Genomic DNA, 115,340 nt, shown 5'->3' on the forward strand with positions numbered 1-115,340 from the left:
TAATTAGATGCTAAGATACTTCTTGACTTTGAAATTTTTAATAAAATTTTAACTTTTCTTTGAATGTTAAATGAAACCATGTAAGAAATATGAGATAAAAAAGAGGGTAGATTTAATTACTGCATTCACCTGCAGTTAGTATTTATTATGACATTATTTGACCTTTGTTATATAACACTGGAAAATTTTCATTGAGTAGAGAGTCACTTGGATTTTGGTTCCAGTTCTGCCATCTATATGACCTTGGGCAGGTCATTTAATTCATTTTTTTAAAAAGATTTTATTTATTTAGGGGCGCCTGGGTGGCTCAGTGGGTTAAAGCCTCTGCCTTCAGCTCGGGTCATGATCCCAGGGTCCTGGGATTGAGCCCCGTATCGGGCTCTCCGCTCCGTGGAGAGCCTGCTTTCTCCTCTCTCTTTGCCTGCCTCTCTGCCTACTTGTGATCTCTGTCTGTCAAATAAATAAATAAATAAATAAATAAATCTTAAAAAAAAAAAAAAAGATTTTATTTATTTATTTTATTTGACAGACAGAGATCACAAGTAGGCAGAGAGGCAGGCAGAGAGAGAGAAGGGGAAGCAGGCTCCCCGCTGAGCAGAGAGCCCGATGGGGGGCTTGATCCCAGGACCCCAGGATCATGACCCGAGCTGAAGGTAGAGCTTTAACCCACTGAGCCACCCAGGCGCCCCAGATCATTTAATTCTTTTAAGCTTGGCGTTATTATTCCCAGTAGCATTCTAATGCATAAAGAAAGAAGGAGATAATCATACTTGACTTACCTACTTTAGGACAGAGTTATGAGAATAAATGGGGAGGATTATGTCAAAAAGCTCTGAAATATTAGTTTTAGGAATACATATTAAAGAAATAATCATCCTTTCCAAACTTCTCTCCATTTTTATGTCTTCTAAAACTGTTATGCCACACTAGACTAAAAAGTTATACTGTTACTTTCCCCGGTTCCCTATCTATGGGACTACATACCTCAAAAAAAACCTCACAGACTAAAAATGGTCAACAGCTTTTTTGCTGTGAACAGGTCTAGGAATGAGGGAGTAAGGGATACCAAGAATAAATTAGAGAAGAATTTCCCTCCCTTCTTTCTTATTTACTCTCCCATAACTTCCTAGTTAGGAGTCCTTTAGTACAGACGAGTGAGGGATGTTTCTAATGACAACTTAATATTAGAAGTGCTACTTTGGGAGAATCTCAGGAATGATGTGAATCCTCATCTGTAGTTTCACTTAAACGACACCAGGTATTGAAGCATTGTGACTCAGTGGTTTATGCAAAAAGCTGGAAACTCAGGACCTGTGGGTTCTGGATATGTGCCTGACTTTTTTTTTTTTTTTTTCAATTGAGCTAGTCATGTTCACTCCCGTGTTTTATTTCGTTTTTCATCTATTAATGAGGACAATGATGCCAAATTACCTCCCAGAGTTGTTAAAAAGAACAAAACAGAACTCACAAAGAGCTGTAATGCCACACAAGCCATAACAAAGGTAGTTTTCAAGAGAAAATAGTTGTAAAAATACTCTAAAAGTCAGAATTTCTACACAGACATAAAGCATTACTTTTACCTGAGTAAGAGGGGAAGGGGATACCGTGAATATTAAACAGGTAGATAATCCTGAAACCCGTTCTGAATTGTTGGTTTCAAACTCTCACTCCAACCCTCACAAACCGTACTAAGAAGATAAATTTTGAAAATGGTATTTTGGCTTTCTTTTCATCCCTCAGATCTTTACCCAGAGTGAAGGTGGCTAGCGAGTAGGGCAAGAGCCTAAAGGAGAAGAGACAAGAAGTAAAAAAAAGTAAAAGGTCCAGAAAGCATTCATTGCGTATTTGTTTAACTGGTTCTTATTTTGTGTTTTCTGGGAGCAAGGGTGATGTCTGCTACACTAATTCTGCAACACACTTTCCTGGAAGACGAAACCAAGCTTGAGCTGAAGTGACACACCGGGCAAGAAATGGAGTGGGCGTTTGAAACTTCCTCTCTCTCACTTCATAGCCCAGGCTCTTTATTCTTGCCCTATTCTGTTTCAGGAAAAGCAGAATTTACTTATGGAATAAATGCCAACCAAACCTGTCCTGAAAAGTCCTCGTCAGTCAAATTGTCCTAGGGAATCACCCCATCTCTCTCATGGCCACAAGGGTCATATAGTGACATCTCTACCTATCTCTACATGCTTGCTTAATGTTCCTTTTGTGACTAACCAGATTCTGTATAATTCCTATTCTTACAAGGCCTGCCCTACCTAATTGCATCCCATGTCATTCAGCTTCTGCCCTTGCTGTTTAATGACTTATTCTCCCTAGGTTTCTAAGTTTAGATTCTGAACAGTGAGAACTAATTGGCCACGGTCGTGTTCGTACACCAGGCCACAGGTTGCTGCTGGCCAGTTTACATAGATTGGTTAATGTGGGTCAAGTGCATCTGTGGCTGAGGATGAGGTGGTCGTTTCTTGAGAATTGTGTGTAAAAAGGTCGGCATTCTGAAACTTAGCCTGGGCCATTTAAAAAAATCTCCTAAGTAAGATCTGCTTCCATTTTCTTCATTTGGGTGTTTTTATTAAAGATACTGTCATTCTTCCTATCACCCAGATTGAAAGTCTAAAAAATCTGAACAGATTTAATTTTGTTGGAAAAGTAATGCATACACAGAAAAGTATTTAGAATATAAAAGGGTATACACATTGGAAATGGTCTCCTTTCTACCCAAGATTGTCAAGGACTTCCTAAAGGCAAATACAGCTAGCAGTTTTTGAAATATCCTGCAGAAAAACTCTGTGTTCAAGCATTTTACCCACATTCCATTTTACGTAAAAGTAAGAATACCATAAACACAATGCCTAGCTTTTCTCATTTAGTAAGTATATCTTGGGACCTATTCCACATCAATATAGAGAGATTTTTTTTTTTTTTTCAGATTTTGAACGGCTTCAAAAAACTTGATTAAGGGCATCTGGGTGGCTCAGTCAGTTAAGTGGCTGCCTTTGGGTCAGGTCATGATCCCAGGGTCCTGGGATTGAGCCCTGTATTGGGTGCCCTGCTCAGTGGGGGGCCTGCTTCTCCCTCTCCCTCTGCCTGAGGCTCCCCCTGCTTGTGCTCCTTCTCTCTCTCTAATAAATAAATAATAAAAACATTTTTTTAGAAAACCTTAATTATAGGTATGTGATTTTGTTTTTTAACCAGTGCCTTTTGATATGCAGGCATGTTGTTTCTACTCTTGCCATTACAAATAAGGCTGCAATAAGCATATATGTTTGTATATACAGTTGTAAATAATATCTATAAAATTTTTGGCCAAAACACTCATGATGTTTCCATTTTTGTACATTTATGGCCAGACTGCTTCCAAAGACATACAGATTTCTCCCACCATTTGTGCATGAAAGTTCCTGTTTGCCCAAACCAAGCATAGCCCTGTGTTTTGTCAAACTTTCTGATCTCTTCCAATCTGGTAATTTCAGTCCTTTTTAATTCTACCTTCTTTCTTGTCCACTAAGTCAGTCAGTCAGTCACCTAGTTCTGTGAGTTCTTTCTCTATCTATCTATCTATCTATGTCTTTGTAATTGCAGTGCTATGACCTTAGTTACAGTTTTTGTTGCTTCATATATTGGCTCCTAATACTTCTTTCCATTCTCTCCCCTTACTAAGTCACAATTTATCCAAAAAATGCCAGATTATTATTTTCCCAATTTTTCCTTCTATTCTCAAAAATCTTTGGTGGCTTCCATTGACAATATGAAGTCCAAATCATTAGCCAGGCATTCATTCATTCATTCATTTTTTTAAAAGACTTTATTTATTTATTTATTTGATAGAGAAAGACACAGGGAGAAAGGGAACACAAGCAGGGGGAGTGGGAGAGTGAGGAGCAGGCTTCCCGGGATCACAACCTAAGCGGAGAGCAGCCGCTTAACAACTGAGCCACCCAGGTACCCCTAGCCTGGCATTTACTGCTCTCCAGAGCCCAATCCCTATCTACTTTAGCATCTTCACACGCATATAAAAGTTGTGATTCAAACTTCTGCTTTGCTGTCTTCATGTTTTTTGTTTCAACACTTCTTTTACCTGGGAGTTCTTTCTGTTCAAACCCAATTTCACATGTCCTTCAAGGTCCCCTGTGACCACAGCATGGGCTAACTGGTTCACAATTCTCTTTTCTCAGAATTGTTAAACCACTCAACATCTGTATCACTCATTTGGTATTTAGTAACTCACGATATAACTAAGTTTATTGTTTTCCTGTCTCCTGAACCAGGCTGTAAACTCTAAGAAGCCATCCCTAAAACATTTTTGTATCTCTCTCACACACACAGCACAACCCCTCATATTCTGAGGTGCTCAAAAATTATCTGTAGGTCGAAATGTTACCTAAGTATACTAAAATGAGGAAAGCATTGGCAAAAGAGTTGTAATACATAAGGACACTTTACATTTGTTTTCCCTAACCTTTATCAGATGCCAAAGGTAGCTGTTAATAACTCAAAAAACCCCCATGTTTTACAAGAAACAGAGGGAAAATTGCCAGTAAGAGGAAAAGTAAAAATACGCCAAAAACACTAGCTAGAATGAGACTCAATAACTCAAAACAAGTAACACTTTCCATCAGACTGTCCCGACTGTTAGACAACTTGCCTAGCATAGCCTTTATCACCCTCTGGTTTGTTCATTCTTTTGATATATCAAAAGTACAGGCACTCCTGATCATCTGTCCATTTCATTGCTTAGGGTCTAATTTCTTCCCCAGGTCTGGGGGAAAAGGGTTACCTATAGTGAGCTGTCTTGGTAGGTGAGCAAGCCCAGATCCTGATCTTTCCTTACATCCAGTGAAAACTGATTCTCAGTATCTGATTAAAGTAAAATACTCCAGACCCTGGCTTCAAATAAAGCTTACTTTAGAAACTGAACTATTCCTCTAAGTGAATTTTTAAATACAGAACAAAACTGTATCTTTTTGTATGCACGTACGATATATAAATGCATACGATTTAGAAGGGCACACTTGGAAATGCATATTTCAGAGAGGAGGACTAGATTGGTACACATTAGTTATTATTTTAAAGAGAAATATTGTTCTCTGAAACAAAGAGGAAAAAAACTGTGTCTACCTGTTTTCTTCATGGAATTTATCATTAAATTTCACAGTGGTTCTAAACATTCTTTTGGGAAGAGGGGGCTAGCACTTATGGTTCCTATTTAACCAAATTCCCTAAGCTTATCCGTAAAAAATGTTTTCTGCGGGTATAAGGGACTAAAAGAAGTCCACGGATCAAATCCTTCACTTCTTTACCACATGTTTATCTTCCTTAGTAAGAGGCAATATAAGTGTTGTACTGAAACCAACAAGATTTGAGTTCTAGTTTTGGCATTGCTATGAATCTGCTGAGGGGACTAGACAAATCGCTTTCTTTGTAAAATTAGTGAATTAGACTAAAACAGATATTCTCTGATTACTACAAGACTTGCAAAGATGTACAAAGATTTATTCATTCTATGGAGAAATGTCTCCTAATCACTTTTGAAGGGCTGCGAATCTAAGCGCAGGACGACAAATTCCCTTTCATTCAGCAAACACTGAGCTCTCGCCTCATGCGTGGTAGGTATTAGGATGCACTCTAAATCTCAGGCGCTCACTCGTCAGGGTTTCGACGGATTTGCAAAGTCCTTTCACTCAAGAAACGTTTCATTTCTCTTGGTCGTAGCCATTCCCTAAAGTGGCAAGGTGTAATTGCCGTCAACAGTCACCAAACCACTAGTAAGATGAAGACATACCTGCTGTGAACGCGGAGGTGACACTACAGTTCCCGGCATGCCTCTCCATCCCACCGCCGCCCTCTCCCGCCCCCACTCCTGGATTCCCGCGGGCCGGGACTTGTAGTCCCAGCCCACAGCCGTGGGCGGCGCGGAAGCACTCTAAAAATATGCTTTTCCCACTAGTAGGCTAGGGGCCCGCAAGTTCCAACTAAAATCTTATGCGACTGACTAGGGTTTACCCTGCTCAGAGGCAAATTCCCTCCTTCCAGACTTCCTCAAATTTACATACAGCTCGACCGAGACCACGCCCCGGAAGTAGAGTCAAGTCGCCCAGCCGACAAGCAAGAGTCTTCCAGCCACTCCGAGAGGCGCTGGAACCAGCGGGGCGGGCTTGGGGGCGTGGTCCAGAGGCGAGGTGGACGGGGGTGGATCCGGCGTCCCAGCGCCTGGGGCGGAGCCACAGCACGGGGCCGCGCGTCTGGAAGGCGGCGGGGCCGCGCCCGTGGGGAGAGGCGGCTGCGGCTGCTAGTAGGGACGGGGCGGGGGGGTGGGAAGGAGGAACCGGGAAGGGGGGGCAGGGCGAGCGGAGAGCCTTGTTCCTGAGGCGGTGGCGGCGTCTCCAGCGAAAGAGGAGGAGGGCGGGGAAGGAGGATGGAGCAAGCTGGGGGTTGGGGCTGGCGCTAGCCGCAGCGGCTCGCCTCGTACTGTGGGAGAACGGCGGCTGCTCCTGGAAGTTGTGGGGTCGGGAGCCGGGCTGGTGCCGCCGCTGCCGCCGCCTTAGGCGGTAGGGAGGAGCAGGGAGCGGCGAGGCTCGGCGGGGGTCGAGAGGGAGGGGAAGGGCTGGGGAAGCGAGCTGGGGAAGACTGAGCGGGCTCTGCGCCGGGCGGGCGGGCGGCGGCGGGGGGGCCAGCCACCGCAGCCGGGGGGACGCGGGAGGATGGAGCAAGTGGAAATCCTGAGGAAATTTATCCAGAGGGTCCAGGCCATGAAGAGTCCGGACCACAATGGGGAGGACAACTTCGCCCGGGACTTCATGGTGAGTCGTTCCCCTTGCTGTCGCCTGCTCTCGCCGGCACCGGAGCCCACCACCGCCTCGCCCGGCCGGCCCGGGCCGCCAGCGCTTTGTGTGCGGCTGTGAGGAGAGGGGCGGAGTGGGCGCGCACCGACTCCTAGGGCCGGGTGGTCTCGGAGGCCGGCGGGAGGTGAGACCGCCTCCGTCCCTCGGCCTTCTTTCCTCCCCTCACGCTTTCGCGGCCCCGTCCGCTGGCGGCCAGGGCGCGAAGGGAGCGGCCCCGGCGGAGCCCGCACTGTGCACTGCCGCCCGCGACCACCTATTGTTTCTCGGGCCCGGAGCCGGAGGAGACTGAGGTGCAGACCCAGGGCTGGGGGACTCGTCTCTCCACCCCCCACTCCTCATCCAGCCTGCCTCTCCTTGTAGGGTCGAGGCAAGGTGTCTACCCATGGAGGAGAGCAGTTCGCGGCTGATGGAGGAACGGGGGTGTTGAGGTTAGCATTAGCTCGTGGGGTCCCTTTGCTCAAGCTGGTCTCAGAAGTGGGCAGGGTAGGAGTTCTGCCGTTTTGGGATTCGCAGTTATTATCTCCAAGGCTTGGGAAAGGATTGTCCGTAGGGAATCCCGTGGCTTGCCCAGTTCCGTTTACCCTCGTCCCATCTCTTGTCTCTTGAGACTCAGGTTTGAGATGGCGTTGGAGTCATGGTGACTTTAGGTTAGAGGGGTAAGTGTGTGTGTGAAGGGGTTGGTTATTCTGAAGGAAGCCTACTTCGGACTCCCTTGGGGATATTGTGGAAGGCGGAGGGGATGTGACTATCACTTCCTATCCGGGGTGGGGGTGGGGAACTTGGGAACAATAGTCCTGGTGGGGCGGAGGCAACGAAACGGGCCGAAGCCCTGAACTGGGAGATAACCTTCTCAGCCCCCCTGCCCCCGCCTTCCGCCCTCTGCTTGGACAGGCAGGCTGGAGGGGAGGTTAACAGTCTTGTTCGTGAAATTGCTCTAGATACATCACTTATGAGGGGGTCAGATCCGAAGGCGTGGGACCAGAAGTCGACTTCCTACATTGCCCCCCCCACCACCACCTTTTATTTTTCTGCTGGACAATGTTCCCTTTAGGGTTGTTTCTCGGCTTAGGAGGCGGTGGTTGCGGCTGCTGCTCCTACGGATATTGCGCAAGACTGGGGCGTTGGAAACTCTGGAGGTCTGGGGAATGGAAAAGGAAGTGGGACTTTGGGAAGTGGTTGCTCCTTAGCCTTGGCGGGGTTTGGGAATGGGAAATAAGCTAGGGAAAATTTTGCTCCTGGACAAGATACACCTCCAAGAATAATCACTTAACTCCGAAATTCTTGATTGTAAAAAGGGTACACAGTTAATGTCTATAAAAATGAATGAGCAGCAAACATTGGCTAGTTTTTCAAAGTGCAGTTTAATTGTTTACAAGGTGCAGGTGAAATGGCTTTTAGCACTGAAATACTTTTTCACATTTTAAAGAGACTAGGTAGGATCTAGTAAAGTGTTAGCATTAAAATTGTTAACTGCTTATAAAATAGATCGTTGACCTTATACAATATTATAATAGTATTGTTGAGCTTTGTGATTCCCGCCTTCCTAGACCAATAATAGAGGATAGGAGTAAGATTTCAAAACACTTGAAAGTGGAAAAATATAGATAAAACAATCTATGCCGTATTTTTTTTTTTTTAAGATTTTATTTATTTGCCAGAGAGAGAGAGAGAACACACACAAGCAGGCAGAGAGGCAGGTAGAGGCAGCGAGAGAAGCAGGCTCCCTGCTGAGCAAGGAGCCCAATGCTGCGGGACTCGATCCCAGGACCCTGGGATCATGACCTGAGCCGAAGGCAGCGGCTTAACCAACTGAGCCACCCAGGCGTCCCTCTATGCCGTATTTTAAACAGTTTCTGTTGATATTCAGTCTATGTATTTTTGAAAAATTAATTTTTGATCCGTGGAAGGTAAAGAAAACAGGACATTTTCTCTTCTTACTAGTGAGAATTTTTATTGTGTTGGTATCTTTTGGATAGTCACTTAACAGTAATTGGATGGAGTCCCCTTTTCGCTGCTTTTTAGCAAATAGAAAATATTTACTTAGAATAGTTTAAAAGCTTAAAACTAGTTTTTTACAGCCTTATTTTGGAAGAAGAGGTGGTGTGGTCCTTGGTCACTTCTAGTTTGCTTGCTAGTCATCTTGTTATCCCTGGGCATATCCTGTCAGGAAAGAGCATTGTTTGGTGATGAAGGCCATCAGGACAGGTGCCCAGTCTCTGAACTTCTGTACAGGGGAAGTAGCCTTGGGGTTCATGCTTTGGGGATGAATCAGGGATTCCTGTTGGAGATTTCATTTCTGAAGGACTGAATGAGTTTCTTTTTTCTTCCATAATACTTAGGGATAGCTAGGTGATTCCACATTCGAGATTTGATGACTAAGGCTATTCTTTTATAGTGCTTGCTTTTTTTATTCCATGACTTGATAAGCAATAGCTATAATTAAGACTGATAGATGGTGCTGCTTTTTCCCTTGAGTGGAAGGCTGGAGGGAAACCATGTTCCCTCTGCCATGGAAAGAGAATAGAAGACCAGCTAATAATTTTAAGTGTTCTGTTATTTTTAAATTGTTATGTGGATCAAAAATGCATTTTAAATTTTAGCATTTTAGAACTGAGCCTTAGAAATAATCTAGCTACTATAATCCTATTCAGTTATGAAGTACTAGTGTTCATTATTTCAAATTTAGAGATTATAGAATGATAATTAATAATGCCTTACTCTTAAGAAAGTGGGGTGGACATCCAGACTGTGTTCTTCCCATTGTTGTATCCAGCCTTCCCAGTCCCATCACCCAAAGGTGGTCTCTGTTAATGTTTTTAATGCATCTGTGTGACCATGCTATATATTTCATTTTATATTGTTGGGTTTTTTTCCAACTTAACATTTTGATAAGTGTTTTTCATTTGTAAAAATCATTTCAGTGGCTGTATAATATTTTACTTGGCAACTGTTTTACAGCTTAACCATTTCCTTGTGGTTGAATGTTTAGGCAATTTATTTTCTATTACATATTATAATTCTCTGTTGAATATTTATCGTAAAACTTCCTTATTTTGGATTGTTGCATAAGATATCTTCCAGTAGTGGAAGTACTAGGTTAAAGAATATAAACATTTAATGCAGATTTATAAATAACTTTTTGAAGAAGTTGTATCAGTTTATATAACTGTCAGTAATGCTTGAGTGTTCATTTAATTATCTTGATCTTTGATAATTGGGTGGTTGGGAAATGGTATCTTTTATTAATTTGAATTTTTTGATGACTAGTAAGGATAGAAAATTTTCTACTTGTCATTAGCTATTTTTCGAGTTGTCTGTTCTGGGCCTTGGTGTGTTGTGTACTCCCCAGCCCACCCCTGAAGAGGAGAAAACTAAGATACTGAGATGGTGTAAACTATAGCACCAAGATGATTCTTACATGTTGAAGGTTAAACATCTGATTTATGGCAGATCCAGAACTCAATTTCAACTATCTTGATTTTAAGTCTTTTTTGCAAGATGGCAGACAGTGATCATGACAAGCAAATGTATATGGTAGAGTGGTATGTATTCATGTTTGGAAAACCTGGATTTTATGCCATCTCTTTCATTGTCCAGCTATTTGACCTTGGGCAGGCCACTTAGAAGAAAATAGGAAGATTGATTTGTCTCACATTTTAAAGAATAAAAATGCAACATACTTCACAGGGCTGAGATGTGGGACTCATATTTAGGGTCATCATCTAACACATTATTGTGCTAAGGTCTGTGTAGACTAATACAGCTGATTTATGTAGTCAGTTAACAGATAATTGGACATAGAAGGAAAGAGGTATCTGGGCTTTTGTTTTCAGTCATTCTCTTGTGCTTTTTAAAGCTTTATAATGTCAAGGGGGCACCTGGGTGGCTTATTTGGTTAGGTGGCCAACTCTTGATCTCAGCTCAGGTCTTGATGTCAAGGTCATGAGTTCAATAGCCCCCATCCCCCCAGCTCCATGCTGTGCATGGAGCCTACTTAAAAATAAGTAAGTAAATAAATAAAGATTTATAATGTCAAAAGCATTGAAACAAGAAGTAGATTTCTTTTGATCAGGCTAAAATTTATCTAATTTACATATAACACCTGGGTATTTAAAAAAATCATAAAAGATGACACTTAAGCTACAAGCAAATACAGCAGTTTCAGCTTAAAAACCAGTTCTCTCTCCTTTTCTGAAGGTGAAAACAAAAATATAATGAGTGAATTCAGTGGAGTATTTAAAAAACAGGATGTAGTAGAAGTGTGAATTCTAGTACTTTTTCGCGAAATATTGGGAGGAGAGTATTTAAGGACATTAAGGACCTCAGTTAAGGCTTAACTGAGGTATAATAGCAAGTGATGCATCCTGTGTTAAAATGCTATTTAAAATAATTTTGGTGTTTTAAAATAATCTGAACTTAATTTATCTATCAGTGATAACCAAGAACTACCATAGAAGTTATCCATTTCAAGGGATTATTATATAGAACCATCTGTTCTACAAATAGTAATCCTGACAGAACTGTTCAAAACAACCAGTCTGCTTTGTTATGATTAAATAATTGTTAGATGGTTTTTATTTTCACTACACTAATGTTAGTGACTTTACAAATTATTTTAAGTAAAGAAGAAATTCACACTCTGAGAAGTTAAGTATTCAGCTTGACTTTAAATATTTATTTATTTATTTATTTGACAGACAGAGATCACAAGTAGTCAGAGGCAGGCAGAGAGAGAGAGAGGTGGACGCAGGCTCCCCGCTGAGCAGAGAGCCCGACATGGGGCTCCATCCCAGGATCCCCAGGATCACGACCCACTGAGCCACCCAGGCACCCCTCCGCTTGACTTTAAAACCTCTGTTCTTTTTTTTTAAAGTTATTTATTTTAGTAATGTTTATAACCAGCATGGGGCTCCAACTCATGTCCTGGATACTAAGAGTCACATTTTCCTCCAGCTGAGCCAGACAGGCACCCCCAAAACTCTTCTGTTTGTTCTGTTTCTCCAGGATACTTCTGAGGTTCTTTGTTACCTGGCTAGGACTAGGGTTGTGGTAGAGGGTGCATCATTATGCAGAGGGATGGAGGTTTTAAAGTTGAACTTGTTTGGGGCACGTTGGCGGCTCAGTTGGTTGAATGTTGGACTCTTGGTTTTGGCTCAGGTCATAATCTTACGGGTCCAGGGATGAGCCCTGTGTCAGGCTCAGCATGGAGTCCGCTGGAAATTCTTTCCCTCTGCCCCTCCCTCCACGTGCATACTTGTGTGAGCACACACACACACACACTCTCTCTCTCTCTCAAATCTTTAAAAACAACAAAGTTGAACATGTTTAGGGGAGTGGTAGGTAATCAGCTATAATGCAGCAGTTAACACCTTTTGGTCTGAGGAGTCCTTTACATTCTTAAAAATTATCGAGGGCTCCAAGAACGTTTTTATTTATTGTACTAAATAAAAACAAATTATTGTACTAAATAAAAACAAATATTGTACTAATTAAAAACAAATATTTTTAAAAATAATCCACTTGAAGATAATAATAAACACATTCTGTATTAACTATATAGTAATGTTTTTCAAAACAAAAAGTAATTGGTGAGAAGAAGAATTATTTTTATATTTTTGCAAATTTCTTTAATGTCAGGCTTAATAGAAGAGAACTGGATTCTCATATCTGCTTCATTCATATGGTTGCAGTGTTACATTTCACATAGCATGACATGTCATATACTCCAGAAAATTCCACTGTACACTCCTAAGAGAATGAAAATAATTTTTAAAAATTACTGTGTTAGGGGTGCCTGGGTGGCTCAGTGGGTTAAAGCCTCTGCCTTCAGCTCAGGTCATGGTCTCAGAATCCTGGGATCGAGCCCCGTGTTGGGCCCTGCTCAGTGGGGAGCCTGCTTCCTCCTCTCTCTCTCTGCCTTCTTCTCTGTCTACTTTGATCTCGGTCTATGAAATAAATAAAAATCTTAAAAAAAAATTACTGTGTTAAGGTCTGTGTGTTTGCAGGTGAGGAAACATAACTTAGTCTTACTAGGAAAAGAGTTTTGACTTCATGGACTTGCTGAAATGGTCAAGGGGTAGGCTGTCCTTGAATCATACTTTGAGAACCAGTGAAGTAATGCATGGTAAGGGCCAATGGTGATGCTGAGAAAGTTAGGTAGCGGTTAGATTGTGAAAGTTCTTGCATCTATGCTGTAATTTATTCAGTAGTTCAATACTAGTAATTTTGAATAGTTCTATACTACAACTCTGAGTCACCTGGACAGCGGGCAGGTGTTAAGAAAATACACGTAACTGAACATTCTAGCATTGTTTCCCCACCTCTCCCCACTCACCCCCCCCCCCAGCCTGCTTTAGTATGAGTCTTCACTTTTATCATTCATGTAGGTTCAAGTAGAAAAGCTAAGAATCAGTACTATGGGTCCCTGGAGAGCCACTGTATGTTTTAACAAGAGTAAGCAGTCATTCGACAGATTCATGTTGTAGAAAGTTGATTCTGGTGGCAGTATTAAGGATGGAATTAGTGATGAAGGAGAGCATTTTGAAAGCATTTGAAATAGAAGAAGTGAGATGAGGGCCTGCACTTAAACTAAGACAGTGGAATATAGAGTGTGTGTATGATCTGATAAGGATTAAGAAAGAAGTCTCAATGACTCACTAGATGTGGGTAGTCAAGGAGAAAGGAGTATTTGCAGTATGTATCCATGGTTCCTAGTTTGGTATACTATCACCCAAGTTAGAAGATACCATTTGGTATGGTTCAGAGTACGGGAGGAGAAAGAAGTAGAGGGGACCAAGCACAAGATGGTTGGAGGAAATTTCAAGATAGAAGAGAATTAGTTTAGTTTTAAATGTGGTAAACTGAGGTGCCTGAGATACTGAGTACAAATGTAGAGCTCAAGAGAGCTGTGATAGGATGTAGTTAAATATTTGGAAGTTGTCATACAATCATGTAAGAGGTAGTTGAAAGCATAGGAGTGAATAAGTTTATTCAGACGAGCATACGAGTGACCAGCTTTAGATTGGAGAGCAGCAACATTTAAAGAGCAGCCTGAAAAAGAGGTGCCAGTGACTGTCCCTGAGAGTATGCTCAGAAAGAGGAAACGGAACACAGAGGATGTCAGAAAAGCCTGGGAGAGTTTCAGGAAAGGAGTAGTTAGCAAAATCAAATACTTTTGGAGGACTGGTAAGGTGAGGTTGAGAATGTCCCCACTCCGTTTGCCAAGTAGGAGTGATTTGGTGACCACAAAAAGTGGTTTGGGTATGATATGGGAAGAATCTAGATTATAGTTAATTGAGGAAAAAATAGGTAAAATGGGTATAAATTCTTAACATTTTCATTTAACATTCTGAAAGTAGATGGTAGAAACTAGAGGAATACAGATTGAAGGAGCACTCCCATCCCACACCCTGCTTTTTTTTTTTTTTTTTTTTTTTTTTTTTTTTTTTAGGAAAAGATAGGTACAATATTTTCCATGTTTCTTAACTATGTGTATGTCCTCTTTTGTGAAATGATTGCTGTTTAAATGTAATTTTGAAAGACAGATAATAAGAACTTGTCTTTTGGTTGAATGAGACCTCTGAAGTTTTTTATTTAAAGTTTGGATTTGAAATGTTAGAAAAAAGGAAGGAAGGAAAGACAGGAAACCTGGAAGATTTTATGCTGCACAGCCTAAATAAGTATAAAAATTTTCATGTTAAACTGTTTAATATTGTGGCTTGTAGGTATTTTAAAAATCAGTAAAAGCTTTTATGAGAGGTTCACCTACCATAAAATTCATTCATTTAAGCTGTATAATTTAATAGTTTTTAGTATATTCACAAAATTTTGCAGTCATCATTATAGTCAATTTTTATCACTCCAAAAGACACCCCATGCCCAGTAGCAGTCATTCTTCCTCCTTTCCTACCCTCCAGCCCTAGGTAACCATTAACCTACCTTCTATTGATTTGCTTCATATAAATGGAATCATACAATATGTGGTGTTTTGTGACTGAGTTCTTTGACTTAATATAATATTTTCAAGGTTCATCCATGTGTTGCTGGAATCAGAAATATTTCATTTCTTTTTATAACTAAATAATATTCCATTGTATGGATATACCACATTTTGTTCATTCATCCATTGATGGACATTTGAGTTGTTTCCGCTTTTTGGAATCTTTTCTTTGTGTAATAATACGTAAAATAGAGTATTTTGTATTTTTTAAAAGGCTACTATGAGCATTTATGTATACATTTTTGTTAGAATATATGTTTTCCTTGGGTATATATCCAGGAGTAGAATGAATGAGTGACATGGTAACCGTTGAACCTTTTGAGGAACTACTAGAGTTCAAATTTTATATTCCCATCAATTTTTCTACATCCTCACTAACACTTGTGTTCTTCTTGACTATAGCCACCCTAGTGGGGTGAAGTGTATCTTGTGGTTGGCTTGTAGGGTTTTTTAAAATACTAAGTTTATATAAATGGTGCTTTATGTTTAATATATCTTTCAAACCTAGAGTGATAGGAAATATTTTCTGTTTTTACATTTGCGACTGGATACCCAAGCAAACATACTTTGATTCTAACTAACTTTGCAAGTGGAAATAAACTTTTAAGTAACGCTCCCACATGGTTTACCAGAGACAGCATACTACGAATTTAAAAGTGTTAATTCTCAAGAATGTTTTATTGTATGTATTTACTTTTAGAACACTGTTAGCTTTTTTCCCTTCAATATTTGACATTTAGTTTGGAAAAGGTTTTTGACGGTTGAAACTGAAAGTAAGACATTAACATTTAGATAGATTAAAAATTTCTTGTTCATATGTTAAACACTTCTGTGTTTCTATAGCACTCAGTTCAGTAGATTCATAAACATTTACATTTCTGACTTCCCTGGACTGAGAGCCTCCAGGGCTAGCAACTGGGACTTAATTATCTCTGTATCCTCATTGCTTAATATAGTGCCTGGCACTTAATAGGCATTAATGGCCATTGCATTCATGAGTAGAAATTGTAGTTAGCTTTAAACCGTAAGACAGATTTATTCTTCAGATGGATTCTTCAAATGGTCCAAAGGGCTTGTCTTCTTAGATGAGCATGAGAATTGCTTTTCCCCCTTCTATGTGTATACACTTGGTGTGTGCTTACGCAATGTGGTTGTATTTTCAGTATCCACTGAAAAAGAAAATATGAATAAAGTACTAGGCTGCATTCAGGAAAACTTTTAGATAAATAGGGTTTTATTAATTGTAATATCTTCTGCATAAATATGTAAAATAGTACATATTTTTCTCTGGAAACTGTTGGTATGCATCAGGATTCAGGGAACCATTTAAAGTAACTGCTTATGTATCCCCCCACCCCATGAACCCTACTTAGGGAACATTATCTTAGAATATTAATTTTATTAAAATACCTACTTTTAACTTTTGATTTTAGATTTCATTAGTAAAATCCAGATATGGAGCACCAGAGTGACTCAGTCGGTTAAGTGGCTGCCTTTGGCTCAGGTCATGATCCCAGGATTCTGGGTTGGAGCCCCACATTGGGCTCCCTGCTCAGTGGAGAGCCTGCTTCTCCCTCTCCCTCTCCCTCTGCCTGCCGCCCTGCCTACTTATGCTCTCTCTATCTCTCTGTCCAATAAATAAATGAATCTTGAAAATAAAATAAAATCCAAATATCTTGTTACTGGCATTTCTTCAAAAATAGCAGTATCTTGTAACTTGTGGGTGTTTTGGGAGTGATTACAGCAGTAGCTGTTGTTCTCTTCTTGCCTCATCCAATCCATTCCACATATCATACTCACTTTCCTAAAATACCATTTTCAAGTGTTGGCATCTGTGGGATAATAGAAAGCAAACTGGTTGTAAAGTCAGGATATGTGAATTTTAGTCCCTGTGTTGATGCTTAGTTTTGTTTTCTTTCATATGTTTATTTAGTACTGTATCGGAAACATGGTTTTATTTTTGGGGTGTCTGGGTTCTCATTTGGTTAAGCTTCATAACTCTTGATCTCATCTCAAGTTTCCATCTTGGGGTTGTGAGTTCAAGCCCCACATCAGGCTCCATACCTAGTGTGGAGCCTACAAAAAAAGAAAGAAAGAAAGAGACATGGTTTTATTTTTATCCAAAAAATGTAAGTTCAAAAACAACTCAAGGCTCCCTTGGAAGACCATTAAAATGATTAGAATTTTGAATGGCTAAGCCAAATCAGAGCATCAGATCCAAGCTCTGCTTATTTTCAAACTGTAATTATATGCTGTCTTCCCAATTTCCCTTTCTCTTGTCCTCCCAATTTTGTAACGCTTGCCCTAGTTTAGAATCACAGCCCAGTAGGATAAAGTCTACGCCTAGCTTGGCATTCCAGAGTCTTCTTAACATAGTCTCATGTTACATTTGCAGTATTAAACTCCTGTACTCTGTAGTATATATCCCTTTACCTCTAGAGTAAGTTATTTCTTGTCCTTGAGCATACCCACTGAATGAATGAAATCTTACCTGTTGTACTATTGAACATACTTTTTCCATTTCTTAGAAAACTTTCCTTATAGAGTAGTACTTTGAAGATCAGAACACTAAAAATTGGGGCACCTGGGTGGCTCAGATGGTTAACTGTCTGCCTTTGGTTCAAGACATGATCTCCAAGTCCTGGGATCAAGCCTTGTGTCAGGCTCCCGGCTCAGGGGGGAGTCTGCTTGTCCCTCTGCCTCTCTGCCTCTGCCTCTCCGCCTGCACATGCTCTCTCTGTATCTCTCTTAAATGAATAAATAAAATCTTAAAAAAAAAAAAACCCCACCAAAAATTTAGAATGACTTTACCATGTTTACCCTGAACTCAGAAGCAAAAATGTAATTAATTCTCACTTTCTGGGGTAAATATTTTAGCCCAGTTTATCTTAAGGACTTCTCCATTGTAATATCTCATGTAATGATATCTCTGTTAATAATCAGTGTTGTAATAATATCTCCATTGTAAAATTTGATTTTTAATGTCATGGAGAAAAGCCTTGCATTAGATTTGAGTTCAAGACTTGCCTACTACAAGTCCAGTAGTACACAGTTATCCTACACCTTAAGACCCTAAGTTTCTTCCAAGTAGTTGAACTTCTCTTCCAACATTATGTATTTCCTGGGATTTTTATTTTTATTTTTTTTTAACCAGTAGTATTTTTAGATTCTTAGGTTCTTTAAATTCTAAAATAATTTTTTAGATTCATGCAGTCCAACCCTGACAATTATCTCCTTCTCTATGAAATACACAAAGGTCTTGTTTCCATTTCTATAATATTATACTATAAACTGATTTATGGCAGATATAAGTAGTTCATACCTCAGAGTTTTTCCTAGAGAGTGTGGAACGTGGATCATATTAATCTCAGAGGCTTTGGGATATATGCTGCATTACATTTCTTATAATAACTGTTCTTAGATGCAATCTGCATTTGAAAGGCTATTTAACAGCATTTGAGTAGCTACCCTTATAGGCTCTGAAGGAATGCAAAAATGTATCCCTGTCATTTTTCCATGATTTTTGCCATCCACTCTTCATATATAAGATATTCCTGGAGTGCCCACTACACCCTAAGTAGTGTTGTAGAATTGGAAATTGGAAATAGGAGTCATTTTCCTTAGTTTACCAACTGCGAACAGACTTGTGAGAAGCAGCAAGAAGTTTTTCTGGGGGTATTGGATGATATTCAGGGGGGTCTGAACCTTTTCAAATCATACATATTATTTTGTGTATAAACCCATTTTGGGGGGTGGGATAGAGAAGGTTCATAGCTCTTAGATTCTCAAGAGGCTTGGGTTCCAAGAACCTTAGAATTTCTAGGCTAATAGATAGCAAGGTTTGGAGCCATACAGGAATTTTTATCCTGGCTGTGCTATGATTATAAGCAGGCTGTCTGGGGAAATTGTAGATATACTACATACCTGGATAGACCAAGAACAAGAGAGTTTGTGTGTAAAGCCACTAACATAGTATATACAAGATACTCAGTAGTAATTCAAGAGGTCTTATTATTCCAGTGGAAGTGTATTCAATATTTAATCCTTAGAGGGAGGATATGGACTGTTTCAGCAAAGGGACCACATTTGAGCTGACTCTTGAAGGAAGAGTTTGTCAGATGGACTAGCATAAAAGGCATTTCAGATATAGAAAACTAATAGTACTTACAAACATAGAGATAAGAATTTTGGGTTTTAGAAGAGAGGAACAGAGTGGCAAAGTATAAATAAAAAATAAGCAAACCCCATATACCAAAATAATAAGAGGAGATTTCCAAAGGGAGAACAACTTAAATGCTGAGTATGAGATGAATGTGAAGTTGGCCTTTGCATCCCTGAATGTTTTGGTGAAGAGTATTTTGATGTCTCATTTTTTTTTTTTAAAGATTTTATTTATTTATTTGACAGATGGAGATCACAAGTAGGCAGAGAAGCAGGCAGAGAGATTGGAGGAAGCAGGCTCCCTGCCAAGCATAGAGCCTGATGCGGGGCTCGATCCTAGGACCCCGGGATCATGACCCAAGCCGAAGGCAGAGGCTTTAACCCACTGAGCCGCCCAGGCGCCCCTGATGTCTCATTATTATGGCGTAGATGTTTATTCTTGCAGTGTACAATTTGGTTGGTATGAAAGATCTTAAAACTGAGTTCCAACCATATGATCAGTATTCTTAAATCTGATAGTTTTACTTTATCATAGATATATAAAATAGTACTCTGTGTATATAGTTCTTAGATGATTAGATTAGAGTTTTTTCATTGGCTTCTGTTAAAAGTGCCCTGTAAAAAAATTACATTAAAAAAGTCTTTAGGACCTACACCTATTATTTATAGTGATAGACCTCTTGCTTAGTTTGGATTTCTTAGCAGATGTGAGTTTTGCATAAGGTAACTCTCAAATTTTGCATAAGATAACTCAAGAGGTTTTGAGACTACACATTTGGGACCAGAATCAAAGTGAGAAACTGAAAGGAGTTCTAGAGTCCATGATATAAACATGTGGAGAACAGGTTTTCTGGATACCTTCTCCTCCCATTATGTACAGTGGATTTATTCATAAGTTATAGACCCTTTGATGTTAAAAGAAACATTAAAACTGTTAAAAAATTAAGGAACTTATTGCATGTTTTACAGTTAGAAGTTGGCAGAGTCGAGTTTGTCCCAAGTTATAAAAGCAGATGCTTTTTCTATGACATGATGTCGCCTAGGCCAACAATTGCATTCTTACCATTTAGGGAAAAGGTCAATGAAAAAAGTGGGGCATGAGAAACACAGAACAATTCTTTATTGGTATAGATTTTTGTTTGCAGGCTACTTCCAATCTAGCGTAAGTGAAAAAAAATATGTTGTAATAGAATACTACTTGAAGGACAGGAATCAAGAAATAGAGAGCTGTCTCTAATCTTGCCTTTTCTCTTCACAGCCCCTCTTTCTGTAATTTATCAGTTTCTGTGTATCTGGAGGGTTGTTTGGATGCTTGTCTTTGCTTCTTTGCACCTGTTTTATACTCTCTGCATTTTGGCTTTCACTGTTTGGGACTGTATATTCTGAATAAAGGCATCCTTTTGCTGTCTAACCTATCTTACTCACTTTATTTCAGGTTAGGGTAAGAGAGCAGAAGGACTAGAGTTGCTGCATCTCATTTTCACATCCCTGAAAGAATCATTCGACTTGCCAGTGAGAGGAGTATTGTATGAGGTGACCAAGGTAGGGAGCTTGTTCAAGTGTATGTAAGAGAAGGGACTTTTCTTAGGGAAAGAGAATGACAGTTTACTAACTAGGCAGGCAGTCTGAAGAGCACCTAGTACAAAAATCCTTGCAGCAAAACTGAAAAAAAAAGTTTTTCTTACCTATTAAGGTTTTGGCCCCAAATAAACTTCTACCCACTTTTTTTCAGAGAAGGGAAAAAGAAGCATAAAAGAGTCCTTACGACTTGAGAGAACATTCTTTTGGCTCTGGTAGAGCATTATTTCACATACATGGTACATGTTAAACATTAGACAAGTTTTTGTGTGGAAACTAAAATTAAGATAGTCTATAAGCTGCATATTTATGGTATCTAAAATTTAAATTGTATTCTTTTAGTGTTAAAATATGGAACCAGAACATTACCTTCTTGTAAGTAAAACTGAAGGTCAGTTTTATTGAAGTACTGTCTAGTCAATCTTTGTTGACTCCTTGACTATAAATCTGAAATATATCACTATCTGAAAGACCAGTATATTTTCTTCGTAATTGTGTATCAATAAAATAAATCTATAATTCCTTAGTTCCCCAATCATATAAAAATTAAGTATTGTAACATATTTCCTTATTGTCAGTGTGCCTGTCCTGTGTATCTGACTTGCCTTTGTGCCTCTCTCTGCCACCTTTCTCTACTCACCTTTTCTCTACTCTGTCCATTGACCTGTGTGTGCCTGAGATTTGTTAATGTGTGTTGGAAATGACTGTTAGAAATAGATCAGGATGTACTGTGTAATTTAGAAATTTCCTGTTATTAATGCCTAGTGTTTGTAATTCTTTACTTTTTTTTTTTTTTTTTAAATAAGCTCTACTCCCAACATGGGTCTTGAACTCATAGTCCTGACCTCAGGCGTCACAGGCTCCACCAACTGAGTCACCTAGGCATCTCTGTAATTCTTTACTTTTAATACAGTAAATAGTTTATACATAAATGCCAAGGAGGAACACAGAGTAGATGGAGATCAATAATAGGATTCTGTAACCGAAGTAACTGGATATGTTCAAGCACTTAACGCTAAACCTATTCACTGGCATTATTAGATGTTCAAAATAAAAAGTTTTTCTTGTTTAATTTGTAATATGGATAGTAGAAGATGATTAAAATAAGAAAAATGTGGTTTTAATGCTTAATATACCAGATGCTTTAGTCTTTTCATTTTGTGGAAAAGTAAGGAGGATGGGTATTTTAATAGTTCAAAAGCTTGAAACAAAAAATTTGTATTTGTGAAAATCAACATTCATAGGAACTACTATTTCCTTTCTTGGTTGAGGAATTAGGTAAGCGTTGGCTAACCCCACATCCTCAGCCTCTTCTTCATTCCTTCAACCTCCCCCATTGTAATTTGATTTCAAGGTCTACCATTTTGCCACTTACTATAGTTGCTTACTATAGCACTTACTATAGTTGCTTCACATCCCCTGGACACATCCAGTAGATTCTTTACAGTAGTATGTTTGTCGATGCCTCTTTAGCATTCAGCACTGTTCACTATCTTTTTCTTTTTTAAAGTCCTTATCTTGATGTTGAAGCAGCATTTATATTTGGTTGTTTTTTTTTTTTTTAACCTACTTCTTTAAGTCTCTCTCCACTAATAGTGGTTCAGATGCAACATACTTTCTATTTTTTAACCCTGGTATGTCCGATGGGAAATATAACAGAATACTTGAATATTTAGAAATGAGAAGGAATCTTACTAATCCTATAAAACTGACTATTGTGATATGGATTACTCTAATGTTGCTAAAGAGTCTTAAAGAAAAATAAAGTACTGCTTATTTTCTCATACTCTACATTCTTGTGATGACTGACAGATTATTTTTAAAGTATTTTTGGAAAATGCAACTTAATCTAAACTACAAGTGTAGGATGAATACTTAACCAATACACTTAACTTTCTGTCACTCTATTATATGCCAGTTTTTATATTATTTACAAGCCATATATTGGTTGCAAATGGTATGTTGTTTATAACATATCTAATATTTTCAAGTATGCCCTAGAATTATCTCATCATTTATTATTTTTCTCATTAAAGGTTTAGAAAATTTTATTCTAACGTAGAGATATAAATTGTCACTTCTATCTTTAAAATATGTTGTGACTAAGAAAACTAAGAAAACTAATCTTTGATACTGGTGGGAGGGAATTTAATTATAGAAGGTCAAGGAAGGAATGTGTAGATGTCATGAAAGAAAAGACCAGACAGAATAGTAGCATATTTTTGTGATATATTTGATTTTAGCAATTTGAGTGTCTGGTGTTAAGTTATATTGGATACTCTAGCAAATGTAGATCACAAGAGTTTTATCTGGATTAAATTTAGCCATTACTTACATATCTATGTAATTTTTGAGTAAGTTATTTAAGCTACTCTAAATCTGAGTTTCTTTTTTTTTTTTTTAAAGATTTTATTTATTTATTTGACAGACAGATCACAAGTAGGCAGAGAGGCAGGCAGAGAGAGAAGGGAGGAAGCAGGCTCCCTGCTGAGCAGAGAGCCCGATGCGGGGCTCGATCCCAGGATGCTGGGATCATGACCTGAGCCGAAGGCAGCGGCTTTAACCCACTGAGCCACCCAGGCTCCCCTGAGTTTCCTTATAAAACAGGAATATTTTGCAGTTCGAGAATTAGTAATAATAACGAATAAAGGACATAATGTAGTGTTAGATGTTATTCTAAATAAATGATAGTTAGAAATGAAGAATGATTAAGAACATTAAGTGAGAAGTAAAATAAATGTGAAGGGAAAAGGCAACCCCCTTGCTCTTTTTCTCTTTTGGACCTCTTTGATGATAGAGAAAAAAACAATGTATCTAATGTGATTATCTGACAATATCATTGATAGTAACTTGGGAGTTTTGGCTTTATCCTCTAAGCCAGTGATCTCTAAACTTTTGATTACAATAAAAACTTTTAAGCATGCATCTTCTTAGTATAGTTTCATTAATTTATAAATTACGTACTTCTACAACTATGCTAAAATTTATTATTACAAAATACATATAAAAATTAGAATGGGATGAGATAAAGCCTATACAAATAATATTCATAAATTTTAAAAAATATTCACTAATGACAAAGTATATTTGTTAAGTAAAATTACAATATGTTGTAAAAATCTTGATTTTTAACACCTTGTGAAATAGTGTTTGAAAGACTGGCTCTGAGTTTAATGGCTTCCGTAGGTTAAAAAGATACCTGACAGGTGCACCTAGGTGGCTCAGTCAGTTGAGCATCTGCCTTTTAGGCTGGAGTCATGATCTCGGGGGCCTGCGATCAAGCCCCACGATGGGCTCCATGCTCCGTGGGGTGCTGCTTCTGCCTCTCCCGCTGCCCCTCCCCCTTGCCTGTGTGTGCTCTTGCTCTTGAATAAATAAATAAAATCTTTTTTTTTTTTAAGATTTTATTTATTTATTTGACAGACAGAGATCACAAGTAGGCAGAGAGGCTGGGCAGAGGTAGAGGAAGGGAAGCAGGCTCCCTGTGCAGAGAGCCTGATGTGGGGCTTGATGCCAGGATGCTGGGATCAGGACCTGAGCCGAAGGCAGAGGCTTTAACCCACTGAGCCACCCAGGCGCCCCAATAAATAAAATCTTAAAAAAAAAAAAAGATACCTGACAAAGATACATAGGTACAAATGGTTTATTAAATCATCATGCTTTTTTTAATCTATTCATTTAATAGTTACTGAATGCCTACTGTGTGCCAGGTTTATTCTAGGCTGAAGGCTACAACTCCTCATGGAACTTACATTCTGTTGGCAAGAGTCAGAGAATAACCTAATAAACAAGTAAATGTAACTAGGTCAGATATTAAGTGCCATGGAGAATAGTAAAACAGCAAGGAGTAAAAGGAGTAGAATCTATCAGTTATCTATTACCACAGTAGTGTATAACAACCACAAACCTTAGTGGCATATGTTAAATATTTTTACATGCTGTTGGTTGTCAGCTAGGCAGTTGTGCTCATCTTAACTGGGTTCATTCATGTTTCTGGGGGTTGGCTGTGTCTGGGATGACTAGGATTGCTTGTCCCTTGTCGACATGTTTCATGTTCCCCAATAGGTTACCAGCTGTTGCAGAGGTACAGGTAAGGAGAAAAAATATGCAAGACCTATCTAGTCTTGGAACTGGCACAGTGTCACTTTAATCACTTTCTGTTGACCAAGGCAAGTTACAATGCCATCTCCACTTCAAGGAGTGGGAAGTAGATTTCATCTTTTTAACAAAAGAACTGCAAAGTCACATACGATTTTGATACAGGGAAGGATGAAAAATAGGCTTTTAATATGATCAATCTATCATATGATAGGTATAGGAGATACTATTAGAAAAGCTGGTTAGGACATTGAACCAAAACTTGAAATGCAGTTATCTTTGAGGAGAGCATTCCAGACAGCATTAAGTGCCCATGGACCTGAGTTAAGAGTGTTGAAGGAAGCCATTGTGCTTGAGCAGAGTAGGTGATGAAGAAAGTACTATATTTGTGGTTGGGTTGGGAGTTAGGGCCAACTGTCTAGGTTCTTCTAGGTCATTGTAAGAATGGCTTTTACTGTAAGTAAGATGAGAACCTTTGGGTTTTACTCTTAGGTATGATGTTAACTTTAACAGATCACCTTGGCTGCTGTGTGGAGAATAAAATGCAGAAAGTTAAGGACTGAACAAGAGATCATTTAAAGCTTTTCCATTAGTTGAAGCAGGAGGGCCTCAAGGTAATGCCAGTGAGTATGAGGAAAAGGGATGAATTTGGAAGGTATTTCCTAGGTAGCATTCACAAGACTTGGTCATATTAGAAAGTGAGGAAGAGGGGCACCTGGGTGGCTCAGTGGGTTAAGCCTCTGCTTTCAGCTGGCTCGGGTCATGATCCCAGGGTCCTGGGATCCAGCCCCATATCGGGCTCTCTGCTCAGCAGGGAGCCTGCTTCCCTTCCTCTCTCCGCCTGCCTCTCTGCCTACTTGTGATCTCTGTCTGTCAAATAAATAAATAAAATTAAAAAAAAAAAGTGAGGAAGAACTCACCTAAGCTAAGTTGGACACTAAGTGATAGTGCTGAGATAGAGAATACAGGAGGAAAGGTATAAGGAGCTGGGTACTACTGAGTTCTGTTGTAGATGTATTGAGTTTGAGGTGAACATAGATTTCAGATCAGTGTCCTGGTTTCCCCTACAGATCTTTAATTTTTTTGTGTATGGGTAATTACTGAACTCATGGGAAGAAGGTGACATTTCTGAGATAATATATACTGAGAATAACAGAGAAGAATACAGAACATTAGAGACACATGTTTACTTGAGGTTGGTAGATTCTCAGTGCTTGCTAGAGAGGAACAGAATCTTGAGGGTAGTTTGGAGGCCAAATGGACTGACGGTTTTCAAGGAGAATTTGAATTTAAATGTGGATTTGGTTAGGAGTCATGGGTGACCTTGTCAAAAGCACTGAGAAGAGGGTATGACAAATTTGCATTTTTTTGAGAAATAGGAGATACTAAGGGAGTTTTAGGCAGTTTTTAATAGGTAAGAATAGATTTTATTTTACTTTTTAAAGCAGTAGGAGAATTATCATGTTTGTGAAATCCTATCGTACATATGAGTTGTCCTGAAAGGTAAACCTGCCATAGTCATTTTAGGGAAGAGAAACTGGGAAGGGAGTGATTGCAGGTCTGTTGATTTGGTTTATTATTCTCCATCCTCTAAACCTTAGATCCCTTCTTCTCCCATTTCTACCCTCTGCTGCCATTGTTCTGCTGCTGTTTACATTGCATTCTGCCGCTAAAGCAAGGTGGTCATTCATCCATTGCAGCTAGAGCTGGCTTAAAGCCCAGAGATTATGGAATCAAGGAAGTGATTTTAAAACCCTACAGGTGTTGAGGTGGTGCCAGTTTGTGCTTAATGAACTCTCATACATCTTACTACAACCCAATGAGCAAGCTGCTTTGGCCATTTTACAGATGAGGAAACTGATACCAAAGTTGTCCTTCAGCATGATAAGGGCATTGGGAGCAGTATACCTCGAATAGTAGGTAATGCCATACAGAACTTTTACCTTTAAAGGTGCATCAGTCAGTGGTAATCATTAGATGGTAGCATATATGGCAGAAAACTGTTGATGAAGTAAATAGAGTTCAACAGTAAAGGTAAAACATATTTATCCTTTCTTTTTTTTTCTCCGTGGTACTTTGCATCTGTCTCTATTATAATTCGCCAGATCATACTGCAATTATGTATTTCTTTTCTGTTCCTATTACTGGGTTGTAAGGACTTCAGTGAGCAGAGATCCAGAATCAGAGATTCTAAGATTCTAAGTGGCCTGGATCTGTCTTGTCTTTTTATATTTCTGGTACCTAGTCAATGGCTACATGATAGGTGCTTAGTGAATCTTGTTAAATAAATTGTTATAATGTACTTACAAAATATATTTACAAGATAACACAGATAATGGTGTGTATATATTAAATGCTGTATATCTTGTTTATATAATGAACTCTGCAAGAAATGTCACCAGGTTCTTTATATTGGATCCTCAGACTGACCCACGTCCTATTTTTGCAGATGAGGATTCTGAACTTGCCCAAGGTCACATGGGTAGTTAAGTGGCAGAATAATCCCAACTATAAAACTTCTGCTATTAACTATTATGTTTTATTGCCTCTTTCAGTGCACTTGTTGCCACCAGCAGCATGATCATCCATTCCTAATTTGAGAGAATGAGTGACTGGCAGAACCTTTAAAATAAGTGGTTGTCTGACACCTCAGGATTTGTTAACGTATTTGCTGGCTGACAACTATTTGTCAGAATCCTTTACCTTAAATACACTTGAGTGTAGATTGAACATGTTAGTGTCCCGTAGCTTTTAACATGGAATTTTTTTTACATGCTACATGTTAACCATTTTTTTAAAAAAGATTTTATTTATTTATTTGACAGATCACAAGTAGGCAGAGAGGCAGGCAGAGAGAGAGGGGGAAGCAGGCTCCCCGCTGAGCAGGGATGTTGTGCTCGATCCCAGGACCCTGAGATCATGACCTGAGCCGAAGGCAGAGGCTTTTAACCCACTGAACCACCCAGGCACCCCCATGTTAACCATTTTTAATCACAGGTGGGAGTGGGAAGTGGCTTCCTCTCTGCAAACTTATCAGTCAAAACATTTCTGTTCATATATAGTCTCCTAGTTAGTGTATATTTTGATAAATAATATTCAGTGGTATAAAGATGATAAATAATTATCATGTTTTTAAAATCTCTTTTATCAGTGTAATAATAACTTCATTGAACCAAAACTCTATTGAAAGTAGAGGTTAGCACTAATTTAGTATGTAAAAGTAAGGCTAATAGGTTCCTTTTCACCTACTGAAGTTACAAAAACATGTTAAGTGGTCACCTCTGTATTTCTTAATCACATCAGAGTTGGAAGGAATTATATGTAGAATTATCCTAAATTTGATTCATTTCAGAGAGGAGTGAGTTATTCTGAGTTTTTTGGCAAATTCAACCCATTTAAATTCCATTCCCTTTCCTGTATATGTGATCTTTTTCCTAAGGGAATTTTCAGTAGAGATGGGGAAATAATGATGTATACAAATCACTAATGCAAAAACTGAGCATAATACTATAGAACAAGGTGCCATAAGGATTCTTTTTTTGTTGTTGCAACTTTTTAAAATTGTAGTAAAATGTACATCAAATTTACCCATTTTAACCATTTCTAAAAGTGTTTAGTTAAGTGGCATTTAGTATATTCACATTTTTGTGCAATGAAGATTCCTAAAAGGGAAAAATCACATACTGTTAGGTCACAGAGTGCTTTATAAGAAAAGAGTTTTAAAGTGAATCCAGAAGGGGTGCACCTGGGTGGCTCAGTCAGTTAGCGCATCCAACTCTTTATTTTGGTTCAGGTTGTGATCTTGGGGTTGTGGGACTGAGCCCCACATTGGGCTCTGGGTTTGACGAGGAGTCAGTTTAGGACTCTCTCCCTCTCGCCTGCACTACCCCTTCCCCGACACCTGCTGTCACACTGTATCTACTCTCTCTCTTTCTCCCTCTCTAGGTTAAATAAATTTTTATTTTTTTATGTTTTAAAGATTTTATTTATTTATTTGACACAGAGAGAGAGAGAGATCACAAGTAGGCAGAGAGGCAAGCAGAGAGAGAGGGGGAAGCAGGCTCCCCGCTGAGCAGAGAGCCTGATGCGGGGCTCGATCCCAGGACCCTGAGATCATGACCTGAGCCGAAGGCAGAGGCTTAACCCACTGAGCCACCCAGGCACCCCTAGGTTAAATAAATTTTTAAAAACAATATGATTATAGGGGATATGCTCTAAAATAATTTAACGCCAGAGATTGTCAGTGTACCAACACTACACATTAAATACTAAGGCTTATACAAGCAGTATTTATTATATGTCTCAAAGGAATCAAACTGACAGTGTAGTACTGAATCACACTGATAATCCTCATCCTATTAGAAATTAGCTGTGTACCTGAGAATTGTCACTTCACAAAGTGATGTAGAAGAATACCACTTTGCCTGAAACTTCTTTTTATAATATATAAAGTAGCTGAATCATAAGATTTCCTCATTTTATTTTAAAATAAGCAAGTTCAGGGGCTCCTGGGTAGCTCAGTTGGTTAAGCGGCTAGCTCTTGGTTTCAGCTCAGGTTACAGTCTCAGGATTGTGAGATCAAGCTCCACATTGGGCTCTCTGCTGGACATAGAGTCTGCTTAAAATTATTTCCCTCTTCCTTTGCCCCTCCCCGCCTCAAAAGTAAGTTAAAAAAAGACATAATATCTACCATATTTCTTTTTTTTTTTAAATGTAATAAATAGTTGCTTAGAGGAAGTCAGTATGCCAATGTAAGGATATTAGTGGAACATCATTTAGGGGTAAAACCAAGTCTGAATTAGAATGAGCACAAATATAATAAGAGTCAGATTTGACCTCATAAGAATAAAAATAATATATGATACGAAAGGTAATGCAAAGATAAGCAATAGATTAAGAGAAAATGTTTTCAATACATTTACCAGATGATGGGTTATCTAAAACATGAGTAGCTTCTATATATCAAGAAAAAAGAACACTCCAGAAGAAGAACGAACATATGCTATGAATGGTAATTAACAGAAGAAAATGTACATGGAGAAAAGTCATCAACTTCTCTAATAATTAGATAAATATAAATTAATCAACATTAAATTTGGGGGAAGATGTTCACCAGATTTGACCAAATTTTGTAAAATCCAAAAATTGATAGTTGTAGCAATTCAAAAATCGATAAAACAAATGTTGGAAAAGATAGAAAAACTGGCATTCTTGATCTGTTGTTAGTAATATAAACTGGTGAAACCTTTTTCAAAAGGCAGTTTGGCACTTCTAATAGAATTGTTGTATGTACTCTGACCCAGCATGTCAATATTTTAAAGAATCCTTTATTTACAATATTTGCTATGTACATAAAATAGTACATCTGGAGTGCCTGGGTGGCTCAGTGGGTTAAAGCCTCTGCCTTCGGCTCGGGTCATGATCTCAGGGTCCTGGGATTGAGCCCCACGTCGGGCTCTCTGCTCAGCGGGGAGCCTGCTTCCCCTCTGTCTCTGCCTGCTGCTCTGCCTACTTGTGATCTCTCTCTCTGTGTCAAATAAATAAATAAAATCTTTAAAAAAAAAATAGTACAACCAAGTATTTCACTGCAGCAGTTTTTGTGAAACAAAATAAAATATCTGTCAATAAAGAGGTTTAACATGGTTGGCTACTTCTAAGGAAAAGAATATAGAGGAGGAGGAGGTTTTTTTTTTTCATTTTATAATTGTGTGCATAAGAGATTTAACATAGCAAGCCTGAAACTGCTGTCCTTAGAAAGGCCTGCTTGCAAGATTAGCTCTTGGAGAGTCTCTGGGAACTTGCCCCTTTGGGAGGGTTCCCATCATTCCATGATAAGAGTGGCTCACCATGTCTTTACTGTATGTATATGGTTTATGCTGAACACTTACTTTGCTGTATGTATATGGTTTATGCTGAACACTTACTTTGCTGGGAATCTGGAATTTTGGCTCATGGTAGGCCGAAACCAGCCCCATTGAAAACACCAGGCACTAAATCTCTAAAAAGCTTCCCTGGTAGACAACATTTCACAAGTGTTGTCACAATTTGTTACTGGAGGAATTAAATGGGTCTTAGGTGACTCCATTAGGAGAGGACTCTTGAAAGCTTATCCCTAGTTTCTTCTGGACTTTGCTTTATGCGTCTTTTCCTTTGCTGCTCTGGCTTTGTATCCTTTAGCTGTAATAAATCATAGCTGTGAATGACTGTATATATAGTCCTATGACCTGTCGTCGTGAATCATTGAACCTGAGGGTCGTCTTGGAAATACATGACACAACTTGTCAGTATGGTTTGAATGTTTTAGCATCTGCATGTATTGCTTGTATAAATTTTAAAATATTAAATTTAATGTATTACATATTTAAATTTTAAGTGTGTATGTATATACATAAGGTACATACAAATATGCCTTACTTTCTAAGGATATATTGATGGGTTTTTTTTTTAATATGTGTGTATTATGTGACCCATTTATTTTGCATACCTTTCCCTGGTAATAGAAGATTGAAGCTTTCCTTGGTGACATTGTAGGTAATATAATAAAGAACCGAATAAAAGGGGTTTAAGTATATACTCTCCAGTTACACAAACTATATTATCTGAACTAAATGTGTTATAACTGTGACAGTAGGGAGCCAGTTTCATTGACTATGTGATCTGAATGTGCTTATCTGTTACCATTATGTCTAAAAGACTTCCCATGCTTTATTTGATACGTAATATATGGAAAACACTGGGCACTGCCGGGGAATAAAGAGAATTATAAAAAATTGTCACAGACAGGGAATTATAATCTTGGTTGGCAGCAGCTGTGGTAGTGATGGTCTAAACCATGTAAATGTATGATGGATATAAAAGGCAGAAATGATAAATGCTGTACAACCAGGGTGTACTTTTGGACCGTATGCTACATGAAGTCAGGATTTTGTCCTGTTTATCACTGTAGCTATAGCACCTAAGAGAAAACCTGGCACATAGGCTAGATTAGGAGAAAATTATGTGGGATCAGTCATCCTCATGAAGGTGGTAATTGAGTATCACTCTTCCTTTTGTAAGTGTCTGAATCCAGTATGTCAGCAAACTGAAAAAGTAGATGTTTTTTGAAAATTGTAACTGTTCAAACATTCAAGAGTAGAGGCAAACTATCTAATTTTTTTTAAAGATTTTATTTATTTATCAGAAGTGGAATTTGTGGATCATCTGGTAATTCAAGTTAAAATTTTTGGAGGAACTGCCGTACTGGTTCTCACAATGGCTTTACCATTTTACACTCCCACCAGTAGTGCACAAAGATTCCAGTTCCTCTACATTGTCACCAACATTTGTTATTTTATTTTTTTGGTAGTAGCCATTGTAATGGATGTGAGATGATACGTCATTGTGTTTTGATTGCATTTGCCTCCTGACTAGTGATGTTGAACATCTAATCCTGTGTGTGTTGGCTATTTGTACATTTTCTTTGGAGAAGTATCTACCCAAGTCCTTTGCCTATTTTTTAATTGTGGTGTTTAGTTTTTGTTGCAGTTGTTGAGTTGTGGGAGCCCTTTATATCAAGGTATTTCTATATATTCATCTTTAGCACGGAGAAGCTTCAGTCAGCTTATAAATGTTTACCAGTCATAATAAAACAATACTTATGATTCATTTTCTTTTTTTTTTTAAGATTTTATTTATTTATTTGACAGAGAGAGAGATCACAAGTAGGCAGAGAGGCAGGCAGAGAGAGAGAGGGGGAAGCAGGCTCCCCCCTGAGCAGAGAGCCCAATGCGGAGCTCGATATCAGGACACTGAGATCGCCGAAGGCAGAGGCTTAACCCACTGAGCCACCCAGGAGCCCCATCATTCATTTTCAAATGCTCTCATCATACAGGATAGTTATGTGGCATCATATTTCTAGTTTAGTTTTAGTTCTTAAAATCAGCTGAAGTTTCAGTTATTTATCATTTTCCTCTCAAGACTGCTTTACAATTGACTTACCTTGTGCTTGTCTCAGTAAAGTTTCTTCTGGTGAATATATTAGTATATTCTCTTCAGTGACTTTGACCACAGTTTGAAAAGCTGTCAAAATACTGCATCTTTATTTAAAACTTTGGCTTATTTTATAACTTTTTGGTAGTAGCCATTGTAATGGATGTGAGATGATATGTCATTGTGTTTTGATTGCATTTGCCTTAAAAGGTAAGACACCCATTCTAGATGATACTTGTAAGTTCTTTTTAGTTATGTATTTCCTCTATATCATAGGTTTGTATATTTTTAAGATTTATCTATTTATTTGAGAGAGAGAGCAAGAGAGAAAGAATGAGAGCATGCATGTGAGATACCATGCATGATTGGGGGAGGGTAGCAGGAGTGGGAGAGAGAATTTCAAGCAGACTTCCTGCTGAGCATAGAGCCCACCATGGGGCTTGATCCCAAGACCCCAAGAGATGATGACCCGAGTCAAAATCATGTGTTGGACACTTAACTGACTGAGACACCCAGGTGCCCCATAAGTTTGTATTTTTTTTTTAGGTATTGCATTAAACAAATCATTTTTGTTTGATTTTACATGTTGGAAGAAAGAGAAGCACTGTTTATCATTATTACAAAGAGAAATTTGAAGACAAACGAATGCCCTAAGTAACTTGGGGTACATATATTCATTATCTGGCCTTTCAGGATTAAGGCTAAAATAATGCCGGAATGAAATACTATTTGCAAAGAATCTGAATGTTTGGTATCAAAAATAACCTCCAGTTTGTTTCCTCAGAGAAATATACAAAAGCTTTAAGATCACATATTTGCTTAATTACCAGGTTTAAGTTTAATTCTTTGATTTTAGTCTTCTTTCCTATCTTGGGTTATAGTTACAGAAGTGATAGCATTTAGATTTTAACCCTAATTTTAGATAGCTTAGCATTTTCCCTCAGCATTTTCTGTTTACTCTCTTCCTCTTAAATATCTAGTCTTCTAGGTTAGTTGTCTAGCTTCATTAGTGCAGTTTGGACATCAGGTTATGTTAAAACCTGTATTTTTTATCTTTCTTACTCATTGTACTTACTAACCTTTCCTGAAAAAGTTACATACTATAAGTTCAGTGGCCAAAGTTTCTAGTGGACCTAATTGTTTGTTTGTACTTTCTTCGTGTTACTCCTGTTTCATTCGAATTCTGCATTGTTGTTATGTTTGACCCTGTCAAATTAATATTCTAATGAGAAAGTCTACAGTAAAGAACAGGAACTTAGTAATACCCATTTTGAGGAGGATGGATATTCTTTATTACTGGATGGAACTGGATGCCTTTGGTTAGCGTGCTCTGATGCTGTCAATAATTACTATTAACAATATGACCTAACCTCCTTTAAAGGATTTTTTTGTAACAGCTTTTTGAGGTACATTCACATGTATTGAGATTAATTCATTTATACCATAAAATTCACCTCTTTGAAATATACATTTATGTGGTTTTTAGTACACCTCACAAAGCTGGACATCTTTCATCACTGTGTAGTTTTGGAACATTTCATCACCAGGAGAAACCCCAACCCATTACCAGTAACACCTTATTTCTCCCTTTTCACAATACCGAGGTAACTACTAATCTACTTTCTGCCTCTATTGATTTTTCTAGTGCGGACATTTCATATAAATGGAATTATATAAGATACACTTTTTGTGTATTTTACATAGTATAACATTTTCGGGATTCATCTGTTAAGTATGTTATCAGTACTTCATTCCTTTTTATCGCTAAACAATAGCCCACTGTATGAATAGACCATATTTTGTTTATTCATTCATCAGTTGATAGACATTTGGGGTGTTTCCACTTTTTTGCACTTATGAATAATGCTGCTATGAACATTTGTGTATAAGTTTTTGTGTGGACACATATTTTTAATTCTCTTGGGTTTATACCTAGGAGTGGAGTTCCTGGGTTGTAACTCTATATTTAACCTATTGAGGAATTGCCAAACTGTGTTTCTATTAGGAATTTAAAACCTAATTCTACAGACAAAAGTTTGGTAACCTAGCATGACTTTATCTCTACTTGGTCTCTCCTTTTAGAAAAGTGGTAATGATTGTGTTCAAGCAGATCATTTATTACACTTAATTTTTTATATCTCAAAACAAATACCTTTTATTAAACAAAGAGTGTTTTGTGCATTCATAGGAAAATTGGCAAGCAGATTTCTTAATAGTAATGCCTTATGTATTTAACTAGACTTGGGAAGTTGAAATGGAAAGGTGCAAATGTGTGGCTTGTAGACTTATTCTGACTTGCCAGGTAATTTGCAAGCCTTTGGATATATATAACAATTTGGACTTGTGTTGTCTCTGTATAGATTGATTGTGGAAGGATTAGAGAGAACATCAATGACAGTTTATTTTGTACCATTTTAGATTTTGGCTTATGATTTATTTTGTTTAATGGGCCTAAGTAGACTCGCAGTATACAGTTAAAAATTGCTTTCTGAGTTTTTTTAGAGAGGAACTGGAGGTGCTAATAATCAGTGTGGTCTCAAGTATGCTACACCGAGTATGGCATCAAATCTTAGGGTACACACAGAAGAGGATTAAAATGCTCTTTAAGAACAAAAAAAAAAAAAAAGAACAAAACTGTGGCAGTATTTAAGTATACAGATAAAGGTAATTTGGTGTCTGCCAATTCGGCTAATCTGAGGCAGCTAATTAAAACTTTCCCTTAAGGGGTGCCTGGATGGCTCAGTGGGTTAAAGCCTCTGCCTTCACCTCAGGTCATGATCCCAGGGTTTTGGGATGGAGCCCCACATCGGGCTCTCTGCTTATCAGGGAGCCTGCTTCTCCCTCTCTCTCTCTCTGCCTTCCTCTCTGCCTACTGTGATCTCTGTCTGTCAAATAAATAAATAAAATCTTTTAAAAAATTAAAATTAAAATAAAATTTTCCCTTAAATTCCTCACCTGTTAGTAAATCTTACATGCTCATCTCAATTTTTCCGTATTTAAAGACATGCTGTATGGTAGGTGCTATGTTGGGTGCTTTACATGCATGGTTTAATAAGTGGATTTCTTCTGGGGCGCCTGGGTGGCTCAGTGGGTTAAAGCCGCTGCCTTCGGCTCAGGTCATGATCCCAGCGTCCTGGGATCGAGTCCCACATCGGGCTCTCTGCTCAGCAGGGAGCCTGCTTCCTCCCTTCTCTCTCTGCCTGCCTCTCTGCCTACTTGTGATCTGTCTGTCAAATAAATAAACAAAATCTTAAAAAAAAAATAAAAATAAATGGATTTCTCCTGTCTTTACTCCTTGATTTATATTAATTAGTTTAATTATCACATCAAAAATAATTTTACAGGGCGCCTGGGTGGCTCAGTGGGTTAAGCCTCTGCCTTCCGCTCATGATCTCAGGGTCCTGGGATCGAATCCCACATCGGGCTCTCTGCTCAGCAGAGAGCCTGCTTTCCCCCTCTCTCTCTGCCTGCCTCTCTGCCTACTTGTGATTTCTCTCTGTGTCAAATAAATAAATAAAATCTTAAAAAAATATTATTACATAAATAAATCATTTATTTATAGTATTTATATTGTTACACCCACCAAGTTTGTTCTTTTCCCTCATTCAAAGTGTTTCTTAAATATTTTCATTTTTAATCAAAAGGACATTGTAATTAAAGAAAATTAACTTACCTATATCCTATATTAAAATAGCTTTCTGTCTTCATTGGCAGTGGGACTGGAAAGTAAGGGGCCAGGTTTGGGAGTTGTTTACTGAGGTACACTCACCAGAACTTGAAAATGATGAGGTGCAAGAGGGAGCAAGTGGGATAAGAGGGAAAAAGCCGAAACTACCAGGAGGTTTTAAGCCTGAATGGGTAAGGAGGGCAGAGGTGCCATGAAAAAGAGACAGAATCATTTGAAAAATCAGGTAGGTTTCTTTTTATCTAGTTAGGTTTAAATTGCTTTTGGGGATGTTCAGGATGTTCAGTAAGCCAGTTGAATATGGAACTGGAATATGGAAATAGAGATTCTGGAATCGTCTTAAATGTCCTTGGCTAAAGTCACAATGGGGAGGGGATAAACTTGCTAAAAGATGAAGTCTGAGGAGAGAATAGTTCCATAGAAAACACAACATTTTAGGGGTTGGGAAGCAGAGGAGGCAGAAAAGACTAATTAGCAGAGTAAGAGGAGAATCAAGAGACCATTTTTGATAGAATCTAAGAAAGGAATTAAAAAAGGGGAGGATCATCTGTTTTAAATATAGAAATTGAGGCTTTGAGACTTTGATGCTGTCTGGAGATTATTGGTGACTTCATAAAAGTAGTTTCAGTAGAATTGGTAAAGAGAATATTGAAATTTTTAAGGGGTTTGGGAGTTAATGATTCACCAGTAAGTGCAGGTTTCTCTTTAGAACTGTGGTCTGTTGACCACAGCTTTGTGGCGGTCTGGCTGAGCAAAAAATAATTTATTTCCATATAATGGTAAATACATATTGAACTCTTAATCTGCTAAGGTCACTCTTCCTGTGCTATATTTGTTTTTGCAAAGACGAACAGGAATTCTGCAACCATGCTATTAATTTGGAGATCGTCCTTAATTTTTTAGTTGGACAATTGATGTTATTGTGGCTTAATGTGTTAAAGCTGGAACTCTGTATTCTCAATTTTACAGTATGTTTATACTCTATGTTATGAAATAATGAGATTGGTGACAGGTTGCTTTGGAATACTTTGAGAGCCTGGGCTTGGTAGGGTATTCCCCTATGGAAACAAAAGTGTAACAGGGGCTTAATGACAGTGTTTTGTTAAATCAGGACACATTACCAGATCATGGTCAGGAGCCATAGTTTTACTACTCAAATTCTGGAATTTCTGAGCAGTTCGCTTTGGAGACAATGGGACAAAATATTTGAATTTGAATTAACCTGCAAAACGTAGAACCAGTGGTTTCATGAGTTAAATGGCTAGAGGAGCATTAGATAAATAAAGGATGATGAAGAAGGAATGAATGAAAAGGTGAGAACCTGTATGTAGAAACAAATAAATTAATCAAATCTAGGAAGACTTTTCTTTGCCATTTGTTGTATTAAATATCTTCATTTCAATAAAATTAATATATATAACAGAACAATTTTAGTGTCCTCTTAACTCAAATGAAATTCTACTTTATTTCCATAAGAATATAACTTGCAGGTAGACAGAGGATGAATTTTCATTGCATCTTCTTGACTTACTTTGATATATTTTTTTTAAGACTTTATTGATTTATTTGACAGAGATCACAAGTTAGCAGAGAGGCAGGTAGAGAGAGAGAGAGAGAGAGGAGGAAGCAGGCTCCGCACTGAGCAGAGAACCCGATGTGGGGCTCGATCCCAGGACCATGAGATCATGACCTGAGCTGAAGGCAGAAGCTTTAACCCACTGAGCCACCCAGGCGCCCCTTGACTTACTGTGATCTTGAGAAAGCACTGCATTTTCTTTTCCGGCCCAAGAACAGGAACCTTTCCTTTAAGGAAGTATTGCTTGTTGAATAGGCTGTGCAAAAAAAACCCGACAAACAAAAAATGATTATAGACTTGTGAATTTTTTTATAACCTTTTTCCTTTTAGTTTTTATGCTTTGCTGTATTTATTATTTTTAAATACAAAGCATATAGTACAAAGTTTTATTCTAAAACAAGTTGTCAAGGGGCGCCTAGGTGGCTCAGTCCATTAAGCATCTGACTCTTGATTTCCACTGAGGTCATGATCTCAAGGTCGGGGGATAAAGCCTTGTGTCATGTTCTGTGCTCACGGAGTCTACTTAGGTTTCTCACCCTCTTTCCCCACCCCACCTGCCCCCGCTGTGGTCACACGCTCACACACGTGTGCGCTCTCTTTCTCTCAAATAAATAAATCTTTAAAAAACAAAGACAAGTTCTCAAAATTAAGGTCTGTTGCTACTCCTTCAGGGAGAATTTTAAAAACTGCTATGTTGAAGAGATCTCCTTTGCTAATAGTTGGTGGAACTAGGAATTGAACCCCAGCTCCTCTGACTCAAACCTGCCCCATTGTGAAGTACTAATAAAATGTTAAGAGGGCAGAGAAATTTGTTTCTTAAGTATCCTGGTCAGTTCTGATTTGTATTAATTTTCTCTGAATATTACCACCAGAGAAGGCCTAAACAGTGTATTTACTCACTACTGTTTGTCATGGATTATGCTGGTAGTAACTAATAGAAAGAAGACATGCGGGGCGCCTGGGTGGCTCAGTGGGTTAAAGCCTCTGCCTTCAGCTCAGGTCATGATCTCAGGGTCCTGGGATCGAGCCCCACATGGGGCCCTCTGCTCAGCGGGGAGCCTGCTTCCCTTCCTCTCTCTCTGCCTGCCTCTCTCCTTACTTGTGATCTCTGTCTGTCAGATAAATAAATTAAAAAAAAAAAGAAAGAAGACATGGTCTGCATTTTCAGGGAATTCGTGTTCTAATGGTATATATGCATATGTAAGTAACATTGGGATATGTCCTAGATTAGAGGTAAATATAAAGGGCTGTGGGTAGAGATGAGGAAGCGCTTTGGGAGGAAGTGGAAGATGAGGTTTGGTGCTAGGACTAGTCTCAGGAAATGTTTTAGTGAGAGGATTTCTGTAGTGAGCTAGAAGAAAGTGAGAAGTTTGTTTGATTGTATACTATTAGGAAAATAACTGAAGCATTAAAATCAATATGAGTAAATAATAAAATCATTTTGTTACCCAAAGACTCATATGATTGGCCCTACTTAAAAATATGTCCTTTGGCCATTAGTCCTGACTTAGCTTCAAGAACACACAGCTTGCTCTCCGAAGAAGAATGGCAGACAAGTTAGTCTGTTGTATAGCAGTAGGTAAAGCGTGAACAAAGATAGGAAGATGCATTTTGAAAGGCAGAGTTGCATGTTTTGCAGTTAAAGGTAGATATGCAGTTAAAGGTAGATGTGCAGTTAAAGGTAGATGTGTGTGTATAGTTTAAAGACCCTTTGGTTGTTTTGATTGATTGTAATGGGTATTACAGATACGCATATTTTTATATAAATAGGTTTGTAAAGATTTAAGTAAAGCTGGTTAGAGATAGTATACTTTTGGTGGAAATTAAACTCCGATTTTACTACTTGTTGCTGTTATTTATATTTGGGGTTTTAAAAAATTTGTTTTGTCTTAATGATCATAAAATTTCGATAGTAGTATTAGTAATACTACAGTTGAGTAGCTTTTGTGACAGACGACGGTTACATGTTTCAGGTATAAAACCAGATGAATCTATTCATTTAATAGTTACTACTTAGTGCCACACATGTGCGAAGCCCCCACCCTTTTAAAATTCAGATGGAGGAGTGCCTGGGTGGCTCAATGGGTTATGCCTCTGCCTTCGGCTCAGGTCGTGATCTCAGGGTCCTGGGATTGAGCTCCGCATCAGGCTCTTTGCTCAGCAGGGAGCCTGCGTCCCTCTCTCTGCCTGCCTCTCTGCCTACTTGTGATCTCCTCTCTCTCTCTCTCTCTCTCTGTGTGTGTCAAATAAATAAATAAATAAATCTTTTAAAAAATTTTCAGATGGATTCGGAGCACCTGGGTGACTCAGTTGGTTAAGTGTCTGATTCTTGATTTCAGCTCAGGTCATGATCTTAGGGTTCTTGGGATCGTGAGATCGAGCCCCACACTCAGCAAGGAGTCTGCTTGAGATAATCTCTCCCTGTCTCCTACCACCCCCACCCTCACATATGTTCACTCTCACTTGCTCCCTCTAAAAAAATTTTTAAAATAGGGATGCCTGTGTGACTCAGTTGGTTAAGTGTCCACTTTCGGCTCAGGTCATGATCCCAGGGTCCTGGGATCAAGTCCTGCATTGGGGGGGAGGGGGGAAAAATCCTCGCTCAGCAGGGAGCCTACTTTTCCCTCTGCCTTCTGCTCTCCGTGCTTGTGCTCTCACTCCCTCTCTTTCTCTGATAAATAAAATATTTTTTAAAAATTTAAGAAATAGGGACGCCTGGGTGGCTCAGTCGGTTAAGCGTCTGCCATCGGCTCAGGTCATGATCCTAGGGTGCTGGTATAGAGTACTGCATCGGTCTCCCTACTCAGCGGGAAGCCTGCTTCTCCCTCTGCCTGCTCTGCCTGCTCTGCCTGCTACTCCCCCTTCTTGTGCTCTCTCTCTGACAAATAAAATCTTAAAAAAAATTTTTTTTAGGGCACCTATAGTTAAGCCTCTGCCTTCAGCTCAGGTCGTGATCTCAGGGTCCTGGGATCAAGTCCCGTATTGGGCTCTCTGCTCAGCAGGGAGCGTGCTGCTTCTTCCTCTCTGTCTCTCTCTCTCTGCCTGCCTCTCTGCCTACTTGTGATCTCTCTGTCAAATAAAAAAATAAAATCTTTAAAAAAAAATTTTTTTTTAAAATAAAATAAAATTCACATGGATTCTCCAGTAATTGCCTCAGAAATTTTTCAGATCAGTGGCAAATGCATTACTATTTTATGGGTTAGGTATTCTTATATTTTGGTACAGTATAACCTTTAAGCTTAAAGTATAATTTGATTTTTATTTCACTTTAAAGTATAATTTTCTGATTTGTATATTCTTGTGTGCATGTTTACTGAAAGTACTGTCTTATGAAACTTATACTGTTTTTTAAGTGTTGACATTGAGGAATTTGGGGCAGTAGTGTGTGGCCTGGTAACAGCATAAGAAGTCTTGAGCTCCAGTATTTAATTAATTATGTTCCATCTGTCTCTATTACTTTTTGTGTCCATTGTTTTCTTAGTTGTTCTGATTTAAAATCCACCCAATTAAGTTTAAGACTTATCTCAACATATTCTGAATTCTAAGCATTCAGTGAATATGAAGAGAATTTGATATATTTTAGAAGTGGAGCTAATACAGCTTACTGATGCACTGGATGTTGTAGGCGAGGTAAAGGGAAGGAATCAAGGATGATTCCTAGCTTTTAGACTAGAGCAACTGTTGAATGGTAGTGCTATTTGGACATGTTTGTGATGCCCATGAGACACCCAGTGGACAATCCAGTAGATAGCTCTTTGGAGAGATTCAGCAAACATCACACAACACACATTTTTATTAGCTTAGAGCCATAGATAAACAATGAAACTGTTCTACCTTGTTAAGAAACTCAAATCTTGACACACAAATGGATACCTTAAAAGAGGATAGTTACATTGCTTGTGACTTTTAGAAGCTTTTGAGAATCAATTCATTGATTTAGGATTAAGGGAATAAAACTTCTGAGTTTTAAGAAGTAAAAAATAGGGGCACCTGGGTGGCTCAGTGGGTTAAGCCGCTGCCTTCAGCTCAGGTCATGATCCCGGAGTCCTGGAATCAAGTCCCGCATCAGGCTCTCTGCTCAGCAGGGAGCCTGCTTCTCCCTCTCTCCCTCTCTCTCTGCCTGCCTCTCTGTCTACTTGTGATCTCTGTCTGTCAAATAAATAAATAAAATCTTAAAAAAAAAAGAAAAAGTAAAAAATAATTTGGAACTTTAAAACAAGTGAATATTAAACTTCGTTTTTATTTGCATCAAAAATTCTTATGTAGGGGCGCCTGGGTGGCTCAGTGGGTGAAAGCCTCTGCCTTCGGCTCTGGTCATGACCCCAGGGTCGTGGGACAAGGCCCGCATCAGGCTCTCCGCTCAGCAGGGAGCCTGCTTCCCTTCCTCTCTCTGCCTGCCTCTCTGCCTACTTGTGATCTCTCTCTGTCAAATAAATAAATAAGATCTTTAAAAAAAAAATTCTTATGTATTAGAGACATCTGTATGACTTGTCTGAGAAAGCTCAATAAGTTAATGAATTCACCCATTTTTAATGTGATTTGCATTAGATCTTGGTCTGTCAAGTCTAGTAAGATAATCTTGTCTGTGCCTTTATATAAAGGTTCAGTAGATGAGACCGGCAAGATTGAAATCTCACAAGATACAGCAATGTATTCGGACTCTTCGGCGCTGGGGGCTGAGGAACCGTTAAGGGAAGGGTCAAGAAAGCTTCACAAAGGAAGTAACACTTTAGCCAGGGTTCTACTGTTAACTCACTAAGAAGGGTAAAAATTGTCAAACTGTGATGTTGAGGGGGCGGAGGATTGTTTGTGGTGGTGGTGGTAAGTGATTCTATGTGGCTGAAGCATCAGATTCTTAAGCAAGAGAGTGTTACGAAAAGAAGCTAGGAAATTGAATAGGCAGCATATAGAATGTTGCAGTTAAACAAGGAATTGGTAGTTTATCTTGGAGGTGATGGACCCAGTAGAAGATTTTTAAGTGAGGGACTAAAAAATGATCGGATTTACCTTTTAGGACAGTAACTCTGAGATAAGAAATTATTTAAAAGAATTTATTATGTGACTTTCTCAAGATGGTTAAAAGTTGAAAATCTTAGTCTTTTTGTTTTGTTTGCATGTTAAAAAAATCCATATGATAACAGGATATGGTATTTAAAAGTTTATGTAAATAATACCGTTTGGCTACAATTTGCCCAGTTAGGATAGTAAATGATTCAGAGTACTTTCTTGCCTAGGTTTATATTAAATAATTATGTTAAACTTAATTATTTTTTTAAAGATTTTATTTATTTATTTGACAGAGACACAGCAAGAGAGGGAACACAAGCAGGGGCAGTGGGAGAAGGAGAAGCAGGCTCCCTGCCAAGTAGGGAGCCCCATGTGGGGCTCAATCCCAAGACCCTGGGATCATGACCTGAGCTGAAGGCCGACACTTAACAACTGAGCCATCCAGTCCCAATAAATGAATTACTTTATTGGTGTTTTAGTTCAGTGCTGTTTTCACAGTCTGTCACAGGCGGTATATTTATGAATAAGATTCCTTAGTATTTTACAGCATTTCTCAATTAATTAATTTCCTAGTAATTAATTTCACCTAGATACAATGGAATTCGTGGGCAGGAAGTTAAAATGAAATTACGTGTAGATACTTCCATTTTATATAGTTATATGAGCTTTGGTGCTGCCTCTGCTTCTAGCACTATTTGGACATTAACTTTGATGTATTAAAAGAACGAAATCTTTTGTTTAGGCCGGCATTCAAATCTTATTCTAAGATTAATGTATTTAACGAACAAGCAGTTAATATGTTCTGGGGTACAGGATATTACAATACTAATCTGATTATAATCTTATACTCATGGAGCTTACAGTTTAGTTGGTAAATACGATGTATTCTCTTTATGTATTTATCATAAAGAGAAAGAAATGCTGTTTTAAGAGGGCATATAAAATCTAAGAAGAATTCATAAGGGAAAGATTACTTTTGCATGAGAGGCTTAAGAAACTTTGAAGGAGCTGGGACTTAAAAGATGGTTAAGATTTGGAGACTTGTTTACTGAGTGTGGGTATTATCCTCATATTACAGAAGATGACACAGGTTAAATATGTTCATTGTCATACAGCTAGAAAGTGGCAGATCCAGAATTTTAATTCAAGCAACTAACTGTAAAGCTGGATTTGTTTTGTTTTGTTTTGTTAGGAAATAAGACCCTACTTGATATCTTTTAAAAACACTTGGGTAGAATTTTTTTTTTTAATGTACAAAGTTTTCATGTTTAATAGACCACCGTTGTTTTATTTATACTACACCAGAGATGAGTATTGCTAATGAGTATGAAACTTTTTAAGTATACTACTTATGTAGACTTAGTTTAATAGGACATTGGAAGCTTGAAGTAGAAAGCATTCCATGCTGTGCTGGGCTTTAAGAAAACTGGATATATAACAATTCAAACCCAAATGAGATGTTTATTTGTACACCATAGTGTTCTTAAGTTTATTTGAAAAATGTAGTCATTCCACATAAAAATTTATTTTGCCCATTTCTTGATAAACATAATTCGTCATGTAAAAAAGGAAATGATTGGAGTGATTGCAGGTATTCCAGAAGTGCATTAACATTTTATAATTAATTTCATCCCCTCTTCCCTTTTCTTTGTAGTTATATACATTTATTTTCAATAATTTTTACCTAATTCCTTGATAACCTCCTGTAAGTCAGTCACATACAATATTTTGTAACGCATTAAGATACTATAAATAACTGAAAATTAAAATCTTTGAGCAAAAAAATAGAGATTATAATTAAATATGTAAGATGTTTATGTGTATAACTGGGAGGGTCTTTGTTAATATGGATTAAGAAAATCATGAGTAATCTTTTCTATTTTCCTTTAATTTTTTTAGCATTTAATTTTTTAAATCTTTTTTTTTAAAAGTTTTTATTTAACTAATCTCTACACCCAACATGGGGCTCAAATTCATGACCCAGAGATCATGAGCTGCATTCCTTCAACTGAAACATTGAGGTGCCCCTTTAGCATTTAATTTTTTGAATAGGCAAAATATTCATATATTCTAATAGGTAGGAAATAACATATAGTTATGTTTCTTTCCCATTCATTTCCTATAGCTATTCATTTCTGTTCTTCACTCATAATAACAACCTTCTTCAGTTTCTTTGCCAGAGATATTTTATGCACGTGTACAAGGAAGTGCAAATATATTTTTATTCTTAACACCAGTGGTAGTGTATTATATACACTGTTGTGTGCCCTGCTTTTTACACTTAGTATGTATTTTGAGGCATTTCCATATCGCTGTATATAAAGAGCTTCCTTGTTTTCAATTATATGATATTTAATTGTATGAATGAAACAAATCTATTTAGCAAGTCCTCTATTAATAGACTTTTATTTGCAGTCTTTTGCTGTTTTAACAAAGCTTCAGTAAATAACTTTGTGCATACTATGTCATTTCATATGTGCGGTTTAGAGGATAAATTTTTAGAAGTACACTTGCTGGGTTAAGGGGTTATGTGTATTTGCAATTGTCAAATTACCCTCCTTAGGGCTTGTGTTAATGTTCTCTTCTACCAGCATTGTATTGAAGCTTTGGTTTTCCCACACCCTCCCACATCCCATCTACTTTTAAATGCAGTTTTTTTCCCCCTAACCTACTTTTAAGAACCTTATTACCATAGAAAATAGCATCATAAATGTGGGTAATCTAATTTCAACATTGTGCCAAGGCAGAACAAGATTCTAATAAGTCTTTTTTCTTACTGAAAAGAAATGCGCATTTCTGTTTTAGGTCTCTATTATTGTCATTATAAAATTTAGTAGTTTTTCAAAGAAAAAAAGATTCACTATTCTGTGTAAAATTGTCTGCTTATAAGATTATTTCAAGTGCTGTATATTGAAGTACATCATAACAATAGTAAGTTAAGAATCTTAAATTTAAGTTCTGTGATTTTTTTTAACAAAAAGTTCTGTTGCTTAAACATCAGCATCACAAGTAGCAAAAGTAAAATGGTGAAAAAGTTAAATGTTACCAGACTTTTTGTTCATTTCATTTGTATTCAATAATTTGTTGAATAGTAAAACCAGAATGCCTTCAATATGTCTTTAAGCTTGGAAGAAAGTAGGCTCCTTTGAAATTAAATTTCAGCAATGTAGTTGAGTAGTGAATTTAAACAATTCACAATGCTGACTTTCACTGCTTCTGAAAGCAGGAAGTGTATTACTGACACGCAGAAATATTCCAGCCCAAAGAACATCCCTACTGCCATATGTGGTAAGAATTTGTCACTAACTCACAAACCACTTCTGTAATGCAGTGAATAAGCAGAATTGGTCTTTGTTGGACATTTCCAATTCAATATGAAAGAACTTTGTTTTGCAGTGTCTTATAAGTAATTATTAGCTTATGCCTTGGAAGGAGCCTGGCACATCATGGGTGCCCAAGGTTTATTGAGAGAAGGAATAAAGAAACTTGTACATAATCTTTTAGGCATGATTTACTTGATTTTCGGACCCGTAGTTAAACATAGAGATTACTTGAGTAAGTTAAGGACCGAGTTAAATATTCTGACTCAACTTATTAATGGTTTCTTTAAATAAAATTGGTTACTTTTAGTGTCCCCTTTCAGTGCTACTTGGAAAATTAATCTTGTGTTTTAGGATTAAAAAAAATTATCCTCGGGGTTAATTATTAAGGGATAGGGAGATACTGTGAGCTTAGAAAAACAGGAAAATGAGTTGTAAGGAATTGGGGTTAGCTAAATTCAATACAGAGCTATTTTATAAATCGTTGAAATTTTGAAAATATTGTTTTTATAAACTTGAATTTTTTTGTTTATATTTTAAGCGATTAAGAAGATTGTCTACCAAATATAGAACAGAAAAGATTTACCCCACAGCTACTGGAGAAAAAGAAGAAAATGTTAAAAAGAACAGATATAAGGACATACTGCCATGTAAGTTTGAAATGCCCTTATAGGACCATTGAAAATGTTCATTAGCAGCTTGTAGCCTAAACTAGTTTTATTCTTCCTAATGAGTTTGACTGTAAAGAAGTTAGTAATTAACTTCTCTGTTTAAAGTACACTATAAGATAGCTTATAATTGTGCTTCATTGTTCTTCTGAAAGTAGTTTTTGTTGCTTACTTTTTTCTTTAAGTGTCACGATTACTGATACTAAGTTACTTTTAAACAAAAAAAAATCCAAGTAGGAATGTCTTTTGTGCACTCCTGTTCAAAGAAGGTATTTTGTTAAAATAAAATAAAATAGGTAATTCAGTAAATATAATGGAATAGATTTTGTAAAATGCTAAAAGTATTCTTATCTGTTCACAAGTAGAACCTCAGTTAATTATGCATGAAAAAATGAACCATAAGGTGATTCGTGCCTGCTTACCTGCTTTCTCAGTAGTCTAAATATGTGTCTCTCAGAGTATACCTTAGACTGATACCGTTATATTATAATAATATAATTATATTTTTAAAAAGCATGTTTTTTAGCAAAATACCTTTAACTCTAAAAGCATGCATACTTGGGGTGCCTGGGTGGCTCAGTCATTAAGCATCTGCCTTTGGCTCGGGTCACGAATCCAGGGTCCTGGAATCCAGCCCCGCATTGGGCTCTCTGCTCAGCGGGAAGCCTGCTTCTCCCTCTCCCACTCCCCCTGCTTGTGTTCCCTATCTCGCTGTGTCTCTCTATCAAATAATAAATAAAATCTTTTTTTTTTTAAAGCATGCATACTTAAGTGTGTTCCTGTTTTATATAAAAACTTTACATTGTACATGCTGTCTCTTAAAGATGCTAATAGTCTTTTTCTTTTCCTTTTACTGTCTTGAACTAGCTACATTCCATGGTACCATTCCCTCAACTCTCATGTGTTGTTTTCCCCAGCCTTAAGTTGAGATATAATTGACAAATCTCATTAATTTTTAAAGGTTGTTCTCTCCAAAATGAATTTGATAAAGTTTCCATTGACTTTCTTTCTTCCAGATTTTGTAGTCTTTTTTCAGTGCTTACTCCTTTCTGTTAACTGTTTTGATGCCAGTGCCGTTGACTAGTGTCTGTTTCTGAAATTGTCGTCTTCCATGATACCCTTCCTTCAAATTGCCTTGTCCCTCTCTTTCTCACTGTCTTTTTTGCATAAATTTAATCCTTCATCTTTTTCTTGTTGTTCAGCTGTATTCTCATCTGTGGAAACTGGGTGTCCAGTATTGGCAGAATTACTAAGTGGCAAGTGTACATAGTATACTGGTGAAGAGTTTTGGCTCTGGAAGTTCAAATCCTAGCTTTACCACCCGCTGTTTATTTAACTTTGAACTTATCCTCTCTGTGCCTTTTTTTCTTTATCTATAAAATGGAGGTTGAAATAATAATACATGTGCATGTTAAAAAGCTTAGAATTATACCTAGCACATAGTAAATACACATTTCAGCTTCTGGAAAACACACTCTACTTTCTTACCAGTCCCCTTCAGAATGCTGGGTGGTCTGGGTTTCTGGACAGTTTTGTTAAGCAGCATAATCTCAACATACTCTTAATGTACTCTGGAATTAATGCACATAGTCTTAAAGAGATAGTTTCTCTACTTCTTTTTCTGTCATCTGGGGAGATGAATCTTAAACAGCTCCAGCCTAATATTTTCATATGTTGTGTTTTATTCATTTATTTTACAGAAAGGTTTTAGCATTATACTGTATGCTGGAGATGCAGCAGAGAACAAACTGTCAAAAATCCCTGCCCTTGTGGAATTTATATTCTAGTCAAGGGGGAATGGGCAATAAATACAAATAACCTCTATGGTGTCTCAGATGGTGGTTAGTGGTATTGAGGATAATACAATGGGGATGAGGCACATAGAGAAAGCTGAGACTAAACGAGGGAAGCTTGACAATTTTAAATAGTGACAGAGGGAGAAGTTCAGTGGTGTGCTATAAAATTGGCCCTCTTATAAATAAAAACCTTAATTTGTATTGTTTGTCAGTTTCTGTAGTAAATGGATTATTTGCCATAATCATCACAACAAAACTTTGTGGTAAGTACTAGTATATGCCACTTTGCAGATGGGCAACTGAGAGAGAAATTAGCTTGTCACGCAACTAATAGAATAGATGAAAATTTAAACTCCGGTAATTCCTGTCCAGAGCACTCGTTCTCAACTAGGGTGATTTTGCCCCTAGAAGAGACAGTTAGCAGTATCTGGAGACATTTTGGTTGTCACAGCCGGGATATGGAATGGCAGGCTGCTACTGGCATCTAGTGGGTAGAGGCTAAGGATGCTGCTGCAGCCTATAATACAGAGGCTACAGTCACATGAATGAGGGTAATTAATTGGGACTCCTCATTACTGGCAAACGTGGTGAGAAGAAGCTTCGTGTAGTTACTTAACTCTCATTACCGTAACTACCAAATATTCCCATTTACCAGAAGATCGAGTGAGATAAGAAACAGCATTGATAAATAGACATTCTTTTTTCTGGAAACACAGAAAAGAGATACAATTTTAATTGGAGGCTAGTATGTCTTTCTTCTGTATCTCTTCCTCCAACAAAGAATTACACAAGGTCAAAATGTCAGTAATGCTGAGGTTGGGAAGCCTTGCCCTAGATCCTGAGTTCTTCATCATTGTGCTATAGTCAGACTGGCAATGTCTTTTTTCCTTTTAAGTTATTTAAGGTTTGATAAGTCAGTTTCCAATACATTTCTAGTCATTTTAATTTGGAAAATTATATTAAAAGCAATTAGACTTAGAGATGTATATTTACTTTCTGTCATAAAAGGAATATAAGTTGGGGCGCCTGGGTGGCTCACTTGTTAAGCATCTACTTCAGCTCAGGTCTTAAAAGCAGGGTCCTGGGATCGAGCCCCATGTCAGACTCCCTGCTCAGTGGGAAGCCTACCTCTTTCCCACTACCCCTACTTGTGTTCCTTCTCTCACTGTCTCTCTCTGTGTCAAATAAATAAATAAAATATATATATTAAAAAAGTAAGTTGTCAATTTCCTTTACATGTTTAGCATATCCAGTGCTTCCAGACAGTATTTTTTTGAAAGTTTTGAAGTATAATTTACATACCATAAAATTTACCCACTTAAGTATAGAATTCAATAATTTTTAGTAAATTTATATAGAGTTGTGCAACCATTGACATGATGCAGTTTTAGAGCATTTCTGTCAGCCATCAAATGATCATTTATGCCAGTTTGTAGTCCTTAGCCCCAGGCAACCGTTAATGCTTTCTGTCTGTAGCTTTTCCTATTCTGGAAATTTCATGTAAATATAAGTATACAATATGTAGTCTTTTATGTCTGGATTTTTCGTGAAGCATGTTTTTGCGATTTATCCATGTCGTAGTATCTATCAGTAGTTCATTCCTTTTTATTGTTAAGCAGTATTGCATTGTAAGGATACCACATTGTGTTTATCCATTCACTGGTTGATGAACATTATGAATAATGATACTATGAACATTTCCACACAAATCTTTATATGGACATATGGCTCTCTCTTGGATAGATACCCCAGAATGGAATTTCTGGATCTGTGGTAGCTTATGTTTAACTTTTTAAGAAACTGCTACACTGTTTTTGAAAGTAGCTGTGTCCATTTACTTTCCCACCACCAGTATATGGGGGTTCCAGTTTCTCCATACTCCTTTTTACTCAGTCTTTTTGAGTATAGTTATTCCAGTGGGTGTATATAGGTATCTCATTGTGGTTCTAAGGTCCATTTCCCTAATGACTAACGATGTTGAGCATTTTTTCATGTTCTTTTAGCCACTTATATATCTTCTTTGGTGAAGTTTCTTCAAATTCTTTATAATTCCATTAGGTTTTGTTTTGTTTTGTTTTAATTCTGTTGAGTTGTGGGGAGCCTCGGTAGCTCGGTTAAGCGTCTGCCCCCAGCTCAGGTCATGATCCCAGGATCCTGGGATCTAGCCATGCATTGGGCTCCTTGCTTGGCAGGGAGCCTGCTTCTGCCTCACCTCCCTGCTTGTGTTCTCTTTCTCAAATAAAGAAATAAAATCCTTAAAAAAAAAAAAAATCCTGGGGCACCTGGGTGGCTCAGTGGGTTAAAGCCTCTGCCTTCAGCTCAGGTTATGATCCCAGGGTCCTGGGATCAAGCTCCACATCAGGCTCTCTGCTCAGCAGGGAGCCTGCTCCCCTCCCCCGCCTGCCTCTCTGCCTACTTGTGATCTCTGTCTGTCAAATAAATAAATAAAAATCTTTAAAAAAAAAAATCCGACTGAGTTGTTAAAGTTCTTTAGCTATCCCAGATACAAGTCTTTCTTTACATATATGGTTTAAAAATTTTTTCCTCCCAGTTTATGGCTTGTCTTTTCATTTTCTTAAGGTGTCTTTTAAAGTGTGCAAGCTTTTACAGTTTTTCAGTTTTATGGATCATGCTTTTGATACCCTGTCCATGAACTCTGCTCAAGATCACAAAGATTTTCTCTGTTTTCTTGTTTTTCATCCAAAAGTATTGTAGCTTTAGCTTTTACATTTAGGTCTGTAATCCATTTTCAGTTAATTGTCTGAAATAATCTGTGTATGAAGGGTTGTTCTAATACCATTTGTTGAAAAGACTGTCCTTTCTCCACTGAATTGCCTTGGTACCCCTGTTAGAAATCATTAGACCATAAATACAAGATTTTTTTTGTTTTTGTTTTTGTTTTCCTGGCCTCTTAATTTTACTACACTGTTGTATTCTTAAGCCAGTTTCATACTGTCTTCATTATGGTAGCTTTGTAGTAAGTTTTTTTTAAATAAAGATTTCATTTATTTATTTGGCAGACAGAGATCACAAGTAGGCAGAAAGGCAGGCAGACAGAGAGAGGCAGAAGCAGACTCCCTGCTGAGCAGGAAGCCTGATGCGGAACTCGATCCCAGAACCCTAAGATCACGACCTGAGTCAAAGGCAGAGGCCTAACCCGCTGAGCCACCCAGGCACCCCTGTAGTAAGTTTTAAAGTCAAGAAATGTTAAGTTCTCCAACTGTGTTATTTTTTAAAATTTATTGCGTTGTTTTTTTTTTTTTAAGATTTTATTTATTTATTTGGCGGAGAGAGAGAGAGAGATCACAAGTAGGCAGAGGGGCAGGCAGAGAGAGGGCGAAGCAGGCTACCTGCTGGGCAGAGAACCCGACGCAGGGCTCATTCCCAGGACCCTGAGATCATGACCTGAGCTGAAGGCAGAGGGTTAACCCACTGAGCCACCCAGGCACCCCATATTTGGTTGTTTGGGTTCCTTTATATTTACATATAAATTGTGGGATCAGCTTGTCAATTTCTGCAAAAAACCCTAATGGTATTTTAATAAGGATTGCATTGAATCTATGGATCAGCTTGGGGAGAATAAACCGTATTGATTCTTCAATCTATGACATGAATTGTGTCTCTCCATTTATTTAAATATTTCTCTCAGCAGTGTTTTATGGTTTTCAGTGCACAAGTCTTGTATTTATTTTTTTAATTCTTTATCTGAATGAAAAAATTTTTTTAAGATTTTATTTATTTGTGTGAGAGAGAGTGCACAGCTGGGGGAGAGGCAGAGGGAGAGGGAGAAGTAGGCTCCCCACTGAGCAGGGAACCCCATGTGGGGCTCCATCCCAGAACCCTGAGATCATGACCTGAGTCGAAGGCAGACACTTACTTAACCAAATGAGCCACACAGGTGCCCCTGAATGAAATTATTTTACTCTAATTCTTTATTACTAGCACATAGAAATACAAGTTATATTTTTGTATATTGTATATTTTGTATTGATTTTTTAATTGATTTTTTAAAATCTAGTGACCTTCCTGAACTCATTTATTAGTTTAGTAGTGTTTTATGGATCCTTTAGGATTTTTTTTTTTTTACATACTGAGCCATCTTATCTCCAAATAATGACAGTTTTACTACTTTCCAGTCTGAATGCCTCTTTTGCCTTGTTCTGCTAGTTAGAACCTCTACTACAGTGTTGAAATAGCCAAGAGCAGACTTTTTGCTTCTGCTCCATTAAAAGTAGTTTCATCATTGTTCAAAGATTATATAGGTTTTTCTAGAGCTATCTTAGAGATTTTATTTATTTTATACTAGAATACTGAGGCCAGTTCCAGAATTAAGAAATATCTGGATGCTCTTTTGTCAAGAATTATCTGTGCTTTGTTTGCTAAGAGGACTAAAGTCAAGCTGGCTAGCTTTTAGAAGTGATGAATCAGTGTAATATTGTACTATAATTTAATTATGAAGATTCTTGTTTTTCCCTGAGACCTAGGATTTAATCAATAGGAAGTTTTAGTTTCTTTGGAGATGACAATATCTAAATATTTTCTTTTTGTTGCCATAGGTTGTTGATGTTTGTTTGGGGGGGGGGAAGTTGCTGCTTAGAGAGCCTCCTGTGTGGCCAGTCTTGGTTTTATGTTTGGAATTGGATTCTTTTTTTTTGTTTTTTTTTTTTTAAGATTTTATTTATTTATTTGACAGATCACAAGTAGGCAGAGAGGCAGGCAGAGAGAGAAGGGAGGAAGCAGGCTCCCTGCTGAGCAGAGATCCCGATGCCGGGCTCAATCCCAGGAGGCTGGGATCATGACCTGAGCCTGAGGCAGGTGGCTTTAACCCACTGAGCCACCCAGGCGCCCCTGGAATTGGATTCTTGGGAGATTTTAGAGGCAGTCAGCAAAACCATGGAGAGGAATGATTGTTTTCATTTTCTTTAATATTTAAGTTATACACATGTTTATGCTTCATAGGAACACCAATGAAAAACTGAAAATACATGTGATCATGTGTTACGTTATATAAACAACCTAACATTGGTTTTTAAAATTATCAGTAATATACTATGATTATTTAGTATAAAGCAGTGACTACAAAATTTGTGGTTTAGAGTTTAAAATAAGCCATTTTTCTGACCCATCTTGAACTTACTGAATCAAACTTCTTACAGAATAAGGTACTCAGGGGGCACCTGGGCAGCTCAGTTGGTTGAGTGTCTGCCTTCAGCTCAGGTTATGATTGCAGGGTGCTGGGATCGAGACCCGCATCGGGCTCCCTGCTCAGCAGAGAACCTGCTTCTCTCTCTCCCTCTGCCTGCTGCTCTGCTTACTTGTGCTCTCTTTCTCTCTCTCTGTCAAATAAAAAAAATCTAAAAAAAAAAAAAAGAATATGGTACTTAGAAATCTTGTATTTTAATTTGGTTTTATAGCCCTCCAGGTGTTATGATTAGAGACAGATGAAATAAGATTGGCAAAATGTTGAAATTATTTAATATTACACTGTGTGTTAATTAACTGGAATTTGAATAAAAACTTAAAAATGTTGAAATTATTAAAACAGGGTAATGGTTATATGGGGATTTAGTTTGTTATTTTTGTGTATGCATAAAATTTTCATCATGGAATATTTTTAAAAAATTAACAGCATGGGGGCGCCTGGGTGGCTCAGTGGGTTAAGCCTCTGCCTTCAGCTCAGGTCATGGTCTCAGGGTCCTGGGATCCAGTCCCACGTAGGGCTCTCTGCTCAGCAGGGAACCTGCTTCCCCCTCTCTTTCTGCCTGCCTCTCTTCCTACTTGTGATCTCTCTCTCTGTGTCAAGTAAATAAATAAAATCTTTAAAAAAAAAAAAAAATTACCAGCATGGATGTAATAGCCTGATAACAGTATTGACTATCATTTGGGAGCCACTGTTCTCATTTGGGTTCACAATCCCCAGAAACATTTACTGAGGATCCAGTGGTAAACCAACTATTGTACAGTTAAAGTTTGAGATACTTTAACTGGAGACTAATATGCCACATGAATAAGGGTAGTTAATTGGGACTCCTTGTTACTGGTAAACAATGGTGAGAGGAAGCTGCGTGTAGTTACTTAACTGTCATTATCCTAACTACTAAATATTCCCATTTACCAGAAGATCAAGTGAGATAAGAAACAGCATTGATAAACATACAAACATTCTCTTTTCTGGAAACACGGAAAAGAGATACATGATTTTAATTGGAGGCTAATATGTCTGTCTTCTGTATATCTTCCTATAAATCCTCGAAGATTTCACCAAAAATTAATAAAATCAGCAGAACTGGGCCTTAGTACTAATGTATAAAACTTGAGTCATTGGGGAGCCTGGGTGGCTCAGTGGGTTAAAGCCTCTGACTTCAGCTCAGGTCATGATCCCAGGGTCCTGGGGTCAAGCCCCTCATCAGGCTCTCTTCTCAGCGGGGAGCCTGCTTCCTACTCTCTCTCTGCCTGCTTCTCTGCCTACTTGTGATTTCTTTGTCAAATAAATAAATAAAATCTTTAAAAAAAAAAAAACTTGAGTCATTGACAAATTAGTTATTCATTAGTTGACTTTTAAGGGTTTGCTAAAAAGTTTTATTCATGTCTGTTACTATTTCTGTATTTGTCTTTTTCTACTCTAATTGCCTTTAATATTCATCATCCCTGGATTAGACAGGACCATAATATAATAATGGCATCTTATATATTAAATGCTGTGGTTCTTTCTAATCTAGAGACCTGTGAGTGAGTATTAGGCAGTCCTACTGCTTTAGGATTTCATAGGCTCAAAGTATCTCTCCCCAAATATCTATTACTACAAATGGAAAGATAGTAACTTTATAGTGGGAGACAACCAGGTAACACCATATTAACCAAGTATTCAGGATTAGTATCACAAATAATATGATATTGACATCATAAACCCCTATTGTGTCTTTTCACTGAGAAGAACACATCATCATTCCCTGGTATTCTTGCTAAAAATTCATAAGCCTCATTCCAGTCATTAAAAAAAAATAATAAAAGCAACTTTTGTAGACTGGAACAAACTAAGGAGAAATAATAACTATATGTAATGTGGGATCCTGGAAAGAGAAAAAAAGTTTTAAGAACACAAACTGAAACAAAACTATTTGCATTACTTATGACTAAAGACTGATTTTTCTTTTTTCATATAAATTGGTAGAAAAACATAGACATAGGTAAAAATGTGTAAAGGATATAAAGAAGTAGTATATGGTAAAAGAAACCTCAGTAAGCAGTAACTGTATGTAAATGTGTGACCACTTGCATAGTTCAAGAGATACATGTCTAATTTTTTTTTACTTTTTAGAATGTCACCTATTAAAAAGTATAATACCCAGTCACTCTTACAAATGGCATTTGTATTGTGTAAGTTAGTATACAACTTTTAGAAGGCAAGTAGCATTTTTTCTGTTAGGAACTTAGGTTATACCACAGTGAAAGCAGATACATGTACAGCAGTGTTCAGTGTGGTAGGTTTTAATAGGAAGAAATGGGCCATCAGTACTGTAGCTGGTTAAATAAATAACAAAACACCCATACGGTGGATTTTATGTAACATGTGAATAAGATAGACCTGTATTATATTAGCACTAGGAAGAGTTCCAGGATATATATAGGATATATATATATATATATATATATATATATATATATATAGGATTAACTAAAAAGTGAAATAACAGAGAATGGGATGATTGCATTTGCATAGTTTTCAAAGAATGTAGGTATATGCATAAAAATTACTTCTGGAAGGGAAAAAGAACCTTAATAATGTCTTTATTGGGAAAGAGATACCTGGACTTCAAGGACAGGGGAAGATTACTTTTCATCTTATTCCTTTCTTTAACGTGTGCCTAGGTGGCTCAGTTGGTTAGGTATTTGACTTGATCTCAGCTAAGGTCTTGGTCTCAGAGTTGTGAGTTCAAGCCCCGCACCGGGCTCCATGCTGTGCGTGGAGCCTGCTTAAACTAAAAAAAAAAAAAAAAAAAAGCCTTTCTTTAAAATCTTATTTTTAAAAATCATATACATATTTTATTTGAAAAAATAAAATTGCAAATTTATAAAACTAATGAAATTTATATATGTATATTTTAAAGATTTTTATTTATTTGACAGGAAGAGAAATAGTGGGAGAGAGGACAAGCAGGGGGAGTAGCAGAGGGAGAGGGAAAATCAGGCCCCACCCTGAACAAGGAACCTGATACAGGGCTCGATTCCAGGATCCTGGGATCACGACCCCACCTGAAGGCAGACGCCTAACTGAGCCACCCAGGTGCCCCTATATTTTTTGAACTTTTTGGTAAAGATTTTTTTTACCTTAATTTGGTATTACCTAATAATATATATTATTGCCAAGTGCAGTATTTAGCACTTTTTATGCATCATCTTACTTCATTTGTCATAATTTACTCAATTTTTGTAATTTCTTGTGAAACATGAAAGCTGCATTTCCTACTAAGAATTTTGGCAAATGAGCTTGTGCATTAGTGGTTAGTGTCCACTACCTCGTGTGTTTGTTAAAAAACTGCAGCCCTGGGCTCTTGTCTAGCAAATCTGGGATGATGCCCAGGAATTTGTATTTTAAAAGAGTTCCTGAGATTATTCTGATTTTAGCTTTAAAACACAGCTTTACGTCATCAGATTTTTGTTTTTATAGACTTATTTTCTATAAATATGATGTTAGAAATTGTTCTTCAAAGAAAATATTTTCAAGTTACATAGTTTATTAGAAAACACATGTTTACCAATAGGATGTAGTTTATGAAATCCTTTTTTTTTTTTCTTATAGTTGATCACAGCCGAGTTAAGTTGACTTTAAAGACTCCTTCTCAAGATTCAGACTATATCAATGCAAATTTTATTAAGGTATGTATTAACTTCAAATGATGTTTCTCTGCCCTACTTAATATCCTCCTACATACTAGTTTTATTAAAGTTTTTTAAATTGCCTAAATATTATACCAGTAGCAAAGACAAAACAAAAAGATCACAGCCCTGACTCTATGTGGTTTCCTTCCTTTCTTCTAACCTTATTCATAAAGAAAGAGTTTTGCTTAGTTTCATGATAGTTGAGATTGCTTTCCATTTTTTTCTGTTCTTTTCTTTTTTTAACACTGAAGGCTTATAAACAGTTTACCATTTGATAAATCATTTTCTCCATTGTCCCTTTGGTTTATGTACACAAATGTACATACATGGTTATTCCTTGTTTTTGAACTATATAGGTCGTTTCCAATTTTCTTGATGATAATATTGCAGTGAACCTTGTTATTCTTTTGAATAATTTCTTAGGATAAATTATCAGGGCTGGAATTACTGAGTAATACTGATTTAAAATTATAGAATATAAATTTAGATTAAAACTTTTTGAAAATTGTCACTGTGTTTCGAGTGACAACCCAACTGAATACAAGATTAAATACAGCATTTATGTAGATAACCATTTTTGGATACTCTTATATCAAAAGCAGTCAAGTTCTTGCATAGTAGTTACCAGTAGACAGATTGAAACTGCTACTTGATTAAATAAAAACTACTTTGTTCCATTAGTTATTCTGGGTTTTTGAATGACAGTATAATTTCAATTCTTTTATATATGGTATTTTTTAGATACTTTTTAAAAAATACTTTGTTGGGGGGCGCTTGGGTGGCTCAGTGAGTTAAAGCCTGTGCCTTCGGCTCAGGTCCTGGGATCCAGCCCCGCATGGGGCTCTCTGCTCAGCAGGGAGCCTGCTTCCTCCTCTCTCTCTGCCTGCCTCTCTGCCTACTCTCTGTGAAATAAATAAAATCTTTAAAAAAAATTTTTTTGTTGGGGTGCCTGGGTGGCTCAGTCGTTAGGCCTCTGTCTTCAGCTCGGGTCATGATCCAAGGGCCCTGGGATTGAGGCCTACATCGGGCTTCCAGCTCAGTAGGAAGCCTGCTTCTCCTTCTCCCACTCCTCCTACTTGTGTTCCCTCTCTCTAGCTGTGTTTCTCTCTGTCAGATAAATAAATAAAATAAAATAAATATTTAGTTGACAGAAATATTACGAGTGGTACAAGTTACATGGTAAAATTAATATTAATAATTAATAAATATTAATTAAATTAATTAATAATTAAATAAATTAATAATATAAATATATAAATATATATTATAAATTAATAATTAATAATTAATTAATTAATATTACCCATGGCAACATTAAACAGTCATGGTTTCAAATAACCCCCCACCAACAAAATCAATTTAATTAAAATTATGACAAAACCAAAACTAAGAATAAGAAGTTAAACAAAAACTAATATGTAGGTGTTTTGTTGTTTCAGATGTTGTCAATGTTGGTATTCTTTTTTATAAGGACATTGTTAAAAGTTCTAGTTTTGTGGATCACCTGGCTGGCTCAGTCAATGAAGGATGCAGCTCTTGATCTCAGGGTTGTAAATTTGAGCGCCGCATTGGGTATAAAGATTACTTAAATATAAAATCTTTAAAAACCAAAAAAAGCTCCAGTTTTTAATTCTACTTAGTAACACTGATCTATCATGTGATTTAATTATGTGCTAGTTTAGTATTTTAGTCTGCTGTCTTATTTGGTATTGTTATTAGATATATATATAGTAGACACCCCAAAAACATTTTAAGTTGTGTAAATAATTAAAGGTAGCTATGGAATAATCTAGCTAAGAAAGAACTATTAGGTAGTTTTACTATTATTTTTAGAATCAAAGCATGCTTTTTATGTTTCTGTCTAGTTAGCTTTGGTGACTAGGGGGCTTTTTTTTCCGAAGCCAGGGAAATAATAATTTGTAAATTAGCAGAAGGCAGTTCAGTTATCAATTCTGTGTGCCATTTCTAATAAATACACAAAAATAGTATATTATTTGGAAATACTTAAGGTGAAAAGAGGAGTATCACTAATAAAATTTGAAACCTTAAAATTAGGTAAGGAAATACTTTTGGTAATTGTAATAAATATGAAATTTCCTTTTAACCATTTTAGGGTGTTTATGGGCCAAAAGCATACGTGGCAACCCAAGGACCTTTAGCAAATACAGTAATAGATTTTTGGAGGATGATATGGGAGTACAATGTCGTAGTAAGTAATTTACTTTTCATAATCTGTTTTGACAATTATTACATGTGATGACATAGGATGTTTTACTGAATAAGGGGTGAGAAGACCTTTTAGCTATAGTGATGTGTTAATTATAACTTATGTTTACTAAAAAGACCGAAACTGAAGTCTAGGATGTTTCATTCAATTCTCACAAATTAGTTGAAATATTTTAAGGGGAGAGTATGATAATACTTTAAATCTTTTCATCAGTCAGTAACTGTTAAGATATCTACCAAGTTAGATGGATACAGGGATAGCTATGTGATAGAAAAAGAGTGAAGTGTTAATGGTAGAGTATAGATGGTAGCTATAAAGTATTTACTGTTAAGACTATTTCAACTTTGCTATGTGTTTGAAACATTACGTTATAAAATGTTGGGATAAAGAAGCAAATCTAATAACCTTCTTGTTTAAAGACAGTATTAAATGTATTCAGCCTTCAGATAATTTTATTAAATGTATTTAAAATATTTCATAGTGCTATTTGGGTAAATATCCTAAAAGTGATATTTTAATGTAATTTCAAAAGTCAGAGGCCGGTCTATAAGGATCATAAAATTTAAGTCAAATTAAATACATTATGATAATTGAAGCCAATTTAATTTGTTGCTATATAATTATTCCTTGATTACAAGGTATGATTTTGATCTTTTCTTTAGTTCCTACTTTTAATATTAAAACTACTTTTTTTGACAGGCTAGGTATAATTACACTCAGTAAAAAGTAATTAGAATTCGTAGTTTATTTTAAAAGTAAAATTGTGTTTGATACAGTCTTCATCTCATCCCATCTCTCATTTCTTTTTAGATCATTGTGATGGCCTGTCGAGAATTTGAGATGGGAAGAGTATGTATACCTATTAACACTTAAAATAATTGTGGAGGATTGTTTTTATCATTTCATTTCTAGGGATATATAGTTCCAGTCCTTCGTTATATTCTGAGCCCAAGTAGTTAAAGTAGATACTTCTTTTTTGTGTTCTGTTACTGGTTTTACTTGATAAAAGAAACATCATCATCTCTAAAAACCGCATAAGCTTTTTTTTTATTGTTGTAAGTAGAACACTATGGACTGAAGTAGAGAGGTATTTTAAAATAGGAATTAAATTGAGCAAATGAAAATGAGATCAGTAAAATAATTTTGATTAATTATATCAGTTTATAGCTGGAATATTCTGATTTTTCTGTCTGAGAGTATCACTACGTTTTTTTGTTTGTTCATACTGTCTTCAAAAGCAAAGAGAACAAAATTCCTTAATCTGAAATTTTTATCATTGGTATTTTTATACTCTGTGCAAGTAAAATTAGTTTTAAAACCATTGTGATCTCCTGCAGCTTCAAGACCAACTAAGTTTTTAATGTTGGAGGTGCTAATATATTTACAGAGAATAGATATTAAGTAAAACAAGTGTGGTCTTCTGTAAATGTGACACACACATCAGACTTAGAAACAAATTATGTGATGATTTCAATTTTCCTTATACTAATGTGGTAGATTACTTAATGTTTTTTTAAATCTGTTTCACCCATCCCCTCACCCACCTCCCCTCTGGCAAAAAAGTTGTAAAAATTCTTGTTAATTTTTTTTCAGTAAAGGATATATTGCGTAAAGCAAAGTAGTGCATCTTTTAGTTATGTGAGACATTGTAATAATATAAATCATTGGGAAACCTTATTTTAACTAATAATTTTTGTCATTCCTCATTAAATCCTTTACCAGTAGTAGAAGTATTACATAATATTGGATAGAAAATTAATAGTCTAAGATTAGAAAATACATAAGCCAGTAAATTAGGTTATCTGTTTAAGAATTGACTGGATGTACTTCAGTACCAGTATTATTAATTGTTTGTATTAGAAAATTTAAATTTCACTCTCTTACTGTTTTTTTAAGTTACTGTTAAGGTTTAGGATTCATTTCTCCTTTCATTCTGTTAATATTTGCCACTTGTATTTCAGTAGTAATACTTGATGAGAAAAGGTCATTTTGAGTACAGAATTTTTGAAGCTAAAGATTTTGTGTTCATAGTATTTTGTAAATTGTCAGTGAATTAGGACCTGTGAATTTATTTGATAAGCTTGACTTTGATTTTGACCTAGAATAAGACCTAATGGAAAGAACATAAGTAATGAAATCAAATAAACCTACACTTTACTAGCTTTTTCACCTTGGTGCTTTAGTTTCCTTGTCTCTGAAATGACTGTGATAATATGATTATAGATTATTCAATGTATAATGTTTAGCACATAGTTTTTGGTGTCAATTGTTTATTAGTTTATACTCAGAATATAAATACCAATATATTCCTTACTTAGTTACAACTTGGGAAATTCTTCTTATAGCAAGTAGAGTGTTCTTTTCTACTACCCCACAGATTTTATACCTTATGGGAAATCAGCTAGATGTTATAGAGGTTGTCATTTTAGAAACATTAAAACTTGCCTGGCAACCTTTATACTAAACAGACTTCCTTGTACCAGGCACTTTGTTTTTTTAAAGCAGTGTTTCTTTTCTAGAGGAGGATCTTTGGAATCTACTCAGTTGACCAAGCAGATAGCAGTGAACAGCTTAGACATTTATATTAATAAAGTTCTCATGAGTAATCTTGGAAAGCAAATAGTAGCTTACCTTTAAGAACAGTTGGGTAAGTCTAAGCTCTTCTAACACTTTGCCTACTAATGTCAGTTTTTCTGTTTTCTGGGAAGAGCAACAAGCTGAACACTAGGGCACAAAATATTTATAGAAGTTCAGGAAAAACTACCATATGGATTACTTACTGGCTTTTTTTTTTGTACAACAGAAAAAATGTGAACGCTATTGGCCTTTGTATGGAGAAGAACCTATAACGTTTGCACCATTTAAAATTTCTTGTGTAAGTACTTAGTTATGTATATATTATTCAGAAAATTGGGATGCTAGGGGCACCTGGGTGGCTCAGTGGGTTAAACCTCTGCCTTCGGCTCAGGTCATGGTCTCAGGGTCCTGGGATCAAACCCCGCATTGGGCTGTCTGCTCAGCAAGAGACTGCTTCCCCCTCTCTCTTTGCCTACTGCCCTGCCTACTTGTGATCTCTCTGTCTGTCAAATAAACAAAATCTTAAAAAAAAAAAGAAAATTGGGATACTAGACTGATAAATAATTATAATATGGTATGAGGCCAGTTTTATATAAGTCAAGCATTCAGTATTTCCATGTACACTTAATTATAACAAATATATATTAATATATTAATAATAATGTTTGGTTTTGGCGGTATCTGGGTGGCTCCGTCAGTTAGTGGCCAACTCTTGATTTTGGCCCGTGTCATAATTTCAGGATTTTGGGATTGAGCCCCAGGTCAAGCTTCATGCTGGGCAGGGAGTCTGCTTGAGAATTCTCTGTCTCCCTCTCCTGCCCCTTCTCCTGCTGTCTCTCTTAAATATACAAATCTGCAAAAAAAAAAAAAAAAAAACAGTGTTTGTTTTTATACTGCTTTTAAATTTAAAAGCTTTGAAAATGACTTCATAAATGTGTAATTTCCTTTTACTTTATTGTGTCAATTTTCTGTTAGTCTTTGTATATAAGTCAGTAATAAATGTTTATGTATATAAAGTGAAAATAAGGTAACCTAGCTATGCTTCGAGTGATCTTTTTGGAAATTGGTATTAAAGTTGAGGTACCTGGCTGGCTCAATCAGTGAAGCATCTGACTCTTAATCTCAAGGTAATTGGCATAAAGTTTCAAACTGAAAGGGGAAAGACCTTTGATGACTGAAGTATAGTGTATCATGTTAATCTTTCATGTTTGTTATGCTATCCAGAATTTTTGTAATTATATACAAAGATGGTTTTGAGAACTGCTGTCCTAGGAGTAAAGATTGATCTTATATGGCAGATAATAATTATGAAACTTAAAATATACACCTATTTAATAAGCTCTGGGAATGAGCTAAATTCAAGTTCTAAAACTAACACAGCTGAAAACTGAGAAAATGAATTAGAAAACAAAAATAATGAAGGAAAAGCAAAAAAGAGAAACACAAGTGAGCTTTAGAATAGAACCAGCAATTTGCTTTTAATATTATACCCAGTGGCATCTTTCTTAATCACCTGAAAGAAATATGTTGTCTTGCTTACTCAAACTCAAAATTTATGACAACATAGATGAAAATTAAATAACTTCCCTGTATTAGGGTTTTCTTTTTTTTTTTTTTAAAGATTTTATTTATTTATTTGTCAGAGAGAGAGAGAGCGAGCGAGCACAGGCAGACAGAGTGGCAGAGGGAGAAGCAGGCTCCCTGCAGAGCAAGGAGCCCGATGTGGGACTCGATCCCAGGACGCTGGGATCATGACCTGAGCCGAAGGCAGCCGCCCAACCAACTGAGCCACCCAGGCGTCCCTGTATTAGGGTTTTCTAGAGAAATAGAACCAGTAAGATAGGCATATATATAAAGAGAAAAGATTTATTATAAGGAATTGGTTCACAGGATCATGGAGGCTGGTAAGTCCAACGTCTGCAGGGTGGTCAACCAAACTGGAGACCCAGGAAAGTTGATGCTTTAGTTCCAGTCTGAAGACCAGTAACCCGAAACTGGGAGAGCTATGAGGGTAGTGGTTCTGGTCTAAAGGCAGGCAGGCTAGAGACCCAGAAAGACTGATACTCGTTTCCAGTTTAAAGACAGTCTGCTATAGAACCAGGAAGAGCCAGTGTTGCAAATGAAAGTAGTATATTGGAGAATTCTCTCATCTGGGCAAGACTGGTCCTTTTATTCTATTCAGGCCCTAACTGATTGGATGAGGGCCACCCCCACTACAGAGGCAGTCTGCTCTACTCAGAAGTGCACTGATTTAAATCTTAATCTCACCCAAAAACACATTCACAGGAACATGAAGAATTGCCTGGATTTAATAAGTAGCCAGTATTCTGAAGTCGAATGGATAAAAATAATACATACTACATTGTGTATTTCTGTGAGGCAACACCTCCTTCCTCAGCAATCCATAAAGTATTCTACAATGTCAAGTTCCTGGACAGTTCAGGAAACCTATTTTCTGTGCAATATAGTTGTATCGAACATTTGTAAGTTTGAATATAATAAGGTATCTACTAAATGTTACATTTCAACTGAAAACAAATATTGCTTAACATTCTGACATTTCAACTAAATGAGTTGAAATTTCTGAAGAGTTGGGGTTCAAGAATAGTAAACAACATTTAAAATAATGACTAGAGGGAAGAAAGAAATAGATTATCATTTGGAAAAACTTGAATTGACTTTTTTGGGTGATTTCTTAAATTGAACTAAAAGATAATTTGAAAAGGCCCTATGAGAGGTTTGATTTGATTAGCAGTAGCTGCTTTGACTTACCAATATTGGGATTGAGCCATGCTAAAGAAGCAATTCTTATTCTTAAATTCTTAAGTTCTAAATTCTTAAAGATTTGAAATGGAAAGTAATTTGTATGTCTTGTGGATATTTCCAACAATTCAGGATTTGTTATCACTGATGTAAACAAAAATCAAGCGTATAGGGGCACCTGGATGGCTCAGTCGATTTAAGTGTCTGACTCTTGATTTTAGCTCAGGTCATGGTCTCAGGGTTGTAGCAGCGAGCCCCAAGTTGGAGTCTGTTTGGAATTCTCTCTTTTCTCCTCTCCCTCTCCCCCTGCGTACTCTCTCTCTCTCTCTCAAATAAATAAATCTAAAAAAAATTTTAGTTTTTTTTAATATTTATTTATTTGACACAGAGAGGAATCACAGTAGACAGAGAGACAGGCAGAGGGAGAAGGGGAAGCAGGCTCCCCGCTGAGCAGAAAGCCCAATGCAGGGCTTGATCCCAGGACCCTGAGATCATGACCTGACCTGAAGGTAGAGACTTAACCCACTGAGCCACCCAGGTGCCCCCCAAAAATTTAGTTTATAATTAGAAAGCAAGTTGGTGGTAATGACCATAATAAGTGACTTGACTACTTGACATTCAGTTTTTGAGACTGAGAAAAGACAGTATCAGAAGCTGTCTTGGTTTGGGGATGAGAAAGAGGGTAAAGAGGGAGGACTACCTAGGAGGAACTCAGTCACATGTTGCTGCATGTAACCACTTGGACCAGATGTTGACACACTATGCATAGGTCAGTCTAACCTGCTGCTTGTTTTGTAGGTATTTAATAGAATACAACCATGTCCATTAATTTATATATTTGCTTATCACAATAGCAAAGTTTAGTAGACAAAGACTTTATGGTCCACATTGCCAAAAATATTTGCTATCTAGCCTTTCTTAGGAAGAAAATGTTAAGTCTAGGGGCTCCTGGCTGGCTCAGTTGGTGGAGTGTGCAACCTTTGATTTTAGGATTGTAAATTCAAGCCCCACATTGGGTGTAGAGATTACTTAAAAAATAATAAAAAAATCAAATTAAAAAAAAAAAAGAAAAGAAAAATTTGGGGACCAGTGTTTTCACCCGTACTCGGTTTTTTTTTTGTTGTTGAAAGTAAAAACATAAACTTCCTCTTAATGTTATTTGAAAAGTTCAAAATGAACTGCTGTGACTTAAAAAATTAAAGCAGGAATATTATTGAATATTCTTTTTACTAAAAAACACCATATCTGTTCTTGACAGTCACTGCCCCTGATTATATGTGGTTTTGTATACAAAGCAGAAAGAATAGTTTCCTAAGGGACAAACATAACAGTGGCTTCATTCTGATACTTTGACAAATGATAGTAAGAGACTTTTAAAGTGGTTATATTGTCATCAGCCAAAATAGTAATTTGAAATTTTATGAGTGCATATTCTTCCTTCCCAAGTCTACATCCAGTGAACTGAGAGGTGAGTGTCAGGTAGGGTAAATCAAGCTTTAGGGAAAGATAAAAGAGTTGAAGGTGGTAGTGGGTACTGAACATTGTGCATTTTGTATTATTTCTGTTACATAATTCTGGGGATGGCTGTAACTTTGCAACCATGCATGACAGACTCCTGGTTAAGTAATTGGTTAACAGACACTTCTGGGTTTTTGTTTTTAAACTGTAAGTAGAACTTAGATAAACAACTTGGTGACTTTTAGAATGGTTTTTGTTTGTTTTGGACAGAGAGAGCATGGGGTGGGAGGGGAGGGCAGAGGAAGAGAGAGAATCTTACACCCAGCTCTACACCCAGCCCGCAGCAGTCTGTTGCAGGTCTTGATTTTACAACTCTTGAGATCATGACTTGAGCCAAAATCAAGAGTCTGATGCTTAACTGACTGAGCCACCCAGGTGCCCTAGAATGGTTTTTTTGTAATGACCAGATATACCTGGAGTTTTAATGGTTAATTTTACATTGTGGGCTTTAAATACAAAGCTATTGCTTGTTTTGGTGTGTTTGTCTTTGTTTCAGTGTTCTCACTGACTCACAAGTGTTTTCCTTTTATTTTAGGAAGCTGAACAAGCAAGAACAGACTACTTCATTAGGACACTCTTACTTGAATTTCAAAATGTAAGTATTTTCCATTTAGAGATGGTTTCTAAGGATAGTTTTTAAAGAGAAGACACATAAATTGTATGCCATCTTATCTTGCTTAGTTAAGGAAGTTTGTTAATTATTTCTCTTACGTAAGATAATAAAGAAGAAAATCAGAGTGTAACGTTTTATTATTTTTAGCTGTAAGCTTATCCAATTAGATAAAGTAATATAAATTTTAACTTTTAAAACAATTTTCCTAAATTAAATTTACTATATTTGGAATATTTGGTTCTTTGCTGCAAATATTTTTCTTCTATTACAGTTAACAGATTATAGCATTGTTTACAAAATTATTACCCACTTTTGCTAATTTACAACTTTTTTAGAAACAAACCACCATCAAAGCTAAGTTTTCATTTAGATATATGTTATTCTTACTTGAGGCCTTTGACTTTAGTGTGTCAGATCAATATAAAAATGTTAATTTTCGGGGCGCCTGGGTGGCTCAGTTGGTTAAAGCCTCTGCCTTTGGCTCTGGTCATGATCCCAGTGTCCTGGGATCGAGCCCCATATCAGGCTCTCTGCTCAGCAGGGAGCCTGCTTCCCCCTCTCTCTCTGCCTGCCTCTCTGCCTACTTGTGATCTCTGTCTGTCAAGTAAATAAATAAAATCTTTAAAAAAAATGTTAATTTTCTAGGAAGAAATCAAAGAAAATCTGATGGACATTAGAGAATGCTATTGGCTTCTCCCTCGATCTCTATATTTTTATTTTAATTTTTGAAAACATTATGAAAAATTAAACATAGCCATCAAGTACATCAGTCTTCCTCAACTATTAGTTTATAAACAAACTTATACCTCCTACCTTCTGATTTACAAGTAGACATGGTTCCAGCACTCCATACTTTGAGACATACGTTGATCTAAAATAAGGAAATGGATTGGGTTAGACAAGTTAGTTTCTAATTTTCTTTTTCAGTTTAAACATTCTGTTAGTCCTCTAATTACAATAGATTTGAATACAAGTCTATATTGCTGAAACATTTACTGTGGATTACTTAAAGAATATGCATAGTGTAAGGGTTAAAGTGCATACTCTGGAGATGCCTGGGTTCAGATCCCGCATTTGTCACTTGATGTGAAACATTAGGCAAGTTGTTTAATCTTTCTATCTTGATTTCCTTACCTATAAAATGTGGATAGTATTAACAGTACCTTCCTCATACCATCACGTGGAGAATAAATAATTTTTATATGTGAAGTCCTTATATCAATACTTGGTATAGGAGAGTCAATAAATGTAGTTATCATTTCTTTTTTTAAAGCATTGTTAAATACCACATAAATATCTTATAAATGACAGTCAAGTGAGATGTGTGGCTTTTCTGTGTGCTTTAAAATGTGTAATATCTTTTTATAACTACTGAATTTCTGTTATTCTTGAAGGAATCGCGTAGGCTGTATCAGTTTCATTATGTGAACTGGCCAGACCATGATGTTCCCACATCATTTGATTCTATTCTGGACATGATAAGCTTAATGAGGAAATACCAAGAACATGAAGATGTGCCTATTTGTATTCATTGCAGGTACAAAAGAATTTTCCAAATATTTAAATACTTTGAAATATAAGTGGCATTATAATATGGGTGATGTTTGATATTTTAAAACCTAATTTTTAGGATTGCCAAGTGAGATAGATCATTATATTGGTTTCCAAATAGTAAAACCTATCTGAATCCTGAGGCAGTTTTTCTTCTCTTAATTTTTAATTTACATTATAGTTCTTCTAAAAGAGTTAGAAATATAGTACATATTTCATAAAACTCTCAGTTTCTTTAAGTGACTTGTATCTGCATTCACATTTGCTATAAAGAGTGAATGAAATTTCTGAGACTCAGAAATTAACTGGTTAAAGAGTTCAGAGATTTTTTTAATGGAGACAGACTACCAAAGATAGTTTTTCTTATCCAGTAGGTCTGATTGTAATGCTTACTAGTGAGTTGGAAAGGCTGCTTTTTATTTATGGGCCAAAAAGGTGACATGCTGATGGACATGTGGGAATCAGTTGACAACTTGGTTAATTAAAAAATATTTTTCTATAGTTAATTCAGTGGTTAGTTGACGATTTAATTAAGTAGACTGTTTTAAGAAGAGAAAAATCTAATTATAGAAATTGCTTTGACTTGACTTCTTCACAGATTCATCACAATCATCTTTTGTTCTGTGTTGCCCAGTGTACATAGTTCATAAATCCAATTCGATAGGAAGGTTTTCATTTAAAAAATGAAGTAGACCATTTAATATTTTTAAATAGACCAAAATAGTATTTTAACTGTAGTGACTTAGAAAACACATACATAAAAGGAAGAAGTCACTCAAAATTCCAGTAGAGGTGCTCATTGTTAAAATTTCAGTATATGTCCTTCAGTTTGTGTCCACACAGTGTATGTGTGCTTAGTGTTTAAAGAATGTTTCCCCATGTAATATAATTGTGTACATTTTTTTCTAAATCATGTAACTGTTCTTTCTGCAATGAATTATGACTACCCTATATTTTATATTTCACTTTCATTCCTTGGCATTTACTACCTCTCCCCATCCTTTTTCATCTATTTTATTTTAACTTTTCAAAACATTTATTTATTTTAAAAGATTTTATTTCTTTATTTGTCAGAGAGAGAGAGAGTGCATAAGCAGGCGGGGAGCAACAGGCAGAGGGAGAAGCAGACTCCCCACTGAGCAGGGAGCGTGATGTGGGGCTTGATTCCAGGACCCTGGGATCATGACCTGAGCCAAAGGCAGATGCTTAACAGACTGAGCCACCCTGGCATCCCCTTTTTCATCTATTTTAAACAATAGTTTAAATGTCCACGTGCTGTTCTTATGGTGCAGTCTTTGAGCACATCTGTAATTACTTCAATGGGATAGCTATAAGCAAATGTAATTTCTAAGTAAAAGAACATGAACTTTTTCATGCTTTTAATACATATTTTAAATTTTGTTACCCTAATAAAGCTAATGTTAATTATAATTAGTTTGTGGGGTGGCTCTGTTCCCGTACTCTCCCCAATACTGTTATCTTGTTTGATTTAATGCCTGCATGACAGGCTACCTTTTTTTTTTTTTTTTTTTTTAAGATTTGATTTACTTATTTGAGAGAGAGTAAGAGAGCATGAAGGCGGGGAGGATCAGAGGGAGAAGCAGACTCCCTGCCAAGCAGGGAGCCCGATGCAGGACTTGATCCCCAAACTCCAGGATCATGACCTGAGCTGAAGGCAGTTGCTTAACCAACTGAGCCACCCAGGCTTCCTTTTTTTTTCTTGGTTGTTTATATTCTTTTGTCAATTGCTTGTTTGTATACTTTGCCAGTTATTTCATAGCAGGCATTTATCTCTTAATAATTATGTTATAAATTCTTTATTTATCTTTATATGTTGAGGTTGTTAACTTTTAGTCATGTTATAAGTAGCATGGTTTTTAAGTGGTTTTTATTCTGCCAATCTTTTGCCACGCATAAATTTTAAGTTGTTATGTAGTCAGAGTTGTGAATCATCATTTATGAGTTCCGTCCATTGAGATGCTTAGAGAGTCCTTCTGTAATAGTAATACATAAACTATCTTTTTAGCACTTCTATAGGTTTTTTTGTAAACGTATTTCTAATCCATCTGGAATTTTTTTATGATTAAGGTATGAGGTATGAATCCAGGTTTTGCTCTTGTTAGGCTTACTTTCCCGGTATCATTTATTGAATGGTCTAATCTTCACCCTTTCATGGGAGACGCCACCAGTATGTAATACATACATATACTTAGATCTGTTTTTGAATTTTGGCAGTGTGTTTCATCAGTCTGGTTGTGTATATCTTTGTGTGACCTTAGTCGCACTTTTAACCATCAGATTTTAAATATATGTCATTTAACCCCTAGTAACTCAATGCAGTATTCTAGAAATGTTTTGATGTGAGGAATTGATAAATGTATCAACAGTTAAAAATAAATTATGGATTATTAAGAGCTTTTTAAAAATTATACTAAGTTGCTTATAGATTTATTTTATCAGGAAATCTTAGATGACATGTTTGACAAGCTACTGATATTTCTAAAGGTTCCAAAATATGCATTAAAATGCTACCAAACTTTTTTTCTATCTAAAAACTATTCTGGAGATGTCAGTAATGTCTTCAGTTACTCAGAGTGATTCCCAATCCTGAGATGCACATCTCCTATCTCCCTGTAGTTGAGAGCAGTTGCTCTAATGTACTTTTGTCATGTTTAAAAAAAAAACCCTGCAGAATTTCACTTTACATTCTCTGGGTTCTGTTAGTTCTTTAGGAGATGAGTGCATCACTCATCTTTGTTCTGCTGAATTCACTGCTAGTGTTCAAACCAATTTCTAGGGCTTTGGTATTTTCCTCATCTTTTCTGTACCTTTTGCAGATTGAAACGGTGTATTATTTCTTCCTCTAAGGCACCAGAGTCATATTGGATGTAAAATAAATTTCTCTCTTCAAGTTATTATGTTGGCTAGACGGGATTTTCTGAGATAGAATTAGATTTCCAAATTAAAAGCTACTAGATATTCTGTGAATCATTTAGGTATTCTCCGAATGTTAGAAGTTCCCTAAATTAAATAAAAACAAGATGTAAATACTAATGTTTAAGATGTTTGCCGTGCATATACTTTAAGTTATGATCTGTTTACTAAAATAGTAGAAAATTGTCAGGTTTCTTAAATGATTTTTTTTTTGCTACTAAAAATTAACATGTTCATCCACATTTATTTTATAGTTATTTTATGACAAAAATCAAATTGTTCTTTCAAACTTTATATTTATAGTGCAGGCTGTGGAAGAACAGGTGCCATTTGTGCCATAGATTATACGTGGAATTTACTAAAAGCTGGGGTAAGAATAATTTTTTTTTTTTTTTTTTTTTTTATAGCTTTTTTTTTTTTTTTTTTTTTTTTTTTAATTTTTTTATTTTAATAAACATATAATGTATTTTTATCCCCAGGGGTACAGGTCTGTGAATCGTCTGGTTTACACATTTCACAGCACTCATCATAGCACATACCCTCCCCAATGTCCATTTCCCCACCACCCTCTCCCATCCCCCTTCCCCCCCGCAACCCTCAGTCTGTTTCTTGAGATTGAGTCTTTTATGGTTTGTCTCCCTCCCAATCCCATCTTTTCATTTTTTCTTTTCCTACCTCCCCCCAAACCCCCCCACCTTGCATCTCCACTTCCTCATATCAAAGAGATCATATGATAGTTGTCTTTCTCCGATTGACTTATTTCGCTAAGCATGATACCCTCTAGTTCCATCCACGTCGTCGCAAATGGCAAGATTTCATGTCTTTTGATGGCTGCATAGTATTCCATTGTGTATATATACCACATCTTCTTTATCCATTCATCTGTTGATGGACATCTAGGCGCTTTCCACAGTTTGGCTATTGTGGACATTGCTGCTATAAACATTCGGGTGCACGTGCCCCTTCGGAGCACCACGTTTGTATCTTTAGGATATATACCCAGGAGTGCAATTGCTGGGTCGTAGGGTAGCTCTATTTTCAGTTTTTTGAGGAACCTCCACACTGTTTTCCAGAGTGGTTGCACCAGCTTGCATTCCCACCAAGAGTGTAGGAGGGTTCCCCTCTCTCCGCATCCTCGCCAGCATCTGTCATTTCTTGACTTGTTAATTTTAGCCATTCTGACTGGTGTGAGGTGGTATCTCATTGTGGTTTTGATTTGTATTTCCCTGATGCCGAGTGATGTGGAGCATTTTTTCATGTGTCTGTTGGCCATCTGGATGTCTTCCTTGCAGAAATGTCTGTTCATGTCCTCTGCCCATTTCTTGACTGGATTATTTGTTCTTTGGGTATTGAGTTTGATAAGCTCTTTATAGATTTTGGATACGAGCCCTTTATCTGATATGTCGTTTGCAAATATCTTCTCCCATTCTGTCAGTTGTCTTTTGGTTTTGTTAACTGTTTCCTTTGCTGTGCAAAAGCTTTTGATCTTGATGAAATCCCAATAGTTCATTTTTGCCCTTGCTTCTGTTGCCTTTGGCGATGTTCCTAGGAAGAAGTTGCTGCGGTGGAGGTCAAAGAGGTTGCTGCCTGCATTGTCCTCAAGGATTTTGATAGATTCCTTTCGCACATTGAGGTCCTTCATCCACTTTGAGTCTATTTAAGAATAATTTTTATATAGCATTATATTCAGTTGATCTGTTATTATTTTCCAATAAGTAAATTATAGCATGTGTTTCATTATGTTACTTCTTTAGAAATAGCTTTACTATGTAAGAAAAAAGGTAATGGAACTGGAAAAGGTATAAATGATGTATATTACGTTGAGATAATTTGTGAGGCAGAAAAGTAAACATGTTACCACCCCTTGTTCTATGTGAATTGATACCTACATTTAGAAGACTTTTCCAAATACAGAATCCTCATTGCCTTTTATATTTATTCTAGGTGTAAGTATAATCAGTTCAATAAATATTTATGCCTAAATGGAAATATTATTTTATAGTGGTTAAGGATATTGAGTCTGGAGCCAAACTGCCCAGATTAAAATTCAGTCATTTATTGTCTGTGGGATTTGGGTTCAGTTACTTAATTTCATTGTGCCTCAGTTTTTTCAACTGAAAAATATTAATAACTTGTAAAAAAATAAATTAACCTTTGTAAAGTTCCTAGAACTATGTGTGTCCTACATATAGCAAGTGCTCAGTTCGTTAGTTTTCATTAAAACTGGTGTTAATTGTTGTTACTACCACTACTATTTCAAAGACGTTGTGTTCAATACTATGGAGGATATAGAGGTAAATAAAACATAGCCCTTATGTTTGAACATAGCCCTTACAGATTTGAAAAACATTAGGTTGTCTCATTGTATGTAGATTTGCTTCTCTTGCTCGTTCTGTAGCTTTTTAAAAAATTACAGCTTTTTAAAAAATTATTTTTTTAAACAGTATGTCCAACATAGGCTTGAAGTCACAACCCCAAGATCAAGAGTCACATACTCTACTCCCTGAACCAGCCAGGCTTTGCCCCCTTTGTAGCTTTAAGGTGTGTTTCTGTGAATATGTCAATTTTTATTTTATATCAAATAGGATTAATAAAATATTTAGGGTTTTTTCTTTTTAACTTTTTTCCTCCCTCTATTCCTTCTTTTTTCCCCTGCCTTAACATTTTTCAGTGTTGCTAGGGAATAATTAAATTTTAAATTTTCTTCAAAAGCCCTCTGGGGTTAAATGTTATTTTTGTATTCCTCAAAAATGTAATCATTGCCTGATACTCAAATGAAAAAAAAATTTTTTTTAAAGATTTTATTTATTTATTTGACAGAGAGAGAGATCACAAGTAGGCAGAGAGGCAGGCAGAGAAAGAGGGGGAAGCAGGCTCCCTGCAGAGCAGAGAGCCGGATACGGGGCTCGATCCCAGGACCCTGAGATCATGACCCGAGCCGAAGGCAGAGGCTTAACCCACTGAGCCACCCAGGCGTTCCTGGAATGACCAGATGTTTATTCTGCTTACTGGCATTTATTTAAATGCCTCTTTCCATCCCATTTTTAATCTTTGACTTTCATGTTAAAAATAGGTTAGAATCCTAGTTAAGTTTTGTTCAATTAAAGATTTTCATTTGAGGGGCGCCTGGGTGGCTCAGTGGGTTAAAGCCTCTGTCTTCGGCTCGGGTCATGATCCCAGGGTCCTGGGATCAAGCCCCGCATTGGGCTCTCTGCTCAGTGGGGAGCCTGCTTCTTCCTCTGTCTCTGCCTGCCTCTCTGCCTACTTGTGATCTCTCTCTCTGTCAAATAAATAAATAAAATCTTTAAAAAAAAAATCTGGTCATTCCAGAAGTTATATATTTTGAACATAGTCCTCATTTGATTGTGTTTGGCTTAAATATATATAATCTTATGTTTTAGGTTAAGACTTGATGTAAAAAAAAAAATTTTTTTTTAGGATTTTATTTATTCATGAGAGAGAGAGTGCATGCAGAAGCAGGGGGAAGGGGCAGAGGGAGAAGGAGAAGCAGACTCTGCTGATCAGGGAGCCTGATGTCAGACTAGATCCGGGGACCCTGGATCATGACCCAAGCCGAAGGCAGACGCTTAACTGACTGAACCACCCAGGCACCCTTTAAAAATCTTTTGAAGTATATAAAGACTCTCAAATAGTAAGCCTGGGAAACTCTTTTTTTTTTTTTAAGATTTTATTTATTTATTTGACACAGAGAGATCATAAGTAGGCAGAGAGGCTGGCAGAGAGAGACAGGGAAGCGGGGCTTCATCGCAGGACCCTAGAATCTGACCTGAGCCAAAAGCAGAAGCTTAACTCGCTGAGCCACCCAGGCACGCAGCCTGGAAACCTTTTTAACTCTTCTTATCACTCCAAAATATTCTTGTTGATCACCAAATTCTAATTGTTCTGCCTCAGAAGTGTGCTTCAAATCTGTTTCTATCTTTCTTTTTTTAGATTCCTTCAGTAAACTTCTACCAGTTTCTCCCCTTCAGACTCTTATCTTCCCTGCTGCAAAGCAGACTGAATGTCAAATCTGCTCATGTCAGTGTTACCTACTGTAGTAGTTCTGATTCCAGATGTACCAAAGAATTGTTGGGGATCTTTCACAGTCTCCAGAGACATAGCTGAGGGATCTGTATTTTACCAACTTTCTTAGCTGGTCCTTACATAGCCAGCCCAGAAAACAGTCGCCTGTGGAATGAGTTCAAGCTCTATTATGTTTACAGTCTGATTCCAGGTAGCCTTGTCTTCTTTCCTCCTTAAATACCTCTCCTTCTTTCAGTTTTAGGCTGTATCCACATCAAGTTTCTCAATTCCCCAAACCAATTATACATTTAATCTGCTGTGCTTAGGTGTATTTCCTCAACTTTTTACTCCACACACCAATCAGTGCTAGTCAGTGTTTTTGTTCCCACCGCACTGCAGTTATACTGTGGCTGGGTACTTACTTGTTCATTTACCTCACTAGCTTGACGGCTGAGGGTCCAGATTAACTTTATGTCTGTAATGCCAACAACAGTGTCTGATGGATGGTAGGTCGTGCTCAGTAAATGTTTTCAGTCATCCAGCATGTATAGAAGGTCTGTTTGAAACGTTAAAGGTCTATATGAAAGAGTTGATATATTAAATTCTTTGTTTTAGAAAATACCAGAGGAATTTAATGTATTTAACTTAATACAAGAAATGAGAACACAAAGGCATTCTGCAGTACAAACTAAGGTACCGTTTTTTGTTTCACTTTATAGACTGTATTTTTTTTTAATGCCTTCTTGGTTTGTTTTTTGTTTTTGTTTTTTTTCCAAATGTCTTTCCCTTGTTTATTTTCCCCTGTTTATCATGTCATCTCCCTAATAGGAGCAGTATGAGCTTGTTCATAGAGCTATCGCCCAACTGTTTGAAAAACAGCTACAACTATATGAAATTCATGGAGCGCAGAAACTTGCCGAAGGAGTGGTAGGTGTTCTTGGTCTATTAATTTTAGAAAACTTCTTTCTTTCTTTCTTTTCTTACTTTCTTTCTTTCCTTCTAGAAAACCAACATTTCTTTCTTTTCCTTCCTTCCTTCCTTTTTTCTTTTAATTTTTTTAAGTAATCTCTACACCCAGTATGGGGCTCAGACTTGACCCCAAGATCAAGAGTCCTATGCTCTACGACTGAGCCAGCCAGGCACCCTGAAAACTTTTTTTTACCAAGGTGTAATATTTAGCTTTTTAACAGTCATCTATGTTTTACCTGACATGAGTATATCTGTGACAGTTGTTATTTTTATTTGACCTGATTTTATTAACTCCTTTCCTTCTTCCTGTTTGCCTCTCTCAATTGTCATGGATATTTAATGACTCCAGTACAAGTTAAATAATATTCAAAATAGAATATAGTTAGGAAGATAGGTCTTATGTCAAAAATCTTTACTGTTTCACATATAAATTACTTTTAACAAAATTAACTGCATTGTTCTCTCTTTTCTTCTGCCCTCCCAACCTAAGCAATTTTAAATTGATTCTACATGAATTAAATTGTGTTCTTGGTCATGATGATAAAAACTGTTGTAGTTAATTTTGTACAAGCTTTTTAATTAAGCAGAATTACAGCCTACAGTGAAGTCCCTTTTTGGCATGTGTTTAGTTCAGTGTCATTTTAGCCTTAAAGGATCTTATTGGACTTTCAGACTTTTTGACCTGACAAAAATAGTTTGTTCTCATAGTGTTCTCATGTCTGCCTCTTTTTTCTAACTAGTTCTTTTATTTGCTGTCTTTCTGTAATCATCTTGTCCTTGAAAGTATTGAGTTATTTTTTTGATAAAATTTCTTTATGTTTTTATCCCTGAACCTGATAGCCATCACATGATAAATCAACTTAGTCTCAATAACTGAAGTAAAATGAGGAAATGAGTTGCAAAATTTATAACCTTTGTTTCCTTTTTCTTCTTCACATTGTTTTTGGCATTTTCCCAGACTATTTTTTTGAAATTTCTTGGTTTTATAAATGAGAGGCTTGTTACCAAATGCTGATCTCAGTGTCTTAAAATAATCTAATATTGATCCATGAGTTTTAGGGACTGTGTATTTCCTTTATTAGCCAACTGATAATTACAGAGTATTTTATAACTGGAAGTTTGCATCCTTTGACCTTCTTTACCCATTTCACCCACCTCCCACCTCCCACCTCTGGCAAGTGCCAATCTGTTCTTTATATCTCTGAGTTCAGTTTTTTGTTTGTTCTTAGATTCCACAGATAGGTGAGATCATATGGTATTTGTCTTTCTCTGTTTGACTTCTTTCACTTACTATAATGCTCTCAAGGTCCATCCATGTTGCTGGAAATGCCAAGAATTCTTTCTTTTTTTATGACTGAATGATATTCCATTGTGTGTATATGTCACATTTTCTTTATCCATTCTTTGACAAATGGACATTTGGGTTGCTTTCACGTCTTGGCTCTTGTAACTAAGGCTACAGTGAACATGGTGGTACATGTGTCTTTTTGTTTTCACTTCCTTCGGATAAATACCCAGAAATGGGATTACTGAATCATATGATAGTTCTTTTTTTTTTTTTTAATTTTTTGAGGAACCTCCACATTCTTTCCGTATAGCTGCACCAGTTTATATCCCCACCAACAGTGCATGCGGTTTTCCTTATCTCCACATCCTCTCCAACACTTGTTATTTCTTGTCTTTTTGATGCTAACCATTCTAACAGGTATCAGGTCTCATTGTGGTTCTGATTTGTATTTCCCTAATGATTAGTGATGTTGAACATATTTTCATATATTCCTGTTGACCATCTGTATGTCCTCTTTGAAGAAATGTCTATTCAAGTCTTTTGCCCATTTTTAATCAGTTTGTTGGGTTTTTTTGCTATTCCATTCTCTTATTTCAAAGTTGCCTTTTCATTTTGTTGATAGTTTCCTTTGCTGTATAGAAGCTTTTTAGTTTGATGTAGTCCCACTTGTTTATTTTTGCTTTTGTTGTCTTTACTTGAAAATAATTTTAATGCAGTATTAAATGCCTTCAAAGCTTTTAAGTATATTTAAGTAATCTCCAGAAAATGATATGTGATAAATATTGCATTGCTCTTCCATATTTGTTTTCTCATTATCTGATTGTTTTTAGGTTTTATTCCATAAATTAAACGTCCATTAGTCTGAATTTCACACTAGGATTATAATTTTGTTATAGAATGTTTCTGTCTGATACATCAGAGGTTTACAGATAAGGAATAGAAGAAAGATGGTACGCATGTTATGGGATGAGATGAAATACCACCTAATGGCAGATTAATGGTTATTTCAAGCCTACTTTCTTATCTCATTGCCTGATACAAAGGAGACACCCAGTAAATGTTTGCTAACTGAATTTAAAATGTTAGATTATGTCCTTGCATTTTAAAGCTGAAATGGTGACTGCTGGATTACCTCTGGGCAAGATGGGTATTTCTGTTTTGTAAAAAGGAAAAAACAGTTTTCCAGGGAATCCATTATGAGAAAAATGTATTTGGTAAGAATAAATATATTTCCAAAGGTTGTATACTGTAGTGTCTGACACTATGTAACTATATAACTCAGTGGATGAATGGATTTGAAAAGGGGAAGGACAACTGGATAGAAGAAAAGCTAGCTTTATCATTCTAGGTAATTTTTTAATAGCGTCCTCTTAAGAAATCTTGCTTTCTAGGTATTTCTGAATCTAGTTGACTGTTTTTATAGCAGGTTTATATGTGGTTGGAGACCATAAATCCCAGGCAGAAAAAGATTGGAATCTAAAAAGTTGGAGAAAATCATCTTAGAACTGTGTGGTTGAGTAAAATGATTAGAAATATATTACTTAACCTTTCTGAACCTATGCTGTGAGAAACAGTTATAAATATATTTATTATTTCTCTGACAATTTAAAGGTAAAGTTTAAAAAAAACCAGACAAACAAAAAACTCTTAAAATGTATGTTCCACAATTATTTTCATAGAAATTTTGTTTGGAATGCTGATCAACAGTATAAGACTCTATAATAAATGATATTTGTTAGAGGTGTTTACAACCAAGATGACTTTCCAGAGTAGGAGATCTAAAAAAGTTTATTCTGGAATTGAGTAGCCTATTGATCTGGGATTTAGAAACACTTCAGTAAGCAAATATCTGTAAGATGTACATGCATGCCTTTTTATCTCTTATATAAAAGACCAGTTATCAATACCAGGATTTTCAATTCTAGGATGGTGGAGTAATAGCAACAGTAGTTTGTGTTATCATCCTTTGTTGTTATTGTACATTTTATTTATTTTTTTTAAGATTTTTTATTTATTTGTTTGACAGAGATCACAAGTAGACAGAGAGGCAGGCGGGGCGGGGGGGGGAAGCAGGCTCCCCGCTGAGCTGGGAACCCAATGCAGTGCTCGATTCCAGGACCCCGGGATCATGATCTGAGCCGAAGGCAGAGGCTTTAACCCACTGAGCCACCCAGGCGCCCCTGTACATTTTAGATGTGATACTGAATTCTGAGTATTTTTTCCTCAAATATAATGTCCTTTATTTTTAAAGCACTTTGGTTTAATATTTATTTTGTTTTGCAGTTGGTAATATATCTTTAAGTATTTGAGAATTAGGTTCTGATCTTTTTTTGTGGCCTCTGATATGGCTGTTATGTAGTAAATATTAAGACACAAAATTAATGAAATGAGTGAAGGTGGTCAAAGGTAAAAAAAATAATAATAACTTTAGTAAGCTCTTCTTGAAACAAAAGAATATACTAGAACCTAATTTCAGTGGATTATTTAATTGCTAAAATTCCTTTCACCTTCAAAAGTTGGTGATTGTTTCAATTGGTAATAAAAGCCCCTTAAGAGAGCTATATACATTAGGACAAATGAGAAGACAAAAGCTATAGTTAATAGTGTCAGGAGATATGAGTAGAGCAAACATTACTATAGGAAAAATAAGGAATCTAAGAAGAACATTGTCCTATCTTGAAGTCCGGTAGCCAGGAGGATTTGTTCACGCTGTGTAGGCAATGGTTCTCTGAGCTGCATTTCTATTCTACCACATTGATTTCTTTCATCAGGTGAAATTCAGCATGTTCAAAAGTCTTACCTCCCCCCAGAATTTGTTTTCCTCTTTTGGCCCTTTCTGTTAAGGGTTCCACTGTTCTCTTATTTATCCAAAATGAGGAATCCTTCGTGACACCTTCTTTCCTCTGTCATATTTGTTTGAAAATGCCCTTAATTTATCTTCTTACTCCCTTCCCACCTGTTCCCTTCCATACTCTGTTCTTTTCTTTTTTCTTCTCAATATCTTATCTATCTCTCTCTTGTTTATTTTTAATATATTATTTAGTTATTTGAGAGAGAGCGAGCAGGAGCAGCAGGGAGGGTCAGAGGGAGAAGCAGACTCCCCACTGTGCAGGAAGCCCAATTTGGGGCTTGATCCCAAGACCCTGGGATCATGACCTGAGCCGAAGGCAGATGGCCAACCCATTGAGCCACCCAGGCGCCCCTCTTACCTGTCTCTTACTGTCATTCTACATGCTGCCTTAATATTCTCAACTTCTTAATATTTCTCAGCTATATCCTTTTTTTTTTTTCAGCTGTATTCTTAATATTCTCACCTTTAAATAACATCTCCGCTTTCACTACTTTATGATTTTATGATTACCCCTTTACTTCCTAATTTGGTAATATTACTAGACTATACATCTTGGAATTAAGTACTGGGTACTTTACATTTTTTGTATCCTCTCTAGTGATTACTGTTTAGTGCATGTCTCATATTGATCCACATTGCCTTACCTACTATTCCAGAATCCAAAATGCTCTGAAAACCTAAAGTTGTAGGGAGGAGGGGAAAGAGAAGAGAAGGGGGAAAAGAGAGGTTGAGAGTGTTGGTTTGGTATTATACTCATTTGACAGGAAAACCTGACTTGACTTGAGGCTGTTCGTATTGTACTATTAAAAAATCAGTGTGTTTTACAGTTTCATATGGTTAACCTTTATTTAACCTACTTAATGTGAATATGTACAGATTTTGATACAAAAATATTAACTGTTATGGGACTGTGTAAGCAAATGAATTATCTTTATGATGCAAAGAATGTCTAAATTCTGGTGATGTTTGAGGATCAAACATCCAAAAGACCTGATTTACCTGAGGCAATACCAATTTACATTTGTCTAGGTGTAATAATAATTAGTGCTCCCACTTCCGTTCTCAAAGAGCCCTGATTCGGACAATAAATTATCTGGCTACCCTACCTTAGCAGATATCTCTGCAACAGATGCCTTTGTTATGACTAGGTGGTTTTAATTAAGAGTGAAAACATCCATTCGCATGTTATTGTTTGATCAGAGTAAGATACATACTAAGATGCATAAAACTCTTCTAATATATCTGATTATGTATCAGGAGACAGGGTGCACTAAAAATTGTTGAAAAGCTGAGATCTCTGTTTTCCTTAGTTGGGCATACTTAGTAAAAAAAAAAAAAAGTCACTGGCAAGAAACAGAAAGGCAGAGAAGGTGCTACGATGGACACAGTAAGTGTCTTTTGATGTAAAAAAAAAAAAAAGGGCAACTACAGTTTGAGAGTTCTTCAACCATCGTGTGTGTAAAGATAGCTTTTTTCTTTAAAATTAATCTGAGATGTTAGCAAGTGTAAAAATCATTGTCTTCTGGCCTGTTAACATATTCTAGCCAGATAAAACTGAGTTACTTCCTTGGGGGTGAAACTAATTTAAGGCAGTGTTTTATGTATTAATTTCACAACTCTTCTCTTCACAGTCCTAAACACAACCTAAGATTCTTTAAACTGTATTGACTCTGGAACATCCATATTAAGGAATATTACTGGTCCTCAAGACCAGCAAAAACAAGGAAATCCCTGAATTGGGCTCTCTCTGCCTTTTGGGTGTTTATTTGGTTAGGGAGTGATACAAGGGCCATATATGCTAATGGAGCAAGCAGGGCACTCTGTGGTGATAAAGGGTAGGGCAAAGAGTGATTGAAATGCGATCTGGGCCTGTTTAAAAGTACTAGATAGCAGTAGGAATCCCAAAAAATTGGGAAAAGTAAAAGATAGAAGCCTTATTTTGTTGGCTTTATCCTCCGTCTCTGTACATGTTAAGATTATACTGGTAGTGATGCCTGAAAAAGGTGGTATCTTTTTTGATCTTTATTTTCTTGGAAAACTGTTCCTTTATAGTAGCATTTGAAATGTGTTGAAAAGCCATGGTACACAGTTAAGTTTTCAGTAACTGGAGATAGACTGGGTTTGTTTTTGTTTTTGTTTTAAGTTTATTTATTTATTTTTTTAGTAATCTCTATCCAGTGTGGGGCTCAGACTCATGACCCCAAGATCAGGAGTCACATGCTCTTTTGATTGAGCCAGCCAGGAGTCCCAGGCTGTTTTTGTTTTTGTTTTTTTAATCACTTAATTTTATTTATTTATATATTTCTAAAGATACATATATTTTTTAATTAACATATAATGTATTATTTGTCCCAGGGGTACAGGTCTGTGAATCATCAGGCTGACACACTTCACAGCACTCACCGTAGCACATACCCTCCCCAAATGTCTGTAACCCCACCACCCTCTCCATACCACATCCTTCCACACACACCCCCGCAACCCTCAGTTTGTTTTGTTGACATCAAGAGTCTCTTATGCCTCCCGATCCCATCTTGTTTCATTTTTTCCTTCCCTACCCCCCAAACCTTCCACTTTGCCTTTCAAATTCCTCATATCAGGGAGATCATATGATAATTGCCAGACTGTTCTTTGATATTAATTTCTCTGTTGAAGTTTGGCCCTTATTTAATCTAAAATATAGAGAATATAAAACTCATTTTGTTGTTTGGGAAAATTGGCATTATTTTAAAAATTGAAAAGCCTAGAGGCAGTTTATGTGAAACATGAGAAAGGAGAATTACTTTTCTTCTAACTTTAATGAAGCATTTTTCCTTCCCTCTCAGGAGAATGAAATTAACACTGAAAATATGGTCAGCTCCATAGATCCTGACAAACAAGATTCTCCTCCTCCAAAACCACCAAGGACCCGCAGGTATTGTACGTCACATTTTCTTTGAAAGGATATTTTTATTTTACCCACTGTTAATTAAATTCTAATTATTTCCAAGTTATTTTTATAACTTATCATTCTTTTGTCTTGGGTTTGGCATGTACATGGCAACTGATTTGTTACTGGTGTACTAAAAGTTCTGTTGCACTTTGGGTAAAATCTCAGTAGTACCCTGTACCAGAGTAATGAACATAACCTTGAATTGACAGTAGCTCATATTTTGGTACGTAGTACAATTAAACTTTTAAATACTCTATAAAGATTTCAGTTTTTGTGTAATGACTAAAAAAGTAATATTGTCAAAAATTGTATGTGCATTAAAGAAATTAATATTACTAGCAAAGATGAGTTTATTTCTCTCAGCATTTTATTACTTTCATACCAAACTGATTTGTAATAAAGTCAAGATATATTCTTGTATTCCTTTTTATTTCTTTTTTCTTTTAGGGTAGCTGCTACGTCAGTTACGTGGTAGTATAGGAAGAATATAGGTATAGAAAGAATATAGGTAGACGGGGCACCTGGGTGGCTCAATGGGTTAAAGCCCCTGCCTTCGGCTCAGGTCAAGGTCCCAGGGTCCTGGGATCAAGCCCCACATCGGGCTCTCTGCTCAGCGGAGAGCCTGCTTCCCCCTCTCTCTCTGCCTGCCTCTCTGCCTACTTGTGATCTCTGTCAAATAAATTAATAAAAATAAATAAATAAAAATAAAGAAAGAATATAGGTAGAATCAGAAAGCTTTAGTTACAAGTCCTTTTCACCGTTTACCACCTTTGAAGTTGTGATTAAGTTACTTAACTTATTTGATCCTGGGTTGATTTTGGTTTTTTTTTTAAGTATTGTCCTGAGGATGAAATGAGATAAACTATGTGAAAATGCTACATATGGTACTTGGCACATATTAGATTTCCATTACATATTAGTTTTCCCATGATAGTGTAGAATTAAAATGGTGTTAATTGAATTACTTTTAAAAGGAGGCACAGTAGAAGATCTGTAATAATAAACTATTAGAATGGCTTATACGGGGTCTTATTTTAAGCAAAGATCTGCCTAAATGGATTGGCCATCCCTCAAAGTAGAACTTCTTTTATATAAGATTCAACAATTTTTTCCCCCCTTAAAAGTTTGCTAGACGTTGGGGTACCTGGTTGGCTCAGTCGGTTAAGTAGCTGCCTTCGGCTCAGGTCATGATCTTGGAGTCTGAGGATCGAGCCCCATGTCCGGCTCCCTGCTCAGCAGGGAGTCTGCTTCTCCCTCTGCTCCTCCCCCTGCTCCTTCTCTCTCTCTCTCTTTCTCACTCACTCTCTCAAATAAATAAATAAAATCTTTTTTTTTTTTTTAAAGTTTTTATTTATTTGCCAGAGAGAGAGAGTACATGCAAGAAGGCAGAGAGGCAGGCAGAGACAGCGAGAGAAGCAGGCTCCCTGCCGAGCAAGGAACCCGATGCGAGACTCAATCCCAGGACCCTGGGATCATGACCTTAGCCGAAGGCAGCGGCTTAACCAACTGAGCCACCCAGGCGTCCCAATAAATAAAATCTTAAAAAAAAAAATGTGAGTGTTGGACACTATAGTGGACAATCCATATGTTGCATATATTTTTTGTGGCTGGGCTTAGAATAAGTGCTATTTAAGTGTTTTAAGCCTTGTTGTAACCTTACATCAAGGAAGGATGAGGAAAAAAAGTCTGTTAGTGTAATTACGAGTCACATTTGAGTAGCCACAAAAACCCACAAAGGGACACAAGGAAACTTGGGCGTGATGGATATATGTTTATTACCTTGATTGTGGTGATAGTATTGTGGGTATATGCACATGTCCAAACTCATCAAATTTATACATAAAACGTATTGGTTTTTGTATATCGACTATACCTAAGTAAAGCTATTTTTTATTTTTATTTTTATTTTTTATTTTTTTTTAAGATTTTATTTATTTATTTGACAGACAGATCACAAGTAGGCAGAGAGGCAGGCAGAGAGAGAAGGGAGGAAGCAGGCTCCCTGCTGAGCAGAGAGCCAGATGCGGGGCTCGATCCCAGGATGCCGGGATCATGACCTGAGCCGAAGGCAGCGGCTTTAACCCACTGAGCCACCCAGACGCCCCAGTAAAGCTATTTTTTAAAATGTGAATTATCAACACATCCTGCACAGACTGCTTCCAAAAAGCACTTGGAATATTCTTGGTTAAGGGGTGCCTGAGTGGCTCAGTCGGTTGAGCATCTGACTCTTGATTTCAGCTCGGGTCATGGTCTCATGGGTTGTGGGATCAAGTCATGTGTCAGGCTGCAAACTCAGCAGGAGTCAGCTTGAGATTCTCTCTCTCCCTCTCCCTCTGGCCCTCCTCACCCACACGCATACTCTCAAATAAATCTCTCTCAAATAAATCTTAGAAAAAAGATTACTGGTTAAATAAGCCTGCTTGAAAACATCTAACTCTGGTCCCTCCATGAACTTCCTAAAATTTTAGTGAAGGGATATTAAAATGTATAAAGATTAAAAAACAAAATTGGAGAGAGGGTAGCATCAGATATGTCAACAAAATTATAGAAAGCACATGACCATTGGAAAGGGACTTAACAGAGAAAGCTAAAACTTGCTTTCCTGTAGGTGGGGGAAACCAGTAAGAACCAACATGATTTTCCAAAGAACCCCCAGAAAAGCTCAGAAATTGGAAGTCCTCCTTAAGGCTGGTGTGTAGGATGGGACTAAAAACAAGAGTACTTAAGTACTCTGTAGAGTATTTAGAGTAGTAATGAGTTCATGATACCAGATTCCTTACATTAAATTGAGCAAAGGACTGCTTCTCCTTACATCATTTGGGCACACTGGAAGGATTTACTCTGGAGCAGTTGAACCAGGGAGTCTCTGAATTCAAGGTCATCAGGTCCAGGTGATGGTGGGGTTTGTAGTGTCTTACTGAAAACAGGAATATGTATGCTGAATGGTCAGATCCTCCAGTTCCCTTGCTTCCAGATTGCTGGTGGGAGAGAATCTCCCTCTGGAAAAACTAACCAACCCAAGAGATGAAATGTATACTTACTTATTCATGGTTGTGGCCCACCGGTGATTTGCAAGGGCGATACTCAGTTACCATGGAGTTAAATGACCACCAAGCCACAAGCCTCAAGCCCTCCGCCTTACATAATATGTAGACATCTTCCAGTCATTTTTAATACTCCATTCTTTTTTTTCCCCAAAGATTTTATTTCTTTATTTGAGAGAGAGCAAGAGAATGAGCGAGTGGAGGTGGGGTGGGCCAGAGAGAGAGGGAGTAGCAGACTCACTGTTGAATGGGGAGCCCGATGTGGGGCTTGATCCCAGGACCCTGAGATCATGACTTGAGCTGAGGGCAGACACTTAATTGACTGAGCCACCTAGGCAGTTCTGCCTCCTATATATAGTTCTTAAGAAGCAACTGAGGATATGGCCACCAAAACAAGGAAGTGGAACTAGAAAAACTAAGATGGGACCTGGAAAACAGAAAGCTCTGACACAGGAGAGAACATCAGCTCTGTGGTGACCTAGGTAGTCAGTGGTACACACTGGAGCACAGGGCCCAAGGATCTAAGAGGAACATCTGTGGTATTGATAATTACCTAGTGTGCTTGATTGACCAGTTAAAAGGAGGTGTACAAATCTGTAAGAAAGTTCAAAGAAGGGCTGAATTACTGGTGATACATAGAGAACTAAGCCATCTGAAACCCAAGACAATTAAGAAAAATAGGAAGTTGTATAAGAAAATATAGGAAATCATGGTGTTATCTGTAGTCATAAGATTGAATTAAATGTTACAATAGAACAGTACTGAGATGGAAAAGATACATAGTAGGAAGACAATGGAGAATGTGTGAGGGAGATCAAAAAATAGCAATTTATGCATTTTGAAATATTTTGAAATTATGAAAATGAATCTTAGAAGCAGCTATTTAAGAAAGCTGAAAGTTCATGTCTCTGGATAGCGGAAGGGCTGTGGGAGGAGACTGCTGTTTTTCATTAAAATTCTTGTATTTGTAAACAGTGTACATGTATTACCTTATTAACCATTAAATTTTGTTTGACAGTTTATAATTTTTTATTCATAAAGGGATGAATATTCTTATTATGCTCTTTTCTTAATGTTTTTCAGTTGCCTTGTAGAAGGGGATGCCAAGGAAGAAATACTTCAGCCACCAGAACCTCATCCAGTGCCACCCATCTTGACACCCTCTCCCCCTTCAGCTTTTCCAACAGTCACTACTGTGTGGCAGGACAATGATAGATACCATCCAAAGCCAGTGTTACATATGGTTTCATCAGAACAACATTCAACAGACCTCAACAGAAACTATAACAAATCAGCAGATCTTCCAGGGAAAAATGAATCAGCTGGTGAACAGATGGATAAAAAATTGGAGCGAAATTTAAGTTTTGAGATTAAGAAGGTCCCCCTCCAAGAGGGACCAAAAAGTTTTGATGGGAACACACTTTTGAATAGGGGACATGCCATTAAAATTAAATCGACTCCACCTTGTATAGGTGATAAAATCTCTAAGTCACAGGAATTGAGTTCAGGGGATCTAAAAGTTGATGATGTTCCTCAGAATTCTTGTGTGGACTGCAGTGCAACACAGTCGAATAAAGTTCCACTTACTCCACCAGAAGAATCACAGAAGAATTCATGCACACCTCCAAGGCCAGACCGCTTGCCTCTTGATGAGAAAGGACATGTAACATGGTCATTTCATGGACCTGAAAATACCCTACCCAGGCCTGATTCATCGGAAGGCAAATCCTCAGATATCCACTGTCAAGCAGTGAAAACTGTGAGTCTAACACCAAGCCCCACAACACCAGCTGAGACCCAGGATCTCGCAGATCATCCTAACAGTTCGCCTCTATTCAGAGCACCCCTCAGTTTCACTAATCCTCTTCACTCTGATGACTCAGACTCAGATGAAAGAAACTCTGATGGTGCTGTGACCACGAATAAAACTAATATTTCAACAGCAAGTGCCACAGTTTCTGCTGCCACTAGTACTGAAAGCATTTCTACAAGGAAAGTATTGCCAATGTCCATTGCTAGACATGATATAGCAGGAACGATACATTCAGGTGCTGAAAAAGGTAATAATAACAGTATCTAACACTTAAATATTTTTACTCTGTGCCAGTCACTGTTCTAAGCACTTACCTATATTAATTATGTTTTATTCCACATTTCACTCTAGTACCTACAGCAGAATTTCATTATTTTACATACTTTTTTTAAAAAGTAAGCTTCTGTATATTGTTTCCTTAATTTGGTTAATTGAATCACTAGTTTTTGTTTCCCTGGTATTTCAGTTGATGTAACCGAAAATTTTTGTGCTTTTTTTTTTCTTCCTGTGTTACAGTTTTTAGTATTTTCTGTGGGGTTAGAGATTTAGCTCACTGAATAATTAGAAATCCTTTGGGGAAGATAGAATGGCTTAAAGTAACAGTGACACAAATAATGTGGGGTGGCTTGACTGGCCATTTAATTTCATCCACGTTCATCACAAATACTGGTTAATCATCTTTTTCTGCTTGTTTAACTACAAAACACCTTTTAAAAAATTCTGTTCACAAAATACTTGCAAATGAAACTACTTTCAACTCTGAGATTAACCAAGAAGCAAAATTGCAACTACTTAGCAGAATACAGGAAATTTAATTCAGTCAGTAGTGAATGTGATATATCCTCCTTATCTAAGTCACTGCTACTATTATTTAATTAATGACTCTCTTTTTAAAACTGTCTTAGGTTTTCAAGGTAATACGTACATTTGGTTCCCAAGATGTATTATTGGTTGTTGAAACTCATCTTTAATCTACTAAAAAAAATCCTGGCTGCCTTCTTAAACAGGCCATAAAGTTGAGAGCAAATGTAATAAACACGAAAGCTATTACAGGTAGATTGATTATCAGTGGTCATTTACTTGTCAGTGAACTTTGGTCTTGACTTATATAGGTTGGTATTTACAAAGTGTGGGCAAAGTAAGTACTGTGAACTTGAAAGGTAACTTCGTTTTTCTATTTCTTACCTAATAAGTGCCACTCATACTATGGTGCCTTTATTTCCCCCAGCTCACACATACTGTGTTTTTTAATCTTGAGAATGTATCTGGTAGAGTAGGTGAGAATCTAAGGTAATTTCTTAAATTTACAGGATTCTCTGTAGTCTTGATTCTTGTGTGTGTGTGTGTGTGTGTGTGTGTGTGTGTGTTTTAAGATTTTATTTATTTATTCAGAGAGAGAGTGGAGGTGAGGGAGAAGCAGTAGGCAAGGGACAAGCAGACTCCATGCTGAGTACGGAGCCCAGCGCAAGGCTCCATTTCAGGACCCCAAGATCACAACCCAAGCTGAAACTAAGTGTCAGACACTTAACTGACTGAGCCACCCAGGCACCCCTCTTCTGGATCTTCAGAAGATAATGGTTACTGCCATAAATACTACTTTACCAGCTAGCCATAATATAAAATTGTTAATATCTTTTTCTTCCTCCACTTCGGAGTTTGAAAAATAACTGCCAAGGTATAACTATGCAAGAAAATGAGTTGGAATTTTCATTTTAGGCTTTTGTAGCATGTCAGGCATACATCTTATACCTAGGAAATACATTTCTTTAAACCATTCATGGAAATAGAATTTGGTGTGAGGGCAGAAAGGATATGCTCATAAAAAGTTACTACTACCTGATCAGTCTTTCTGTGATAACAGAAGGAGTTCCTTTAAGGTACAAAATACTGTATAAGGATAGTTGAAATTATCCTGCTGTATACCACCTCACTTGTATTCTCTCCATTCTATTCATATGCCAAGGCAAAGGTAGCTATAAATGTGATTTGTGCTTTCCTTTTGCCTTATTCTAACTATGCTAAATGGGCTTGGTATTAACTGAAAATTTTCCTGTGTAAGTATTCCACGCTATGACTTGACTACAAGTAGTCCTATTTTTAATGTTTAGTTATTTGCTTTATAGATGAATCACTGGCATAAGAATTAGGTTTTTGTGTGCTTGTTCTAGAACTTGTTTGGGAGTTAAACAGAATAATTTTGTTTTGATTCCTTAAACAACCTTTTGTGTAAGTTACTGCCTGACAAAAATTCCTGGCTGTGAATTCTGATTTTAATATTGACTCAGGCCTCCTGAAAGATTTCTCCAACTTGGCTACACTAAGTCCCCATTCAGTGTCTGATTTGCAAAAAAGCCTGTGTAAAATATGCAGTCTCTGGTTGGATACCCCCTAAAACAGAATTTTATAACATAGGAAAGGCGATCCTGAAATCCAAGGAAAGACATGGAGCTGAGAAGCAAGAGCCACAGTTAGAAAATAAAAGCCTTTGAGAATAAAGATTGTCCTGAGAAAAAAAGATACAAAGTTTCTGGAAAGATATCCGATATTTAATGTAAACTAAGCAAGACTACTCTTCCTGATTTGTTCACTTTATTATGAAATGGCACAATGCGAGTTTATACATCCCTTCTTCCAGCAGCCATCCATTTAGTTGTGAGCTGTTAGTAATATAAAGGCAAGGGAAGAATGGTGATGGGGCTAATTATTACCACTGGATAGGATGGATTATTCTATAGTGGCTTAACTTTATATGCAAGAGAGAGAGTTCCAGTACCACTGATGGACTGTGTATAAAGTAATGAGCTGGAATTCTTTTCTCAGCAGGATCAGAAGCTGTATTTTCTTTGGTCTTCAGTTAAATAAATGTAGGAAGGATAAGAGCAATCCTACCTAGCTCATGCTAGTTGAAACTTGAAAAGGCTTTGCTGATTTTTTAGTCTCTTTAATACAAAGCCTGTCAGATATGGTTAAATAGCAAAGTACCATGGCAAGATTGTTTATTTTTTAAAGAGAATAGTTGTCGGGCCCAGACAAAATAATACAGGATTCTTATATTTCCCTTTCCTCGCTCCATCCTTTCTAACCTGAGAATCCATACACAGAATGATATCCTCACATTTTCTTTCTCTGCCTCCAGTGAAACCTCAAAAGATCTAATACAGGGACACCTGGGTGCCTCAGTCGGTTAAGTGGCTGCCTTCAGCTCAGGCCATGATCCCAGGACCCAGGATCCTGGGATCAAGCCCATGTCCGGCTCTCTGCTCAGCTGGAAGCCTGCTTCTCCCTCTCCCTCTGCCTGTTGCTCCCCCTGATTGTGTGCACATGTGCTCTTTCTCAAATAACTAAATAAAATCTTTTTAAAAATATCTGATACAGTCTATGTTATAAGTTAACCGATGAGGTTCACTTGGTGCATTATCTTTTCCAAGAGTGATTTTGTTTTTCCTGGTGAAAAGCTTTAATACTATTTCAGTCAGTATTCTCAGAGTAGGTCATATGCCACTGTTCAGAAGATTTTAGGCATTAAATAAATGAGCATTTAAAAAGTTCAATAGTTCTGTGTATATTAGAAAAATAACACTTCAAATTTGGTATTTGTCATTACTGTTTAAAATATGACCCGAAAAATTAATAAAATGTGACCAAAGGACATAGTTAAGGTGAAAATGAGTGGGATTTAAAAAGTAAATAGGACAGATGGTGGTATGTAATACGGCACAATTCGTGAAAGGAATTAAGCAATTGATTCCAGTTTGGGAAACACTGGCTTAAGTCAAATTACCAAAGCTTTCCTTTGTGGACTCAAAGCATCATCTGAAAGCCCTTGCTTTCTACTGAAAACTGCGTTCCGACTCAGAGGGCAGAGTGAGTAACATTTGCAGGGTGTCAGGAAAGTCAGGAGAGAGTTATTTTCTCTGTGCAGCAGTGATGGGAGTTCATTTGTTTATTAAGCTTTTGTTCATTAAGCTTCATAATTCTTGATAACGAGTCAGGTAGTAAGGATTTCTTGTTTGTTTTTTGCTTTTTTAAAAACTGGCTCTCTTAGATACTTGTGGAATTGATTTTTAGAATGTCAGAGTTTTCTTGTTTAGATGACAGATTGATTCTTCAATGAATTAATATTCTTTAACAAGTTTATAATTGTCTGAATCTTATGTATTTAATATAGATGTTGACATTAGTGAAGATTCACCTCCTCCGCTACCTGAAAGAACTCCTGAATCTTTTGTTTTAGCAAGTGAACATAGTGAGTGTCTTTTCTGCTTTTACATACTTCATACCATAATAATAAAATCCAAAAAACATGGCTGATTTTAGTCTAGTTGCTGCTGAATTGCATAATAAAATTCAAGGGGTTTGAATTGATACTGACAAATGTTTTTAATTCCTTATATGGAAAAAACTTTATTTTTTTAAATACTTGAAAATGATATTTTTTATTTGCAAGATTGCTAAAATGTGACTTAAATTTAGTTAAATTCAGTACAGTTGTATTTGCAAGTTGGTGTCTTTTCATTCACTAAATATAGCACTTATTTATGAAAAGGCATTAATTGCTTCACTGGGTGCCATTTTAGGTAAGTAAATATTTAATTTGGGTTGTAGGTGGGCATCAATTCAGTTGGTGTGAATTGAGGGAGACGTTAGGCCACCTGAGTATTGGTGAGAACTGGGAGAACGTGATAATATTTCAAAGCCTTGATAATATATTTCTCCTCTGTCTCTTCTTAAAAAAGAGTACAGAAACAGCTTTAATGTGTTTACAGTGTCTCATGCTCAGTGGGGTCCTCCTAGTCTTATCTGAGTTACATTTTACCAGTATTTTATTAATTCCAACTGATTTCAAGAATGTTAACCCTGAAGCCATATACTTCAATACTACTAAATGAGTACATCTAAGTCTGTCACATGTGTAGATTACAATGAGCTTATTTATAGTAACATAATAAACTCGGATGACTGAATTCCTTTAATTAAATTTTAAGAATGGTAACTTAAAGGGATTTTCTTGAATTAATAGATAAAAGAATATTTTATGGAAGTGATAGTTTCTAAAATATAGAGACTATTTCTGTGTCTTTAGTGCAAGAAATTTAAGAATTAAACATGTTAATTGTAAGATTTCATTTTTCTCAGATACACCTGTGAGATCTGAATGGAGTGAACTTCAAAGTCAGGAACCGTCTGAACAAAAAATATCTGAAGTGAGTCCTTTTGGGATTGGAACAGCTATATACTCAGTATTTTTGTTCTTTTGTTATTTTATCTTAGATTTGTTACAAAAACTGTCACCTTAAGACCATTAAATATAATTTTTGATCATGATTTCAGAGTGTCATTTTCTAGACTGTTTCTGAAATTTCTAAATTATGCCATGTTTTAAATCATTTTGGAGGTGTGACTAGAACAGGAGTTAGATTTTCAGGGTCATAATAGATTCTTAGATTTTTCCTCCCACTGTAACACTAAGTACATTGTCCCATTCTTTGGTTTGTCTGGTCACAAGAGATTTCCTTTCACATTCAGGAAATGTTCGGTAGCTAAATATATTAGTCATGGGAAATAGCATTTTTCATCAACATTAATATTTTCCATATTTCCCCCATATTATAATGTCCCCCAAATTAGGGTACATCTTACAGTTGATTAAGAAACATAATATACTTGGCACATAAAATAGTGGTAGCCTGTACTAATTATGTTATATCTTATGATATCATAATTTGATGAATATGGTAGAGGACTAGCAAAATGGAGTTGTATCATCCTTTGTGTAGTAGCTCTTGCATTTTCTGTTTCATCTAGAAGGAAAAAGTAGTTCCCCTGTCTTTCTCAACTCAGTATAAAATACCATAACATTAAAAAATTTTAAGCCTAATTGAAAACACCATTGTTTTCTTTCCCTTTGACACTGAGAATTTTAGTAGATCTTGATTTCTTGGGATATATACTCAGACCAAAATTTTTATTATTTATTATAAAAGGGATATATTGTAATAGCTATTAAAATATCTTCCTTTTAGGGCTTGATAACCTCTGGCACTGACAAATGTGGTAAGTTAGATTTTGTTCCTTTTTGTTATAGATTATATAGATTAATCTTCATAAAATAGCATGTCCTATGGTATACTGAACCTGAACTATGGAGTATAATTCTTCTAAATTAATTACTGTCTCAGATATTATTAATCTGGAAAGTAACAACATTTATAATTGGTAGCTACAGGCTAATGGAGAAAATTTTATTTTAAAAATATTTTTCTGTGTTTTAATTTTTGTTGTTTATAAAAATACTTAGAATTAGATCTGACTGTGATTTGAATAAATATCCCAAATTCATCTAGATTATTGAATGAGGTCCCTAGAAATCAGTTGTTTGGAATTCTTACTTTGAGCACTTCTACATCTGTGAAGACCAGTAAGATTAAGAGGCTCAGCCCAGTGTTATAATCCCAAGTTAGAAAATTTTTCTGCCACATTTCTTATATTATCATGGTAGAATATATTAAGTTATTATTAATTCTTATAAATCGGTGCTATGAAAGCAGCTCATCAAACAGCCTAGCCTATACAGTTCCCCCAATTCATCTGTCATCTCTGCCCTTGCCCTCCCTTCTGCTTTAGCGGGCCCCTCCCTGCATCTCTGCCTAATGGGGTTCCATTCCCTCTCATAAATTCTTATTACTCTTTGTCTCCTTTTCTGGGGCAACGTATCATAAGGAAAAAACAGGGGCGCCTGGGTGGCTCAGTGGGTTAAAGCCTCTGCTTTCGGCTCAGGTCATGATCTCAGGTTCCTGGGATCGAGCCCCGCGTCGGGCTCTCTGCTCAGCAGGGAGCCTGCTTCCTCCTCTCTCTCTGCCTGCCTCGCTGCCTACTTGTGATCTCTGTCTGTCAAATAAATAAATAAAATCTTTAAAAAAAATAAAAAAAGGAAAAAACAGAAGATTTAGACTCAAGCCTCACTTGGTTTGCAATTTCATTTTTACCATTTTACTTACTGTGTGACTTAGGCCAAGTCACCTCATCTTAGCCCTGTTTGTTGTTGTTGTTGTTTTTCCTCTGTGAAATGGAGGTAATAATTGCACCTACCTGAGAGCATTGTTGTGGGAAGTTAATCAGATCATATTCATGGAATATCAGCACTGTGCTTGTCACATGATAGGCACTCAAATGGAAACTAGGCTATTAATGTTACTGGGTTTTTTTGTTACTACTGTCGATATTGCTGGGTCCCTGGGCCCTTTATTTCTTAATGTACGCTAACTCCTTTCTGAATTCTCTTCTCTAGTCCATCTAGACACTGTCCTCCATTACTCTAGTCACACTCGAAATTATCCTCCACTTTCTTGCTCTTATCTCCCATACCATTTTATTTTATCCCTTGAAACTCCTCAATACTGCTGGGGAACATCACTCTGCTTTACAGATTGAGCCAGCAGTTCTGGATCTTCATCCATAGTTGAGCCTTTAGCTTTGCTTTATCTTATATGTTCTGGTTGGTATCCTTTCTATTTTCCTTGAATTTTCTAAATCTTTAACTTCTTCTGGGCAACCCTCTTAGGTCCCCTCCCTCGTTGGGAGCTTTGTACTATCCCTCAATAAATTTTGCTTTGCTGCCCACCAAAAGTAAATAAATTAAAAAATAAAATCATCAGTCCTACTCTTACTCAGTAGATGACCTTTTACTTCACTGAGAAAATTGAGGCCTTTTGACTAGATCCTCATTTCTTTCTAGAAGTCAGTCCTGAAACCACTAGTTTCATTGCCATGCCTCTCCTCTCTGTCCCCACTGCACTCTACATCATTTTACTATCAAACTTACCACACCAGGGGCGCCTGGGTAGCTCATTTGGTTGGGTGACTGCCTTTGGCTCAGGTCATGATCCTGGAGTCCCGGGATCGAGTCCCACATCGGGCTCTCTGCTCACCAGGGAGTCTACTTCTTCTGCTGATCTCTCTCCTCTCATGCTCTCTCCCTCTCTTAAATAAATAAATAAAATATTGAAAAAAAAAAAAAAACCTTAGCACACAAGTACAATGATAATGTGCTGTCTCTCCTACTAGACTAGGCCTCGGCTTGTTTTTGTTCTGACCTTGAGCTGAGTTAATTAATTCTTAGATTTTTGAAGAGTTGTTTAGGGGTCTTTGGCTGGCTCAGCTGGTAGAGCATGGGACTCGATCTCAGGATCATGAATTCAAGCTCCACTTTGGGTTTAGAGCTTACTTAAAAAAAAAAAAAAAGCGTGTTGTTTAAAAACAAAGAAACAAGCAAAAATCAATGAAGAATATATGACAGAGACTGTACGTGGCTTGCAAAGCCTAAAATAGTTATTCTCTATAGCCCTTTATAGAAGAAGTTTGCTGACACCTGTCTAAACTATAAGCACTTAAGGACAAGGTTCTTACATCCCTTGATCTGTATCCCAAGTTTCCATAAAAGTTTCTTTAACAAAATTTCTTTTGTTATTAATCTTAGGCATTGGTAATTAAATAAGTAAACTAAAATTTAAGTGCTGTAAAACTTTCAAAGAAAATAATTACGGTTAGAAACCAGTAGTCCAGAGAAAAAAAAAGCCAGTAGTCCATTAATTAACTATGAACTTGATTGTCATTGATTTCCATATAAGGCATTTCACTTGCAATTATTGCCTTAGGACATTGGCACATAATATAACTACCTTAAGGAAATATGAAATGGCAAGATTGAGATTTATTAAATACGAGCATAAGGAGAATCCATAAATTGCAGAACAACTCACAGAAGATTTCTGTGTACCCCTAGGAACCCGTAACACATTTTCTTGTGTTCACTACCGTTGCATTTTAATGTATCTGGGCCTCTGAAATTATGATACCCAAGAGAGAAAACTTGCTCTTTTAAATTGATACAGACATTAAAACAATTAGAGGATTCTACATACGATGCTACAAATGATGGTGATTAACAATGGCTTTATTTTGCATTTTAGATCATCCAGCAGGAGGTATTCACACAGAGACTTGTACAGAATGTCCACCTATTTTCAGTAACAAGAAAGATCAAATTTCAGAAAGTCCAACAGAGGCCACAGATATTGGTAATTTGTTTACTAAATAAGTTTAAAACTTTAGTTCTGTAGTTAATGCTGGCAAAAATGAGAAAAGGTTATTTGCCATCATGACATGCTTTCCTGAAGGCCAAGCTTATCAAACTTTTTGCTATGATTTATTCAGGTTCTTAAGTGAACTACCCAAAGCAAATTAAGAGTTTTTAGTAAATGAAAATACATTTCTGGACACTGACCAGTTACTGTGGTGTTTTGATTACAGGTTTTCGTAATCGCTGTGGAAAACCCAAAGGACCAAGAGATCCACCTTCAGAATGGACATGATTCAGGGAGCTAAAAGACACTTTAAATTATACTGGAAAATTCAAGTGCCACTGAAAGCCAGATTTATAGTATTCCATCTTAAAAATGTGGGACTAACAGCAGTGTAGATTGTTACCTTAGTATTTTTTTGCTGGGACCATCTACCTGCCTTATACTACACTTAGGAAAAAGTATTACATATGGTTTATTTTGTAACTTCAAGTATTATTGCCTTAATGTCTCTTAACCCTGTTACACGCTGCTTGTAGACATGTTAATATAGTAATACTTTTATGATAAATTGAGTTTAAGGACTACTCTTTTGCTAATGTTTTATCTTGTATGCATTATTTTGTATATGTACAGGGCAAGTAGGTATATAATTTGATAAAGTTGCAGTCATAAAATATTATTAACAGAAGATGTAAGAAATTCTGCATGGTCTAAATCTTTGTGTACCTTATTTGTAAATTATTTGCCCTGAAGTTTTAGAAAATAGTTTCTGAATTTTAAAGTTGCTGGATTCATGCAGCCAGCTTTGCAGGTTATCAGAGATCAAAGATTGTAATAATAATACATTTTGTAAATTGTAAGCAAAAAGTTATTTTTATATTATATACTGTCTAATTGTCCTCCTAATTGTCCTTGTTTTCATTTAGTCATGGAGATTCAGTAAGTGCCTTTGAACAATATTGAATTCTCTTAGCTCGTGTGTGTTACTTTAATATTTGAACTCAAGTGAGATTAGCAGACTGATATCAAAATACATGTATGTTTCAGGATATTTGACCTGCATTAAAAAAGCAAAAACAATTTTACAGTGCCTACTTGTCTTGGTTTTTCATTCCTCGTTCCTAGGAAATTAGAGTTAGTATCTACCTTCCTACTGGCTCAGCCTTTAAGTCATGAGTGTGAATGGGGTTTAAGCTCTTAATTAAAGAGTAGGGAGCACGTCTGTAAAATCATGGCTTCACAATTCTAATATTTCTACTAATTCTAATACTTATCCTTAAGTCAGCCCTAGGCAGCCTTCTCATTATTGTCTACTAAGATACAATAAAACACCAAGCAAAGAGACATGAGGTTAGGAAAGGGAAACTAGTTTCTTCCCACTCCACAACTGGAGCATGGCTCCCATCCATAAGTCTCAAGCTTGAATTCTGACACCAGGGATTGAAGTTAATGGACGTCTGTATTTTCCCTCTGTATACAAAAGAGAAAAGAAATTATGAGACTAAAGTGAGATAGAGTGACCTTATGTGAATAGGATTACTGTGGAGGAGAAAATACTACTATAATTTCTTATCAGTTTTTCTTTAAGCTCAATGGTCTTCATCTTGGTTCCTTAGAATCTCCCATTTTCCCCATATATTTTGGTCATAAGGAAATGTGAATACAATGGACCCTTGACATTCAGGAGACACAGACACCTCTGTAGCATATCATTTTCCTAAAAAACTTTAAACTGAAATAGAGTGTAACTGAAAAAAATACTTAGCTCCTCCACACACTGGATGATTTGTGTAATATGGTACTAAAATCATTTACAAACATTTTTTTGTTAGGAAGGAGTTGCTTGGAACATCTTCATTGAAAAATAACATGTGTTCAGAAGAGTGCAAAAATCATATTAATCATGACAAAGTTTACACACCTGTATGAGTGTGACCACCATCTAGGTTGAGCAACAGAATGGGATCAGCCACTGAGAAGCTTTCCCCTTGGACTTCTGAGATTTGTTTGTTGTCCCGTGAGTAGCGGTTACTTATTTTTCATTGCTGTAGAATTCTGCATTGTATGCATGTACCCTAGAGTGCCCATTCTGCTATTAATAGACATTTTGTTATTTTTGGTTTGGGAATATTATAAACTATGCTACTCTGAACAATTTTTTTAAGATTGATTTATTTGACAGACAGTGGGAAAGAATCCCAAGCAGACTCTGCACCAAGTATATTACGAACATTATTTAATGTGTTACTTGGTGTACATATATACATAAATCTGTTGGCTATATATCAAGGAGTAGAATTTTGGGATTATGATGTATGCATACATAGTCTCCTTTAAAACAGTTGTCCTAAGTGGCTCTGTTAAGTATTTCTTGGTATTGCCTTTAATTTTCATTTTAGCCTTCCTAATGGGTACAAAGTGGTATTGGTTAGGATCTGAATATGTATTTCCTTCATAACTAATGATGTTGAGCACATTTTACGTGCTTGTGACCGACCACATGGATATTCTTTTTTTATGAACTACCTATCCTGGTCTCAAGGAATTTATATTTTTTATCTAAGACTACATTTTTTGGTTCAGGGAATGATGTAGATTTTTTTTCCCCATTGATCAATTACCATTTCATGCCCTTGTTCCACTGTTACACAGTTTTGTCAGGTATCCATTGATAACCAGTTAGGTGTCTGTTGATCTGCAAGTATGTTTCTAGGGGTTTTTTTCCCTTTGCATTCTATTGCCTATCTGTAGGATGATATTTTTTTTTTAGATCTTATTTATTTATTTGAGAGAGCACATGAGAGCATGAGTAGGGGGAGGGGCAGAGGGAGAAGGAGAAGCAGAGGCTCCAGTAAGCAGGGAGTCCGACACAGGGCTTGATCCCAGGACCCTGGGATCATGACTTGAGCTGAAGGTAGACACTTAACTGACTGAGACACCCAGGCACCCTTAGGATGATATTTTAAATTCTGCCTTTTTCTAGCTTTAGCTTTCTCTCACGGGTTAATTTTTATATCGCCTGGAACACTTGGTAGAACAGTTACTCATTTTTCTTCTTTCATGTAAAGCATATGGTAAGTTCCTTTCTTTCTTTTTTTTTTTTTTTTAAAGAGACACAGCAAGAGAGGGAACACAAGCAGGGGGAGGGGGAGAGGGAGAAGCAGGCTTCCAGCTGAGCAGAGAGCCCGATGTAGGGCTCGATCCCAGGACCCTGGGATCATGACCTGAGCGGAAGGCAGACACTTAACAACTGAGCCACCCAGGCACACCTGGTAATTCTTTTGTATCTGAGTTAAATCACTGCCAAATTCATCCTGCCTCTTTATCTAAAACTTCCACCTTGTATAGCTGAGGCTACAAAGGCCTTTAAATCTTTCTATTTCTATAATAATCAAGTTAGCTTTCCTTTGGAAGCAATTTTTCATAAATAGTACTTTTTACTCTAGTACTTTCTACTTTGTGGATGTTTTCTCTATATATTGATAAACAGCAATAAAGTCATAGTTCTAGGTCCGTGCTGAGCCAGCCTCAGTCTTTAGCTAAGTAACTTAAGTATAGCAGCCTCAGGTAGGACGTGGGGTTAAGATTTTTGCCTGAGGGAAATCACAGTCTGTGTTCTAAATCCCTGGGGTCACTTAAAGTCGTTGAAACTGAAGGTTCAATTCTTGAATGTGAAGAGTTTACTGCATATCAGTTTGTCTTTTTATCTTCTCAGACTGAATTTGCAAACAAGTAGAGAGTTAAGTTCTTATTCCTATTTGAGTAACTCGATGGATATGAGGGAAAGGGAGGGTCTCTTGGTTCCCAGAATTCTGGTTGGGAAAGGAAAATCTCAATTTTGAATATGTTGAGTTTGAGATAACCCCCAGAGCACCCAGGAGGTGATGTCTAGTCCACAGGCAGATTTGAAGTTCATAAGAAGTGCCCAGACTGTGGGGCGCCCAGGTGGCTCAGTCGATTAAGTGTCTGCCTTTGGCTCAGGTCATGATCTCAGGGTCCTGCTCGAGCCCCGCATTGGGCTCTCTGTTCAGTGGGGAACCTGCTTCCCCCTCTCTCTCTGCCTGGCTCTCTGCCTACCTGTAATCTCCCTCTTTTTGTCAAATAAATAAATAAAATCTTAAAAAAAAAAAAAAAAAGATGTCCAGACTGGAGATCAATCATAGGGAATTAACACAGCCAGGAATGAAACCATGAGAGCACAAAAACCCCAGGAGATTGATATTTAAATGAACTTTAGTAGTAATAATGTAAATCTTCACATTTCTGTTTGTTGAAACTTGATTTAGGTTAAATATGGGCACTATCCCCCACCTTGGGGAATGGTGTCTTCACTCTCCCATTACCCATACTAGTCATCTGTTACCCCATTTATCTATCAATGTTCTTAGACCTTCTGCTCTACGATAACCTAGCCCATTGAGAGAAATGATCATGATATTCAGTGAAAATGTTGGCATATATGTATATACTTTGAAAACATCTAAATGTACAAAGTAGAACTAATTTTAAATATATGGTTTATTTTTTTAATTTTTTTTTTTATTTGACAGAGATCAGAGGCAGGCAGAGAGAGAAGAGGAAGCAGGCTCCCCACGGAGCAGAGAGCCCGATGCAGGGCTCGATCCCAGGACCCTGGGATCATGACCTGAGCCGAAGGCAGAGGCTTTAACCCACTGAGCCACCCAGGCACCCCAAAATATATGTATTTTCTTAAACGATGTCCTGACAGAGTAAAAAATAAATGTCCATTGACTAGGTGAACTGAATCCAAGTCCATAGCACGCGTTAAGATAGTTAGTCCACACCTGATTTTGGTTTACATTCCCAACCACCCTTCTATTAAGTCTTTGTATTTTCCAACTTCATACCTTTTGACATGTGATTTAAAGCACCCACATAAATACACTCAGGGAGTGAAGCTTAATAATACGTTGTTTATACACTTGTCTCTGCTCCTGAAGTCAGCTCAAAAGTAAGAGTATTCAAAAACGTGACCCACTAACTGTGAGTTAGTTTCCAACCGAATAGCTGGCTCTGTTCTGAAGACACTATACCTAAATATTAAGGACTTTTTCAAAATTAAACTAAAAAAAGACCGTTTTGTGCTAAATGTGAAAGGGAGCAAATACAAAGAATAACTGCAATTTGCAATCTGAAGCTTTTGAGAGAAACTCAAGGGAAGAATGCCATCTTAATTCTGAACCAAAAATGTATTCTGATTGTAATATTTTTCTTGAAATATTTGGTACATATTTGGTACATGGATTACAATCCATGAAATCATTCTGGTTCAATCCTAAATATAGGATTAAATTGAATTAAATCACTATTATGCTAGTTTGGGAAAAGTTCTTGCTGCTTTTGTTTTTTTTTTTTTAAAGATTTTATTTATTTATTTGACAGATGGAGATTACAAGTAGGCAGAGAGGCAGGCAGAGGGCGGGGGTGGGGGGAGCAGGCTCCCTGCTGAACAGAGAGCCCAATGCGGGGCTCGATTCCAGGACCCTGAGATCATGACCTGAGCTGAAGGCAGAGGCTTAACCCACTGAGCCACCCAGGTGCCCCTGCTTTTGTTTTCTTTTACAGATATCTCCTCAATATCTGCTTTTAGTGATGTTACATTGGATATCAAAAATTCTATTAATAGCTTTCCTTTTTAAATTTTTTTTAAGTAAGCTCTGTGTCCAACATGGCGCTTAAACTCACAACACCCAGATCAAGAGTTGCACACTTTATTGACTGAGCCAGCCAGGCACCCCCAGACCCTGTTAATAGCTTTCCAAATAATGAAATGTGAATTAATTTCCAATTTTAAATTCTCTATTCTCTAATACTAGATCTTTGTTAACACAGCTCTTAAAGGCCCAAAGCTCAAATTTTCATTCTGGCAGATGGAGAATTGCAAAAGCTTTAAACTAAGATTTTGGCACATATCCACTCAATAAGAAGCCCTCGCATATTTCCTAAAAGTGCAAAGCAGATATAGTTTTGAATATAAACTGTATTTTCTTAACAGATTTGCTGCAATCTGTTTCCTCAGTTACTTGTCTTTAAGGTGCACAAATCTCGTAAGATGTGCAAATGACCCGTATTTAGATCATTAAACCAGCAAAAAGCAGGGATGCTTGGGTAGCTCCAGGAGGTGTGTCTCTGTTCTGTACTATAACAAATCTGGGCTTTGTTGAATTAGTTGGGGAAGGGAATTCTAAAGAGTCAGGTCATTTTACATTTTTTAGAGATAGCACAGCATATGTACTGCTATCATGACTTAATGAAGTAGCATTTGTGACTTGAAAATGTGCTTGCCAAAATGTCAACAAGAACATACTCTTAACTACTACAGAGTTATGCCCAAAGAGCTAAGCAGGAAACAGGAAAACAGTTCTAATTTCTTAAAATACTATTTTTTTTAAATCAGTAATTCTTTTTTTTTTCGTAGTTAACCTTTTCTTCTTTTTTTGCCATGAGAACTTTAAAGATCCACTCTCTTAGCAACTCTCAAATATGCAATACAGTATTATTAACTACAGTCATTGTACATTACATATCAATGACTGACTGATTTTATAACCGGAAGTTTGTACTATTGACCCCCTTCACCCATTTTGCCTACCTTGACCCTCAATATTACATTTTTTTCTGATTGAAAAATTCTTGAGTAGGATTAAGTACACAAATGTGCAGATTATCTAGACCTCTGTAATATTTTATTTTATTTTTAAAGATTTTATTTATTTATTTGACAGAGAGAGATCACAAGTAGACAGAGAGGCAGGCAGAGAGAAGGGGAGGGGGAAGCAGGCTCCCCGCTGAGCAGAGAGCCCGATGCGGGACTGGATCCCAGGACCCTGAGATCATGACCTGAGCCGAAGGCAGCAGCTTAACCACTGAGCCACCCAGGTGCCCCTAGACCTCTGTAATATTTTAAAGTACAGTTCCTTCTAAATTGTAGCTTTATCTACTTATATATAACTTATTAGAATATGTTCACTGTTTTTTTTTTTAAGATTTTATTTATTTGAGAGAGAGAGAGACAGAAATAGTTAGAGAACATGAGTAGAGAGGAGAGGGAGAAGCAGTCTCTCCTCTGAGCAGGGAGCTTAAATATAAAATCTAAGTATTTAGCATCTCTTGTATTTGAAGTAAGCACACAATAACATTTTCATGCAGCTTCTATGAAAAAAATTGAAACTACCAATCTAGGGATACTACATATGTCATACTTTGAAAGATGTAGAGATTAGCTGAGATTAACATTAGAAAAACACTTTTAAAATTAAAATTTTCTATATACACATTTGTTTCAGAAAAGTGAAATGCAGTTTCTAGGGAATTTCCTATTGCTAATCAGCATAACAAAGTATTTTTTACCATCTTTTCAACCTAAAGGGAGCTGTCCATTTTAAAGATTGTATTTATTGGGGTGCCTGGGTGGCTCAGGGGGTTAAGGCCTCTGCCTTCGGCTCAGGTCATGATTCCCAGGGTCCTGGGATGGAGCCCCACATCAGGCTCTCTGCTCCGGTAGCTTGCTTCCCCCTCCCTCTCTGCCTGCCTGTCTGCCTACTTGTGATCTCTGTCTGTCAAATAAATAAATAAAATCTTAAAAAAAAAAATTCCGTAAGGAACTTTATAAAAAAAAAATAATAAAGATTGTATTTATTTATTTGGAGGAGAGAGAGCATGAGAGTAGAGAAGGTCAGAGGGAGACGCAGACTCCCTATGGAGCAGGGAGCCCGATGTGGGACTTGATCCCGGGACTCCGGGATCATCCGGGACTCCGGGATCATGACCTGAGTCGAAGGCAGTGGCTTAACCAACTGAGCCACCCAGGTGCCCAAGCTGTCCGTTTTAACATTACTGTTCCATCTGTCACTATCGATTTGCCCGTAACAGAAATAAACTGAAATGTATATGTACAAGTTTTATGTTTAGATGTTACTTTCATCTGAATTTACTTAGGATCAAAGATTTTTGAAAGCTGGATTCCTTGACAAAGGATTTCAAATAGAGCTTTTACTGTGGCTGTAAGCGTTGGAATATGATCAAACTTTTCCCCATTCAACCAGAAGGGGGCAGCAAAGCAAATCAAGAGGAAATGGATGGATCCAAAAGTCAGGAAGGCACTCAAGAAAACTGAGAACACTAACAGCCTGAAAGCTTCTGTGGGTGGCTTCACTGTTTGAGAATGTTTATCAAGGCCCTAATACCAAGTGTCCCACTTTGCAAGAGGCAGGAGCAAATCTTAAGGCATCAATAGCCTTCAGGCAGACTCAGTCTTTTCTAATAAAAATTAGTAACTTTGCTAAACGCTTTCCAGGTGCCAGGCACCCTGATAATCTCTGAACACATATTACCTTGCTTAATTGTTACAAAAACCTTGCCAGGTAAATATCCCTGTTTAATGGATGAATCTGAAGAATACAGACTTTAGGTCATTTTAAGTCACACAAAGAAGTAAATCCAGAATTTAAACCTAGCTCCTATTCCCAAATCCTTATCTTAACTCCTTACCTCACTATATGCCTCTATTCAGAGAAGCTAGGGGTGTAGGCTTTAGCTGGCAAGAAATGTTTGCTCGTTAACTGACTAGAAAAGGGGCTAGTTACTTAGGTCAAATATCATTTGTAAGCTTTAAAACCTACAGCCTGAACACCAAGAAGTGTGAAAATCATGGCCACGGTATTTTGCAGCTTCTCCCATGGAGATGGAGTCTGGTTTCTTACCTCTGGTATCTAGGCTGACCTTCTACCTTTCTTTGGCTAATAAAACACAGCAGATGTGGACTGATTTCTGGACTGATTCTGTTTCTAGACCCTAAGAGGTCAGACTCCTCCCGTCTCCTGGAGCCCTGCTGTTGGCATGTAAAGAAGTTAACCACGTAGTCCTGAGAGACTACGTGGAGTGTCAGCCCCAGCCAATACCACATGGGAGAGAAGCATCCCACCTCACGCTTCCTGTCCCCAGAACGGTGAGGAACATTCAAGTGTCTTGAAACTGTTATGTTTTATGGTGGTTTATTATTATGCAGCAATATATAAGTGAATATAAGTCAATATAAGTGAAACAATGACAACAATGGAAAACCAAAAATGCCCCAAGTCTACGAATACTTAAGGTAGGTTCGACATTCTTCCTGTCTACTGTCACTTTTCCACCATTCAAAGGTGTATGAAATAACCGTGTGTCCTTTCGCTGCCTTTTCTCAAATATGGTTGCTGATGCACAGTGAAAATGTCAAAAGGCTGTAGCTTAAAGCAAAGGAATTTCCAAAGTTTTAAATCACTCCTTAAGGAATTAGAAATGTACCCAACTTATATATATATGTATATATAAATAAATATAAACATTTATTTATATATTTATATAAATACACACACCACACACACACACACACACACACACACACATATATATACACACACACACACACACATATATATGTATCTCCACAACACATATATATTTTCAAGTAATCTCTATACCCAATGTAGGGCTTGAATTCATGACCCCAAGATCAAGAGTCTCATGCTATTCCAACAGCCTGTCAGTTACCCTGAAATGTACCACCCATTTAATAACCCTCTGTAAGCAGATCTTAGGGCAGGAAAAAACCATTTACATGAGCTCTAAAATGAAAGGACATCCTAGGAGTCCTTTTAGGTATTACATTCAAGCTACGATATACATAATAATTTTTAATTAGTAAAGTCTTAAGCCCATGGTTGGGAGGTAACACAGATCTAAAATCCGTCCTTTTTTTCCCCCTATGCCTCAAAACAATTGAGAACTTTTGACAAATAACTTATTTAACAAACACTCATATGATGCCTCCTATATCCACATACTATTGTGAATGACTCATTTAATGAGGTAGACACTGTCTTTAATCTCCATTTTATAGAAGAGAAAGTCAGGGTACAGAGAGAGGTTAACTAACTTGTCCAAGATCACACTCACCAAAATTTTGGTCTTTTTCTGCTGGATGAAGATGGCGGCAGTGGAGGCGGATACAGGGTTAGGTGGCATTGTGTATTCAAATAACAGTCCCTTTCAGTAACCCTGGGAACTAACCACGAGAGCAGGGAGGCCTGGCGTGTCATTTGAGATCCATGATGTGGCTCCAAGCTTTCTAGCTCCACCTGCCACCACTGGCTCTCCACCCTGTACTTCAGCTAGAGAAACGTAGCCCGCACGTATACCTTGGAATTTTTCGCCTCTGTGCTTTGTTCCCTGGGTCTCCTCAACACCCAGGCCCTGCATGGAATACCATCACCACCTTCTTCAAGGGCAGTGTGCACTTGCCTGTCTTTCACAGTCCAGCAGCAGTCCTCTCTTCATAAGCCTTCCTACTTCTCAGTGCATCAGTGCCTTGACTTCTGGCCCAGTCACCCGCTCTTCCATCAAGTCTCCTTAGCTCTAGCGTGCTAAGCAATTTTTTTCCATATCATTTAAAATTAGCTGTTTTAGGGGGAGCCTGGCTGGCTCTGTCAATGGACCAAGCCACTCTTGATCTCGGGATTGTGAGTTTGAGCCCTACATTGGGTATAGAGATTACTTAAAAATAAAATCTTAAAAAAATATATAATAAAATGAGCTGTTTTGTAAACATATCTTCCGTGTTATCTTGCAAACCTCCTGAGTGCCTAACCCAATTTTCTCTATACATTGTGAACACATTAGTTGCAATAAAATCACGTGAATAGAAGTGGCATTCAGTCACGGGAAAGAGGAAATCTTTCTCAGGCTCAAATCCTGTTATACAAACTTTAGAGACAAGCAGAATGACATTTCTGGTATTACCTCAGCGCAGTGTTGGTTTAAGGGTAAGGAATAGCAAATTCACGTCTTCGGTTCAAGCTAGAAAATTCTAGCAGTTCCATATAAGCAAGGGGGTGAAATCTAGAGGTGTAGGACACTAACTCTAGATTGTTAACCTACTAACAGGTTTTAAGATTGTTTATGAAGCACAAAGTTTAGTAGAGACTAGTGATCACTAGTTAATAAGCTCGCTGTAAGAATAGCTCAAGTTAACTGGGGCTGCAGTTCCCCAAAGGAACCATTCAGACCTCCCTTTAACCAACTAATCCCCAATTTTCCGAAAGGCAGAGATGCACAATTTTTCCTGAAGAAAGTGGCATTTGGGGGATTAATTTTAGAGAAACAAGGTAGCATTTTGATTTTCTAAGCTATTTGAAATCTGGGGGGAAAGACATAATCACCGTATCCTAGATAAAACATCTTTTGGCCTTAGCCAGTGTCTTAGAAACTTTTTTTTTATTATCAGCCCCTCATTACCACCACCCCCCCAACAACGAGAAAGTATAGATTTAAATTCTCCCTAGTGAGAGAAGTAGGAATAATATTTTGTTGGTCCCATTGAGCTTCGGAAGGGCACAGACCACTGTAATGTCTAAGACCATTTTTGCCCCCTAAGACAGAATTTTAGAATGCAGGGGCTAAGCCCATTAACAGAGAGAATTGCAAGTTCAAGACTGCAGCCAGCTAGTTCTGGGGGGCACAGATCGCCCCTGTGTCATCCCCTTGGCTGCATCTGATAACACCAAGGCTCTCATTGTGCTTCTCACACTCATCTCACCTGGCTGGGAGTGTGATTTAGGTTGTTCTTCCTCTTTTTTTTTAAAAAGATTTTATTTTATTTATTTGAGAGAGAGCAAGCATGAGTCAGGGGGAATGGGGGCAGAGGGAGAGGGAGAAGCAGACTCCCCACCAAGCAGGGAGCCCGACGTGGGGCTTGATCCCAGGACCCCGGGATCATGACCCAGGCCGAAGGCAGATATCCAACCAACTGAGCCACCAGGGGCCCCCGTTCTTCCTCTTTAAAATGAGACAAAGTGTCCTCTCATACTTTCAGGGATAAAAAGAACAGTAAGAAAATATTTTAAACATCAAATCTAATGTTTACTCTATAAAAACTAAGAAGTCTTAAAAAAAAGAGATATTATGTGATAATTTACTTTCCCTATAATTAGCAGTATTACTTCTCTGAAAGGCTGCCTGCCTTCTTCTTCACTCCTAGACATACCAAGTATACTTTAAAATAGACATTTGTGGGGCGCCTGGGTGGCTCAGTGGGTTAAAGCCTCTGCCTTCAGCTCGGGTCATGATCCCATGGTCCTGGGATCAAGCCCCGCATCGGGTTCTCTGCTCAGCGGGGAACCTGTTTCCCTTCTCTCTCTCCCTGCCTCTGCCTACTTGTGATCTCTGTCAAATAAATAAATAAATAAATAAAATCTTTAAAAAATTAACAACTGGGGTGCCTGGGTGGCTTAGTGGGTTAAGCCTCTGCCTTTGGCTCAGGTCATGATCTCAGGGTTCTGGGATGGAGCCCGAATCGGGCTCTCTGCTCAGCAGGGAGCCTGCTTCCCCCTCTTTGCCTGCCTCTCTGACTACTTGTGATCTCTCTCTCTGTCAAATAAATAAATAAAATCTTAAAAAAAAATAAAAAATTAACAACCATTCTGGGGACGCCTGGGTGGCTCATTGGTTAGGCATCTGCCTTTGGGTCATGATCCCAGGGTCCTGGAAGCAACAGGCTCTCTGCTCATTGGAGAGCCTGCTTCTCCTTCTGCCTCTGCCTGCTGCTCCTCCTGCTTGTGCTCCCTCTCTCTGTCAAATAAATTACATCTTAAAAAATAATAATTTGAAATAAAAAATTAACAATTCTTCACAATTCTTTATTGTGACCAATTATTCAAGTATGTGTTCAAATTTCTGAATCTCATAAAATGTTTTTGACAGCTGGTTTGTTTGAATCAAGCCCCATACTGCATTTACTTGATATGTCTTTTAAATCCTTTAATCTTTTTTTTTTTTAAAGATTTTATTTATTTATTTGACAGAGAGAGATCACAAGCAGGTGGAGAGGCAGGCAGAGAGAGAGGAGGAAGCAGGCTCCCCAGTGAGCAGAGAGCCTGATGCAGGACTCGATCCCAGGACCCTGAGATCATGACCTGAGCCAAAGGCAGCGGCTTTAACCCACTGAGCCACCCAGGTGCCCCTAAATCCTTTAATTTTTGCTTCCCTGCCCTTTTTTTCTTACTATGTATTCATTGAGGAATCTGGGTCATTTGTCCTGTAGAGTTTCCCACACTGCAGGCTGCACCAGCTGCAACCCTGTGGTGCTGTTAACATGTGCCTCTATCCCTCTCTTTCTTGTAAACTTGGTGTTTGGATCTGGAGGCTCTCGGGTTTGCTGTTTTGAGGCAAGAATGCTTCATAGATGCTGCTACCTACTTACTACTTGCGTCAGAAGGGTCATAATGTCTAAGTCTTAGGGGTAGTGCTGATCAGTGTGTTCAGGTACTGTCAGCCTGTTTGTTGTGACCTATTTACTCAAATTTCCAACAGCCTTTCATCTCATGCCATCTTCCTCTTTACAGAGCATCAGGAAGGCTAAAAATGTATTTCTCAAACTCCCTTGCAGCTGAATTATGGATAAAATTTAAATTCCACCCCCTAGAGGCACTCGTGTACCACGAAGAATCTAGAATTGCAGGGGGGAGGGCCAGGTTGTGAGGCATCCTCCTCAATGGGGCATATTACAATGAAGGTGATGCGACTGTAACAGTGGCTATAAGGGCAGCTTCCCTATTCAGCAGGCGGCTCCCTAAGTCATGACATGAGCAGCGGTCCTTTGACAGCCCAGTCCTAAAGCATGGATTTGTGAGTCACTCCTGAGCTCAGGTTACAGCCCTGCCATTTGTCATAAACCACGCAATAAATCCCTTTGGGCTTAAATTACTTAAGGGTGGATTTTGTTCTCTGCACTGAAGCCTGACTAATTGTCAGAAATTGTCAAACAACTGCTTCTCTGATTTAAAAAAAAAAAAAATCTAGTTAACTTGCTAACAATTGCCCCAGTGTGTAAAATAGATATTTTAGGAAAATAAACATTTATTTATTTTTAAAATTCCAGTGTCTAACGTACAGTGTTATATTAGTTTCAGGTGTACAATCTAGTGATGCAACAATTCTATATGTTACTCAGTGCTCATCACCGTAAGTATACTTTTTTTTTTCTTTTAAAGATTTTATTTATTTATTTGACAGAGAGAGATCACAAGTAGGCAGGGAGGCAGGCAGAGAGAGAGGGAGAAGCAGGCTCCCTGCTGAGCAGAGAGCCTGATATGGGGCTCGATCCCAGGACCCTGAGATCATGACCTGAGCAGAAAGCAGAGGCTTAACTGACTGAGCCACCCAGGTGCCCCTGTAAGTATACTCTTAATCCCCTTCACCTGTTTCTTCCATTCTGGGAACCACCAGTTTGTTCTCTGTATTTAAGAGACTGTGTTTTTGTCTTTTTCATTTGTTTCTTCATTTCCTTTGTTCTGCTTCTCAAATTCCACATATGAATGAAATTATGGTAAATCAGTCCTTCTCTGACTGTTTTATTTCACTTAGCATCAAACGACACATCCATGTTGTTGCAAATGGCAAGATTTCATTCTTTTTTTATAGCTGAGTGATATTCCATTGCATATATATATATCCACATCTTCTTTATTCATTCATCTATCAATGGACACATGCATTGTTTCCATATTTTGGTTATTATAAATAATGCTGCATTAGACATCAGGGTGCATTATCTTTTTCAATTGCTTTTTAAAATATTCTTTGGTTAACTACCCAATAGTGGAATTATTGGATCATTAAGTAATTAAAAAATTTTTTTTTGAAATTTTTAAAAGATTTTATTTATTTATTTGACAGAGAGAGAGATCATAAGTAGGCAGAGAGGCAGGCAGAGAGAGAGGAAGGGAAGCAGACTCCCTGCTAAGCACAGAGCCCGATGCGGGGCTCAATCCCAGGACCCCGAAAGCAGACCTCTGCCGAAAGCAGAGGCTTTAATCCACTGAGCCACCCAGGTGTCCCTTAAAAATTTTTTTGAGGAAACTCCATATGGTTTTCCAGTTTCCAGTTTGCATTTCCACCAACAGTGCATGGAAGTTCCTTTTTTCCCACATCCTCTGCAACATTTGTTTCCAGAGTTTTCTATTTTAGCCATTCTGACAGTGTGAGGTGTGTATCTCCTTACAGTTACAACAAACATAAATAAAAATCATATAACTATTTCATAGTCTCACTGTATAAACTTAAGTGCTTTTTAAACATTTAGAAATTAATCATGTTAAGGAAAATTAATCCATGTCCATTAACAAAGACAATTTTACTGAAATTGTCTAAATGTTTTAAATGTCTAAAAATTTTAATACAGTAATGTCAACTACAAGGCATAAATATTCAGAGTCTAGCCAAGAGATTTTTATTCAATATTTTTTACAGTGTTCCAACACAGAGAAATTGAAAGATTATACAGTGACCCATATACCTGTCACCTGGATTCTACAATTAGCAGTTATTTTTGCTTGATCACAGATCTAATCATCTATGGTTAGATCTGTTTATCTCTTCATACATTAATTCATCTTATTTTCTGGATATATTTTAAAGTAAGTTGCAAACACGAGTACATTGCACACCTAAACCCTTCAGCACAGTAAAAGGATTTTTTTTTTTTTTTAAGGTTTAGTATTTGGCCACTGGAGGGCTTCCAAATGCCATCAAATGCATCAGGAAGTCAGTCAGTCTATAACATCCTACAGTATCAGAAGGTCTCTGGAAGGGGTTGCATGGAGTATAAACGGCATCAATTAGAGTGAAAGACTCAGTCTGAAATCTAGCCAGGGGTCGCAGTACCTTTTATCTTCACTCTCCTCTTTTTACAGCTTTCATTATAAAAGAGAAAACACACAGTAGACCCCTCTCCCCAACACGTGATTTATGCCCTCCTGGTAGCTAGCTATTCTTTAGCTCGGAATCTCAGAAAACTTGATGGAAATCAGGATGCTATATTTGTGGAGATGAGCTGGTATCACGGACTCAAATTAACTGGCTGCCTGAGAACTCACCACAAAATCAGGGGCTGTCTGTTTTCATCCCTTATCCCCCCACCCCCAACTCACCCATGGGGACCACTGCCCGGCATATACTAGTGCTCAATAAAATTACTGCGGGAATGAGGGAAGGCCAGTGCTTGATGCCAAATATAATCTTCACACATTTAATGTCATCACTAACCAAAGATGTGGGTCTTTCTTTTATAAACGACAATAAGCCTTAATATAAAAATAACAGCATCGCTGGGTTATCCTCTGGCCAGGCCTGCAACTGAGCAAAAACAACCATGTTTTCCATACACACTTCAGTAATTCGTCATAAACCTATGTTTGCATCCCCCTGGGGTGCAGCCAACTCTGCTGGGGCAGGTCCTGCAGAGACCTAAGGCTGGGCAGAAGCAGGGCTGTCAGGGCCAAAGGAAAGCTCCGCTGGGGGAGGGCACACAGTTGCTTTTCAGACCTGTCCTGGGGCGTCCCTGAAATAAATGCGAGATTCTGAAATAGGACTGATGCCATCTGTGAATCAGTAGAGGCCGGAGTCAGTGGAATTCAAACCATTAGTGCCAATGTTCTTCCCCTTTTGTACCTTCAGACTGGTGATACCTGAGGAAGTTAAAGTACTTTGCAATTTTTTTTTTTAAAGTAAACTCTCCTCCCGACTGGGGCTTGAGCTTTCCACCCCGAGATCAAGTCCCATGTGCTACTGACTGAGCCAGCCAGGTGCCCCTCCATTGTCATTTTTAAACTACCCTTTAAAAGGTGATAATTTTCTTTGATTCTTCCTTGGCCTGGAAGGGCATTTCCATATTCAGCACAAGTTCATCAAGTTAGCACATATCTCAACAGCTACTATGGATTTTTTTTTAAAGATTTTATTTATTTATTTATTTGACAGAGATCACAAGTAGGCAGAGAGGCAGGCAGAGAGAGAGGGGGAAGCAGGCTCCCTGCTGAGCAGAGAGCCTGATGCAGGGTTCCATCCCAGGACCCTGAGAGATGTGGGGCTCGATCCCAGGACCCTGGGATCATGACCTGAGCCGAAGGCAGAGGCTTTAACCCACTGAGCCACCCAGGCGCCCCTACTATGGATTTTTTAACACATATTTTGTCTCTACAGAAGAATGAGAGACAAGTTGTTTTTGATTGTGACTGTATAGAGAACAACATAAATAATCATTTCAAATCAATCAGTTTTCCTGTTAGAGATCACATGTGGGAACCAAAAGAGAGAATTGCGAGATTTAAAAACCATAAAATCACCTTGTATTTTCTTCTCAAAATAGGTATTTGAAGGAATTTTAGGACATAAGCTATAAAAAGTTAGAGATGCCAGCAATCTCTTACTACAGCTAGTGCTGCCCTCTCACAAAAGGATGTGTGTTGAGTAGTCCCCAAAGACTTTCAAATGGCCCGGTAATGCCTGTTAAAGTAAGCCTAGAGAAAACCACTCTTCCAGATGAGCCAGAAGAGGCTACCTGCCACGTGGTGGAATGAGACACAGCACTGGATATAGGCAGAAGGTGGCTGACTGGGAGCAAATATTCATTTGTTCTTTCTCAGAACACTGCTTCTCTGTGTCAAATTTGCCACCAGTGATGGGTACAGCCCCCAAAATAAAAAACATGTGGTGATGACATTTTCATAATGGTAAATTTA

General features: G+C 37.3%; 1 protein-coding gene across 2 annotated transcripts; it reads left to right on the forward strand.

Annotated features, from left to right (window-relative positions):
* Positions 1-6,701: 6,701 nt before the first annotated feature.
* Positions 6,702-98,854, forward strand: PTPN12 (protein tyrosine phosphatase non-receptor type 12; the record flags this gene model as incomplete). Of its 2 annotated transcripts, XM_080818693.1 has the most annotated exons (18): positions 6,702-6,800; positions 46,776-46,884; positions 57,499-57,575; positions 59,692-59,787; positions 60,616-60,654; positions 62,609-62,680; positions 67,199-67,258; positions 68,671-68,813; positions 72,065-72,131; positions 76,400-76,477; positions 76,613-76,711; positions 83,718-83,806; positions 87,952-88,928; positions 92,850-92,927; positions 93,818-93,885; positions 94,705-94,735; positions 97,651-97,758; positions 97,991-98,854. In XM_080818693.1, 18 exons carry the CDS (start codon positions 6,702-6,704, stop codon positions 98,050-98,052), a joined length of 2,352 nt encoding a protein of 783 aa, XP_080674819.1. In that variant the 3' UTR covers positions 98,053-98,854. The 2 variants fall into 2 exon arrangements, with proteins under 2 accessions (XP_080674819.1, XP_080674820.1); XM_080818694.1 differs by lacking the exon at positions 97,651-97,758.
* Between the last annotated feature and the right edge of the window lie 16,486 nt (positions 98,855-115,340).

This window comes from Martes martes, assembly GCF_963455335.1.
Source record: "Martes martes genome assembly, chromosome: 11".
NCBI lineage: Eukaryota > Metazoa > Chordata > Mammalia > Carnivora > Mustelidae > Martes > Martes martes.